This window comes from Elaeis guineensis, chromosome 7, assembly GCF_000442705.2.
Source record: "Elaeis guineensis isolate ETL-2024a chromosome 7, EG11, whole genome shotgun sequence".
Lineage (NCBI taxonomy): Eukaryota > Viridiplantae > Streptophyta > Magnoliopsida > Arecales > Arecaceae > Elaeis > Elaeis guineensis.
The window spans coordinates 31113844-31240826 of NC_025999.2; the positions used below are offsets into that span (position 1 = coordinate 31113844).

Consider the following 126983-nt stretch of genomic DNA (forward strand, 5'->3'; position numbering starts at 1 on the left):
GGTTTCTAGCGCCCTCCTTGTGCATGCCCCCCTTTTTGTGCACCCCCTCTTGGCAGCCCAAGAGAAGTTTCACATCCCATCTTTTATTTTTTGAAGGCTTCATCAATGGTACTTTCAGATCTCAAAATATGGATTTCAGATCTAGTGGAGAAGGAGTTCAAATAACAGAAAGAAATCCTGCCAACAAGATTTACAAAGCTGCTGAAATCCTGAAGGCTGCTTTTGTTTTGCTTGGTTGCTGGCCTTCAAGGACCTCTATGATCAGATCCTTACTATTTTCTAATGTCCACAACCTGAAAAAATTGTTCCAACACGGGAGTTGAAGATCTTCATATCAGCAAGGTTTTTCTATCAAAGATATTTTTTTCTCAAACAGATCTGTGTTATTTGTGGTTGTGGTTTGAGACATCATGAGTAGTGGATTGAAGATCGACTTTGGAAAGTTTGACAGAAAGAAAAACTTCTCAATATAGAGGACAAGGGTTGAGGATCTGTTGGTTCAGTAGGAGTTGAATTTGGCTTTGGAGGAAAAGCCAAGGAGGATGACAAATCAGGCTTAGAGTTCTTTGGAGAAGAGGGCCTGCACACTGATCAGGTGATGCTTGACGGATTTGATACTATATGGCATGCTAGAAAATATATATCATATACATGATCATAAATTCAGATCTATACATGTCTACACTTATCTCATACATGAACATGATGCAGAATTTTTATATTCTGATTTAAAAATTAGATCTAATTTCAGATCTGAAAACGAGCTTAGATCTGAACATAATATGACATCTGAACTTTACATCTGAATCTAAATTCAAATCTGAAGGAAAAACAAATTCATTTCAAATCTTGAAATAAATTTCAAATCTGAAACAATTGCAACATGTCAAGCATAAGATGCAAAAATTTTCAAATCTACTAAACTATGATGTTCTACATCGTTCTAGAATAATCTTTCAGCATAATCAAGTTATGCTAAGGCAACCTTATCTCGGAATGATGTCTAACACATAAAATTAATTTGGATTTGATTTCTGTAAATCAGATTTCAAATTCATGCATGTCAAGATTGAACCTGTGGCTTTGATACCACGATTAGAAACTGATAGTTTTATGCATGTAGTTCAAAAATTTTTGATAAAGAATGCAGTGGAATAGATTTAGATTAAACCTTTTAACCTAACATACATCAAATTTGATCTGAAAACTACCTAATCTTGAATCATATGATATGCATGCAATCTAAAAATAAATTATAGATCACATCTATGTAGTGTAGATCACATCTACTAGCATATCGTATATACTATACGAGTTGAGATCAGATCTTATTTTTGCATGGGTCGAAATACACCACAACCGATGATCCATATATTTGATGGGATTTTTCTAGCCACACAATTATCTGACCTCCATAGATATCCACACGAGATTTATTGTCCGATTAGAGGTTGTCGAAGTCATCAGGGTGCTAGCTCCCCTGCAAACTTTCCTCTTGATGGCTGATTCGATGCCTTCTTTAAATTTCTCAAACTCCTCCAAAGAGAAAGAAGAAGGCTTCTGGAAGGATTAAGAAGTGGAGGAAGAAGACAAAAAGGAGAAACTTTTTTTCTCTCTTTTTATTTTTTCCCAAACCCAACCCACAAAACCTAGAAACCCTAAGATTTTTCTTAACCCCAAGAAGAGAGGCCGACCCTCTCTTAAACACACGCCCCACCCTTTTCCATGCTAACCAACCTGTGGGAATATTTCTCATGGTGAAAATCTGATTGTCTTAGGTGCAAAAAAAAGAAACCCGTCTTATGGTAGGTATCTCCAAGTATTTGGATAAAATCAAACTCTTTCAAAAGAAAAGGATAAGGGCTTAACATGTTTGAATTCAAAATAATTTTGAACTCAAAACCAAAATAGATTTTTATCCAAATTGGGCATGGAGCAGAAGGGGAGACATTCCTTCAGATTTGCATGAAAACATTCACACTAAAAATAAAATGGCATGAGAATGGGCATCCAGAAAAGGGTGGTGCAAGGGAAGAAAAGTCCATTCTCATTTGGACTCTTGATTTTCTTATTTGATCCTTATCCAAATCATATATGGTTAGGACCAAATAAATAGGTAAACCTGATCCAATCAGGCACTTAATTATCTAAATCAAATCCTAATCAAATTAAAATTTAAGTGAATCCAAATTCTGATCAAATCAGGAACTAATCTCCCTTGCAATTGGGTCAAATCTATTCAAGTCAAACTGAATCCAATTCAATTAGACTTGATACGAACTTATTTTCTCAATCAAATTGAGTTAATTAGCAATCTAATTACTAATTAATTTTCTTAGAATTTACTAACCTTTAGTGAATTATTTTATTATAATTTTTGCATAAGGTTAATCATCAATCATATTGATGATTTTATCCATCAACGATTCACAATCGTTAATCAGTCATCTGATCAGATAAGAACCTCTTTTATGTGTGACCCCATAGATTCTATTCTATCTGATAGTGAGATATACTATGATCTCTATCAAAATATCATCAAAAAATTTTTTGATGGATCGAAATAATTTTAATTCTCTCCTTCGAGGGTCATCGATCATCAAGACGATGCTCGACGAGTCTCACAATCCATCAATGACACCTAGCAATATATAATGGTAATTCTAGCAAAATAAAAGTATAAACCTCTAGATGTAGTTACCATATGATTCAATTTTTTTATCATAAGTTTTGACTAGACGGAGGTCATAGAGAACTTATCAAATCACATCATCAGTCATATGCAAGATTGGCTCGATTCGAGTTTATATATGAATCTCGTAGAAATTTTTTTTCAGCATTCACACTTACTTTGATCAAAGATTTTCTAAACTCAATCTCACGAATCATATAAAACTTTTCTTTTTCTATCAAGATCGATATATTCCATCTAAGTGTATCCTACTTCTAATAGCGAACCTGAACTTACTGTAACCAACATACATAGTAAGGATCCAAATGGCTAGGGACCAAAGAAATGTACAGTCAAACTCATTAGCCTCGCTATGAATAATCGATGACACCGCAAGTCAAAGGATCACTCATACTATTGCAGCATCGAGAAGATCACTGACGAGTGAGTAGATATCCAAGTGATTTCTCATGTTGGTCATACTTAGTGCAAGTTGTTCTCTAACAACCACCTACACTCTCACCTCAGTGTCTTTACACTGCAGACTCGAGACTCATCTATCCAGAAGAAAGGTGATCCATGCATTGATCTTTAATAGATTGATCACTATCCTTCATGACAATCCTTCGATCAAAAGCATTAAAAAACTAACCACTAATAATCTGTCTTAAATTTTAATACTTTGAGAATATATAAAATTATTTTTATTAATTTCTAGGATAAATCATGGATACAAAGATATGATTGAAAATGAAAAAACCCTTTATTAATAATAAAAATTTTATAAGTACAAATACAAGCTCTGAAAATATAAATATGTCAGCTAATAATTGACTTTCTAGGATACACATCTAACAAAATACTTGTGGTAGTCGATGTGTGAGTCAAGATAAGATTGATCCCTCCAGATTATTGGAGTTAATGCATCACTATATTTCAATTTAGTAAAATCTATGTGATGGATTTGAAAGGTTGAAATATAATGTGGATGACTATTTCAGGATTGATAGTTAAATCCTAAGTCTCCTTGAGTATTAGGATCAAAGAGATGAATTATACAGTAACCAAATGTTAGTAGGTTCTTGAATGTTGCTTTGCAATCATTCGATCTATCCGGACGTCAGATTTCATAGCTAGATGGTCACTTTGATTGGTATAGAAATTTATTTTTATACTATCGGCTTAGACTCGAACCTATTAAATCACACATATTAGAAATTTTTCTTCGATCAAATGGCTGATCAACGATTAAGAATCGTTCAAGGATAATTGTCAATACGATTGATGATTAACCCTATGCAATGATTGCAATAAAATCTTTCTCTAAGAGTTAGTGAAATTTAGAAAAATTAATTAGCAATTAGATATTTGATTAGCTTAATTTGATTGAGAATTAAAGTTTGGATCATGTCTAATTGAATTAGATTCAATTAGATCAAATCTAATTAGGTTATGGGATGACCTAATCGCTAAGGGAGATTAAGCCCTAATTTGATCAGGACTTAGGTTCAACCTATTCTTAATTAGATTAGGAGTTTGGGTACCTAATTAGATTAGGTTAACTCATCTCTTTTTGGGTCTAAACAAATTGGGTTTGGATGAAACCTAATTAAGAACCAAATAACTAAAACTAAGAGTCCATATTAGTTGGACTACTCCCTTCTGCCCACATCTCTTCAACATGCCAATTCTCATCGCACAAAGCCAGTTTGTGCATGAGAAAAACTCCAACAAATACCTCTAGTTGTCACCCACAATTGACAAGGATAAGTTGGTTTTGATTCAAATTCAAAAGGGTTTGAATTTGAAACCCTAGCTCATCCTTATCCACCCTAGCCGACCACCTTATGAAGGGGTCTTGTTTGTACGACAAAAGGGAATTGTTCTTATGATTTTTCCAATGCCCAATACCTCTTGTTTGGCCCTCCTTTGGATGGGAATGGATGTGGATTAAATCTGATAGAGTTTGAATTCAAAACAGTTTTGAATTTCAATTCAATTGAATCCTAGTCCTATCCCATCTCCTCTTGTTCGCCTAGCCTAGAAAGAACTTCCTTTTATATGCCAAAATTGTTGAGATTTCACCATGATATACCTAAGAGAAATAGGGCTGAACATCAATTTGGGGCATAAGGATCTATGGTGGGTGGCCAAGTTGTTGGCATGTGAGTTTAGAGGAGATCATCTCCTCTTGGATGAGATTTTTAGGCCCGAGGCATCAGGGTTTTTGAGAGAGAGAGATCCAAATCAGAGAAAGGAGTTTCTCTCACTTTTTTCCACCATCTACATCTTCCTTTAGTCTGTCTTCGACATTGGAAGGGTCCGAGTTGATCAAAGAAGGAGAATCAAATTGACAGTCTAGAAGTCTTCTACGTGAGCTAGCACTCCCAGGAAGGCTGATCGGTGCTCGAGGGCTTCGTGTGGATCATCCATAGAGGTCGAACATCTTGTGTGGCTATACGACATCGAGTGAGACCTCAGATCCACATGATCAACAGTGATGTTCATCAACCCACGCAAAGATAATGAGTTCTGAACTCATCTGATCAAGATCTAACAGTTAGATCTAATCTAGAGTATCAATGTGATTGATATAAATTTTCATTAATTTCATATTTTAATTACATATTTAATCATATTATAGATCCTGACATCATAGTTTAGATTAAATATTGTGCATGTAATGTAGATTAAATAATTTAATCTATCATATTCTATTTTAAAATTTTAAAATTGCATGTATAGAACCACTGATTTTTTCTTCAATATATATATAGGGCATAGTATTTTGGTCATGATATACTTGAGCATTTGAATTTTAATTGATTAGTATTAATAAAGTATAAATCTATTTGACCTTGAGGAAGAAATTGGGTAAGAAATTGAAGTGATAATAGTGACATTAAAGTTGAATTTTGATGACTATTTAAAATAGAATGAGCTGATATTGGGAAGGACATTTTAGGTGATATGTATGACAGATTTGTGTTATAGATTCAGAAAATTAAAACTAAGAAGAGCGGTGAATATTTTGTCATTTGGAGAGAAAAATTTGTCAAAAATTGTTTAGTGATTGTGAAAAGTTAAACTTGAATGTAAAGAAAAAGTGCAGAATTATATCATAGCATTGACATCTAAATAGCATAAAGAAATAGAAAAAAAATATTAAAAGTTATAGTGTAATCAGGACTAAATTTGCCTAATAAGTTGAAGGAGAAATCAACATAGAGTTGATGAAAAAATTTATAGCAAATAGGGAATTGAAGATGCAAAATTAATCTGAGTTAAATCAAATTGAAATGAATAATTAACCAGAGATGGAATTGAAAAATTTAATTAGATGGAAATTATATGAATTGTATATATATATATACATATATATATATATATATATATATATATATATATATATATATATGGATGGTAGTGTGTGTGGCGAGCTAACTCAAAATTTAGATGAGCTGACTCGACTGCAGCAAAATAGCAAAAATAGGTAGATCTCAGATGTCTTAAGTTCTGATTTTAAAAGATAATTTTGGAGGGGGAGCTAACTCAGTAGCTTTGTTATGTAAAGAAAGGGCTAAAATTTCTCTTGTTAGCATATCAATAAGTGCATTAATTGCTCAATTCTATAGGGTTAATACCTAGCAACCAAAGTGTCAAGCTGCTCCTTATTTTATTTATATTCCAAACTTTGTCCACCGATTCCTCCTTGCTATAGTTTTAATTTTTGAGTTAGAATAGAAAAGATAAAAGAGGAAGGAGGGCTGAAGAAGGTGGTTTTCTTAGTCGAAAATGAAGGAGAAATCAGCGGAAAAATGGTGAATTATTGATAAACTCATTTGAAGAAAGAAAAGTTGCTGTTAGTGGGAAAGGAAAGAAGCTGGTATCATGGCAGTAAGGTTTTAATCACTTGAGGTAAAAAATTATAACCCCTGAATTAAATTCAAACTAAATCTTGAGTTATTACTATCATATTTAATGTTTTGGAGAATCAAAGTATGCATTTAAACTTGAAATTGAGGATGAATTGTGCTGTCAATTTTGCTGGAAATTGTTTAAATAGTCTTGGCAATTAGCAGAATTTATATTGATTAAAATCATTTATGAGAATGAAAATACCATTGAATTGCTAGAAATTTTTGAGTTTATGTTGAGGTTTAGTTAAACCTAAATTGAAGCAAGCAAGATGGAACAAAAGTGAAAGCTAAAAGAGTTAAAGAATTAGCCTAAAAGCAAAGTGCGCATAGTCTTGTTCATGCATCATATAGTAATATATTTATCAGTATTTACTAATGTTATAAAAGAGGAAGAAGGCTCTCGAGGGGGGTGCTTGGGGTGAGTTAAGCATCAAGATGGTATAGTAGCTATCATAAGGTGAGTGGGTTTTTCTATCTAACCTTGGTATTTTTTCTTATGGTATTTGCTATGAAAGAGACTAATATTTAAAAGTAAGTTTAATTTCTATTATTCCTCAGCTTATGTATGTATATGCAAAAATGAAAATAGAAAATGAACCTTATTGAAATTTTATTCAAGAATATATATGTGTATGTGTATTCAGTTTGGATAGAAATTTATTTTGGATTGGAAATATTTTTGAGTCAGCTCTTCAGTATTTGAAATTTAGCTTTCCAGTATTTAAAATTTTATTTAGCATTAATATTAGTATTAACATCAGCATGAGCATTTTATATAGTATAAAAACAACTGACACTACAAATAATAGTAAACTGCAGAAAATTCAGCACGCCTGATGGGGCTTATCAGAGCATGCATTGCTACGTATCAGTTGCCCATGAAAATGGTGCTCTGTGGTGTGGTCGGCAGTAGCCCAGCAGTAGTATAGTTCATTACATGGTTCATTCTTTCTAGCATATCAAAATTTTGAAAGTGTATCAGCAGTTTCAACTTTATGTATTATATTCAGTATTACAGCTACATAATCCTATTTCTCCATTGTTAGATGGTTTATCCATTCACTGAGACTTAGGTCTCATTCTCCCTCATTTCTTTTGTTTATAATTTTGGAGCATCTTAGCCAGCTATAAAAGAAAAGTATCAGCATCTTTATCAGCACAAGTACTAGAAAAGATTGGCCATATTAGTTAATAAGAAGGGTATACTTTGTGATATTTGGTATGTTTGAGCTGTTCATGTTAGCTAATGAGAGGAATATATTTTGAGCTATATTATATGTATTTGAGTTGTAAAAATTAGTAAATATTAAATGTATTTTTTTTTGAACTGTATATACAAAGCATAGTATGATGAATAAAATCTTGGATTTAATTTTGAAAGATGATGAGTTAAATTAAAATGCTTGTGTTAGTAGATTGAAAAGTTGATTGAATTAAATAAAAGCAGGTTATCAAAAGATAGTCGAGATTTATAGTATCTTGTGAAAGATGTTAATAAAGCTCAGCTATAGTCTTGTTGTACCCTCGACCAGTATAGGGGTGGGGTGTTACAATGTTGGTCAATCAAACCCATTTTGTAGCACTTTCGTGATCATTTTCTTCCCACTGAAGTGTCCCCCACATGCATGAGAGTGACAAAAGGTAAGTATACTTTGATACTCACTCTCGAGGACATAGCATCGAATTACTTGGTCAGGACTATTTGAACGATTCAGATTTCTCCCAATAATAATGTTTGACCTGTGAGAAGAATCAATCCTTCTCTTATTTTATCCGATGGAGAGGAACTTGTCCTGTTGCCAAGTAGTTAATGATGTGGGCAAACCATGAAATTTGGTCAGAGGAGGTTGCAAAAAGTTGTTCGTCCGAAAATTTCTCCTTGACCTCATCTGTACCCATCATGTGATCAACTAAGATTCTAGAGATATGGTTAGCTACTACATTTTTGGAGCCTTTCTTATCTCAAATTTCTAAATCAAATTCTTGGAGCAGAAGGATCAATCTGATCAATCATGATTTAGTTTTTTTTTTTAGAGCAAATATTTCAGAGCTACCTGATCAGAATATACTAGAACCTTAGACCCTAATAGATATGAACAAAATTTTTTAAGGATGAATACTACTGCTAGTAGCTCTTTTTTCATTATGGTGTAGTTCAATTGAGCATCGAAAAGAGTCTTGCTAGCATAGTAAATCACATGTAGCTCCTTATTTATTCTTTGACCTAAGATGGCCCCTATTGTGAAATCGAAAGCATCACACATGATTTTAAATGGAAAGGATCAATCAGGAGGTCTTATTATGGGTGCTATTGTCAGGTCTGTTGGTAACGTGTGGAAAGCTTATAAACATTCTTCATCAAAGATAAATAGTGTATCCTTGACCAGCAGATTGCACAAAGATCTTGATATCTTGCTAAAGTCTTTGATGAAGTATCTATAACATCCGATGTGACCTAAGAAGGATCGTATTTGTCAAATCAAAGTGGAGAGTGATAGTTTTGAGATGACCTCGATTTTGGTTTTGTCTACCTCAATCTCTCTTTCGAAAATAATGTATCCTAATACGATTCCTTCTCGAACCTTGAAATGGCTCTTTTCCTAACTTAAGACTAGATTTGTCTCCGTACAATACTTAAGGACTTTGGAGAGGTTATAGAGACAATCCTCAAAGGTGATTCCAAATATAGAGAAATTATCCATAAAAATTTTGAGGTATTTATCCACCATATCTGAGAAAATGGCTAGGCACACCACTGAAATGTAGTAGGTGCATTGCAGAGCCTAAATGGCATACACTGAAAAGCGAAGGTGCCATAGGGGCAAGTGAAGGTGGTCTTCTCTTGGTCATCCGAAAATACAAGTATTTGATTGTACCCCAAATAATCATCCAAAAAATAAAAAAAAATATTGACCCACTAGCCATTCTAGGATTTGATCGATAAAAGATAATAGAAAATGATCCTTCCTAGTAATGGCATTTAGTTTTCTATAATCAATGCACACTCGCCAACCAGATGGGTGTGAGTGGAAAGCAGTTCACCTTCCTCATTCTTCACCACAGTAATACCTGATTTCTTAGATACTACTGAGTGAGGCTGATCTATTTATTGTTGAATATAGGGTAGATGATTTTAGCATCTAACCACTTTACCACCTCTTTCTTCACTACTTCTCGCAATTCAGGTTCAATCTCCTCTGCATGTCTCGGTGGGGTTTGGCATCTGCCTCATAATGACTATGGTGCATATAAATGGAGGGGTCAATTCCTTTTAGATTGGTAATGGACCAGTCGATAGCCTCTTTATGTTTCTTCAGAACACCAACCAATTGTGCTTCCTGATCTAAGGTCAAGTCTGATGCAATGATCACCAGGAGGGTGTCATTGGGTCCTAGGAGCACATATTTGAGCACAGCCAAAAGTAGCTTCAATTCTAGTGTAGGTGATGATTTTAATGACGAGGCTGTAGGTGGATTGGCTAATGCGGGCAATGGCTCATACTTGATTGTCTAAGGGGTAGTAGTTTCAGCATCCGATGTATGAACTAGAGTGTTTACTTCTTCGCTACCTCCCTCCATATCACAGTCATCTACTCCAAAGTGCATCAAGTGGGTGTCTAGAGAATCGTGTGCAAAAATCATTGATGTCACTTCCTCTATGATATCCTTGAATATATCTATTTCGAAGCAACTATCCATTAATGGTCCCTGAGATGCATCAAATGCATTCAATCTCAGTTTCTTATTCTCAAACTATACATCAATGACTCCTAACCTATAGTTAATGCATGTGTTTGCCATAGCTAAGAGGGGTCTACCTAAGATAATAAGAATTTACCTCGAGTTGCCACTCAGTTTCATATCGAGGATTAGAAAATCAATCAAAAAATAGAACTCATCTACCTTGACCAAAATATCCTAGAGCATCCCATGTGGTGTCTTAATTAATCTATCGGCTAACAGCAAGGTGACCATCATAGGTTTCAGTTCTCTGAATCCAAAGAGTTCATATACCAAGCTAGGTAAAAGATTTATACTTGCCCCTAGATCCAGGAGAGCTTGTTCAATGTGAAAGTCCTCTATAATGTAGGAAATGGTAAAGGTACTTGGATCTTTAAGCTTTGAAGGGGTAGCATGCTGGAAGATAGAGTTAGTCTATTCGGTGAGGTATACTTTCTTCGAGAGTTGTGATTGAGATTTATGTTTCTAAATGTATAATTTTTTCAAAAATTTTGCATATACTGAGATCTGTTTGATTGCATCTAGAAGGAGGAGATTAATTTGGACTTATTTAAGCAATTCCAACATCTCGTCTAGATTCCCTCCCTTCTTATCCATAAGAATCGAGAATTTTAGGGCACTCAAAAATGGGGCATTGGGCGGGTAGGGTGGTGCTTGCATTATTGGCTCATCCCCTACTTTTAGGTCCTCATCATCTCTCTTCTTGCTTGGTTCGGGGTTGGTCATAGGTTCGAGGTCAGTATTATTGGTTTTGCTTGTTTGTTTGATGACCTTCCCATTCCTGAGAGTCATGACTGATTTGGTGTGTTCAAAAAAAGTTTTAGGGGCATTAGAACTTTCAGCCATGAATTGTCCTCTAAGGTTCCCAACAGGTTGACTAGGCAGCTCATCCTCCTCCCTCCTACTGAGAGCAATGGCTAGTTAACCTATTTGGATCTCTAGCTTTACAATTATCTAGATGTGGGAGCAAAATATTTATCGGATGTCTTTCTTAAAAGAAAAACTATAATTGGGTACCGGCTGTGAGGTATATTGGTGCTGGCTATAGGATGGATTTCTATACTGTGATTCTTGATAATTGCATCTCTGTGGGATCGGGTTGACACATATTTTACAATTTTTAAGAAAAATTTGGATGATTCCTCCAGCTAGGATTGTAGGTATTCGAATAAGGATTGTTTATTGACCTAGGAGCATTATGGGTTTGGGCTTGGTGGGCTTGCTCCCAAACAAGCTCAAAAAATTGGTATGCAGCTAGATAATCACCTATAGAGTGGGCGAAACTCAAACAGATCAAACAAGCATCTTGTACTTGTGTGGATGGGAAAGAGGTGGTGTGACCGACTTGTAGTAGTCGATCGAGTTTTTGAGAGATTATTTCATCCACCCTGCTATGGATGTCACCGATTGGCCAACTTCATACAACCACCTCTTTTGGGTCTCGATGTGGGAGCTTCCCTAGACATGTAATGCAATGAATTTTCACTTTGGATTTCAAAAAGCTGCCAGGCCTCATGCTCACTTTTTAGCATGAACATCCTACCACAAGACGAATCAACCATTTATCTATGCTTTTTCATTAAAGTGTTATAAAAGAACTGGACAAGTTGCCATTTAGGAATAGCATGGTGAGGATATTTTCGGATGAGATTTTTGAGCCTCTCTTAGGTCTCGTGGACATCTCCCCCTCCATCTGAAAAAACTAATTATAGATTTTCTAATCCGATTGGTTTTTTTTATAGGAAAATACTTCTTGAGAAATTCTCATTGAAGCTGGTCCTGGAACCACTTTCTTTGACACCAACTGATTAACTAAGTCCAATCCAGTTCAACTTTCGGGGTCACTTGTCCTATTGAGCTCGAGTTCCTTCAGGGCTGATGTCTAAATTATTTTAATTAAGAGGCCTAGGTTAATATGAATATAGGATAGTGGTTTGTGGGCCAAGGGAGGGTGATAAAATCCCCAGCTTATATTGTTTATGAGTTATGCCCTTAAGTTGTTTTATGAAAATATACAATACAAAAAGAGAGGATGTCTAAAACAAGTAAGAAGCTTTTAAGATTTAATTAGTTTTCTTATTTTAGTTAAGTGCTATATGGTGTCTTTATTTTCTTTTTATGTTATGTTATCTTTAAGAAAGAAGAGATAAGTTTTAAATTAGGTTAATTAGGTGTGAGAAGAACTAGAGAGTCTAAAAAAAAACTCAATTAAGTTAAAAATACAAGGCAACTAGATATCCTACGATTAAAGCAAAAAATTAAATCTACTATTTAGAGCAGTTAATTAAAAGGCAAAAATATATTTTACTAGAAAAATAGTAAAGCAATCTGAAGTAAGAGATAAAGACCTAGAAAGTAGTAAAATATATATTTTTTATTTTTTTAGATTTTTTTAATTTTTTTTAAATAAATATGCAAGATCTCTAGTAATGGTGTCAAAATTTGATGCATATCGTAGCACACTAAAATTCACCCTATCTGCATAATAGTGCGTAGGGTTAAGTTTGGTGTGCTACGATATGCATCAAATTTTTTCTTCATGCTTTCTCTTCTTCCCAATCCTAGCCGACCAACCCTAGATCCTTTTTCTTCCAAACCATAGCCATCCAAGCCTTGATCCATCCCTCTCTAAGCCCTCAAAATCCCACATCTAAAAGCCTTAGGGAACCCCATGCCCAAACCTCTACAACTTTAGCCTTTTTTCCTCTTCTACCAAAAATCAGCAACCTGTCCTTTCCTTTTTCATCTTTTAAAACTCACTTTTCTCAGTCTATTCTCCACCAAATCTCCTCCTCCTACTACTGAAGATCTTGTCCAAGTCTATAGCAAAGAATCTCTAGAGGTCAAGATGCAAATTGTAGTGAAGAGCTTCTCCATGGCCGGCTAGACACCCGTTCTCGAGAGATAGCTGTGAATTATTTTGATAATTTTTTTTTTTTACAGCATCTCTTGTATTTCTCTTTTTTTATGTAATAAAGATCTGAATTTCTTGGTTTATGTCTATGCATCTTTATTTTCTTTGCCTATATTTTCAATCTAGAATAGTCTATACTCTTAGGATGTTCCATGATCTATGGGTATGGATCGTACTCTTGGGATAGATTATATTTAGATAAAATTTTTTCTCTTATATCTAATTTAATTTAGACTAGCATATAGCTTTAAGCGATGATCGATATCTATGGGTACGAGCCATGCTCTCTAAGATAGGCTATATCTTTATTATTTAGATACCTAAGTAAATGTAGGTGAAAGAAGGATACCAGCTGTCTAACAAAGAATAGTTGAGAACCTGAGAATCCATCTCCATATTTGAAATCCAATCTCTAATTAGCTGATCTTTACTTACTTTCTAAATTAATTACTAGTTTCTTAATTGCTCCATACTTTACTCTTAATCTAAAAATTAAATGACTCAAATGTAATTGACACAGTCTCTGTGGATATGATCTCGACTCACCCTATCTTTATAGTTATGAGTTAAGTAATTATTTTTGACCACCTATAATAGCGATAGCACATCAAAATTAACCCTACTCACTACTATATAGATAAAGTAAGTCGGGATCATATCCACAGGGATCATAGTTTGATTATTTCAAAAAAAAATAATAGATTAAGAGAAACTAATAAAGAGACAAAAGAATTATAATAAAAAGATTTTTTATTAATATAATAAAGCATACATAAAAGAAAAAAAAAGTGTGATACAAGATAATTAACTTCAAATTGATCTTTTAACTGCTCCCAATGGTAGATGTGCCTCCTTGAATCTTTTGTCTTCCTCCAAGCAAATAATGGCAAGATGGCTGGAAGGCTTGGTCTAAGATCTCTAAGGAAGAAAAGTAGATGGAAATATAGGTATAATGGAGAAGAAGGATAGCGAACTAGAATTAGGACCTCACCTAGATTTGGTGGAAGGAATGCTAGGGTTAGGACCTTCCCTAGTCTTTTTGGGATGTGGAGAAGGGATCTATGGAAGAATATGGTGGTGGAAAGGAAGAAGAGAGTTACTAGGGTTAATACCTTCTCCCCTAGACTTATGGAGAACAGAGAAAGAGGGAGAGAGAGGGGGTGGCTACTTGAAGAGAGTTTTTGGGGCGTTGGCTTGATGCCTTTTGGGATGAGATGTTGAGGCTCATTTATAGAGTGGGAGGTAGGGCATTAAGAGAGTTTGAGGCATGGGGGACTTCTTTTGGCATGATATAAGGAGAGGCTAGGGTTTTTTTTTTGACGGCACCTAGAGGTCTTGGCATGTGAAAGAATAGGAGAGAATAAGAGACGCCGGTAGAGGAGTTAGGGGCATGCAATAAAAGAAGGGCATGAAAGGGTTTGTGGTGTGTAATAAAGAAAGGATGGTGTGGAGAATTTTTAGGGTGTGAGGAATTTGTTAGCGTGAAGAGAAGCTGTGGCACGTGGGGAGTTGGAGAAATTTGTGGCGACCTTCCTTTCTCTCCCTCTCTTTCTTCCATAGTAAAAGAAATTTGGGGCAGCACTTGGAGACTTTGGATATGGCACCAAGTTGCTTCTAGGATTTTTGGAGTGATGCCTTCAATGTGAGCCATTGGATGGAGTGCTCTGCTTCTCCTCTGTTGATGAATTATTTGTGTTCACACTTGGATCTTCATAAAGAGTGATCTTTTAATCTAAGTCCTTGATATTTAAGTCGTGTTCACACTTGATTCTATATGAAGGATTATCTTTTAATCTGGACCCTTGAATCTTGAGCTTGTATCTGATCCATTCATGGATAAATTACATTCACACTGGAATGGGAGCTGGTTGCCTAGTTTACTTAAATCTGATCTGATTTGAGTCTAATTTGAATCTTATGAACCCAAGCTCTCAATCATCTGCAAAATAGAATAGAGAGCATCAAATTCTTAAAAAATAAAGAGCAATTAAATAGAATTGTGTGCCTTTAGTGACTTAATTCAAGTGTTCATCAGTGCCTTATGGAAATCGATCAAGCAACAAGCAATCAAAGATCATCTTAGAGGTATATTTATTTTTTTTCTCTTATTTAATTACTGTTTGACTTATATTTGATTGTAATCATCAAGTTGATTTTAGATTTGAGATTCGAATCTTATGTATTCAATTGTTGATGCATGATTAAAATTTTAAAATCCTACCTTCCACTGTACATCCAAATCCCAACATGTTCCCCATGGCAGCATGCTTGTCAAGCTAATGACCAACATCGGCTACTGACTCAGCATCGTGAACATGAAAGATGATTCACTTGCACTTCAAAGTCAACAACTTGGAATTAGAAGTTCAAGTGCTGAAGCAAACTATTTGTAAGGAGAACAAGCATCTAATTGCAGCTATAGCTAAGAGGCTGGGAAGTCAAGTTGGGGGTGCCTCAACTCAAGGAGTTGCATGCTAGGATGAATGAAACCTTGCCTGTCTCTACCACTAAAGTAGTACAAAATTTGAACAGACTTGTGGAACAATTAAGTAAACCTTCCACTTCCACTCTGTAGCTACCTAGGGTGCCATCTTATGAACCTGTGAATCTCAGGACTATGCGTTCTCTTGCATAGAAGTCTAGATTTTCCTTCAGACCTTCTAAACCTACTTCTTGGCATGGGTCTACTATGGCCAATAGCAGCTCAAGCTCAAAATAAGAAGTAATAGATGCTTAGGAGTTAAAATTAATTTTTTTTTCTAACTATACATTATATCTCGATTTAATGAAATGTCAATTCACAAAATTGTCTACTTATTAATTTTCTCTTTTTAACTATACATTATATCTCAATTTAATGAAATGTCAATTCACAAAATTGTCTACTTCTTGTTTAACATTTTGCTCCGATACATTAAATATTAAAGTTGTTTATTAAATAAATTTACTTCACTTTATTTGTCATGCCCTTGACTTGAGATCTGCAAGCCAGAGATCGGGGCAACCACCGCATATTTATGGAGAACTCTCTCCACAAGCATACAAGACATTCCAAACATGATATCAATTCATGACAGTGAAATTAACAATCAATTAAGTCCAAAATTTAACTAACAAAAATCAATTTTAATCTCTCACAAAATTTCAATAATACTCAAAAGATCTTGCAACAATTATACTTCAAATAATAATCTTATAAAATAAAATAATATATCTAAATTAGGTTGATATTATCGACTCTCACCTCTAAATTTACTCTCAAAATGGTACCAATCTCTGCAATTAAGAATTTGAAGTTGAAAAGAAAAGAGAGATAATGAGCTCAATAATTTAATAAGTAATAAATATTTCAAATAGATATGTCAAATATTATCATAAGATATGATATATAAAAAAAAGCCATGAGTAAATATATGAACATATTTCATGCTAATTAATATAAATTAAATATTTTAAATATTTATATGCATACATAATCATAAATCTGATTCAAAATAAATCATATATAACTCAACATCTTAACTATGACTATACTTATATCCTATAACGGGGTCAGAACTCAATAATTAGAGTATCAATGCATAATCTATATTGACATAATCCATTAAATATCAATATATAACTCTCATTGGTAGGATCCACTGAATATCAATGTACAGCTCCCATTGATAGGGTCTACTGAATACTAATGTATAATCTCTATTGGCAGGATCTAATGAATACAAATACATAATCTCCATGGGCAAGATTCACCGAACACCAATGCATAACCCCCATTAGCAAAGTCCACTAAATATGGCTAAAAGAAGAGTTAAAATCTGATGCATAAACCAAAATATCTTTATAAGGTAACATATATGTCATAATTTTAGTCAATATATGCATATTCCATGACAAATCAATAAATCATAATATCTCAAATTTACAAATCACTCTCAATTTTTAATAAATTATACATAATTCAAAGACTAATTATTTACTTTCAAAATAAATTATGAAATATCTCAAAAAGATGGTCCATTACTTATCTCATATATACTCTAATAGATACATATAATTCTATAAATTTATTTTTAAGATCTTTAATTCATAGATCATATCACGATATTCCATTGTTGTACATCTTTTTGTCAAGATGACTATGCTCCTGTACAGAATTAAGTCCACTAATTAGAAAAAATATAGATAATTAAGAAAGATGGGATTGATGGATAGTTGCATTCAATAGTTTGGATCGATCTAATCATCTAACTTCATCCAATTACAATCAAACTAGGATATAGATTGTTCAATAGATAATGGGGATGATTAAATCCATATTGTCTGACAAGAGTCAAGGTGGAGATCGATACAGTGCCTGATGATCAAAGATTAATTGATTGAATAATTTTATTTAATTAAGATCGGATTAAGATACAATAAATGTCATAGAGATCAATGATACTTAGATCTAATGGTATCTAACAAGGACTAAGCAATAGCTATCGATATCTTGATCAGTCTGATTAAGGTGATTTAATCAAATTATGATTAAACTAATATATAAATAATCTAATAAAAATAATAGATGATCAAATTTAATGATATTTGGATCTGATCAAGATGAATGCCGGCACGCTGTCCAATGATCGTGGATCAAGATCTTTCACTAAGCTCAATTAAAATCATCAAAAGAAAGCCCTTCATTAAGATAATCTTAGAGAGAGAAAACTTTATAGAGAGAGAAACTAGAGAGAAAAAATAGTGGGAGCACATGAGGAGAGAGAAAGAAAAGAAGAAGGAGAGAGAATCTCTCTCTTTCTTTTTTTTTTCTTCTTTTCTCTTTTTCTTCTTTTTTTTTTCTTTCTTTTTTTTCTCTCTCCTTCTTTTGGTTCCACAGTGAAATAGGGATCACTTCTCCCTTTTCTTCTTCTTCTTTCCTAGAACAAGGGATGGCTCAAGGTTGGTAGTATTGGAGCTTCACTACCAAACAACCAACGGCCAATCACGAAGGTGGCACGATGGCTAAACAACAGCAATAAGGCAGAAACGTAGTAGCTAGATGGTGTTCTGAAAATATGAAAAAATAGGACTAATATGTTCCTTAAATTCAACCAAATTCAAAGGAAGAAGATGATGGCATAAAGGTCACAGTCAGTAATCAGCAGTCAAAAGTAAAGGGTGATGATATGTGCCGACGGTGAGGATGGCTGAAAAATGATGAAGACAGTCAAGTTCTAGATCTGAAAATAGGGGAATTAAGTAGGGCATCCAAAATTTTGATCAAACCCAGTGATTATCCAGCCTTAATTCATGATTCCAAGACTCAAAAAAATGGGAAGAAAGATCAATTAGTGAACCAATTGATCCTTACCTTTATCCCCTTGGTTGGTGGCCCCAAATTTTTGGCAACACATATGTTGGTGCAAAAATCCGCTTGCACCGGAGAAGCTGGAGTCGAGGAAGTCGCGGTCGCCGTCGGGACCTGCAAGGGAAGTCTAAACCGGAGGTGGGGTTGCTCCGGCAAGACCCTCCGACGCTCAAGTCAGTTCTCTGCCTCAACAAGAATGGAGTGCTCGAACGGAGAATTTAGCAGAGTTTTGAGATAAAAAATGAGCTTAGAGAATAACGTATCTGGAGTTTTCCTTTTATAGACGGAGGGGGCAGCAGATTGACAGCGATGCCTGTAACCGTCTGGCAGACGGCTGCCCAGAGTCAGGCGGAATTTGCTGCGAAGAGTAGTGGAGTAGACCCGTGGCTATTGCTATGGCCTGCCACGTGGAGCCTGTTGCAGGTAGTGGAGCGGCGTCTGTTGCCGTTAATTGCCAGGGAGTAGTGGAGTCACGCAGCACCCGCCACAGGGAGTGGAGCAGAATCATGGCCGTTGATACAGCCTGTCAGAGAGTAATGGGGTCGCGTAGGGTCCGCCGCAGGGAGTGGAGCAGAATCATGACCGTTAATACAGCCTGTCAGAGAGTAATGGGGTCGCGTAGGGTCCGCCGCAGGGAGTGGAGCAGAATCATGGCCGTTAATACAGCCTGGGAATGCAGATCCGTCGGCAGAAGCTCGGCAATGGTCGGAGCTGATGACGGAGTTCGGCTCCCATAGGAGTCCGGGCGGAGTCCTCTCGGGCGGAGCCCGGCACCCGTAGGGATCTGGGCGGAGTCCCCTGTGACTAAAGTCAGGTGCGAAGTTCAGCTCCGACGAAGTCTGTCTGCAGTCGTTGGAGTCGAGGGGCGAAGTCCGGCTCCCGTAGGAGCCCGGGCGGAGTCTTCCTACAATTAAAGTCAAAGGCAGGGTCCGGCTCCCGTAGGAGTCCGGATGGGGCTTACCAGCGATTGCTGTTGAGGACGGAGCCCGACTCCCGTAGGAGTCCGGGCGGAGTCTACTTGCGGTCGAAGTTGTTGGCGGAGTTTGGCTCCCGTAGGAGTCCGGACGAAGTCTGTCTGCAGTCGTTGGAGTCGAGGGCGAAGCCCGACTCCCGTAGAAGCCCGGGCGGAGCCTTCCTGCAATAATAGTCAAAGGCAGGGTCCAGCTCCCGTAGGAGTCCGGACGGGGCTTACCAGCGGTTGCTGTTTAGGACGGAGCCCGGCTCCCGTAGGAGTCCAGGCGGAGTCTACTTGCGGTCGAAGTTGTTGGCGGAGTTCGGCTCCCGTAGGAGTCCGGACGAAGTCTGTCTGCGGTCGTTGGAGTCGAGGGGCGAAGCCCGGCTCCCGTAGGAGCCCGGGCGGAGTCTTCCTGCAATTAAAGTCAAAAGCAGGGTCCGGCTCCCGTAGGAGTCCGGACGGGGCTTACCTGCGGTTGCTGTTGAGGACGGAGCCCGGCTCCCGTAGGAGTCCGGGCGGAGTCTACTTGCGGTCGAAGTTGTTGGCGGAGTTTGGCTCCCGTAGGAGTCCGGACGAAGTTTGTCTGCAGTCGTTGGAGTCGAGGGGCGAAGCCCGGCTCCCGTAGGAGCCCGGGCGGAGTCTTCCTGCAATTAAAGTCAAAAGCAGGGTCCGGCTCCCGTAGGAGTCCGGACGGGGCTTACCTGCGGTTGCTGTTGAGGACGGAGCCCGGCTCCCGTAGGAGTCCGGGCGGAGTCTACTTGCGGTCGAAGTTGTCAACGGAGTTCGGCTCCCGTAAGAGTCCGGACGAAGCCTGTCCGCAGCCGTTGGAGTCGAGGACGAAGCCCGGCTCCCGTAAGAGTTCGGGCGGAGTCTACTTGCGGTCGAAGTTGTTGGCGGAGTTCGGCTCCCGTAGGAGTCCGGACGAAGTCTGTCTGCAGTCGTTGGAGTCGAGGGGCGAAGCCCGACTCCCGTAGGAGCCCGGGCGAGTCTTCCTGCAATTAAAGTCAAAAGCAGGGTCCGGCTCCCGTAGGAGTCCGGACGGGGCTTACCTGCGGTTGCTGTTGAGGACGGAGCCCAGCTCCTGTAGGAGTCCGGGCGGAGTCTACTTGCGGTCGAAGTTGTTGGCGGAGTTCGACTCCCGTAGGAGTCCGGACGAAGTCTGTCTGCAGTCGTTGGAGTCGAGGGGCGAAGCCCGGCTCCCATAGGAGCCCGGGCGGAGTCTTCCTGCAATTAAAGTCAAAAGCAGGGTCCGGCTCCCGTAGGAGTCCGGACGGGGCTTACCTGCGGTTGCTGTTGAGGACGAAGCCCGGCTCCCGTAGGAGTCCGGGCGGAGTCTACTTGCGGTCGAAATTGTCGGCGGAGTTCGGCTCCCGTAGGAGTCCGGACGAAGCCTGTCCGCAGCCGTTGGAGTCGAGGACGAAGCCCGGCTCCCGTAGGAGTCCGGGCGGAGTCTTCTTGGAGCCGATTCTGCTGAGGGCTTCGGCTGTGGGTATCTCATACCCAACACCAGTCCCCCTACTTTCGAGTTCGAATTTCGAATGAAGGAAGTACAGAGGGATGGGCACAGCTGAAATCGCCCCCTCGAATCCTGCGCACCATCGCTCCCAGATATTTTGGCATTAAATATGTGCATATCGGAGCTCTTTTTCTGGTTAAGGTGACCTGAAGAGTCTTTTCGGAACTTCCGTCGAAACGCGATCCCAAGCGTCGCGCTACGAAAATCTGCGAATGGTCAATCCTTGATAGCGGTGAGGGGGACATGCGGAACACGTGGCATGCATCAGTTGGCCCAGGTATGCCCGCTGCCATAACTGCGCTAAGATTCGCTGGCTATTTAAACCCCCTACTCTCCTTCGGGGTTTCATTCTGTCGAGAAGACGGCATCCTTCTTTCACCTGAGAGCCTAGCTACTCAGCTACTTCCCCCGCACCGGTCCTTGCCGTCTTCAGCCCCCCAATTCTTCTCTAAGGGGTTCCCACACCATGTCCTCTACCCTGGAGGCCATCCTTGAAGGGATGTCTAGGGCTTGGAGGAAGGCGAGGAGGAGAACAGCGGCCGGTGAGGATCCCCGTCGTTTCAAAGGGGGCTCAAGGAAGAATTCCTTCAACAACAGGGGTTTAATAACGGGGGCCGCTGGTAAAGTTATTCTGCCGAGAATTTCAGAGTAGCAAGACGGGGTGATACCGGTCAAGAGGGCAGAGCTGTCATCACAAGCTGTGGCGGGATCCTTGATGCCGTCGGGGTCGAGGGACCAGAAGCGGTCGACGTCGACGGTGGGGCAGTGGAATTTGTTGCAGGGACGGTGGAAGTAGCGCATGCCGACCTTGCCGGAGCATTTTGGGTGGCGGCTGTCGCAGAGCATTCAGAGATGGAGCATATTTCTGGCATCACCGCTGCCTCCAAGGTGACTCCGGCTCTTCTTGAAACAGGTCTTCGTTACTGCTGTCGTTGCCCTTACCGCCCCCGGGAATCTATCCCACCCTTTTCCCCCTAGGGTTGGAACTTCGGAGATGGAGCGAAGCGAGACGGGACGAGAGCTGATAGGTCCGTTACACGCACTGGAGAACGTGGCTGAGAAGGACAGAGACGGGAAGAGGAGTTTGCAGCTTGGAGCGGCCTCCGGTATATCCTTTCCAAACCGTGTTCGCGAGGCTTGCAATGATGTATATATTTTTTTTTCTTGACCCACCGGGTCTTGTAACGTATATCTTATTAAATGAAAAGGAGATTTTGTTACCTTGTCTGCATCTTGCATCGAATAGTTGTCTGTTGAACTTCTTCATTTTCCTTTCCTCTTTCTTCCTCCTTTTCTTCTTTTCTTTTTCACGTTGTCCTAAGGTCATCGACGACCTCCTTTATTCATGTAGGGTTGTTATTTGCCGAGCTCTTTTTCGACTTTTATGCCATTCGAAGATACCCGGTTGTCATTCCGCCAATGGCTGCAGGTTCGCTTGGGGCCATTCGGGCCCGGGTCCCTCCTAGGGCCTGAATTCGGGGATCCGAGCCTCTGTCACCCTAAGTGAGTTGTCCTATTTCGCGTCGAAAGCTTCCTTGAAAGCTGGGGCTCCCATCGGGAGTCCCAATCCTTGCTGTGATAGGGTTTTTTATGCCTCGGGCGCTGTTTGTTTTCCAATCGTCACTGTTGTGATCCATTGCCTTCCTTTTTCGCTTGGAGTTTTTCTCTGCTGATGCCGAGGCGAAGTTCGGCTCCCGTGGGAGTCTGGACGGAGAATCCCTCTCGAGGTTGGAGTTGTGGGCGGAGTCCGGCTCCCGTAGGAGTCTGGGCAGGGTCCTCTCGGAGTTGATGTTGCGGGCGGAGCCCGGCTCCCGTGGGAGTCCGGGCGGAGCCTTCCTTGGCGTCGTGGACAGAGCCCGGCTCCCGTAGGAGTCAGGGTGAAGTCTTCCTGCAATCAAAGTCATAGGCGAAGTCCGGCTCCCGTAGGAGTCCGGACAAGGCTTACCGGCAGCTGCTGTTGTCGGCGGAGTCCGGCTCCCGTAAGAGTCCGGACGAAGCTTAACGGCAGTTGAGGTTGGCGACGAAGCCCGGCTCCCATAGGAGTCCGGGTGGAGCTGTCCTGTAGTCGAAGTCGGTGACGGAGCCCAGCTCCCGTAGGAGTCCGGGCTGGGTTTACCACCGATCGAAGTTGCTTAAGCTAGGGCAAGGTTTTCCTCCTGGGGGGCGCATATGGGCGTTGCAGGGCCTCTCCCCCTATCCGGTCTAAAAGAACCGGGCCTTTAACTTTGTTCATGTCAGGACGAGGTCCTCCTCCTGTTCCTGACATGGCTGTGGGGGCACATATGGGCGTTGCAAGGCTTCTCCCCCTATCTGGTCTAAATGGAACCGGGCCTTCGACTTTGCTCAAGTTAGGACGAGGTTCTCCTCCTGTCCCTAACAGGGCTGTGGAGGCACATATGGGCGTTGTAAGGCCTCTCCCCCCATCCGGTCTAAATGGAACCGGGCCTTCGACTTTGCTCAAGTTAGGGCGAGGTTCTCCTCCTGTCCCTAACAGGGCTGTGGGGGCACATATGGACGTTGTAAGGCCTCTCCCCCCATCCGGTCTAAATGAAATCGGGCCTTCGACTTTGCTCAAGTTAGAGCGAGGTTCTCCTCCTGTCCCTAACAGGGCTGTGGGGGCACATATGGGCGTTGTAAGGCCTCTCCCCCCATCCGGTCTAAATGGAACCGGGCCTTCGACTTTATGAGGTTGCCCTTTTGTTTTTGATACAGTTTATTTGAATTGTCCAAAGACGTATGGGTATGCGATTATTGATTAAAACGAAGTTACTGGTAGTACATCCGCAAATTTTCTGAGCTCCACGGTCGTGGGAGGTCGGCTCCTCCGAGCTCCTTAAGATAATAAATTTCGGGCCGGACTACTTCTTTGACCTCATAAGGTCCCTCCCAGTTTGGGGCGAGCTTCCCCCGGTCCTGAGGTTGCGAGACAGCAGCTCGTCAAAGCACTAGATCTCCTACTTTAAAGGCTTTGTTCTTGACCCGGGCGTTGTAATATCGAGCAACTTTCTGTCTGTAGGCTGTCATTCGAACCTGAGTGATCTCCCGTCTTTCTTCCAGCAGGTCGAGGTTGGCTCTAAGACTTTGTGAATTTTGGTGTTCGTCGAATGCCACGACTCGTACCGACGGGAGTTTAAGCTCGATCGGGATGACGGCTTCCGTTCCGAAGGCTAAAGCAAAGGGGGTCTCCCCCGTAGGTAACCTCTGGGTAGTTCGATACGCCCATAGCACATGATAAAGCTCGTCCGCCCAAGTTTCTTTTGCTTTTTCAAGCCTTGTCTTAATCCCCTGCAAAAAGATTCTGTTAGTCACCTCAGCTTCGCCGTTCGCCTGAGGATGGGCTACTGAAGTGAAGTTGTGGGAGATGTTTAGATCTTCATAGAATTCGGTGAATCTTGCTCCCGCGAATTGTCGTCCATTATCAGTGATTAGGGTTCTAGGCAGATCGAACCTGCACACAATTGACTTCCAGACGAAATCTTGTACTTTCGCTTCTGTGATTTTTGCTAGTAGTTCGGCTTTAACCCATTTGGTGAAGTAGTCGATCGCAACAAGGAGAAACTTCCTTTGTCCAGACGCCATGGGAAAGGGGCCAAGATGTCCATCCCCCATTGTGCAAAAGGCCATGGGGCACTCAAGGGTGTGAGCTCGATGGCGGGCTGTCTCTGGACGTTGGTGTATCTCTGGCATCGATCGTACTTTTTGACATATTCAATCAAATCATGATGCATCGTTGGCCAGTAATATCCTTGGCGGAGTAGCTTGTGGGATAAAAATCTAGCTCCCAAATGGTTTCCGCAAACTCCCTCGTGCACTTCCCATAAGGCGTAGTCAGCTTCCGAGGGCCGGAGGCATTTTAAGAGGGGCAAGGAGTATGATCTTTTGTACAATTTGCCCTCATAAAGGATGTACCCAGAGGCTTGATTTCGGAGCTTCCGAGCCTCCTTCACGTCCTGGGGGAGAACTCCATCTCTAAGATAGGTTATCAGCGGGTCGACCCAGCTGGGCTCGTGGTCGATCTCCATTACGGGCCGCGATTCTTCTGTACTCGGATGTTTCAAAACTTCAAAGAGGACACCTTTGGGCAATTCGATCGGAGCCGATGTCGCCAGCTTGGAGAGAAGATTGGCTCTGATATTCTCTAGCCTTGGAATCTGCCTAATGTCAAACTGCTAAAGGCGGGGGTAAGCTCCTTTACTTTCTCAAGATATTTGGCCATACTGTCCTCCCGCGCTTCATAACTCCCGCTGACTTGTCCCACCACTAGTTGGGAGTCGCTGTGTACCCGGAGTTGACCTATTCTCAGCTCTTTGGCGATCCTTAATCCTGCGATCAGAGCTTCATATTTCGCTCCATTGTTTGTTGCGGAAAACTCGAAATGCAGAGCGTACTCTGCGATGACTCCCTCCGGGCTGACCAAGATCAGGCCTGCACCCACGCCTGCCATGTTGGAAGATCCATCTACATAGAGGGTCCAAAAGCAATCGGAGGGATTGGCTTCTTCGTTGGGGGAGTTCGGTTGAGACTTCAGGTCGTCAACTTTGCTTTGCTCAGGTTCGGCCTCCTCTGGAATGGTGCACTCTACTATGAAATCTATCAATATTTGGGCCTTTACTGCTGGTCTAGGTCTGTAGTTGATGTCGAATTCCATGAGCTCGATCGCCCATTTTGCCATTCTTCCGGAGGCGTCAGCCCGGTGCAAAATCGCCTTGATCGGTTGATCGGTGAGTAGCGTCACGGTGTGCCCTTGAAAGTAGGGTCGGAGCCTCCGAGCTGCAACCAACAAGGCGTAGGTCAGTTTTTCTAATTTGGTGTACCTGGTCTCGACGTCCCTCAGCATGCGGCTAATGTAGTAGACTGGTCGCTGGACTTTCATTTCTTCTTTGACAAGGACGGCCGCAAGGGCCATGGGAGAGACCGCCAGGTATAAAAATAGTTCCTCCCCAGGTTCAGGCTTTGCCAGCAGCGGGGGTGAGCTAAGGTAGTTTTTTAATTCTTCGAACGCCTGTTGGCATTCAGAGGTCTAACAGAAGTTCTTCGACTGCTTGAGGGTTTGAAAGAAGGGCAAACATCGTTCGGCCGACCTCGTGATGAAGCGATTAAGAGCCGCTATCCTCCCTGTGAGGCGCTGAACCTCCTTGATCGACTTTGGGGCAGTCATCTCTTGGATGGCACAAATTTTCTCTGGATTGGCCTCAATCCCGCGCCCTGATACCATGAAGCCCAGGAACTTTCCCGAGGTTACCCCAAAAGCGCATTTAGTTGGGTTCAGCTTCATTCTATACTTTCGAAGGGCGTCAAAGATTTCCTCGAGGTCGGCGACATGATTTCTGGAAGACTTGCTTTTTACAAGCATATCGTCCACGTAGACCTCCATGTTTCGGCCGATCTGCTCTTTGAAGATTTTGTTCACCAGCTGTTGGTAGGTTGTGCCCGCATTCTTGAGGCTGAATGGCATGACCCTGTAGCAGTAAAGGCCGCGATTAGTGATGAAAGCCATCTTTTCTTCATCTTTCGATGCCATTCTAATTTGATTATAGCCGAAGAACGCGTCCATAAAAGTGAGGAGCTCATGGCCTGAGGTAGCGTCCACCAGTTGGTCGATTCTGGGAAGGGGGTAGCTGTCCTTTGGACAAGCCTTATTCAGCTTTTTGAAGTCTATACACATCCTCCACTTGCCGTTTGCTTTCTTGACCAAAACAACATTGGAAATCCAATCAGGATAATTGACTTCCTTAATGAATCTGGCCTTGAGAAGCTTATCCACTTCCTCGGCTATCGCCTTCTGCCTCTCCGGGGCATGACTCCAGATTTTTTCTTTTGTCGGTCGATGCTTCGGATCGACTGCCAGATGATGCTCCATGACTTCCGTGTCAATCCCTGGCATGTCCGTCGGAACCCAAGCGAAAATGTCCGCATTCCTTCGGAGGAAATCAATAAGATGCGTCCGCACCTCCTCCCCCAGGTTGGAGCCAATTAACACCACATGCTCCGCGTTCCCATCATTCAAGGGAACTGGTACCAGATCTTCGATTGGGCCGCCCCTTTCTTCGGTGAGATCGTCGCGAGCATCCAATCCATCGACGGGATAGGGGTCAGCCCGGTCGCTTCTTTGCAAGGCGATGTTGTAGCAATGTCTGGCCAGGGCTTGGTCTCCCCGGACCTCTCCGATCCCCTGGTTGGTGGGGAACTTCAATTTCAAATGGTAGGTTGAAACGACAGCTCTGAGAGCATTGAGGTCGGGTCGGCCAAGGATTGCATTGTAGGTGGATGGCGCCTTTACCACTAAAAAATTCACCAGAGCCCTGGACTGCTTTGGATACTGACCCGCGGCCACAGTCAAAGCTATCATTCCCTCCGTCGGAACGGCGTCACCGGTAAACCCTATCAAGGGGGAGCAAATCGGTCTCAGATGACCGCCAAGAGCGGACATTCTTGAAAAGACATCGTAGAACAAGATGTCGACCGAACTTCCGTTGTCAATGAGAATACGACGGACGTCATAATTCGCTATATTCAAGGAAACTACGATCGCGTCGTTATGAGGGAATTGGACTCCCTGGGTGTCTTCTTCGGTAAAGGTTATGGGTTCTTCAACTTTTTGCTGCTTGGGGGATGCAGCTGGTATGTTGGTTGCCTCCCGCTGGGATTCCCCCGAGATGGCATTGACGGAATCCGGCAGGGGCCGGTCATCCGGCCACTCCTTATCGGCGACCATAGCCAGAGGTAGTTGTGCAAAGGCCTCGCGAGAAGGCATCAGATGAGGGAAGGAGGAGTGGGTGCCGAAAAAGATGGCCGGAAGTGGATCCGTTGAGCGCTCCTTTAAGAACAAGGGTACTGCGAAGACACAGACCCTTCCTCTAGCGCCAATCCTGTTGGTGCAAAAATCCGCTTGCGTCGGAGAAGTTGGAGTCGAGGAAGTCGCGGTCGCCGCCGGGACCTGCAAGGGAAGTCTAAACCGGAGGTGGGGTTGCTCCGGCAAGACCCTCCGATGCTCAAGTCAGTTCTCTGCCTTAACAAGAATGGAGTGCTCGAACGAAGAATTTAGCAGAGTTTTGAGATAAAAAATGAGCTTAGAGAATAACGTATCTGGGGTTTCCCTTTTATAGACAGAGGGGGCAGCAGATTGACAGCGACGCCTGTAACCGTCTGGCAGACGGCTGCCCAGAGTCAGGCAGAATTTGCTGCGAAGAGTAGTGGAGTAGACCCGTGGCTATTGCTATGGCCTGCCACGTGGAGCCTGTTGCAGGTAGTGGAGCGGCGTCCGTTGCCGTTAATTATCAGGGAGTAGTGGAGTCATGCAGCACCCACCGCAGGGAGTGGAGCAGAATCATGGCCGTTGATACAGCCTGTCAGAGAGTAATGGGGTCGCGTAGGGTCCGCCGCAGGGAGTGGAGCAGAATCATGGCCGTTAATACAGCCTGTCAGAGAGTAATGGGGTCGCGTAGGGTCCGCCGCAGGGAGTGGAGCAGAATCATGGCCGTTAATACAGCCTGGGAATGCAGATCCGTCGGCAGAAGCTCGATAGTGGTCGGAGCTAATGACGAAGTTCGGCTCCCGTAGGAGTCCGGGCGGAGTCCTCTCGGGCGGAGCCCGGCTCCCGTAGGGATCCAGGCGGAGTCCCCTACGACTAAAGTCAGGTGCGAAGTTCGGCTCCGACGAAGTCTGTCTGCAGTCGTTGGAGTCGAGGGGCGAAGTCCGGCTCCCGTAGGAGCCCGGGCGGAGTCTTCCTGCAATTAAAGTCAAAGGCAGGGTCCAGCTCCCGTAGGAGTCCGGACGGGGCTTACCAGCGGTTGCTGTTGAGGACGGAGCCTGGCTCCCGTAGGAGTCCGGGCGGAGTCTACTTGCGGTCGAAGTTGTCGGTGGAGTTCGGCTCCCATAGGAGTCCGGACGAAGTCTGTCTGTAGTCGTTGGAGTCGAGGGCGAAGCCCGGCTCCCGTAAAAACCCAGGCGGAGCCTTCCTGCAATAATAGTCAAAGGCAGGGTCCGGCTCCCGTAGGAGTCCGGACGGGGCTTACCAGCGGTTGCTGTTGAGGACGGAGCCCGGCTCCCGTAGGAGTCCGGGCGGAGTCTACTTGCGGTCGAAGTTGTTGGCGGAGTTCGGCTCCCGTAGGAGTCCGGACAAAGTCTGTCTGCGGTCGTTGGAGTCGAGGGGCGAAGCCCGACTCCCGTAGGAGCCCGGGCGGAGTCTTCCTGCAATTAAAGTCAAAAGCAGGGTCCGGCTCCCGTAGGAGTCCGGACGGGGCTTACCTGCGGTTGCTGTTGAGGACGGAGCCCGGCTCCCGTAGGAGTTCGGGCGGAGTCTACTTGCGGTCAAAGTTGTTGGCGGAGTTCGACTCCCGTAGGAGTCCGGACGAAGTCTGTCTACAGTCGTTGGAGTCGAGGGGCGAAGCCCGGCTCCCATAGGAGCCGGGCGGAGTCTTCCTGCAATTAAAGTCAAAAGCAGGGTCTGGCTCCCGTAGGAGTCCGAACGGGGCTTACCTGCGGTTGCTGTTGAGGACGGAGCCCGGCTCCCGTAGGAGTCCGGGCGGAGTCTACTTGCGGTCGAAGTTGTCGGCGGAGTCCGGCTCCCGTAGGAGTCCGGACGAAGCCTGTCTGCAGCCGTTGGAGTCGAGAACGAAGCCCGGCTCCCGTAGGAGTCCGGGCAGAGTCTTCCTGCAATTAAAGTCAAAGGCGAGGTCCGACTCCCGTAGGAGTCCGGACGGGGCTTACCGGTAGCGGATGTTGAGGATGGAGCCCGGCTCCCGTGGGAGTCCGGGCGGAGTCAACTTGAGGTCGAAGTTGTCAGCGGAGTCCGGCTCCCGTAGGAGTCCGGACGAAGTCTGTCTGCAGTCGTTGGAGTCGAGGACGAAGCCCGGCTCCCATAGGAGTCCGGGCGGAGTCTTCCTGCAATTAAAGTTAAAGACGAAGTCCGGCTCCCGTAGGAGTCCGGACGGGGCTTACCGGTAGTTGATGTTGAGGACGGAGCCCGGCTCCCGTAGGAGTCCGGGCGGAGTCAACTTGAGGTCGAAGTTGTCGGTGGAGTCCGGCTCCCGTAAGAGTCCGGATGAAGTCTGCCTGCAGCCGTTGGAGTCGAGGACGAAGCCCGGCTCCCGTAGGAGTCCGGGCGGAGTCTTCCTGCAATTAAAGTTAAAGACGAAGTCCGGCTCCCGTAGGAGTCCTGACGGGGCTTACCGGTAGTTGATGTTGAGGACGGAGCCCGACTCCCGTAGGAGTCCGGGTGGAGTCAACTTGAGGTCGAAGTTGTCGGTGGAGTCCGACTCCCGTAGGAGTCCGGACGAAGTCTGCCTGCAGCCGTTGGAGTCGAGGACGAAGCCCGGCTCCCGTAGGAGTCCGGGCGGAGTCTTCCTTTGAGGTCGGCATCGTGGACGAAATCGTTGATTCTGTTGAGGACTTCGGTTGTGGGTATTTTATACCCAACACCAGTCCCCCTACTTTCGAGTTTGAATTTCGAACGAAGGAAGTACAGAGAGATGGGTACAACCGAAGCCGTCCCCTCGAATCCCGTGCACTGCTGCCCCCAGATATTTTGGGCATTAATTGCGTGCGTGCCGGAGTCTTTTCGAATTGGGGCGGTATGAAGGGACTCTTCAAAATTCCCGCAGGTACACTGACCCAGGTACGGTGCAATAATGGCCCTGCCAACCGTCAGCCGCTTTTAGCCGCCTTCCAGGGGGAGTGGGACACATGTCGGATGCGGACTGGCCTGGGAGGATTCGCGATCATTATGGCACCGGATCCCAGGGTCTATTTAAACCCGTCCTCCCACCTTTAGGTGCCCTACTTCGTTCCTGAGTTCTTACCAGCGTTTGCCTTCTCTTCGAGAGCCCTGTTTCAGTGGGCGTCTTCTCGAGTCGTAGGCGTCTCTTGTTTTCGTCCCTCAGGTCCCTCAGAGCGATATAGGTTAGTTCCAGCACCGCCAACCTTCTTCTCACCACCTAGGGACTTCTTTTCTGTCATTATCTTTTTGCATCCCTCTGAGTTAGCTTCCTGTGGCCTCTCATCCCCCCTTCTATCCGTCTTCTTAGGGTCCTTTAGAGCCCCCTTCGAAACTACTCAAAATGTCTTTCGGCTCTTCTGCTCCCTATAGTTCCGGGAGTTCTTCTGTCTCAAACCCTCAGATCCCCGTCTCTGCAGACGAACCCGCGTCTGGGGCTGGGCTCCGCCCGGTTTTCACACCGGGCGCCATTCCGTGTTCCCTGACCTCGGAGGAGCTCCTCCTGATAAGGGTTCAGTACGGAGTTCCTCCGGAGTACGACCTGGAGCTGCCTGGCCCTTCTGACCGGGCCAGCACTCCTCCTCCCGATCACTTTTGTTTGTACCAGGAAGCGTTCCGTGCCGGACTCCGGCTTCCGCTTCCTTCCTTTGTCGTTGCCCTCTTCCGTTTCTTGGACATCTCCTTGGCTTCCGTGGCCCCGAATTCTTTTAGGTTTTTGATAGGATTTCTCTCCCTCTGCCACGTAGTCGAGGTCCAGCCATCCCTCTCCTTGTTTAGGCACTTCTATACCTTCAAGCGCCATCCTTCGGCGAAAGACTGGTGGTACTTCTCCCCCCAGTTCGGCAAGAAGGGGTTGCTGAAAGGCGCCCCTTCTTCGATCCACAATTGGAAGGGGAAATACCTCTTCGTCCACTGTCCGACCCTGAAACTGGGCCTGCCCCCTTGGGGCTCTCTGAGGGATTCTGTCCGTCGGGCTCCCAGCCTGGGGGAGGACGATCTCCAGGCCGCCCAGAAGCTTCTAGCTTATTCCGCTCCTTCCCTTCCCAATCTTCTCTCTGCTTTTCCTCCTGCAATGAGTCGTGTTTTGACGCTTTTGCCTTCTGATGGCAGTGCCCTGCAGAAGCGCTCCCCCAGCCCCTGGGGGTCCCGCTGAAATCGACGATCCAGCGGCTGAAGAAGGAGGTCCTTCACCTGACAAAGAAGTTGAAGAGGACGGAAGGCGACCTCCGCAAGTCGAGAGAAGGTCACTCTAAAGCCACCGCTGAGGCCACCCACTTTCGGAGTCTCCATGTGAAGGGGATCATGGAGTATAGCCGGAGGAAGGCGAACTTCGCAAAGGAACTCGAGGAATGCAAGAAGAGCGCCAGCGATCGAATTTGGGCCTAGGCCACCAGGATCAGCGCCCTCAAGGTGGAACTGTCAGCTGCGAAGGGGAAGATCGGCCAGCTGGAAGGAAATTCATCCCGGCTCTTGGCCCGGGTCGACGATGACCAGAGGTGGTCGCAGAAGGTCTCTGACCTTCAGCAGCAGCTTCAGGACGCTGAGGTGAGCCACGACGTGCAACGGGCCAGCTGGCGCAGGCAGGTGGAAGAATATAAAGGGAGATTCAGGACGGCGGCCGACGAAGTCGTCCGTCTCCAGAGGCAGCTGGCTAACAGGGCACAGCTTACTTCCGCCCAAGATTCTGAAGAGCTCCAAGCCTTACGAGGCACGGTTGAGGGGATTTCTGTCTCCCTCGGAGAAAAGACAGCCGAGCTGCAACAAGTGAAGATCCAACTAGCACTCGAGCGGCGGGCCGTCGCGGACACGGAGGTGGAGTCCGAGGTCTTAAGAAAGAGGTGTCGAGAGGCGAAAGTCGAGAGCCAGCAACTTCGTCGGGCACTCCAGGATGCGCTGCAGAAAAGGAGAGAGCTAGAAGAAGAGATTGAGAATCTGAGGCAGTCCTGGTTAAGGGACGGAGTAGATAATTCTAGGTCGGAGGGAGCAGGGCCTCCTTAGAGCTCTTTTTGTCTTTCTGTCTTTTCATGTATTTATTTTCTTTTTGTCGTTTTGCCTTTCTTTCCTTGGCCTTTCGAGCTTTGTAGTGTGTATATCGAAAATGAAAAAAAAGGTGTTTTATATTACCTCGTCCGCACGTTGTACTAAATTGCTGTCCGCCGAACCTTTCTTGTCATTTGACTTGTCTGATGTAGACGTCGTTAGGGGGCGCCCGGTCGTCGATGCGTTAGCTCGCCTTTCTCGTCGTACATGGCCGTGAGCCTGAGCTTGGCCGTCCGGGCTCCGTATTATTTCGGGGATGTCGTTGTCTTCCTAACCGGTGTCGAAAGTCTTTTTAGCGGCCGGAGGTGTTCGGTAGGAACTCTCCGTTTCAGTTGGGACGAAGTCCTTTAGGTCTTTTGGTGTGGTTCATCCTTCGTCCGTTCCCACCGTAGTTCGTCATCCTTCCTTTTTAATTTTCCTTCTCTTCTCGGAGTGAAGGCCTTCCCCCGCTTTTTGCGGGGTTGCACAGGAGCGAGGAGGTGCTAATGAGGGGCTTTTTCTTTTCACCCGATCTTGTTGGGCGGTCGGGCTTCGCCACCATCAGCTTTTGCTGCAGATGTCGTGGGTGGAACCCGGCTCCCGTAGGAGTCCAGGTAAAGTCTTCTTTGGCGTTGCGGATGGAACCCGGCTCCCGTAGAAGTCCGGGTAAAGTCTTCCTTGGCATCGTGGACGGAACTCGGCTCCCGTAGGAGTCCGGGTGAAGTCTTCCTTGGCGTCGCGGATGGAACCCGGCTCCTGTAGGGGTCCGGGCCTTCCCCCTCGCTCGAGCCAGGGTGAGGTTCTCCTCCCGTTCCTGACTTGGCTGTGGGGGTGCATTAGGGTGCTGTAAGGCTTCTCCCCCCATCCGATCTGAAAGAACCGGGCCTTCGACTTTGCTTATGTCAGGACGAGGTTCTCCTCCTGTTCCTGACATGGCTGTGGGGGCGCGTTAGGGCACTGTAAGGCCTCTCCCCCCATCCGGTCTAAAAGAACCGGGCCTTTGACTTTGCTCATGTCAGGACGAGGTTCTCCTCCTGTTCCTGACACGGCTGTGGAGGCACATTAGGGCATTGTAAGGCCTCTCCCCCCATCCGGTCTAAAAGAACTGGGCCTTCGACTTTGCTCATGTCAGGACGAGGTTCTCCTCCTGTTCCTGACATGGCTGTGGGGGCACATTAGGGCGTTGTAAGGCCTCTCCCCCCATCCGGTCTAAAAGAACCGGGCCTTTGACTTTGCTCATGTCAGGACGAGGTTCTCCTCCTGTTCCTGACATGGCTTTATTTTTGGAGGGGTCATATCTAGTCATAATTAATCCACGCCAGATGGAAAGAGTACGTTAAGTAGAAAGAAATTTAGATTCAAGGTGAAATCGTAAGTGATACATTTACAGGTGTTTCGAGCTCCACGATCGCGGGTGGCCCGCTCCTCCTTGAGGCCCTCCGGTGATGGAGTCGATGGTCCCGATGGGAGGTCGGTCCCCGAGTTGCTCTTCCCTTCTTGGCGGTTCAGGCTGCGGAAGGGCTCTTGACCGGTCTCCTCTACCCTCAGGCCTGCGGCAGATGAACCTGTCGAGTCGATCTCGTCGAATGAGCTCCTCGATCTCATCCTGGAGCTGGATGCATTCCTCTGTGTCGTGGCCGTGGTCGCGGTGGTAGAGGCAGAACTTGTTGGGGTTGCGCTTCTCGGGGTGTGTGCGCATCCTCTCCAGCCTAGGGAGCTGCTCCCTGACCTCCATCAATACCTGGGCCTTCGAGGCATTGAGGGGGGCGTAGTTGCGGAATCTCCCTGGTGGGGAACCCCGCCGAACCCTGCGATCCGGGCTTCTCTTCCTGCGTGCCCGGGGTGGAGTATGGGCGCGCTTATGCCCGGGAGGGGATCGAGAGCGCAGCCGGGCTTTCTTTGGCCTTTTTTCAATTGCGGGCTTACTCGAGTCTCCCGCTTGCCGCTCTCTCGCCGTCTCTTCATCCTTCATTTTGAAGGCTTCTTTCGCTCGGGCGTATCCTTCAGCCCGAGCCAGCAAATCAGTAAAATCCCTGGGATACTTCTTCTCTAGGGAGAACAAAAGGTCATTCTTCTGAAGGCTGCCTTTCAGGGCGACCATGGCGATTGATTGGTCCAAGTTCCGGACCTCCAGCGCCGCGACGTTGAAGCGGTTGATGTAGGCCCGTATGGACTCCCCTTCCCTCTGCTTGATGTTGATGAGGGACTCCGAACCCTTCCGGGGGCGCCGACTGCTGACAAAATGGACCACAAATTGGTGGCTCATTTGGTCGAAGGAAAAGATGGTATCTGGTTTTAAAGTCGAGTACCAGTTCCTCACTGCTCCCTTCAAGGTAGACGGAAAAGCCCGGCACAAGATGGCATCAGGAGCACCGTGAAGCAGCATCATCGTCCGGAAGGCCTCCAGATGGTCAACCGGGTCAGAAGTCCCGTCGTAGCTTTCGAACTGGGGAAGCTTGAAGTTTGACGGGATCGATTCCTGCATGATCATTTGGGAGAAGGGAGGGTCAGTACAAATATCCTCGCCATAAGCGGGGGGCGTATGGCGGAGTTCTTCAATCCGCCGGTTCATCTCCTGGAGCCTCTGGTCCAGAAAATCCTCTCGACTTCGAGTCTCGAGGGTCCTCTGGCAGAACGGGGGCAGGGATCTTCCAGGGGTGGAGTCGTGGTCCGATTGAGGGCTCTCTACCCTCGGATTTGTTTTCCCAGGAAGGACGGGGCGGCTGGCCCAGGTGGCCCGCCCCGCCGCCGGGTTCTGGCATTCTGGGGATGCCCTTTTCGGGTGTGCCGACGCCTGCGGCTGCTGCTGCTGCATTGCTTGCACAGCTTCGACGAAGCCTCTGACCTACTGTGCCAGCAAGTCAAACTGCTCCGTGTCGACCACCGTCGCCGGAGGAGGAGGAGGAGGAGGTTGAGAAACAGCAGGGGAGGCCGGAGCCTGAGATCTGGCCGCGGAGGCCGTGGACCGTCGCGTGGACGCCTTGCGTGGAGGCATCGAGTATGGATCCCGCGGGGGGAAACAAGGAGTGGGCGTCAGAGGAGACGATCGGAGGCGGCTCCGTTGAACGCTCCTTTAAGAACAAGGGTACTGCGAAGATACAGTGCCCCTTCCTCTAGAGCCAATCCTATTGGTGCAAAAATCCGCTTGCGCCGGAGAAGCTGGAGTTGGGGAAGTCACGGTCGCCACCGGGACCTGCAAAGGAAGTCTAAACCGGAGGTGGGGTTGCTCCGGCAAGATCCTCCGACGCTCAAGTCAGTTCTCTGCCTCAACAAGAATGGAGCGCTCGAACGGAGAATTTAGCAGAGTTTTTAGATAAAAAGATGAGAGCTTAGATGATAACGTATCTGGGGTTCCCCTTTTTATAGGGGGAGGGTGCCACAAACTGATAGCGACGTTCGTAACCGACTGGTAGTGGGCCGCTCATAGTCAGACGGAATTTATTGTGAAGGGTAGTGGAGCGGAATCATGGTTATTGCCGTAGCTCGCCACGTGGAATCAGTTGCGAGGAGTGGAGCAGCGTCCGTTGTCGTGACTTGCCAGCAGATGGGAGAATCGTGCGATATCCGTCGCAGGAGGTGGAGCAGGATCGTGGCCGTTATGTTGGCCTGTCAGGGAGTAGTGGAACTGCATGGCTGAAGCTCGGAAGTGGTCGGAGCTGATGACGGAGTTCGGCTCCCATAGGAGTCCGGGCGGAGTCCTCTGCAACTAAAGTCAGGTGGAAAGTCCGGCTCCCGTGGGAGTCCGGACGGATCTTACCGGCAATCGGAGTCAGCGACGGAGCCCGGCTCTTGTGGGAGTCCGGACGGAGTCCCCCTTGCGGTTGAAGTTGTCGTCGGAGTCCGGCTCCCGTAGGAGTCCGGGCGAAGTCTGTCTGCAGCCGTTGGAGTCGAGGACGAAGCCCGGCTCCCGTAGGAGTCCGGGCGGAGTCTTCCTGCAATTAAAGTTAAAGACGAAGTCCGGCTCCCGTGGGAGTCCGGACGGATCTTACCGGCAATCAGAGTCAACGACGGAGCCTGGCTCTTGTGGGAGTCCGGGCGGAGTCCCCCTTGCGGTTGAAGTTGTCGTCGGAGTTCGGCTCCTGTAGGAGTCCGGAGAAGTCTGTCTGCAGCCGTTGGAGTCGAGGACGAAGCCCGGCTCCCGTAGGAGTCCGGACGGAGTCTTCCTGCAATTAAAGTCAAAGGCGAGGTCCGGCTCCTGTAGGAGTCCGGACGGGGCTTACCGGTAGCGGATGTTGAGGATGGAGCCCGGCTCCCGTGGGAGTTCGGGCGGAGTCAACTTGAGGTCGAAGTTGTCGGCGGAGTCCGGCTCCCGTAGGAGTTCGGACGAAGTCTGTCTGCAGCCGTTGGAGTCGAGGACGAAGCCCGGCTCTCGTAGGAGTCCGGGCGGAGTCTTCCTGCAATTAAAGTTAAAGACGAAGTCCGGCTCCCGTGGGAGTCCGGACGGATCTTACCGGCAATCGGAGTCAGCGACGGAGCCCGGCTCTTGTGGGAGTCCGGGCGGAGTCCCCCTTGCGGTTGAAGTTGTCGTCGGAGTCCGGCTCCCGTAGGAGTCCGGACGAAGTCTGTCTGCAGCCGTTGGAGTCGAGGATGAAGCCCGGCTCCCGTAGGAGTCCGGGCAGAGTCTTCCTACAATTAAAGTCAAAGGCGAGGTCCGGCTCCCGTAGGAGTCCGGACGGGGCTTACCGGTAGCGGATGTTGAGGATGGAGCCCGGCTCCCGTGGGAGTCCGGATGGAGTCAACTTGAGGTCGAAGTTGTCGGTGGAGTCCGGCTCCCGTAGGAGTCCGGACGAAGTCTGTCTGCAGCCGTTGGAGTCGAGGACGAAGCCCGGCTCCCGTAGGAGTCCGGGCGGAGTCTTCCTGCAATTAAAGTTAAAGATGAAGTCCGGCTCCCGTAGGAGTCCGGACGGGGCTTACCGGTAGTTGATGTTGAGGACAGAGCCTGGCTCCCGTAGGAGTCCGGGCGGAGTCAACTTGAGGTCGAAGTTGTCGGCGGAGTCCAGCTCCCGTAGGAGTCCGGACGAAGTCTGCCTGCAGCCGTTGGAGTCGAGGACGAAGCCCGGCTCCCGTAGGAGTCTGGGCGGAGTCTTCCTGCAATTAAAGTTAAAGACGAGTCCGGCTCCCGTAGGAGTCCAGACGGGGCTTACCGGTAGTTGATGTTGAGGATGGAGCCCGGCTCCCGTAGGAGTTCGGGCGGAGTCAACTTGAGGTCGAAGTTGTCGGCGGAGTCCGGCTCCCGTAGGAGTCCGGACGAAGTCTGCCTGCAGCCGTTGGAGTCGAGGACGAAGCCCGGCTCCCGTAGGAGTCCGGGCGGAGTCTTCCTTTGAGGTTGGCATCGTGGGCGGAATCGTTGATTCTGTTGAGGACTTCGGCTGTGGGTATTTTATACCCAACACTCTGATACACTAAAAATCATTCTTCTGACCTCATGTGCTCTGATACTATCATTCAAAAATATTCGGATAAAAAGGTAAAATCTTTTGCAAGTCATTTTGAATTAACATGTTCTGATTAATATGAAAACCATAATGCTCTAATGATGTTTGTAAAATGTTTTGATATTGCTTGTGAAGTTTTCTGATTGCTCTTATTTTCTAAAAGTTATCTTAAAAGTAATATGCTCTAATACAGTGTGAAAGTCATAAACCAATTATGATTTTTATTGCATATACACAAAGTTTTTGTTATCATATAAAAGAGGGAGACTGTTGACCCCAAGGATTGATTTTGATTATAATAAAATATTTGAAAATTTCCAATATATTTGGAATTACTTTAGTCAAGAAAAGATCAAGATTTTAGAAAATTGTAGTAAGGAGCTATCTCCCAAGGTAGTGGAGTCGACCCCTCCATGTACAAAGAAAGCTTCATAGGAGAGCAGCCGTCTCTTGCTTAAGTAGCGCCATTTCTTATAAGAGAAAGAAATGCTAAGTGAACAAGAGCCATCTTCAGTAGAGAGGAACCAACCAACACTTTTCAAGAGTCGCATCCAAAAAGACGATAGCCATCTTTCAAGTATTGAACAAAAAAAAGTTAGTCCAAGAGCCATCTTAAGACTTTAGGAGGCATGTCAAGCCAAAGGAGCCATTCGTGCAGAGAGACCAAGAGTCTTCTCCAGGAGACTAGGTGAAAAAAATGAAATTAAAGAGTTGTCCCCTTTGGTCACGGGAGCCATCCCTAGAGAAATCCACCTGACAAGATCCATTGTTACCCAGATGTAACAACCTGAGAAAGGGGGGATTAATTGAGTTCTTTAAAAAATTAAAGTAATTAAGCATACTAATAATGATTTGATGGTGCAAGTGAAGTATATGCAGCGGAATAAAATAATAACTATAAGTAGATATAATATAAATAAGTAAAAGCAGGATGCAATCATAAATACAAATAAATTTATAATGGTTCGATGCTAAAGCCAATACCTACGTCCACTCTTTAAGAATTTTACTCGAAAATTTTACTATAATCTATATGGATTATAGTCCAATTATTTTAGCTAGGCTCACAATCAATCAAGTTAATTTTGCATAGATTCACCAACCAAAATCTTTCTAATTAAGTTTTCAAAAATTTAGTCAATATGGCTATCTAATTTTGGGCTTGGACAAGCCTCTCCCACAAGTTTTTTTCCCAAAACTTGCAAAGAATACCAAGAATATAGGACAGAATTGAATTAGATGAGCTGATGCTCAAGAAAAAAAGCCTCTTTGAAGCTCGGAATAAGTCAAAGTTGATTACTCTTTAGGATTTGGACTTCTTTCTTTCAATGAATAAGAGGCTCTTTAATGATTGCTGAAAATATACTCAAGACTGCTCACTCAATAAATGCTTTTAATTCTTTTTAGAGAATTGAATGCACTCTTCAAAGATGCCTTTTAGTTCTTAAGCATTTATTTCACTATTCACTTCTAATCTCTTTGTTCCCAATTTAATTTCATGTGTTTTATAGCTTTAATTTTGGCTAAAAAGGGAATTGAAATCTTTTTGTTGGAAGCTGTCAGGAAAATAGGCTGTTATGCTGTCATCTGTAGAGGAATGATTTATTTGCTTCATGGGTCCACTCATCTGGCTCTCAAGTTGGCTTGTGAAAATTTAAATTTTGACGGTTCTCTATCTTTCACCTTCGGCCATTTTGCGGTCGACTCGAGTAGGAACTAGGGTCAACTCGTCAAATGGTTATTTTTTAGCACCTGTATTTCACCTGTGGTCAATCTGGAGTCGACTCATGAACCATACTAGTTTCTTCCAATGTGCCAGAGTCAACTCGTGGCTTTCTGGAGGTTCATTCCTGAAACCTACAAAAATATATATGGGTTATTTATTTCCACCTATGGTCATTCAATGGTCGACTCGTGGATACCAGGGGTCGGCTCTTCGAAACCAAAACTTAATTAGTGTTTAAAGTCCTCTTGACTTAGCCTATTTGAGAGGTTTTCTTCCTTCATTAAATGGATCATTATGAGGATCTGAGAGATTCTACAACCATTCTTAAAGTACTCAATTAGTACTAGTTGTACTCAAATATTTTGTTATCATCAAAATTGAAATCTTGGGTCAACAACCATCTCTCAAGATCAATGAGTCATTTCCGCTGCAGCGAAATAACATAATAATGGCTAGCTATTTGCAACGTCTATGCATGACTGCATCATGAAATCTGTGTCTATGAACTCCAATATCTATTAGTGGCTACAGCGAGATATTAGCTATATAAAGAAGGTTCCATAGCATTTATACACAACAATAATGAAAAAGACAAGGAGCTTACATGAACAAATACATAGCCACAACAAACTAAGGGGAAGAGCATTAATATGAATCTAGCGTTCCCACTATTCAATAGTTAATCATAGAAAGCTTCATCAGTTGTATCTAATCTTTAGATATTTGCTTTTGTATGTGTTCTTTCTTAGGGATTACTATAGAGAGATTAGGGGATTGATCTCATGGGAAAAGCTTGATTAACAGCTAGAAGTCGGTTGGTTGAGAGTTTCGAGGAGGAAACTCTTGTAAAAGGATTGGCTAATGTCTGGCAGTTAGCTAGTTGTAATCAAGGTGATTACATAGTGGAAATTCTTGAGGGAGAATTCTTGAGAAGAGGATGTAGGAGATGGCTTACTCCAAATTACTACAAAAATCTTGTGTGCTTTCTATGTTCCTCTTTCTCCCTAACTTCTTGACTACATTATCTACTACCAAATTAGCTACCTCATCTGCAATTATTTGCATCTGTTTTGATTTCATTTGCTCTCATTTTTGACGAATTACAACCATGACGCTTCATTGTTGCTTTTTGGGTAACAGCCTTAAACTTATTATTGCGGCAATTGATAGAACGTCGACCATTGCAATGGATGGAATGTCAGATCGGCCTAGAGAACTTTGAAAAAAGGGAAATGCTTGGCCATCACATTTATTCCAATCAACAAAAGCTCTGGTTCTCAAAGACTATAATCTTATTCCCTCTCTTATATCTCTTGGAGTGTTGGATAATATCTTTTTAAATATTTCCCCTTAATGGACATGAATTTCTCTGCACATTCTTTAGTTTGCAACTCCTCTAGACTAGGCTTGATGAACAATGTAAGGTCCCTCCCAACTTAGGGGCCATTTTCCAACTCCTAGATATCAGTGTCCAACAAGGAGTAATGCTTTCCAAATCAATTGTCTCTGATGCCAAAGGATTTAGACCAAAACTTCTTAGCACAGGATCAAGCGATCTTAAGTTTCTATGCATGCAATCAGTAAAAAATTGTCAGCCAATTCATCCAACTATCCTAACTTAATTATAAGTAGAGGTGGCAATAGGATCGGATCGGATCATAAATAAGTCAGGTCATAAATGGGTCGGATCAAAAAATGGTCAACCCAAATCCGATCTATTTATTAAATGGATCAAAAATTCAAATCTGAACCCGATCTATTTATTAAACGATTAACCCAATCCAACCCGTTCAACCCATTTATTAAATAGATCAAATTAGGTTAAACTGGTTAAACTGGTTAAACGGATTAAACAGGTTAAACAAGTCGAGTTAAATGGGTCAAAAATAGGTTAAACAGATTTTAAACAGATTAAAGGGATCTTAAATGGGTTAAACAGATTAAACAGATCGGGTTAAATAGGTCAAAAATAGGTTAAATAGGTTAAATGAGTTATCTGACTCAATTTGACCTGAATATTAAATGGGTTAAATGGGTCAGATATCTAAAATCCATATCCGATCGAATTATTAAACGGATTAAACGGATCGATCCGTTTACGATCCAAATCCGTTTAGCCTAAATCCAAACCTGTTTATGGCAGATCGAACACGAATCGAATTGACGGGTCGGTTATATTTTGTCAATCCTAATTATGAGTGATGAGCTTTATAAGAATGGCCTGATGGACTTCTGCTGAGATGTTTAGGTGAGGAATCCAAGCTAGTCATGAGAAAGTTCATGAAGTTGTGTGTGGAGCTTATCAAGTTGGACCCAATATGCAATTTTGATAATTAGGTATGAGTATTAGTGACCAAAAATGTAAGAAGATTGTACAAGATATGCCCATGAATACCAGACAAACTAAAGGCATAGACTCATGCAGAGAGTCCTAGTAAATATATTTTAAAATATGAACAATTTAGAATTTGAGCCATCGAATTATTCCTCCAACTTTAGCAACCCATGAGTTTGTTATTATGGCTATTGATTACTTTACTAAGTTGAGACAATTATGATGAGATCAACCAACAAAGCAGAGAACACATGATATATATATTGGGCATCCTAGAGTCAAATATGGCCGATCAGAGATTGATCTTTACTGGCCCGGACGTGTTGACATTTGTGGAAGAGTCTGGTTTTCACATTGTTCATGCAACCTCATAATATGCTTAAGGCAATAGGTAGGCAAAATCAACTGACATGATTCTGATGGCCAACTTCTGCGAATTTATTGGAGATACACCAAGAATATGGCATGAGGTATCATCAAAGTTGCTTTACACCTTACTTGCTAGCATATGGCCTTGATGCAATTCAGCCTGTGGAAATGACTAGCAGTCACCAAGTGACTCATTATCAGTTAGTCCATCAAAATATAGTCGAGCCTGGATATACATAGAAACTCAGCCATGCGATCCTATGACAAGAAGATCCAAAACGGGGAAGAGCTTATATTATCTATCAGGTTCAGTCAGAAGGAGTTTACAGAGAAGCATTGATGAAGAAGTACACGATCAGTTTTTTTTTTTTCTTTTCTTTTCTTTTCTTTTTTTTGCAAAAAAATACCAGATCTGTTGATAAATAGAAGATACTTAAAGAAATACTATCAGTGATTCGGGGGATGCACGAGAAGGATCAGAGACACAGGATACTAACATTTAAATATAACTAGAAGATGTCTTCGGCCTAGCGTCCGTTGAAACATGTGGTCATCAGCCTTATGGGCAATTTGTTTTAAACAAAATTCGGAAGTATGGCACGCAGTCCAAGAGATGAAAAGACTTAAAGACCATTGATGATGTCACGTACCTGCTCCCAGTCTTTTTGGTATGTGGTCCACCATGTCTTCCGCCTCATTTGCCCTCTCAAAAAATCTTCAGCAGATTTGAGGTGCAATCAGCCAGCTACTCACGAGCTTCCTTTAGAGACCACTGGCTCTTAATTTCGTGCTCTATTTGATTGTCCTTTGGATCCTTAATGGTTTGCTGGACCACAGTTAATTGAGCCTCCAGCTCATTTCAAAAAAAAAAATTTAGCCTCCAGCTAAGCAGTCAACTACTCTTTGAAAACTCTATAGAGGTACGGTTGCATACGAGCATATTAAGGTGAAACAAAGAAGGAATATGTAGGTAGATAGTTTTGTGATGGAGCCTTTCGCAAGTCTCTCTTTTCTCAGACTAGAGTCTTAAGGTCAGGCCTCCCTGGAGAGAAAGGTTCTCTACCGTATGCATAGAACTGACAGAAGTGCGGGAGGAGGGAGTTTATCAACGTAGGGCGGTTTTGGTTGGTTTCTTAGCTACCCAAAATCAGGTCTTTTTAGTTAGGATTGAAACTGGGTGAGGTCCTGTCCCTATCTGAGTCCGATTCAAAAAATTTTTCAAACTTTAGCTCGATGATTTTAAGAAATATTAGACTCAGGCCCCGGCCCTGGCATAAGCCAGCCTAAACACATTTGGGTTGGCCAGAACCCCCTTCCTCTCTCTTTATTTCTCTCCTTCTTTTTTCTCTCTCTTTCGAAACTTCCAGATCTCTCTAAGGACTCCTACTCTGATGCGAGCGCTCTCCGAAGTCATCATCATCATCGAAGAAGGTGGAGATGATGGTGTCCGTCACCGTAGTAGATGTGGCGGCCGAGGTGATCGGGGCTCCAGAAGGCTCATTTAAGCCCATGAAGAGCAAGCCATCCTTGCCCATCACTTTCATGTCTTCTACTAGTAGCATTCCTTCTTCCTCTTCTTCCTTGTCGTTGTCTACCTCACTGCCGTCCTCCCTCTTGTTGGGCGGATATTCATGGTGGAGCTTATCCTCCATGGAGGCCATGAGCAGGGTGGTGGGGCAGAGGCCAGTAGTAGTGGAGGATGACGATGGACTAGGGGGTGGATTGATAGGAGGGAGGTGCTTGCCATTGCCGGCTTAGTTGCTGGCAATCGATGGTAGGGTTGTGGAGGAGGGAAGAGGAGGAAACTTTTGACAAGTTCCTTCCGATGAGGGAGTTATGGTGGATGGGAAGTGGATAGTTGTGCTCAGTGGTGTGGGTGATCATGAACATGGCCGGGTCTGTCCGACTTCATTCCACCTGCTTTCAGGCCAAGCAACCCTTGGAACTGCCAAGACTCTCCTTATCTTTCACGAGTGTATCGAGAGAGACCAGGGGGATATAGTAGCAGTGAACAATGTATTTAGACTAGAATCAGACTTACAAACACGCTCAAGCTCGGGGTGGGCCCAGGTCGGGCAAGGTCAATGATAGGCTCAAGCCCGGTTCAAAAATAAAATAGGCTCTATATCTAAGCCTAAATCTGGTCTGATTCTATTCGAACCTAGCCCAAAGCCTGACCTCCAGTCAGGCCAGTCCGAAGCCCATTGGGCTAGCCCGAGCCCATTTTCAGCCTTAGTTTTAGCTCTTTCAAAATCAGATGGAGTTAGGTCAGGTCAGCCCATCATGGGCTCCCAACCATGACTCAAGTTCAGTAGATATATTTTCTTTGAAACTGGTTTCTACAAATGTGAAGCGGATCATGCAAATTATTTATCCCCTATAATAGCCAAGTTGATATAAGTTGTTCCTAAATCACTTCAAGTGCTATTTACCAAAATACTTCAATAGTTATTAAACTCAAATCATAACCATCCATCCTCTTGGCATTTTTTGTCCTTCTTTTCTTGCCCCCCTTGTTTTTTTTGATAGAATTCTTGCCCCACTATTTGCTCCCACAGCAAACGATAAGCATGATAATTTGGAGAGACTGACTATATAAATATTTACAAAAAAGAATAATGCATCTACCTAGTGTTGGATTTTAGGTATTTTGAGAACAAATTTCAAAATAATTTTGAAAACTAACAGTAGAAGACTAGATTAAATCAAATTTAATCCTACGCATGCATAAATCCAAATCAAATACTTATAGATCTAGTTTATATGATGATAAACAAGATTAAGAGCATCTAATTTTAGAAAATAAAATAATTTTATGATTGAATCACATACTTGAATCGCTGAACTCCTTCATATCTGAATCTGAGGATGTCTAAGGTTATGATATAGCCGCACACGTACCAGGCCTCTACGAATATCTACACGAGATCTGATCTGATCAGAAGCTCTTTGATCTTCTCGAAATGCTAGCTCCCTTACAGAGATCACTTCCTTGATGGTTGTAACAGTTTCTTCTTATGATCTTTCAGACTCTCTCAAAAAAGAAGAAGACTAAGAAGAAGAAGATGAGGAAGAGGATCAAGAACCCTTCTCTTTCTTTTCTCTCTTCTTAAAAGCTTACCCTAGGATTTCTCATGATCAAGGAACCCACACCCAAGCTTTCCCTTTCAGCGTTAAATCTGATCACCAATCTTATTTACATGCCCCCTAACCCCCTCCTTTAATAGGCATCCAAGAGATGGGATAAGATTGGGTTTGACAAGATCAAACCTAATAAAACTAGGATTCAAATTTGAACCAATTCAAATTCAAATCAAACCAGATTTAATCCCAATCAAAAAGAGAAGAAAAGGAGAGCATGAGGAGGGGTTAGGTATGGAGATTTTCTCATGCACAAAACAAAGGTGGCATTCTCTCATTTTTGGCATGGAGATGGGGTGGCCCAAAGAGATAAAATCATAGTCTAATTGGAATTTCTTTAAGTGCTGATTTAAAATGTAATTTAAATATAATTTAATCATAACCAATTTAAGATTAGATAGCATCCTAATTAAGTTAATTCTTAGTCTAATTAGAAACTTAATTAAATCTAAATTAAATCCTAATCTAATTAGAAAATTGATTGAATCAAGTTCTAGTCAAACTAGGAATTGATCTCCTTATGTAATTGGATTATCTCATAATCCAATTAGACTTGATCTGATCAAATCCAAATCAAATCAAATTGAATCTAATTCAATTAGATCTGATTTAACCTGATAGCTCAATCAGATTGAGTCAGATAGTAATCCAATTACTGATTTATCCTTCTATAATTCACTAATACTTAGCGAATTAGTTAATTATATCTTTTACATTATCAATTATATTGATAATTAAATTTTATTACGATTTATAATCGTAACTCAACCATCTGATCAGTCAAAAAAATTTTTTGTATGTGACCTCATAGGTTCTATTCTATCTAATAGCGAGGCATACCATGATCTCCATTATAGTATAATCGAAACACCTTTCGATGGACTAGAACAATTCTAACTCACACTCAATAAGGATCATTGATCCAAAATAATCCTAGTGAGTTCTCACAATCTACTAGTGATGCCTGCAGCATGTGGTGACAATCCAGTAGAATAAAAAATAGAATCCCTACGTATAGTTACCGTGTGATTCAGTTTCTCTATCATGAGTTCCGACAAGACGGAGGTCATGAAAACTCATCAAATCCCAACATCCGTTATATAAAAAATTCAATTAGCTCTAGTCCAAATGTGATACTCATAGAAACTCCTTTCCATCAATTACCTTGCTGTAGCCATAGACTTATGGACTTGACTTCTCAAATCTCATAGGACTACTCCTTATCTACTAAGATCGATAAATCATTTATAAGTGCACACCCTACTCTTACAATGAATGTACTATAGCCAACATACATTACAAGGATCCAAATAGCTAGAAAATTATGTTTATGTGCAGTCAAACTACAGCAACCCCACTGTTAACAGCTGAGGCACTGTAGGTCAAGGAACCACTCACACCACTGCAGCATCGAGAAGATCACTAATAAGTAAAAAAATATCCATATGATCTCTCATATGGTCACGCTCAATATCGATGTTCTCTAACAACTATCCGTACTCTTGCTCAATATTTCTACACTGTAGACTCGTCTACTTCAAAAGAAGTGATCTATATGTTGAACTAATCGAATCAATCACCGTCTCCATGATGATCTATCGATCGAAAGTAATTTAGAAATTAATTGTACATGCCTCAATTCTAAACTTTTTATAATATATATCTTTAAATTATTAATTTTTTGGATGATTCTTAGACACATAACACAAGAATGGATAAAAATTGGCCACTTTATTGATAAATCAATTGTTTAAGTACAAAAATATGTCTTAAAATTATTATAATATGTTTATCATATTAGCTTTTAGGGCATACATCTAACAATCTCTCACTTGACTTAAAGCCAATTGGCCACTAACTTTAGTCCCGTCTTCTCAAGGTGGACTTCAGTCTTTGGCTGGCTCAACTGCTTTGTCAGTAGGTCTGCCATGTTATTCATGGAGTCTACTCTTCACATCTCAACATATTTTTTTCGAGATAGTCGCATATTATATAATACCACCACTCGATGTGTTTGGACTTCTGATGAGATCTGGACTTCTTAGCAAGTGCTATGGCACCGTTGTTGTCATAGTACAGTATTATGGCATCTGATGTCATTACTCTAAGTTCTATGATAAACATTTTGTACCAAAAGATTTTCTTTGCAGCATCGAAAGTAGCAACATATTCAGCTTCCATCATCGAGTCTACAATGATAAGTTGTTTGGAACTCTTCTAGCTAGTGGTACTATCATTGCATATGAACACACTCTCTGATGTAGACTTTCTATCATTAGGATCAGATATAAAGTCTGAATTAGTATATCCTTCAACCCATTACTTTGATTCTCCTCCAAAGATCAAGAATAAATCTTTAGTTCTTCTCGAGTACTTAAGGATGTTCTTCACAGCTATCCAGTATTCCTCTCTTGGATTTGACTGATATCTGTTCGTGACACTTACAACAAAGACAATATCAGGTCGAGTATACATCATAGCATACATTAGACTCCCTATAGTAGAAGCATAAAGAATCATACTCATATGCTCAGTCTCCTTATGTGTACTTGGACATATCTTCTTGGAGACAGTAATGCCATACTTTAGGGGTAAAAATCTTCTTTTAGAGTTCTCTATACTGAATCTTTTTAGTACTTTCTCTATGTACATTTTCTATGATAGGCCAAGCATCTTTCAAGATTTATCTTTATAGATCTTTATTTCCAGAATATAGGATGCTTTCCTTAAGTCTTTCATAGAGAATTTTTTAGACAAACATCTTTTGACCAAGATCAGCATAGGAATGTCATTCCAAATAAGGAGAATGTTATCTATGTACAGTACGAAGAATGTGACAGTGCTCCCACTGATCTTCTTGTATACACAAGATTTCTCTTCATTCTTCATAAAATCAAATGATTTGATCTCATCATTGAAATGAGTGTTCTAACTCTAAGAAGTTTGCTTTAATCCATAAATAGATCTTTGTAGCTTTCAGACTTTGTAATCTCCATCACTGAAAGTGAAACCCAAAGGCTGCTCTATATAGATATCTTTCTCAAGATATCCATTCAGGAATATAATTTTTACGTCCATTTGCCATATCTCATAATTGAAAAAAGCTGTAATAGCAAACAGTGTGCTGAGGGATTTAAGCATAAATATAAGTGAAAAGGTATCCTGATAGTTAATTCCTTCTATTGATTATAATCTTTTGCCACGAGCCTAGCTTTATAATATAAAAAAGTAGATTGATTTATATGCATAGATCGATATGGTTACATTAACCACAGCGGAAGCAGACTTTAAAATTTTTTTAATCTGATCTAAATATATAGATTTTTAATCTTAATTAACCCTAAGATCATCTAACATACATAAATAAATTAATTGCATAGATCTGAAATCATAAATAACAAAGGAAGAAGTTATACCTAACACTTTTTCCTCCTCCACCTTCAGATCAGATCCTGTGGATGTCTGAAGTAATTATCTGAGCTGCACAAGTGTCCGACCTCTGTTGGTATCCATATGGAGATGTCCAAATCAAAACTCTGAAGCCTCTAGGGTGCTAGCTCCCTTGTAGGCATCATTCTTTGACTTGGATCAAGGTCTTTTACTTTATATCACTTGAAGCAACCCTGTTGCAGATTTCTCAAGATTGAACCAAACACCAAAACTACTCAAGAACTCCTTCTTGATTATTTTTCTCTCTTTCTAAGGCCTCCCTTCTCTCAAATCTGATCTAGAGAGAGAGGATATGAGGTGTGAAGGTGGAACAAGGAGGAATAGGCATAGAGGATGAAGAGGGTGACAAGGTGGTTATTAGCGCACATTAGAAGAATAATAATCCTCACATCAAAATGCTCTCTTTTTATAATTTTGTCCCACAAAATTTCCTACTTTCTCATGCCAACATCTGATAAGATTTGATTTGAATCAAAATTCAAATCACTCCTTATCAAGAAGGGATCCCAACCAACCAAGAAATGAGGTAGCACCTCATCCCAACAGCCCACGCATGAGCCAAAAAAAATGTGAGAAAACCATCGCCCCATCCCACTTCTGGTTGGCCAAGTAGAGAGAGAAGCTCAGGAAATCTGGGCTCAAAAGATCAAGATTAATTTAGCTCAAAATGGGTCCAAATCAAGTTCAAATTGAGCTCAAATCAAATTCGAAAGGCTGTCAGACCTATTCCAATCAGGATTAAAATCCAAATCTGATTTGGATAATTAAACTCAATTAATATTAAATTAAATTAAATCTAATTAAATTAAGCCTGATTTAAATTAATTATGACTTGATCCTTAATTTAATCAACCCCAATTAAATTATAATATTTAGAATTAAGATCTTCTGCTAATAATTAGCAATTACTAAATCTATAACACTTACAAATTAGTAGTTTCTAAATTCAAATTATCAATCAAATTGATAATTTAAATTTGATCCAAACCATTGATCAGATCAAACTCCTTTTGTGTGTGATTCCTCAGGTTCTATTCTGTCTGGTAGTGAGATATATCATGATCTCCATCAGAGTATTATCAAAATTCCTTTTGATGAATCAAAATAATTCTAGCTCAACTCAATAAGGATCATTGATCCGAAAATAATATTAGTAAGTTCTCACAATTTATCAGTGACGTCTCATAGCATGTAGTAGTAATCCAACAAAATAAAAAAATCTAAACTCCTAAGTATAGTTACCGTGTGATTCAGTCCCTCTATCGTGATTCCCGACTTGACGGAGGTCATGAAGAACTCATCAAACTTCATCATCAGTCATATACCAGATTGGCTCAACTCGAATTTATCTGTGAATTTCATAAAAAAAAATTTTCACTATTCACGCTTACTTCGATCAAAGACTTCCTGAACTCAGTCTTGCTAATCACATGGGACTACTCCTTTTCTATTAAGATCGATAGATTCGATCTAGATATATCCTACTCTAACAGTGAACCTGAACCTATTACAGCCTACATACACAGCAAAGATCCGAATGGCTAGGGACTAAGAGAATGTACAGTCAAACTAAGTAGCCTCACTACGAATAGCCAATACACCGTAGGTCAAAGGACCACTCACATCGCTGCAGCATCAAGAAGATCACTGACGAGTGAGTAGATATTCAAGTAATTTTTTCTGTTGGTCATACTCAGTATAAATTATTCGATAACAACCACCTATACTCTTACCCCAATGTCCCTACATCGCAGACTCGAGACTCATCTGTCCAGAAGAGAGGTGATCCATGCATCGATCTTAAAAGAATTTATCACTATCCTTCATGACGATCTAACGATCGAGAGTATTTAGAAACTAACCACTAATAATGTATATCTTAAATTCTCAACACTCTAAGAATATACAATATCATCTTTATTAATTTTTAAGATAAATCATGGACACATAAATAAGATTGGTAAAAAAATATCATTTCTATTAATAATGAAGTTTTATAAGTACAAAAATAAATCATGAAATTACAAAATATGTCAGCCAACAAATGGCTTCTAGGACACACAACTAACAAACTTCCACTTAACCTAAAGCTAATTGGCCATATACCTAAGATCCATCTTCTCAAGATGAGCTTCGATCTTTTGCTGGTTAAGAGGCTTCATCAGCGGGTCTGCCATATTCTACAGGGAGTCGACTCTCTGCACCTCGACGAACTTCTTCTTGAGATAGTCGCATATGATGTGAAATCGCAGCTCTATATACTTGAACTTTGGATGAGATCTGGACTCCTTAGCGAGTGCCATGATGCCATATTATCGTAGTACAATGCAATGACATCTGATGGCATCACACCTAGCTCTACAACAAACTTCTTGAACCAATAGGCTTTCTTAGCAGCTTCAGAGGCGGTAATGTATTTAGCTTTCATAGTCGAATCTACTATGACCGGCTATTTGAAATTCTTTCAACTAATCGATCCATCATTACATAAAAAAATATATCTCGATATAGATTTTTTATCATCGATATCAAACATGAAGTCTGAATCAGTGCATCCTTCCACTTTTAGCTCTAATCCTCCATCAAAGATCAAGAACAAATACTTAGTCCTTCTTAAGTACTTAAGAATGTTCTTAACTGCAATCCAGTGCTCCTCACCTGAATTTAACTAATATCTGCTCGTGACAGTCATGAAAAGTATATATCAGGTCGAGTACACAGCATGGTGTACATGAGGCTCCCTATAAAAAATTTTGCTCATATGTTAAATCTTCTCAAGTATACCAGGATACATTTTTTTGGAGAGATAAATACCATACCTAAGAAGCAAAAGTTTCTTTTTAGAGTTTTCCATGCTGAACCTCTTTAGCACATCCTCTATGTACATTTTCTGAGAAAGTCTTATCATTCTCTTAGATCTATTCCTATAGACCTTTACACCAAGAATGTAGGAAGCTTCTCCTAGGTCTTTCATGAAGAATTCTTTTGATAACCATACTTTAATCGATGTCAGCATGAGAATATCATTCTTAATCAAGAGGATGCCGTCCATGCATAATACGAGGAACGTGACAGTACTCCCACTGATCTTTTTGTATATATAGGGCTCCTCCTTATTTTTAATGAAATCAAACAATTTGATCACATCATTAAAATGAATATTCTAACTTCGAGATGCTTGCTTGAGTCCATAAATAAACTTTTGCAGTTTGCAAATTTTGTGATCACTATCACTGGATGTAAAACTCATAGGCTGCTCCATATAGATATCTTCCTCAAAATATCTATTTAGAAAGATAGTTTTCACATCCATCTGTCAGAATTTATAATCGTGGTAAGCTGCAATAGTAAATAGAGTTCAAATAAATTTCAGTATGACTATTGGTGAAAAGATTTTCTAATAGTCAATGCCTTTGCGTTGACTATAATCTTTTGCTACTAGTCTTGCCTTATAGGTCTCTATCTTACCATCTGCCCCAATTCTTTTTTATAGATCCATTTACGCCCAATACATATAATACCTTCAGGTGGATCTACTAAGGTCCCAACCTGGTTGGAGTGCATGGAGTCAATTGCTGACTTCATTGCTTTTTTTCATTTCTTGGACTCTATATCTAACATCACTTCATCATAGGTCTTGGGATCATTCCTAATGTCTCTATCTCCCATAAGAAATACTTCCTCTAGATCCTTTGTAAGAATATCTAAGTATCTTTCAGGATGATGGGAGATCCTACTTGATCTACGAGGTGGAGGAGGTACCACATCAACTGACTCACTAATGGATTTAGGCTTTTGGACTTAATGCTCTTCGAAAATCTTTTCTTTGAGCTCAATCTTCCTCCCCCTGCCTCCATCTTGAATAAACTCCTTTTCTAAGAAGACACCATGATGACTCACAATGACATTATGATCTTCTGAAAGATAAAAATAGTACCTTATGGATTTCTTGAGATATCCTATAAAATAAGTCCTAAGTGATCTAGCCTCTAACTTGTCCGCCTGCTGTCGCTTGATATGGGTCATACATCTTCAAATCTTGAAAAAATTAAGATTCAATTTCTTACTATGCCATAACTCATATGGTATGGTAGGAACAGATTTAGAGAGAATCCGATTCAGAAGGTGAATAGCAAAAAGTAACGCATGTCCTTAGAGAAAAATTGAAAGATCTATGAAGCTCATCATAGACCGAATCATATCCAATAAGATCCGATTTCTCCTTTCGAATACCTCATTGAGTTGAGGTATCCCTGAAGCTGTCCACTGTGAAACTATACCATTATCTTTGAAATAGATCCAAAATTTTCCATTAAGTTATTCCCCTCTCCGATCGGATCGAAGAACTTTTATCGATTTTTCGATTTGTTTCTCTACTTCGTTTCTGAACTCTTTGAACTTTTCAAAAGCTTCAAACTTATGGTGCATCAAATGCACAAACCCATACCATGAGTAATTATCAGTAAAGATTATGAAGTAGATATAGCCACCCCTGGCTTGTACATCAAATGGATCACATATATCAGTGTGCACCAAGGCTAATATATCAATAGCCACTTCCTCTTATCCTACAAAGTGCAGCTTAGCCTTCTTTCCTTGAAAACTGGACTCACAAACTGGATATGACTCGAAAGTCAATGGCCCTAAAAGACCATCTTTCTTTAATTTATTAAGTCTGTTCTCTCCAATATTATCTAGCCTGAGGTACCATAGATACTTTTAGCTAATCCTATCTCTAAATCTCTTAGACCTTACGACACTCACAATTTGCTCATTAATATTAACACTCACATCCACATGTAAATGATAAAGATCGTTTATCAAATAGACATATGCAACAATTTTATTTCTAAAATAAATTGAATACTGATCTTTATTAAAATAAAAATTATAATTATTCTGTGCCAGCATAGAAATGAAAATCAAATTCTTACGAGCTATAGATACAAAATAATAATTTTTTAAAAGCAAACTAAATCCTAATGGTAGCTTCAAAGAGTAAGTTTCGACAGCTACAATAGTAACTTTTGCCCCATTGCTAACTCGGAGAGTGATCTCATTTCTCTTAATCCTCTAACTTCCTCTAGATCCTACATAGAAGTATACAAATGAGCACTCGAATCAGAATCTAAAATCCAACGAGAAAAAGAAGAAACTGTTAGATTAATTTTAATAACGAGCAATTCAAACATACCTTCGAAAGGTACATTCTTCTTCTTATTATTCACTATCGCTAGGTATGCAAGACAATTTCTTCTCTAGTGACCTTCAACATTGTAGTGAAAATATTTTTCTTTATCGATGGCTTTCTTTGGAGCTTTCTTCTTCTTCCGCTCTTAATCTTTTGCTTCTTCGCAAGCTTTTTGTTCTTCTTCTTCCTAGTAGATTTTTTTATGGAAGAAGCCTACTCCACAATAAGAATCATTTCTTTGAAACTTTTTAAGGTGCACTCAACTGCCACTAGAATATTCAATAACTCAGTCAAGGTGCAGTCAATCTTATTCATATGATAGTTCATAATAAACTACCTATATGAATCAGAAAGGAACTGCATGATTAGATCCACCTGTAGTTCCTTGTCATATTCATTTCGAGCTTCTGAAGCTCTTCAATGTCTTTGATCATTGTCAGACAATGATTGTGCACGGACTGTCCATCACGTATCTTCGCTTTGAAAAGTCTTCGAGAGACCTCAAAGTGAGCCATGCAACTCTGCTCACCATACAACTCTTATAGGTGAGTCAAAATTTATCTGATAGTCCTCATATCTTCATGCTGGCACTAAAGATCATAAGATATGGATGCAAGAATATAGCCACTAGCCCTGTTGTCTTCATCCATCCACTTGTCAAGTGTAGCTTGTTGATCAGGAAAGGAGCGAGCCAGCAATATAGACATCTCTTGGTCAAGCATATGGGTCAATTTCTCAGAGCTAAGAATAATTCTCAAGTTCTGAATTGTGACAATTTAGCAGTTACTAAATCTGTAACACTTAAAAATTAGCAGTTTCTAAATTTAAATTATCAATCAAATTGATAATTCAAATTTGATCCAAACTATTAATCGAATCAAACTCTTTTTATATGTGATCCCTTAGATTTTATTCTGTCTGATAGTGAGACATACCGTAATCTCCATCACAGTATCATCGAAACTCCGTTCGATAGATTGAAACAATTTCAGCTCAACTCAACAAGGATCATTGATTTGAAAATAATTCTAGTGAGTTCTCACAATCCACCAATAATGCCTAATAGCATGTAGTGACAATCCAATAAAATAAAAAAATCTAAACACCTAGATGCAATTATCGTGCGATTCAGTCCCTCTATCGTGAGTCTCGACTTGACGGAGATCATGAAGAACTCGTCAAACCTCATTGTCAGTCATATGCTAAATTAGTTTAACTTGAGCTCATCTATGAATTCTGTAAATTTTTTTTTAGTATTCATACTTGCTTCGATCGAAGACTTTCTGAACTCAGTCTTACTAATCGCATAAGACTGCTTATTTTCTATCAAGATCAATAGATTCTATCTAAGTGCATCCTATTCTAACAGTGAACTTAAATCTACTGTAACCAACATATACAGTAAGGATCCGAATGGCTAAGGATCAAGAGAATATACCGTTAAACTAAATAGTCTCGCTACGAATAGCCAACACACCATAGATCAAAAGATCACTTACACCATTGCAATATCGAAAAGACCACTGATGAGTGAGCAGACATCTAAGTGGTTTCTCATGTTGGTCATGCTCAGTGTAAGTTATTCTCTAACAACTATTTACACTCTCACCCTAGTGTCCCTACACCGCAGACTCGAGACTCATTTATCCAAAAAAAATGATCCGTGCATCGATCTTAAATAGATTGATCACTGTTCTTCATGACGATCCTATGATCGTGAGCATTTAGAAACTAATTACTAATAATGTATGTCTCAATACTTTGAGAATATACAATATCATCTTTATTAAATTTTAGGATAAATCATGGACACATAAATAAGATTGATAATAAAAATATTTTTTATTAATAATAAAATTTTATAAGTATAAGAATAGATTTTGAAATTATAAAATATGTTAGCCAACAATTAGCTTCTAGAATACACAACTAACATATAGGCCTTACTTTACCATCTTCATCTATTTTTCTTTTATGGATCCATTTATATCCAATGGGTACTATACCCTCTGGTGGATCTACTAAGATCCATACTTGGTTCGAATGCATTGAATCAATTTCTAACTTCGTAACACTCAATCATTTCTCAGAGTTGATGTCAGATATCGCTTCAACGTAGGTTTTGGGATCATCTCCATAACCCTTATCTCCAATAATAAATATTTTCTCTACATCCTCAATAAGCATACCTAAGTATCTTTCAGGAGGATGGGAGATCCTACTTGATCTATAAGGTGGAGGCAAAACTACTGGCTCATTGTTAGTGGGTTCGATAAGTTCTACAGCTCATTGCTTTTCAGAGACTTTCTCTTCGAGCTCAATTAACCTTTCATTACCACTATCCTGGATAAACTATTTTTTGAGGAATGTGCATGTCGACTCAATCACATTGCGACCTTCTGAAAAGTAAAAGTAGTATCTTATTGATTCCTTAGGATATCCTATGAAGTGAGCTTTCATAGATCTAGCCTTTAACTTATCTGCCATTTATCTTTCGACATAGGTTGGACATCTCCAAATTTTGAGGTGACCAAGACTCAATTTCTTATCATGCCATATCTCATACAGTATAGTAGCAATGGATTTAGAGAAAACCTTATTTAGTAGGTAAATCATGGTTAGTAGGATGTGTCCCCAAAGATTTAAGTGTAAGTTAGTGAAGCTCATCATGGACCGAACCATATCTAATAGGAACCTATTCCTCCTTTCGGATACTCTATTGAGTTGAAGTATAGTAGGAGGAGTCCATTATGAGGTAATATTATTTTTTTGAGATAATTCAAAATTTTTTCACTAAGATTTTCTCCTCCTTGATCTGATTGAAAAATCTTAAAGAGTTTTTCTGTTTGCTTTCTGTTGGGAATAGTGTCCCAAAGCCAATCATCAGCCTGTTGACGGTTGTGCTCCATTTGTATTAGTACATAAATTATAAATAAATAAAAATTATTTTGATATTTTTTCATCACAAATGTTTCATCTTCTAATGAACTCCTATGTTGTGGTGAAGTCCTTAGGACTATTTAGACTCGACAAAGGAGGATTTGTCGCTTAGTCCTTAAACCTGTTCACAACCAAATGATACATTGTTACCAAGGACAACAACGTTTATCGAGCATAGGTCGTTGTGTGTGTTGCTCCTAGATTGATTTTGATGATTACAAAGCAGATTGAAGGGATACAAATATTTTTATTTGAAAAAGTCTTTATGCTCTTCAGGGGCAAAATTGTAATTTTACTAAAATCCTGATTTGATAGTATCATTTGGTAGAATAAATGATTTGTAATCTATTGGTAAAAATTTTATTATTTTTGGACTTATATTTTTGAAGTTATGAATGTTTGAAGTGCATGAGTCGACTCATGAGTCAACTCATGGCACAATGAGCTGCTTGGCACGCTAAAATTTTCCTTGGCACGCTGGTTTTCTGGCTTGGCACGATCTGTGAGTCGACTCATGAGTCGACCCACAAGGCATGAGTCGACTCATGAGTCGACCTCTGCTGGTTTGGGCCAAAAAAATCCAGAAACCAATATTTCTGGCAGTTGCAACAGAAGTCGACTCATGAGTCGACTCCTGAAGCATGAGTCGACTCATGAGTCGACCCCTGCGACGGAAATTATCCGCAACGGCTAGTTTTTTGCCCGTTTTAGTTGCCTTTAATGCTCCCTTAAAATGCTCTAACGGCTCTTTTTCTGCCTAAAATGTTTTTCCTTGTTTTTTAAAGCTATAAAAGGTTTCAAAAGGTGAAAAACAAAAAAGGGATCCACAATATACACGAGAGATACAAGAGATCTACAATATACACAAGAGACATACGAGAGATTTTGAAAGAGAAAAGCAAGAGCGTTCAAAAGGGCATTCAAGAGCATTCAAAGAGAGGGTTTTTCAAGCCAACTTTTCAACCTTGATCAAGAGCTCTTTCAAAGCCTTCAAGAAGTCTTCAATCAAAGATCATCTTCTCCTCAAGCGTTCATTCAACTCTTCATCCACCTTGAGGAAATCCAAAAGGGGCTTCTTCATTTGAGTAAAGTGTATTTAATATTTATTCGCTCATTTAAGGAGCTATTCTTATACTTATTTGTGCTCTAAACTGTCTTACTCTTTGTGAGTAATTGTTCTTGTTTTTGGAGGGTTTTCAAAACAAGAAAAGGTTGATCCGAACCTGAAATTGGAGTGTTTTGGATTGGCTTGTACCCAGGAAACAAGTGGACTAGCTTGGGATAACTAGTGTCAGAGTTTCTGACGTTTGTATTCAGGTTGAATACAAGTATAGTGGATTGGAATTCCCAAGTAGGAGCTTGGGGAGTGGATGTAGGTGCAAGGTTGACACCGAACCACTATAAATCCTTGTGTTTGTGGTGTGCTTTATTGTTTCTCTTTATTTCTTTATTATATCCTTGCATTCTTGCTTTAGGTAATTAATCTTGAACTAAAGTCCTTCTCCTCATTCATCAAGCTTTTAACAAATACTTTTCATAAGTAATTAGTTAAGCTTAAATTTTTTAAAACCCAATTCACCCCCCCCTCTTGGGTTGCATAGCTGGGCAACAAGTGGTATCAGAGCCCGGTGCTCTAGCCCTTCTTTGATCTAACAATCAAAGAGCCAAAGATCTATGGCAACCCATGTCGGTACTTCTCTAGTCGAGGGGCAATCTACCAACCGACCTCCACTTTTCAATGGGTCTAATTACACCTATTGGAAAGCTTGGATGAAGATATTCATACAAGCACTCGACTATGATATGTGGAGTATCATAGTGAACGGTCCTCACACACCCATCAAGATTATAGATGGTGAGGAGTCAACCAAACCCGAGAAAGAATGGGATGAGGTTGAAAAGAAATTGGCACAATTAAATGCTAAAGCTATGAATGTTCTTTATTGTACACTTGATGCAAATGAATTTAATCGCATTTCTACTTGTGCATCTGCTAAAGAAATATGGGATAGGTTAGAAGTAACCCATGAGGGAACAAATCAAGTAAAAGAGTCTAAAATAAACATACTTGTGCATAAATATGAATTATTTAAAATGGAGCATGATGAGTCCATAACTGCTATGTTTACTCGTTTTACTGATATAATTAATGGTTTGAAGAGTCTTGGCAAATCTTATACTAACAGTGAGCTTGTAAGGAAGATTCTCAGGTCATTGCCAAGAACTTGGGAAGCCAAGATGACTGCCATCCAAGAAGCAAAGGACTTGAACACTCTACCTCTAGAAGAGCTTCTTGGATCCTTGATGACTCATGAACTTAGCATGAAGCAACATCAAGAGGATGAAGTCAAAAAGAAAAGAACCATTGCCCTCAAATCCACAGCTTCGCCTGATGATGAAACGGATGACACTGAAGATGAAGAACAGGATGAAGAGATGGCACTCATCACCCGAAGATTTAAGAAGTTTCTAAGAAAAAGGAAACAGGGGATGAGAAAGAAGTCATTCACAAAAGGAGAACAAAGCAAAGAGAAAGAGAAAGATCAACCCCTTATATGCTACGAGTGCAAGAAGCCGGGACATTTCAAATCCGAATGTCCACAACTGAAGAAAGGTCCCAAAAAGTTCAAAAAGAAAGTAATGATGGCGACTTGGAGTGCGAGTGATGACTCAAGCTCTGATGAGGAAACCTCAACAGAACAAGCCAACCTGCGCCTTATGGCACACGAAAATGAGGTAACTTCTGAATCCCCTAGTGAATTTACTTTTGAAGAATTGCATGAAGCATTCTATGATTTAATTGATGAATTAAAGAAACTAGGGATGAAAAATAAAGAACTGAAATTGGAAAATCAGTCCTTAGTGAAACAAGCTGAAAACCTTTCAATTGAAAAATTCACCTTGATTCAAGAAAATCAAAGCTTAAAGAATGAAATTAACAAGCTGAAACCTATAGTAGATAAGTTCACCTTAAGTTCAAACAAACTAAATATGATTCTTGATAATCAAAAAGCTGTATATGATAAGGCTGGACTTGGCTATAACCCCTTGAAGAAACAAAAATTTCTGAAGAATATTTATGTAAATTATTCAAGTAACAAGTCTACAAATATTAGTTGTTTTAAATGTGGTAGAATAGGACATAAATCATACACATGCCTTATTAACAAATCTGCGAACACAACTATAAAGAAAATATGGGTTCCAAAAGGAACCATTTTGACTAACCTAAAAGGACCCAAGAAAGCTTGGGTACCTAAGACAGAAACTTGACTTTTGCTTGCAGGTATGTCTAGCATCCCAAGGAGGAAACAGGAAATGGTATCTTGACAGTGGATGCTCGAGACACATGACTGGTGATGAATCACAATTCATCACACTTGATGCTAAGGATGGAGGGATGGTCACCTTTGGAGATAATGGCAAAGGAAAGATCATCGGGATAGGTAACATTGGTATCACTCCCTCCAAATACATTGAAAATATTTTGTTAGTTAAAGGTTTAAAGCATAACTTACTTAGCATTAGTCAATTTTGTAATAAAGGGTATAAAGTTATTTTTGAATCATCTGTTTGCATTGTGACTAGTCCTATTAACGATGGCATTAAATTTATAGGACATAGGCATGGAAATGTTTATATGGTAGATTTGAATGATTTAGCCAAATTAGACATGCAATGCCTAGTATCCTTGAATGCTAAAGTTAATGAGACTAGTTGGCTGTGGCATCGTAGACTTGCACATATTAGCATGCATTCTCTTTCAAAATTAATTAAAAAAGAATTAGTTTTTGGTTTGCCAAAACTGAATTTTGAAAAGGATAGAATTTGTGATGCATGCCAATTAGGTAAACAAACTAGAGTTTCATTTAAATCCAAAAATACTGTTTCAACTTCTAGACCTTTAGAGCTCTTGCATATGGACTTATTTGGACCAACTAGAACCACTAGTCTAGGAGGAAAATGATATGGCTTTGTAATTATAGATGATTACTCTCGTTTTACTTGGATTTTTTTTTTGGCACACAAAGATGAAACTTTTCATATTTTCACTAAATTTCACCGAAAAGTCACTAATGAAAAAAGATTTTCAATTCAAAATATTAGAAGTGATCATGGAACTGAATTTGAAAATCAAGATTTTGAAAATTTTTGTGATGAAAATGGAATTGGCCATAACTTCTCTGCTCCTAGGACACCCCAACAGAATGGGGTAGTTGAAAGGAAAAACAGAACCTTAGAAGAAATGGCCCGTACCATGCTTTGTGAAAGCAACCTTCCAAGATATTTTTGGGCGAAAGCAATTAACACAGCATGTTACATTTTAAATCGTGCTTTGATTAGACAATTTTTAAAGAAAATCCCCTATGAACTTTGGAAAGGAAGAAAACCAAATATTGCATATTTTCATATTTTTGGTTGCCGATGTTTTGTATTAAATAATGGCAAAGAAAGACTTGATAAATTTGACGCAAAATCAGATGAAGCAATCTTTCTAGGTTACTCCTCCACTAGTAAAACATTTAGAGTTTTCAACAAAAGAACTTTAGTAGTTGAGGAGTCCATAGATGTTGTTTTTGATGAATCTAACGATCTTCCTTCAAGGAAGAATGAGGGTGTTGATGATGCAGATCCACTAATAGAAGGTATGAAGGAGATCACTCTGAAAGATTCAGCAACTCCAGAAGACAAGGATCAAGAAGACAAACAAGATGAGAGAGGTGAAGAAATTCAAGAACAACCTCAAATGACCTACCCAAGGAATGGAGGTATGTTCACAACCACCCTAAGGAGTTAATTATTGGTGATCCTATGCATGGGGTAAAAACCCATTCTTCACTTAGAGATGTAGTTAATCATTGTGCTTTTGTATCTCATTTTGAACCTAAAACTTTTGAAGAAGCTGAAAATGATCATAATTGGATTAATGCAATGCAAGAGGAACTTAATCAATTTGAAAGAAATAATGTTTGGACCTTAGTATCTAGACCTAAAAATTATTCAATAATTGGCACAAAATGGGTCTTTAGAAACAAATTAGATGAGCATGGTAATGTAATTAGAAATAAAGCAAGACTGGTTGCTAAGGGATATAATCAAGAAGAAGGAATTGATTTTGATGAAACCTTTGCACCTGTTGCTAGATTAGAAGCTATTAGACTTCTACTTGCATATGCTTGCTTTATGAAATTCAAATTATTTCAAATGGATGTTAAAAGTATATTTTTAAATGGATATATTGCTGAAGAAGTATATGTAGAACAACTCCCTGGATTTAAAAATCATGTTTTTCCTAATCATGTCTTTAGATTAAATAAAGCTTTATATGGATTAAAACAAGCACCTAGAGCATGGTATGATAGACTAAGCAAATTTTTACTAAATAATAGTTTTTCAAGAGGTAATGTAGATACAACCCTCTTTATTAAAAGAAATCAAAATGATATGCTAGTTATACAAATTTATGTTGATGACATAATTTTTGGGTCTACTAATGAATCCCTTTGTCAAGACTTTGCTAAGCTTATGCAGGGGGAGCTCGAGATGAGCATGATGGGAGAACTTACCTTCTTCCTCAGACTCCAAATCAAACAATCAAAAGAGAAAATCTCCATCACCCAAAGCAAGTACACCAAGGAACTACTCAAAAGATTTGGAATGGAGAACTGCAAACCAATTGGCACACCAATGAGTCCCTCATGTAAGCTTGACAAGGATGATGAAGGTAAATGTGTAGACTTAAAATACTATAGAGGTATGATTGGCTCATTATTATATTTAACTGTAAGTAGGCCTGATATCATGTTTAGTGTTTGTTTATGTGCTAGATATCAATCTAATCCTAAAGAATCTCATTTGAATGCTGTTAAAAGAATCCTTAGATACTTAAATGGTACTCAAACTCTAGGGTTATGGTACTCTAAGGACTCACAAATTGATTTATTAGGATATTCAGATGCTGATTTTGCTGGATGTAAATTAAATAGAAAAAGCACAAGTGGAACTTGCCAATTTTTTGGAGTTAACCTAATCTCATGGTTTAGTAAGAAACAAAATTCGGTGGCACTGTCTACGGCTGAGGCCGAATACATTGCAGTCGGAAGTTGTTGTGCTCAAATCTTGTGGATTAAATAACAACTCGAAGACTTTGGAATCAAACTTAATGAAACACCAATAAGATGTGACAACACAAGTGCCATAAATCTATCTAAAAATCCAATTCAACACTCAAGATCCAAACATATTGAAATAAGACATCATTTTATAAGAGAACATGTTCAAAACAAAAATATAATTCTTGAATATGTTTGCACTGAAAATCAATTAGCTGATATCTTTACAAAGGCCCTTAGTGAGGATAGATTCTGTGAAATTAGGAGAAATCTAGAAATTCTAGATCCATATGCCTAAATTTTTTTCAATTTCCAAGAATTGATGTCAAAAATTCTTAGAGCTCAATTTTCAACATCTAACCTGGTCCCAAAAGCTCAAGTTTATCATTCTAAAAACTTATCTTTGAGCAAAACTCCTTCTCCCAAAATTTCAATTTTTTTGGAATTTATTCACATTTTTTCTGAATTTTTGAACTTCATGAGTCGACCCCCATAAGTCGACTCAATGACAAACTTGTTATTTCCTCAAACTTCCCACGGGCTCATTGTTTTTATATGGGATCCTGTTCGTGAGACGACTCATCCTTTCATCTTCCTCCTTCCAAAAGCCAACTTCCCCATTTCCTTTTGCTCCAAATCCAAGGATCTAGCTCGAGGCACTTCTCCCTCCTCCTCTCCACCAAAAATCGCCACCTTGGAAAGGGATTTTTGTGCTTTCTTCCATTGTTTGGCACGGTTGGAGCGTGCCCTAGCACTCCACCATTCTTCCCAAATCCACCTCTTTTCTCCACCAAAATCCCTCTTCACTCTCTTGTGATCCCTTCTCCACTCATTCACTTGTTCCTCCAAGTCTCCTTGCCTGCTACTGTAGTGAATATGGCTCCGAAGATGAAGCTTCTCCAAAGAAGAAAGTCAGTCCGTGAGCTTGAAGAAAATGTCCGAAAGAAAAGGCAAGCTGCTCAGTCTTCCACTGCTCCCACTCCAGTTTCAGTATCTGCTCAAGGTCCCCCTCAATCCTCCCTAAGCCCCAGTAAGAATCCTCTATCTGATAGAAAAGTTGGAACCGGAAAGAATATAGATTTTCGGTTCTTTGAAAAAGAGGGTTTTACATTTGCAACCAAGATTAAAAACCAAGGATGGGGTTTCTACTGCTCCCTTAAGGAAGTCACCTATGTTGACCTAGTTAGAGAATTCTACCAGAATCTACATTATGGAAATGGGTCAGTGACTTCAACAGTCAAGGGTATTGATATTTGCTTGGATTCTAGTATATTGGGAGAAATACTTGATTTGCCTAGTGAGGGTTACTCTTATATGGAACTCCCAATAAAAGAAGAGGGGGTCAGTGTTATACTAGGGGAAACTTATTCAGGGAGTTTAAATAAATTGGAAGCAAAGATTTTGTCAATTGAGATGAGGATCCTACATCAGATGGTAACGAAGCTTTTCTTTCCTAGGAGTGGTAGGCATGATTTACTTTCCAGCAGAGATGTTTGTATCATGTTTCATGTCATCACTCAGACCCCCCTGAACCTCCCTGCACTTATGATAGAGGCCATGAGAGAGACTTTGAACAGATCCAAGGCACACTTGCCTTATGGTATGGCCCTTACTCGAGTATTTAGGAGGTTTGGAGTTAGCTGTGAGGGGGAGGCATCTATTAAGCTCTCTCATGTGGACACTTTCAACCAACACACCCTGCACCGAATGGGATTTACAAAGACTGATGGTGGTTGGATCAAGGGATCTGAGGAGAGAGCTGAGGAGAGAGCTGGGGAGAGAACTGAAGATAGAGCTGAAGAGAGAGCTGAAGAGAGAATTGAAGACAGAGCTGAAGAAGAGGGTCCATCATCTCCTATCCATGACTTCAGGGCAGCATCACCAAATATCCAGTTCATTCCTGATACAGAGGCTGGCCCTTCAGAGTTTACTAGGATGCCCACACCAGTGTATCAGCCAGAGAGCAGAGCACCTCCATCAGAGTTCAGACTGGCTGATGATCAGATCGAGCAGATATCACAGCGTGTGGCTTCTTTGCTGTCTAGTCAGTGGAGCAGTACTACTTTTGCACCAGGAGCCACTTCTTCTGATCAGACCATGACTCCCCACATATCCACTGTGTTTCAGATGATATCAGATCAGTCCATTCGGATTCAGCAGCTTGAGGACACTGTCTGGAGACTGACTGGCAGAGTTCTTGACTTGCAGGGGCAAGTCCTTGCTTTGGCCCATCCTCAGCCATAGGAGTCCACTATTGAGGTCACAGACCTCACTGCAGAGGCTGGCAGGCTCAGAGGAGCACTGGAGGGTGGATATGAGTTACTGAGGAGAGAGATCTGAGGATCGAGTGAGCATGCATCCACTCAGTTCACTGCTCTACTTCAGTCTGTTTTCAGAGCACTGAACGTACTTGATTCCATCAGACTCACCCTTTCTGTTCAGTCCTTAGCCTCTCAGCGTTCTCAGCCACCCAGTTCATCTCACTCTCCTGCTCGTGCCAGAGGCAGATGGGGTAGAGGATGCACTTCTGATCGAGATCCATCAGCTTCTCATCCCATATCTGATGACTCCGATCCATGACTTCTCATGATCATTACTAGATCCTAGGTGTTAGTGTCTTGTTCTAGGATCTGTATTTTGGGGTCATGTATTGACAATTAGCTGGTTGACTTTTATATTATGAACTATGTATTGAAATAATTATGGTTTTATGGCATCATCTTTTACTTATATTTCTACCTTTTGTAATGATGTCGATCATATTTTGGTTATATATATTCTCCTTGTTGAAATATTGTCTTCTCTTTGTTGTTGTTTGCTGTTAATAAATGCTGTATTAAGGGGGAGCAAACATCTGTGATAAACTCTAAAGGGGGAGAAATTAAAGAATGTTTCAGAAAAAGGAGGAGTTAACCATGTTTGATGATGTCAAAAAGGGAAAAAAATTAAACAAAAAAAAATCCATCAAAAGCAAAACCATAAATTATGAACAATTAAATTAAACAAAAAAAATCCATCAAAAGCAAAACCATAAATTATGAGCAATTAAAAAAAAAATCCATCAAAAGCAAAACCATAAATTATGAGCAATTAAAGAAAAAGCAATCTATCAAAAGCAAAACCATAAATTATGAGCAATTAAAGAAAAAGCATCCCATCAAAAGCAAAACTACAAATTATAAGAAATTAATGAATGAATTGGAGAATTTAAAGAACAATATCAAAAGTACAATGCTAAGTACAATGCAAATAAGTAACTTTTAAATTACTTCTTTACATATGCTCTGATTTGCTTTAAAAATTTAAATATGCTCTGATATACTTAAAAATTTCATCTTGCTCTGATACATCTTTTGAAATTTTATTTACCTTGATACATCTTAAGAAATTCAACTTGCCTTGATACATCTTAAGAAATTTAACTTACTCTGATACATCTTAAAATTCCAACTTGCTCTGATACATCTTTTGAAATTTTATTTACCTTGATACATCTTAAGAAATTTAACTTACTCTGATACATCTTAAAATTCCAACTTGCTCTGATACATCTTTTGAAATTTTATTTACCTTGATACATCTTAAGAAATTCAACTTGCCTTGATACATCTTAAGAAATTTAACTTACTCTGATACATCTTAAAATTTTTAACTTGCTCTGATACATTGTAAAATTTTTTTTCTGATAACATTGTAAAATTATTTTTCTTGCTCTGATACATTGCAAAATTTATTTTTCTCTTGCTCTGATACATCTTAAACTCAAAATGATCTAATACACTTTCCAAATCAACTCTTAAACATGCTTTGGCACACATAATTATTTTTTGCTCTGATGCTAAAACTAAAATCAAATGAGAATGAGCAAATTTTCAAAATACAGCTTGATCTGATAACAAAAATAAGTTTTCTGCTCTAACACCAAAATCACATAATCCAATGAGCATATCTTCAAATCTTTAAGCAAATGGGCAAACTATTCTTGCATATGACCATTTATATCACATGCCAAAAGAATCATACTCTTTTCAAGCATATAAATCTATAATGCATTCACATAAATACTTTTGTTCAAGTGTTTTGTCATCATCAAAAAGGGGGAGATTGTTGCTCCTAGATTGATTTTGATGATTACAAAGCAGATTGAAGGGATACAAATATTTTTATTTGAAAAAGTCTTTATGCTCTTCAGGGGCAAAATTGTAATTTTACTAAAATCCTGATTTGATAGTATCATTTGGTAGAACAAATAATTTGTAATCTATTGGTGAAAATTTTATTGTTTTTGGACTTATATTTTTGAAGTTATGAATGTTTGAAGTGCATGAGTCGACTCATGAGTCAACTCATGGCACAATGAGCTGCTTGGCACGCTAAAATTTCCCTTGGTACGCTGGTTTTCTGGCTTGGCACGACCTGTGAGTCGACTCATGAGTCGACCCACAAGGCATGAGTCGACTCATGAGTCGACCTCTGCTGGTTTGGGCCAAAAAAATTCAGAAACCAACATTTCTGGCTGTTGCAACAGAAGTCGACTCATGAGTCGACTCCTGAAGCATGAGTCGACTCATGAGTCGACCTCTGCGACGGAAATTATCCGCAACGGCTAGTTTTTTGTCCATTTTAGTTACCTTTAATACTCCCTTAAAATGCTCTAACGGCTCTTTTTCTGCCTAAAATATTTTCCCTTGTTTCTTAAAGCTATAAAAGGTTTCAAAAGGTGAAAAACAAAAAAGGGATCCACAATATACACGAGAGATACAAGAGATCTACAATATACACAAGAGACATACGAGAGATTTTGAAAGAGAAAAGCAAGAGCGTTCAAAAGGGCATTCAAGAGCATTCAAAGAGAGGGTTTTTCAAGCCAACTTTTCAACCTTGATCAAGAGCTCTTTCAAAGCCTTCAAGAAGTCTTCAATCAAAGATCATCTTCTCCTCAAGCGTTCATTCAACTCTTAATCCACCTTGAGGAAATCCAAAAGGGGCTTCTTCATTTGAGTAAAGTGTATTTAATATTTTATTCGCTCATTTAAGGAGCTATTCTTGTACTTATTTATGCTCTAAACTGTCTTACTCTTTGTGAGTAATTGTTCTTGTTTTTGGAGGGTTTCCAAAACAAGGAAAGGTTGATCCGAACCTGAAATCGGAGTGTTTTGGGTTGGCTTGTACCCGAGAAATAAGTGGACTAGCTTGGGATAGCTAGTGTCGAAGTTTTCGATGTTTGTATTCAGGTTGAATACAAGTATAGTGGATTGGAATTCCCAAGTAGGAGCTTGGGGAGTGGATGTAGGTGCAAGGTTGGCACCGAACCACTATAAATCCTTATTTTTGTGGTGTGCTTTATTGTTTCTCTTTATTTCTTTATTATATCCTTGCATTCTTGCTTTAGGTAATTAATCTTGAACTAAAGTCCTTCTCCTCATTCATCAAGCTTTTAACAAATACTTTTCATAAGTAATTAGTTAAGCTTAAATTTTTTAAAACCCAATTCACCCCTCCCTCTTGGGTTGCATAGCTGGGCAACAGTGTGCCATATGGGTTGGTTGTCCTCATAACCAAGGAGTGTGGAGACACTGGTATGGCATATAGGTGAGATGTAATGGTACATCTGCACTGAACGTGATCGACTCCGGAGCTATTTCTGCTGTCAAGATTTGCTCCGATGGGATATGGGTATAAATGTCCCTCCGATCTGAGACCGCCACGGTGACTTGCAAGCAAGTCACTACACTTAGGCACTGGACTACCTGAATTTCTAATTCAGTGACGGAAGGCTGCTGGGTGTAGTCAAGTACTTGACTTGTCGGTGCGTGTGTCAAGTTGGGATTGACCACTCCAGTTTAGGAGCTGTGTACAGTCATATTTCAATTTAGCAAAATCTTGGCCAGGGTAGTCCTAGTAAGGAGTCACAAGACTAATTGAGTTGAGCACGATTCGGATGATCTCAGCAGGGTTGACAGTTTAACCCTGAGTCATCCTAAACACAGGGGTCAAAAGGGATGAATTATACGGTAACCATATTCACGTAGGTTCTGAATGTTGTGATTGCGACTATTCGACCTATCCGATCATCGGGTACCATTGCTAGATGGTCACTTCGATTAGTACAGGAATTGGTTCCTGTGCTACCGGCTTAGGTTCGAACCTGCGGGGTCACACACATTAGAGGTTCCTTTCTGATCTGATGGCTGATTATGAGTCTTATATGTCTGAGACTCTATGATTGAGAATTAAGATTCTTTGATCATGAGTTCTACACATTTTGGGTACCGTGGTCAAAATTTTGAATTTGAAATTTGAACTCTTTGATCAGGGTTTCATATCGATGGTCTCTGATGCCTAATTACCCATCGAATTTGGACTCAATATTTATGAGAGATTTAATTAGTGATTTGATCGCTAATTAACTCAATTTGATTGAGTAATTATTTTTAGATCAAGTCCAATTGAATTGGATTCAGTTTGGATTGACCCGATTAGGTTAAGTGTTGATATAATCGCTAAGGTGGTTTAGTCCCTGATTTGATCAGAGGTTAGGCTTAGTTAATTCCTGATTTGATTAGGATTTTATTGAGTCTAATTAAGCCTAATTGTGTTAGGTTTAATCTGGTCTAATTGTGCTTAACCTATTTTAATTAGGTTGGCTCAATTTGAATCAAACCACCTTGTTTTAAATTCCCTGCGCCACCCAACTTTCTTGCGCCCATTTGATATCACGAGAAGAAATTTTCTTATGAATTTTCTCCCACGCAAAGCTCTCTCACGCCCATGTTTCTGTGCGCTAATTATTTGGATTAACTTGGTTTGTTACTCATTCAAATTTAAAGGGGTTTTGAATTTGAATGGATAACCAAATAACCATGCGCCAGCTTATCCTCTTTTGTGCGCCCCATATTCCACACGAGAAATAGTTTCTCGTGAAAGTCTCCACGCACAAAAAAAAAAAAAAAAAAGAAGAGATAAGGGGCGTGGGGAGGTTCTGAAAAAATTTTGAAGTGTTCAAAATTTATCGAGAGGAGAGAAAAAGGAGAGAGAAGTGGGCGCAGGGTTTTTGGTGTGTACCCTAGGGTTTCTAGCTAGAGTTCGGAAAGTGAGATTGGTGTGCCACGAGTATCGTGAGTCCACCAAATTTTAGAGAGAGATCCATCAGCCTCTCAACCAATCATGCAGACGATTCAGAGCATCCGAGGAGTCGGCACACATCGATCGAAGAAGTTTGATCAACATCAGCCATCAAAAGGGTGAAATCATGAACTAGCATTCGTGAGGAGCTGATCAGACGGGAGCTTCGTGTGGACGATCCGTAGAGGCCAAACACTAGTGTGACTGTGATATGATGATCAGAGCCTCCCAACGGTGATCAGATTGCGGTGATCGACTACCCACAAAAGGTGATGTGTTCTGAACACAGTACAGTAAAAAGTTTACTGTTTCAAATTTGAATTTCAAATTTAAATGCATGCTGTTGTATCATATTTAGATCCTAATGTAGGGTTAATTAGTATTAATTAATGAGATTAATTAATAATTCTACTGTAAAATAGTAATTTTGAAAAAGTTTTAAAATTACCATTTTGCCCCTGCACTGAATTTTCGCTTGACTTTCTACTTCATTTCTGAATTCTTTAAATTTTTCAAAAACCTCAGACTTGTACGTCATAAGAAATACATACCTATACCGTGAGAGGTCATCAGTAAAGATAATGAACTACTTATAACCTTCTCTGATCTGTATATCAAATGGGCCACACACGCCAGTGTGTATCCGGATAAGTATCTCAGTGATCCTTTTTCCATGTCCTGCAAAGGATAACTTGACCATCTTTTCTTGAAAGCAAGATTCACAAACTAAATATGACTTAACAGTTAAATGAGCCTAAGAGACCATTTCTTTTCAATTTGTTTATGCTGTCTTCTCCAATATGATCAAGCTTAAGGTGCCATATATACTTATGGTTAACGTCATCTCTAGATCATTTATGACCTACGGTACTACTGACTATTTACTCATTTACATTCACACACACATCAACATACAAGAGTTAAAGACTGTCAATTAAAAGATAACGTACTACTAATTTATTTCTCAAATAAATTGAATAAAAATCTTTATTAAAATTAAAAATAAAATCTTTCTGTGCTAGTACAAAAATGAAAATTAAATTTCAGCTTGCTACAGGTATATAATAATAGCCTTTCAAAATTAATTTAAAATCAGACGATAATCGAAGAGAGCAGGTGCCAATGGCTTCTGCAACAACTCTTATTGCATTGTCGATCCGAAAGATCATTTCATTATGCCTTAACCCTATACTTTTCATCAAATCCTGCATAGAAGTATATATCTGAGCACTTGAACCAGAGTCTAATATCCAACTAGAAGTAAAGAAAATCATAAGGTTAGATTCAATGATGAGCAATCTAGACATACCTTTTGAAGGTTTGTCTTTGTTCTTGGTCTTTAGGCTCTCCAGGTGTAGCGAATAATTTCTCTTCCAATGACCATCAGCTTTGCAATAAAAATACTTTTCTTTGTCTGTAGCCTTCTTCGGAGTATCCTTCTTTAGCTTGTTCTCTTTCTTCTCCTTCTTCACAAGCATGTTCTTCTTCTTCTCTGAAGACTTTCTTTTGGAAGAAGATGCCTACTTCACAGCAAGAATGGAGCCGCTTGAACTCTTCAAGGTCCGTTTTGTAATAACTAACATATTGACAAGTTCAGATAGGGTACAGTCTAACTTGTTCATATGATAATTTACTATAAATTGCTCGTATGAACTAGTCAAAGATTGCAGGATCAGATCCACTTGCAATTTCTTCTGCATCGTAAGACAGAGATTCTCAAGCTCCTCTAGATCCTTGATCATTGTCAGACAATGCTTGTGGACCAACTGCCCCTTACGTATCCTGGAGTTGAATAGCCTCTTCGAAACTTTAAAATACGTCATTCGGCTCTGCTCACCATACAACTCTTATAAATGAGTAATCATAGCCTTGGTAGTTGGCATGTGCTCATACTGGCTTTGCAACTTGTTTGACATAAAAGTCAATATGTAGCACTTAATTCGATTGTCATCATCATCTATTTGTCTAGTGCAGCTCTCTATTCAGCACTAGGATGGTTTGGCAAGGAAAGGAAGTTCTGATCGAGAATATACCCTAACTTTTTCGATATCAAGACTATTTTGAGATTTCTAAGTCAGTTATTGAAATTGATTCCGATCAAATAGTTGGACTTTAGGATATGGGCTAAAGGATTTGAAGCTGACATGATTAAACTGTGAAAATTAAAGATTTTAGTTAGATATTTATACTTAAACCTATATCTGTTTTAGGGATTTTTAGAAATAAATAGACTCCTATTATTTTTTTGGATCTCTTACACTCCTCAGGTGGAGAAATGAAAACCCTAACGTGATAAGGATTCTTAGTAAGTACTGCGGTCTCACTTATGTACGTGCACCTCACCTGGCAAATATTGGTAACACGTTATAGCGATGAATGGACAACTCATCCAATGCTTCTCCAAGCATGATGCAGCGATTCGATCTTTAAGTTATGTAGGTTCATCTGACAGATATCGGCTACACTCCTTAGTTAAGTCAGATTTATCATTCACAAATGGGTGCAAAACCATCATGGAATCCCTCATCTGATAGATATTAGATCCAAACCCATCTCTATCTGGGAACATTTAATGCTATAGAGTGGTTGCGTATTCTCAGTGCAATTGAACCACTGTAACTAGCCAAGAACAATCAACACCAGTTGCACATCCACATCTCTACAATGGTGAAAAATTGTCAGACTTAATATGTGTGCAATGAGATTTCTGATTTAGGTCCCATCTAGTTAGTCATCATCATGACTAGTTCTATTGGCATAGGTTAAATAAACCACCAAACTATTAGAAAACTGCCGGGGTTTCATGCATGTACTTTTTAAATTTTGTAGCAAAATAACTTCATATTAAATATTTTAATCTACAATGCAAGTACATGATCTAATCATAAAATATCCTACAAATAGATATATGGCATGTATATGTACATGTAAAAAATCTGAATAATAAAATCTGCATGATGTGCATGAAAATAAGTAAAGCAATAGATCTAATCTACTATAATTAGGGATTCGAACCCAATACCTGAGTGCGGATAGTCGAACACCGTGATTGTAAACATAGATCTAGAGGTTCTCGTTAATTTTTTACAACTGCACAGCATGTCTGGCCTCTATGAATTATCCACACAAAGCCCTAGTACCGATCTGCCAACTCCAAGAGTGCTAGCTCGCAAAAATCGCTTCTGGTGGCTGATCTGATTGGATCTTCTTCTCCAATCATCTCGGACCTTTTTGAGGTTGAAGATAGATCCACAGAGGTCATTGGAGGATGGAGGAATGATAGAAAATTACCTAAATCTAATCTAGATCTCTCTCTCCAAAACAACTCAGTGCCAAGGCCAAACTCTCACCAAAGAAGAGATTGTTCTCTTCCAATCACACGCCAAAAGTAAAATCGCCCACCCCAGATTCCCATGCCCAAGACTTTTGGTTTGGCCCCTCTCTTCTTGCTCAATTTTTTGGTATAAAAAATCTGAGGTTCAATGCACAAAAGTTGACTCTTTTTATGGTTGCCGATCAAAGGTGATAGGATAGGATAAGTTTGTATTCAAGTTTGAATTCAAATCTTATTTGAACTCAAACCAATCCGATCTTATCTCCATATATTCTTTGATCAAAGAAGTGCCGAACATGAGCATATGGGCATGAAAAACCACCAGGAGCTTCTCCTTTTTGTCGCACAAAAAAAACTCCACAAAGGTGGCCGGTGGGTGGAAGAGAATAAGATGAGGTTTCAATCAAATTTAAAACTCTTTTCAAATTCAAATCAAAACCAAGAACATCCTCATCCAAGTGGGTGACAAAGTGGAGTGTTTGTTGGAGAAATCTCATGCACAAACAAGTTTTGTATGATGAGGAATGGCATGGAGAAGGAAAGGTGGTGCAAGGGACTTCAAACATTCAAATTTTAAATTTAATCTTGAATTCGAAATTCAAATTGATTTCAAATTCAAACCAACATTGAGCCAATCAAACTCTATCTGATTAAAAGTGATTGAACCGAATCTAATTTGATCCTAACTCAATTAGAAATTAATTGGATTCAAGTCCTAATCAAATCAGGGCTTAATCTCCTTTAGCAATTAAGTCATCTTATAACTTAATTGTATTTAACTTAATTGAATCCAATTCAATTAAACTTAATCCAAACTTTAATACTCAATCAAATTGAGTTAATCAATAATCTAATTATTGACTAATCCTCATAAACATCACTGACTCTTGATGAATTAATTTACTGCAACTATTGCTTAGGATTAATCATCAATCGCATTGACGATTTTATCCTCGGATGATTCTCAATCATCAATCAGTCATAGGATCGGAGAGATACTTCTTATGTGTGTGACTTCATAGGTTCAAACCTAAAGTGGTAGCACAGGAATAAATTTTATACTAATCGAAGTGACCATCTAGCAATGATATGCGACGTCCGGATAGGTCGAATGTGTGCGAAGCAACATTCAAGAACTTAATGGACTATGGTTACCATATAATTCTTTCTTTTGACCCTTGATGCTCAGGATGACTTCAGAGTTTACTGTCAACTCTCGATCAGCGCATTCTTATATATGTCTCAACTCAATTAATCTCGTGACTCCTCACAAAGACTATCCTGATCAAGATTTTGCTAAATTGAAACACATTAAGGCATACTCTCCAATGACTTGGAGTGGTTAATCCTATCTCGACTCACACACTGATTTCATAAGTACTTGACTGTGTCCAGAAACCTTCCAATCCTGAATTAAAAATTCAAGTAGTCCGATACTAAAATACAGTGAGTTGCTTATAAGTCACAGTAATGATCTCAGATCGGAGAGATACTTATATCCATATCCCTTCAGAGTAACTCTTGACAGCAGAGTACTCTGAAGTTGGTCATATTCAGTGAGATATACTCCAATATCTCACTTGCGTGTCATGCCAATGTCTCCATACTTCTTGGTTAAGAAGACAACCAACATACATGGCATACAACGATCTACACTTAATATAACTATCGTTCTTATAATAATATATCATTTGGTCGTGAACTAGTTTTAAGAACTAAACGATATATCTTCCTATATTGTTTCAAATAGTCCTAAGAACTTCATCACAACACTGGAGTTTATAGAAGATGTACATAAAGTAATAAAAAAGTTAAATAATATTTTATTAATAATTTATATATAATTTATAAATATAAACTCAATCGTCAACAAACTGACGATTGACTTTGGGACATATTTTTCAATAACTCCCACTTGAACTAAAGTCAATCGGTATAAATATCATTTCGATTTATGATCTTCGAACTTCTTGACACTGAGGGCTTTAGTAAATAGGTCGATCAGATTTTTCTTTCCGTCGACCTTCTGAAGTTTGATATCACCTCGATCTACGATCTTTCAGACAAGATAATAGCGATGCAGAATATATTTGGTACGCTAATGGGCCTTTAGTTTCTTCACCTGAGTAATAGCTCCAATGCTGTTGCAGTAGAGTAGAATTAGACCATCAATGTAGGGTGCCACTTTGAGCTTGCTGATGAATTTTTTCAGCCACATAGTTTTTTTGGCAGCATCAAATGTCGCGATGTACTTTTTCTCATATACTGAGTCGGCCATAGTGTATTGTTTGAAATTTTTTCAATAAACAGCTTCATTATTTAGGATAAAAATATATTCCGACACACTCTTACTATCATCACGATCTGACTGAAAGCTGAAATCAATATATCTTATTAGTTTCAAATTAGATTCTCCATAAACGAGCCATTAGTCTTTAGTATTTCTCAAATACTTAAGGATGATTTTTGTAACCTTCCAACGATTCTCATCCAAATCAGATTGATATCTACTCACTACGCTTAGTGAGTATATTATATCTGATCTCATATATGTCATGATGTATATTATAAAATTTACTGTCAAAGTATATAAAATTTTACTTTCATGTTCTATATTTTTTTTTTTAAGGAGCAGAGGGAGTAAAAATTAAAAAAAATTTAAAAAATTTAGAGGTGTTAAAATTTCAGTAAATTATCGGAAGTGATGATCCCATCAATGAATAGACCAACTATCAATTTACTAAAAAATTATTAGGAAGATACCTTCAGGACGCTCAATCATGTGTCACCTCTCCATTCGTCACATCCTTAGAAGTAGAAGATCTTTATGTCAGCAAATCGCGCACGAAGTCCTCAGTCCCGGTCCGAGGTTCACTTTCTAGGTCCAAAAAGAATTTAAGGGGGGAAGAGAGAGCGTGCGTGTAAAAAGGGAAAGGGCAATAGTGTAATCTGGGAACAAGAACAGATGCCAGAGAAGATGGTGTCTCTCTGCACCTCATAAAGTAGAAAGGAATATTACAACCAAAAAGATAAAAAAGGAAAAGAACTGTCAGTATAACCCACACCCGCGCCCACACCCCCTATCCCCACCCCAAAAGACCCAACATAATATAATGTACTCCTTATTATTCGTTACTTGGTGGTGTCATCATCTTCTGATAATTTATTATTTATCATCTTATTTATTTATCTTGATTTCTTTATTATTTCTTTATTTATTTTAATTTGCCTCCCCCTCTATCGATCGTCCTGAGAACTTCGTATGGAAAGTTTACACGAGTCCTTTAATTAGCGGCAGGATATGCTCTCTGTCTCTCTTCTATTCCCTCTTCGCTTCTTCTCTGGCTAGGGCTTTCTCTTCTTTGTTTCTCAGCTAGTATCCTTGTTTCCTCTGCTCTCTCTGCCTGCCTTTCTCTATCTCATTCTCCATGGCTGCAACGGCTCTCAGAGAGCAACTCAATGGATTGGTGAACTCCATGTTTGCGGAGGTAATCTAATCCTTTCTGTGTATCTGATTTGGCTTTTTGGTATTTAGGTTTTTCACTTTTGGGGTTTCTTGTGTGAAAATTTTGTACTATTTTGTTTGCGATCTTTTGTTCTCTTGTTGGCTTTGATTACTGATTTTGATCGACTGATTAAGTAATCTGCTTCTAGATCTCAAGGAAGTTTCTTTCAGTGTTTTTTTTAAGCCTCTTGGATCATCAAACTCGATTTGTTTGAAATTTTCGTTTCTCTTTGGTTTCCATCTGTTTATACGTTAATGCTTCGAAAAAACTCGTCTTCGATTCGATGGCTTAAGATTTTCGTTGTTTTTTTTTTTTAATTAATATTTGATTTTAGTGGACTAGGAGCGAGGACTGTTATGACGCAAAAGATTATGACAATTTTGTGTCACTAGCGATTCACTTTTGTTGTTTCAGGGATTGTTGGATCAACAGTTCCAGCAGCTTCAGATGCTACAAGATGGGAGCACGCCTGGCTTCGTGGCAGAGGTGGTGACCTTGTTCTGCGAGGATTCAGAAAGGATACTTACAGAGCTGACCAAATTAATGTATTGTCCTTTGTGTTTGCTTGTCATATCTGTTTGGGCATAGATTTCGAGCTCTTTTTGCTTGATTTACTTGATTCGGAAATGGTTCCACATGTTTATTGTGCAGGGATCAAGCTCTTGTTGATTACTCCAAGGTGGACGCTTACGTTCACCAACTCAAGGGGAGCAGCTCTAGGTTACTGTCCTTTTCCTTTTTATTTTTTCTTCCATATTTCTTTTTTTTAATGGCTGCTTTCATGAAAGGATTGACATAATTTCCGACCTTGCTTTATGCAAAAGATTTTTTGAGACAATCATTTGGCTGCTCCTGATGTGCCATAACCCTTCTCCTTCTGTTGTTACTCCATTGTTACTGGAGATCATTTCATAGCTTAGAATTCTAAAGAAAGAATTGGCTGTTCGTTATGATAGTTCTGCATTGATTATATATAAAACAATGAATTAAAGGTGTAAAATTCGTTTTCTAGTATTACTTATCATATCCATTTCTGTCTCTCTTTTGTTTTTATTAATTGCTGAAATCATTGCATCTATAGCCTTAACTGAATGTGCCATTCTAACGATAAAACTCATTTAAGCATAGTATTATTTTGTGGTTCTGAATTTCTCAAATTTGTTGTTATAATCTTTTAGGTTTTGTCTTGACTGGTTATTCACCTCTTTGAGTTTTTAAATCTTTTGTTGGTGTGACGGGACTAGGGAAGCCTAGCCCCCCCCCCCCCCCACACACACACAGACATATCTCTCTCTCTCGGTTGCTCGCTAACTCTCTTTTTCTCTCTCAGGGGAAGGGGCAAAGAGGTGCTGCCTTAGTTCTAGGAATCTTCCTCTTAGGGTGCTGCACTTGCTTCAAAATCCCGGAAAACTTCCTCTTAGAGTGTGGAGAAGACTCATCCCTAAAAGCTCTTCCTCACACCCATACTTAAGTTTGGTCTACTTGAAAATCTCCTTGAAAAACTCATTCCTGCATCTGCATCTTTACTAAAAGCTTCATGGATACACACTTGTGAAGGCAACCTTGAAAAAGCTTTCATGCTATATCTAATATGATGTAGAAGATGCATAAAAATTTACACCTAAAGATTACTAAAGGATGTGAGGTGAAAGGGAATGGAGTTTTTGGAGCTGCAAAACCCAAGTCTTCCAAGCAAGGCTGGCTTCACATAGAGTTGTCCATACCTGACAAATTGAGAAGATAATAAAAATATTAAGCAAAAAAAAAGCCAAGAGTGGAAGGCCTGAGGCTTTCGACTGCATGCTGGCCCATGGACTTTCCCATCAAATATAGAGATTCATGACTTTAGCAATCTAGATACTATGGTGGTTATTGTGCACGAATAACGCAGCTGGGACTAATTGACCTCCATCCAATGAATGCTGTTTTCGTAATGTTGTGACAAGCACATTGCCAATGTTGAAACAACCTTCTGTTCATGTTCAGATCATGCTAGAAATCATTTATTTAATTTAATTAGCATATGGACATGCAGGTTCAGGATCATACTTAGTGTGTATAAACTGTATATATCTGATATCTCCTTCTGAGTTCTTATTTTGTGCTTCATTCTATATTGAGGACTTTGTCTAACATGTTTCTAAGTGGGGCCCCTATTTTGCAGCGTGGGTGCTCAGAATGTGAAACTGGCGTGCATTCAATTCCGACAATTCTGTGAGGAGAATAACAAGGAAGGGTCAGTATTAGCATATTTTTTCAGTTCCTTTTAAATCACAGATAATTTACTTTTTATTCTCAAACTTATCATGTTAAACTAATTCTAGTTTTAAACATAACTTACTGGATTTTCTTTTTATAATTTTTTGCAACTTATATGATCTTTTATTAGTTGCCTGTCCTGCCTTTTTATATTCCAGTACAGCTGAAACTCACCAATGTGCAAAATCTGCAATTTAGTCAACTTTTCTTTGCAAAGCCTGGTAAATATATTCTGTAAAATTTGTTGAATGATGTATGAATTTAGGATGGTTTCATGCATCTTCTCTCTCTTTTTTTAGCATAAGATTTTTCTCTGATTTCTTCAGCATAGCATTTATGAAAGCTTTATAAAATCATGAGTTAGAGGGCTTGGGTGTCTGACCATTGATCCCTCTGGACAGAAAACGGTTAAGTTTTATAGACAAACTTTACTATCAAAGAATACTGTACCATATTACACAAAAAAAAATTCTAATCAGATCTTCCTGCATTGCTACTTCAACACATGGAAATACCAGTGATGCAGGACAGTCTTAAAAGGAACCTACTATTCGAAAAAGTGGCCCCATAAAAAGAAAAAAATGTCAAACCACCTTAGGTGCACAGTCAACCTAATGTCAGCCTGTGCCAAAGTGATTGATTGCTATAGTCACATCATAAACTTATTTTTCCTTAGGAAAAAATAGAAATTCATCTAGATAGATGGATATGCTGATGGGACCAGACTCGTGTTGAGGATATCTGTCTTATTGCCTTCATATGTCATGCATCATAGGAGAGGTAGCAGCTAGACTTGGACCTAGGGCCTTCTGACAACAAGGATAAAAACTGCTGGAAATTTCACTTCACACCTAAGTTTTGATTAAAGTTGAAGGGTGAAAGATGGACTTTCAAAGAATAACTTATAACAGATGTGGTTGTGAATCCAAAGGATATGAAACTAGAAAGTTTGAGAGTACTTCCTTACCAAGTTCAAATTGCAAGATGATATTATAAGGGGAACTCTGATGTGTGTGACTCAAACATTGAGTTTCACTCTATTTCATTGTTCCTTTTCCTCTGCCTTTGAATTTTATCTTGATTATCTGTGACTCCACCACAGGGCCCATAGTGGAGAAGATACCTGCATTTCCAGGCACTTTTCTCATTCTTCTGCATGAGGCAGCACTTATTCTGGCATTTTCTAGTCCCTTTTGGTGGGCTAACATTATGTTAAACAAATGATTTGAAGAGGCTCTGGAACAGCTGACTTGTGCGGCAGGGGTTAAATCTCAATAGAGGGCTAGGTAGCCATTGGTAGAATTAAGTTTGAGAATTGGTATTTGAAGGAAAAGAGTGGAACAAAACCAGATCTAAAATGAAAAGAAAGTTCAAAATGAAAATATAGGAAGTCTGAGGGGGAAAAGAAGCAAAACATCCACCTTTCCAGAGTACAAAGAAAGTGGTCCCCAAGGAGGTAACACATGCAGCTGTTGCTGATCTATGAAGAGAAGCAGTTGGGTAGGTTTCTTAAAGGAAGGCTCCTTTTAGTGGAAGGTTGCTTGATCTGGAGTTCACTCCTTTTCTAGTTGTCAGTTTCATGAATTATAAAGTCATGGAGCATGCAATTTTTAAATAGTGCCAACAGGGTTGTCCTTATCATACAAATAAGGAATGATCTAGAGATAAAGGAATAACTTAGCAATTAAATGATAGAAAGTAGTGCTTCAATGGTGAATGACTAGTGTTGTGCCTATATGCCTAGGCAGTCCCACCAAGACCTTGGGCGACCACGATGCCGAGGTGCCTAATGCTTTTATAGCTGCCAGGTGAGGCAACTGCCTGAGCACCTAGGTTGGTGCCCAGTCTGGCATATGTTGGTGCCTGGTCTGGCACTTTGCCACTTTTTGATGCAAGGGAGGGTGCCTATTTATGATATCATTTATCACTTTAAATTCCAGCCATGAGTCTTCATGTTTATAGTACAAAATTTAGTTGCTACGTAGTAATTTGGGGTATATTTAATGAATATATTTTTTTTGCATGTATTTTCCATGAAGAAAATTCATGTATCTGCTATTACTTGATTTTAAAAAGCAAGAACATAAAATTTATTAATTATTGGATATTTTTTAACTCCAGGCAGTCTGCTTGATTGTAGCCTAGGCATTTCATGAGCATTTCCTAGGCATTTTGACAAACTTGCAAATAACCTCAAGCTCTTACATTGGTTGGGAGAAATTCTTTATAGATCTCATTGACCATTTCAGGAGCAAAGAAGTCACTGAATGGTAATAGAGGTGTAGGAGTATTTTTAGCATTTCTTCACAATCACTTATGATGTTGTGGAACCATGAAATTGGGATCTTAACATGCAGCAGCACCTGTTTCTTCTCTTGTGATATGCAAATATTTGCTCACTTGATCAACCGAGTTTCTGCTCAAGGCTAGCTAATAAGTTGTTAAGCTTAGCTCCACCTGATTTAGAGTGACCTAGTTTTCTGGGGCTTATAGTTAGCACAGACCACTGGTGTTACCACTATTATATACAAATATAATAATTCAGAGCACCATAAGTCCATAAATAAAGTGAATAGTCCAAATTGCAGGCAAACCTTGACAACAGAATGCGGTTAACCTCTTGGGTGATTTCCAACACTTCATTCATTTTCTTCAAGATCTAGTAGATCGTTAATACCAAGTTTTGAAACCCAACCTCACCTTTGTATGATGCTCGGCTTACTAAAGTATACCAAGGTGTTGTGAGGGTGTACCATACTATACCATGCCATGGTACTCCAGACCTTGGATAAATCATGAGTAGATGAAGGGGCATGCTACAAAACTTACTGTATGGAAACATGAATGGCACACCTCCATACCATGGGGTTTCACACTTCAGCTAATGCCGATGTCCATAGGTTGACATCTTGAGGTTGCATTGAAGAAATTTAGGGGGCAATAAAGGATAGAGAACTTTAATCGGTATGTAGCAGGATATTTTATATTTATCAGGCATATCAGTTTGATACAGGATATATGGAGAATTATTAGAGGAAACTTGGATAAACAAGTCGTAATCAATGGACAGGAAATAACGTCACTTGCTTTTGATGAACTAATTATTAAAAACATGATATTTATCTCCATTATTAAACCTTTGCTGAAAAGTAATTGACTTCAACGCACCAAAATTTATTCTGTAATAATTTCTATATATGTGACAGAAAGTGCGAAGAAGAAATTGAAGGAGGTGGAATGCCTATAGAATGCTATTATATGTTTGTTTTAGAGAAGAGAAGACCAGAGCAATAAGAAAAGGAAAAACAGGAGATGTGCAATAATTTATTATGTAATTGCTTGAGAGGATCACCATGAATGATTACCCTTTCACAAAATCTGTAATTCATTAAATTTGAATTCTACATGTCCCCTCCCTCTCTCTTATTTTACATAGGGCTGATGCATAACATGCCTGGTCTGTCACACAATGTGTGTATGTTGAAATTGAACAATCTGCATATCCCCTTCCTCTCTCATCTCACTTCGGGCTCATCTAAAGTATCCCTCTATATCACCTGCTATGCTTTTATGTCTTTATTATTTTTTCGGTATCTTTCTTTGACTAGAAGTATATATGCATGTCTAGGAAGTCTCCAACCACAATTCCTGCGCCCACTCCATCACAGTTAAAAAGGTTTTAAAATAAATAAAACCAAGATTTTTCTTATTTCTACCATGCTTTAAGCCATGATAATTATAAATGGACCCCAGTGGTTTTTACTACCATTTAAATCAATTTTGTCATATTGGTTGTCTAAATTTACAAAAACTAAACTATTAATGGACTCCAATGAGTGCTGGGCATTTACTTTGTTCATTAATCCTCTTATTATTACCTAAATTGAGATTTGAAACCTTGCTTTTTCCATACTTATTGTATATTTCATGATCTTTTATCAGAGGATTTTTGATTTATACTTTAATGGTGTAGATCTTGTTCTTTATCCCACGAGACTTTATTATTAAATGGGGAACTACAATAATAAACTTTAATCAATGGATGCTCTAGAACTAAAGCTATGTTCATTCAAGGATGAACCTTAACATTGAACCTGCTCAAACACCACCTCTTCTTATTTTACATCTTATATCGTCTCCTTTTTGCAAGGAAACTATGAATGGTTTGGATGAAAATGGAAATGTTCTCTGTGGTTTTAGTTGGGTGGATTCCAAGTTTTTGCTGAAATACAGATGCCACTTTAACTTATATATTCGTTTCCTTCTCCATTTGGAAAGAGAAGTGACATACCTGTTTAGTTGGGCCCACCAGGCACATGATGCTATTTTTATCGATGAATTTAAAATATGGATCTTAAGCATTATTTTTCAAAAAAGACTTCAAATTATATAATGGTTTTAAGGTAATGACTAAGAATTAACACCATTTCATTTGAAGAGACTATTTTGATGCATGTAGAATGTTGAAGATGTCAAAAATGCTGAGTGAAGTTAATTACTGAATCTTCGAAACCTTCCACATACTTGAGTTGATATTGCTATGGATACAGCTCTTATGCTTTCCTTTTCTACTCTCTTAAAAGTAACTGGCATTCATGCCTAATTTATTTGAGGACTTTACCCAAGTTGATGCAAATTTGTTTCCTCATCAGGTGTGTGAGGGCACTGAATGTGGTCAAGCATGAATATTATCGTCTGCGAAGCAAATTTGAGACCATGTTGCAGGTAATTTTGATATGCTAATTTGAATTTTACATTTGGAATTGAGAGCATATCTGAGAAAACCTTTCTTTCGTTTCCATTACGTATTAATTATTTGATGAGTACAGAACTAATTTATATAGAGAGAGATTTCAACTCGCTTGGCTTCACTGGTTCTCTCTCCTTTCATTGAGAAATTTAAAGTTCAACCTCATATTTCCTTTGAATATGGGGTTGTTAGATTTGCTAGCATTTGCATATGTAGGTTGGGTTATGCTTTGCTTCCTCCTTTCTTTCTTTCTATGTATTCTTTATGAGTGAAGCCAGAATTTTGCTAAAACTTCAGCTTTCAATGTTGATGCTTGATCATATCCATCTAGAAACAACATGATATCATCAGGGGTAATTATGGTTTTCCTTGATGTCATATTGAAATTGTGAATTCTACAACATTGATGAGTATCATCATTTTCAATTTGCTCAAAAAGAAAGCAAGGTTGTTCCTTGTTGTCTGTGACTTCTTCTGCGATGCAAATCTGAGAGGAGTTAAATGGTCATCATATACAAAATAGTATAGTTTGTGTTCCTTAGGAGGTGGTGTGGTCTCCAGTTGTCTTCTCTAGAATAGATTTTTTTTTTATGCTTATCTTCATCCAAATCCATATCCAGGTTTCTAACTCAGCTCCCAATAAATGTCATTAAATGGGTGATCCTGGGCCTTTATTGTGATCCATTACATGCAGTGTTGCATGGACGTGAATATGAGAATCAAACTCAAACATGGATCCAGATGTTTGTGCCGGTAACAGGGAAAACTAGCGTACAACCCCTGCGATGCATGGGGTACAATTTTTTTTCCTCTTTTTTCCAAGTGTTCTTGATATGCAAGTTGGTAATATAACAAAATGTACACCAGGGGCTTCCTTGAAAGTGAGACATTACAATGTGTCTATGTAGCGATGGGACAAAAACTGGCAACCACATCATGAATGGATAACTCTACACAAGCTCTTCCATGCAGAAACTTCCATCACTAATACTGACATCGCTGATATCAACCCTGCATGATGCGTAGGGTTCTTTTTTTTTTCCTTTTTCAAATACAATATGATAATATAGAAAATTATGATAAATAGAAAGCTTTAATAGCCAAATTTCTATTGCACAATAGCGGTGATCTTTAATGATGTCCCAGCATTTTAATACTAGCACTATGTGGCAAATGGAGAAGTTTGCAGAACTGAGCCTCCATATGTATAATAGAAGAGAGATATGGGATACTTAGAATAACCTATAAATTTAACTAAATTACATATATACCTTTAAATATTATCTATTTAAACACTAAAAGGAAGATATTAAAAAGGCATTGTTTGTTAAGATCTTTTAATATACATCTCTTTTCTGAACTTTCTAATTAATTTAAGCATACTAACAAAATAATATTTTGCAAAGATGTTATAATATTCATATTCTTAGAAAATCTCGAAAAAGAACTACTACTCACTCCTAATATCAAATTTGAGGATTAAACTCGTTGTTAGAAGAGTTCAATTCTCTTCCAATCTTTAAAAGTATCTTCAAATTCGTAAGTATCCAAGTATCCGATATATATCCAACTCATAGATGTCCAACATGGATTTTTGGAACTAGACATGAGGTAACACTGCTTGCATGCATTCCTCATTATAGATGTTCTTCTCAAATTGTTTTAAATTGTGATCATTGAGCCCTTCTTATGAGCCCTTAAGTGCATTCCTTATAAAGGATGTTACCGCATTTTCTTTAGTCTTCTTGTCTTGCAGCTTTACTAGATAACTGAATGAGGTTGAGTCGACACTTGCATAATAAGAATATTTTCTGATAGCAGTGTTAATAGTTAACTTTGAAAATTCCCATGATAACATGGACTCATGTTGACATCATGGTTACCTTTGTATAAATTCATCATCTGTTTTTACAGTGCGGACACTGAATACAGGAATCAGTAGTGAGGTAGTTTGGTGGATTTTTCTCATATGTTTTCATCATTAGTTGAATGATCAGCAAAACTGTTTTGAGATACTTGTAATTTATTAAATTTGTGTACCAGTTTATTGATCGTAGCCGACCACAACTAGTTTGAGATTAGGGCTTAGTTGCATTGAGTTCCTGTTTATTAATCTCTGGTTTCTCATGGACTTTTTTTTTTTAATGCAGCTGGAGAGCAGAATTCAAGCTTATGAGAATAAACAGCAAAATTAGAAGACTGAATTTCTGGTGATATGATCTCGGTAGCTTCTTGTTTCTTTAAGTTATAGGACATCTGTAGTGACCTGAAATAACTGTACAACGAGCACATGGTGAGATGTGTAAGTTCTGTTTCATAAATTAAGTCAAAAATTCTGCAGGATTGTTGACAATTGAACTGTCATGGCCTCTATCATTTCCAAATTTGGTTCTGTAAATTTATTTTATCTTTCAAAATGGGCGATAATGCTTGATCAGCATTTGAAACCAGTGTCAGTGTTTTTAGTTTTTGGATCAAGATTCAGCAGGAAGCTCGTTAGTTTTGGTGGTCCACCCATGTAAATTGTTGCCATGTAGCATTCTGGATGATGAGTGCTTGTTGTCTTGTCTTGCGCTGGCTTCTTTGCACAAGGAACAGGATGATGAAATCTTTCCGGATGGAACAGTGATGGCAGTTTTCTTTAGCATATACATTTCAGAAGGCTTTTGTTTGAGGTTTGCTGACATAATGCTCTGACAAGCAATATTTGTGCAATCTGCATGCATGCTAACAAAAGTGCTGTGTTGTCTGTGTGCTGGTACCTGCATGTGGTGGGTGGGCGGGTGGGTTGGAGTAGAGGTTTTGGATATGTATTGGCTTTGGATTCTCGAATTCCCAATCCAAACCCAAATCGACCTGAACCCATTTAGTAGTACTGCACGATATTTCAAAACCTTTATTGAATATATAAAGAAAAAAAAGATTAGTCTTCTCTCATGATATGATTTGTCATTAGGGATTATAATTATATATGGTTGTCGATTGAATCCTGTGCAATATATTTTGATGATGTTTACATGATGCTTGCTACTATGTGTATAATATATTTATGATATAATGAGACAATCAATTTACCATGGTTACCATAATACGTGCTTCGGTTATTTTTGACCCAATTTGAACCAAAAATTTGGAGTGATAAAATTTTTGCCACCATGATTGCATCTAAAGGAACTGGATTAGGTTTACGTACAATTTCTTAATCCAAATCAAAAATGAATTAGATTTTGGTCGTGCCTATCGCCGAGCGAAACTGACCCGGTTGCAACAATAGAGGTGTATCGTAGGCTTTGATCTGTTAGCTCCCATATCATAATATATTTGCGTAAGGACACATACATATATATGCATATATATATATATATATATATATATATATATATATACATATATATATACATATATATATATATATATATATATATATGGTGCAAAAATTCGTTTGCGCCGGAGAGGCTGGAGTCGAGGGAGTCGCGGTCGCCGTCGGGACCTGCAAAGGAAGTCTAAATCGGAGGTGGGGTTGCTCCGGCAAGACCCTCCGACGCTCAAGTCAGTTCTCTGCCTCAACAAGAATGGAGTGCTCGAACGGAGAATTTAGCAGAGTTTTGAGGTAAAAACTAAGAGCTTATTGAATAACGTATCTGGGGTTTTCCTTTTATAGACGGGGAGGGCAACAGATTGATAGCGACGCCTGTAACCATCTGGTAGTGGGCCGCCCAGAGTCAGGAGGAATTTATTGCGGAGAGTAGTGGAGTGGGGTCGTGGCTATCGCCGTGGCTCGCCACGTGGGATCAGTTACGGGGAGTGGAGCGGCGTCTGCTGTCGTGACTCATCTGGGGGTGGTGGAATCGCACAGGATCCGCCGCAGGGAGTGGAGCAGAATCATGGCCGTTAATACGGCCTGTCAGGGAGTAATGGAGCTGCTTAGGGCCCGCCGCAGAGAGTGGAGCAGTGTTGTCCGTTATTGTGGCCTGCCAGGGGGTCCAGACTCGTCAGCCGAAGTTCGGTTGGAGTTGGTGACGGAGCCCGGCTCCCGTAGGAGTCCGGGCGAGGTCTTCCCATAGTCGGAATAGAAGATGGAGTCTGGCTTCCATAGGAACCTGGACGAAGTCCACTTGCAGTCGGTCGAGTCGAGGATGAAGTTCGGCTCCCGTAGGAGTCGGGATGAAGTCCTCCTGCAATTAAAGTCAAAGGCGAAGTCCGGCCCCCGTAGGAGTCCGGACAAGGCGTAACAGCAGTTGATGTTGAGGACGGAGCCCGGCTCCCGTAGGAGTCTGGACGAAGTCCTCTCGGAGTCGAAGTCGTGGGCGGAGCCCGGCTCTCGTAGGAGTCCGGGCGGAGTCCTCTCGGAGTCAAAGTCGTGGGCGGAGCCCGACTCCCGTAGGAGTCCAGGCGGAGTCCTCTCGGAGTCGAAGTCGTGGGCGAAGCCCGGCTCCCGTAGGAGTCCGGGTGGAGTCCCCCTGCAATTGAAGTCAGGTACGAAGTCCGGCTCCCGTAGGAGTCCGGACGGAGCTTACCGGTAGTTGAAGTTGGCGACGAAGCCTGGCTCCCGTAGGAGTCCAAGCGGAGAGTCCCTCTTGAAGTTGGAGTTGTGGGCGGAGCCCGGCTCCCGTAGGAGTCCGGGCGGAGTCCTCTCGGAGTCGAAGTCGTGGGCGAAGCCCGGCTCCCGTAGGAGTCCGGGCGGAGTCCCCCTGCAATTGAAGTCAGGTACGAAGTCCGACTCCCGTAGGAGTCCAGACAGAGCTTACCGGTAGTTGAAGTTGGCGACGAAGCCTGGCTCCCGTAGGAGTCCGGGCGGAGAGTCCCTCTTGAAGTTGGAGTTGTAGACGGAGCCCGGCTCCCGTAGGAGTCCGGGCGGAGTCCTCTCGGAGTCGAAGTCATGGGCGGAGCCCGGCTCCCGTAGGAGTCCGGGCGGAGTCCTCTCGGAGTCGAAGTCGTGGGCGAAGTCCAGCTCCCGTAGGAGTCCGGGCGGAGTCCCCCTGCAATTGAAGTCAGGTACGAAGTCCGGCTCCCGTAGGAGTCCGGACGGAGCTTATCGGTAGTTGAAGTTGGCGATGAAGCCTGGCTCCCGTAGGAGTCCGGGCGGAGAGTCCCTCTTGAAGTTGGAGTTGTGGGCGGAGCCCGGCTCCCGTAGGAGTCCGGGCGGAGTCCTCTCGGAGTCGAAGTCGTGGGCGGAGCCCGGCTCCCGTAGGAGTCCGGGCGGAGTCCGCAAGGGCTAATCCTGTTGAGAACTTCGGCTGTGGGTATTTTATACCCAACACTAGTCCCCCTACTTCCGAGTTTGAGTTTCGAATGAAGGAAGTACAGAGAGATTGGCATGGCCGAAGTTGTCCCCTCGAATCCTGCGCACAACCGTCCTTAGATATGTCGGCATTTAATGTGCGCACGCCAGAGCCCTTTTTCCGGTTAGGGCGACCTGAGGAGTCTTTTCGGAACTCCCGCCGAAACGTGAGCCCAAGCGTCGCGCTATGGAAATTTACGAACAGTCAATCCTCGATAGCGGCGAGTGAGACACGCGGGACACGTGGTAAGCACCGGTTGGCCTAGGGACACCAGCCGCCATAATTGCGCTAAGATCCGCTGCCTATTTAAACCCCCTACCCTTCCTTCGGGGCTTCATTCTGCCAAAAGGACGGCACCTTTCTTTCGTCTGAGAGCCTAGCTACTCAGCCACTTCCTTGGTGCCCCTGCCAACTCCGAGCATCCTCCGCACCGGTCCTTGCCGTCTTCAGCCCCCCTATTCCTCTCCAAGGGGTTTCCCCGTCATGTCCTTCACCCCGGAGGTCATCCTCAAGGGGATGTCAAGGGCTTGGAGGAAGGCAAGGAGGAGAACAGCGGTCGGTGAGTTCTCCGGCCATCGAGCGGCCGCTGAGGGTCCCCGTCATTTCGAAGGGGGCTCGAGGAAGAATTCCTTCGACAACAGGGGTTTAATAACAGGGGCCGTCGGTAAAGGCATTCTGCCCGAGAATTTTGGAGTAGCAAGATAGGGTGATACCGGTCAAGAGGGCAGAGCTGTCGTCACAAGCTGTGGCGGGATCCTTGATGTCGTCGAGGCCGAGGGACTAGAAGCGGTCGACGTCGACGGTGGGGCAGTGAAACTTGTTGCGGGGACGGTGGAAGTAGCGCATGCCGACCTTGCCGGAGCATTTTGGATGGTGGCTGTCACGGAGCATTCGATGATGACGCATATCTCTGGTGCCGCCGCTGCCCCCGGGGTGACTCCGGTTCTTCTTGAAACAGGTCTTCGTCGCCGCTGCCGTTGCCCCTACCGCCCCCGGGAATCTATCCCATCCTTTTTCCCCTAAGATTGGGACTTCGGAGGTGGAGCGAAACAAGGCGGGGCGAAAGCCGATGGGCCCGTCACACGCACTGGACAACGCGGCTGGGAAGGACAGAAATGGGAAGAGAAGTTTGTAGCTTGAAGCAGCTTCTGGTGTATCCTTTCCAAACCGTGTTCGCGAGACTTGCAATGATGTATATTTTTTTCCTGGCCCACCGGGTCTTGTAACGTACATCTTGTTAATTGAAAAATGAAAAGGAGATTTTGTTACCTCGTCCGCATCTTGCATCGAATAGTTGTCTGTCGAACTTCTTTATTCTTCTTTCTTCTCTCTTCCTCCTTTTCATTTTTTCCTTTTCTCTTTTTTTTTTTACGTCATCCTAAGGTCGCCGGTGGCCCCTTTTATTCGTGTTGGATTGTCATTTGCCGAGCTCCTTTTCGATTTTTACGCCGTTCGAAGGTACCCGATTGCCATTGCACCAACCCATCTTTTCCGTCAATGGTCGCAGGCTCGCCTGGGGCCATTCGGGCTTGGGGTCCCTCTTAGGGCTTGAGTTCGGGGGTCCGAGCTTCTGTCACCCTGAGTAAGTTGTCCTATTTTGCATCGAAAGCTTCCTTGAAAGCTGGGACTCCCGATGGGAGCCCCAGTCCTTGCTGTGACAGGGTTTTCTGCACCTTGGCCGCTGTTTGTTTTCCAATCGTCGCTGTTGTGGTCCATTGCCTTCCTTTTTCCTTTTCGCTTGGAGTTTTTCTCCGCTGAAGTCGAGACGAAGTTCGGCTCCCGTGGGAGTCTGGACGAAGAACACTATCTGTTGAAGTTGGTGACGAAGTCCGGCTCCCGTAGGAGTCCGGGTGGAGAGTCCCTCTTGAAGTTGGAGTTGTGGGCGGAGCCCGGCTCCCGTAGGAGTCCGGGTGGAGTCCCCTGCAATTGAAGTCAGGTACGAAGTCCGGCTTCCGTAGGAGTCCGGACGGAGCTTACCAGTAGTTGAAGTTGGCGACGGAGCCCGGCTCCCGTGGGAGTCCGGGCGGGGGCCTTCTTGAGGTAGAAGTCGCAGACGGAGTCTGGCTCCCGTAGGAGTCCGGGCCTTCGGCTTTGCTCGAGCTAGGGCGAGGTTCTCCTTCTGTTCTTAACAGGGCTGTGGGGGCGCATATGGGCGTTGCAGGGCCTCTCCCCCCATCCGGTCTAAATGGAACCGGGCCTTCGACTTTGCTCAAGTTAGGGCGAGGTTCTCCTCCTGTCCCTAACAGGGCTGTGGGGGCGCATATGGGCGTTGCAGGGCCTCTCCCCCATCCGGTCTAAATGAAATCGGGCCTTCGACTTTGCTCAAGTTAGGGCGAGGTTCTCCTCCTGTCCCTAACAGGACTGTGGGGGCGCATATGGGCGTTGCAGGGCCTCTCCCCCATCCGGTCTAAATGGAACCGGGCCTTCGACTTTGCTCAAGTTAGGGCGAGGTTCTCCTCCTGTCCCTAACAGGACTGTGGGGGCGCATATGGGCGTTGCAGGGCCTCTCCCCCCATCCGGTCTAAATGGAACCGGGCCTTCGACTTTGTCGGGACGACGTTTCCCCTTCGTTTCTGATACAGTTTGTGCGAATTGTTCAAAGACATACAGGTATGCAACTTTCAATTAAAATGAAGTTATTGGTAGTACACCCGTAATTTTTCGAGCTCCACGATCGCGGGAGGTCGGCTCCTCCGAGTTCCTTAAGATAATAAGTTCCTGGCTAGACTACTTCTTTAACTTCATATGGTCCTTCCCAGTTTGGGGCAGTTTTCCCCAGTCCTGAGGTTGCGAGACAGCAGCTCGTCGAAGCACTAGATCTCCTGCTTTAAAGGCTTTGTTCTTGACCCGGGCATTGTAATATCGAGCAACTTTCTGTCTGTAGGCTGCCATTCGAACCTGAGCAATCTCCGTCTTTCTTCCAGCAGGTCGAGGTTGGCTCTAAGACTTTGTGAATTTTGATGTTCGTCGAATGCCACGACTCATGCCGACGGAAGTTTAAGCTCGATTGGGATGACGGCTTCCGTACCGAAGGCTAAAGCAAAGGGGGTCTCCCCCGTAGGTAGCCTCTGGGTAGTTCGATACGCCCACAGCACATGATAAAGCTCGTCCGCCCAAGTTCCCTTCGCTTTTTCAAGCCTTGTCTTAATCCCCTGCAAAAGGGTTCTGTTAGTCACCTCAGCTTCGCCGTTCGCCTGGGGATGGGCTACTGATGTGAAGTTGTGGAAGATGTTTAGATCTTCACAGAATTCGGCAATTTTGCTCCCGCAAATTGCCGTCCATTATCAGTGATTAGGGTTCTAGGCAGACCGAACCTACACACGATCGACTTCCAGACGAAATCTTGCACTTTTGCTTCTGTGATTTTCGCTAGTGGTTCGGCTTCAACCCATTTGGTGAAGTAGTCGATCGCTACAAGGAGGAACTTCCTTTGCCCAGACGCCATGGGAAAGGGGCCAAGGATATCCATCCCCCATTGTGCAAAAGGCCATGGGGCACTCAAGGGTGTGAGCTCAGTGGCGGGCTGTCTCTGGACGTTGGCGTATCTCTGGCATCGATCACACTTTTTGACATATTCAATCGAATATGATGCATCGTTGGCCAGTAATATCCTTGGCGGAGCAACTTGTGGGATAAAGATCTAGCCCCCAAATGGTTTCCGCAAATTCCTTCATGTACTTCCCACAAGGCGTAGTCAGCTTCCGAGGGCCGGAGACATTTTAAGAGGGGTAAAGAGTATGATCTCTTGTACAATTTGCCCTCATAAAGGAGGTATCTAGAGGCTTGATTTCGGAGCTTCCGAGCTTCTTTCGCATCCTGGGGGAGGACTCCATCTCTGAGATAGATTATCAGTGGGTCGATCCAGCTGGGTTCGTGGTCAATCTCCATCACGGGCCGCGACTCTTCTGTACTCGGGTGCTTCAGAACTTCAAAGAGAATGCCTTTGGGCAACTCGGCCGGAGCCAACGTTGCCAGCTTGGAGAGAAGGTCAGCTCTGGCATTCTCCAATCTTGGAATCTGCCTAATATTGAAGCTGCTAAAGGCGGGGGTAAGCTCCTTTACTTTCTCAAGGTATTTGGCCATACTGTCCTCCCGCGCTTCATAACTCCCGCTGACTTGTCCCACCACCAGTTGGGAGTCGCTGTGTACCCGGAGTTGACCTATTCCCAGCTCTTTGGCGATCCTTAGTCCTGCGATCAGAGCTTCATATTCCGCTCCATTATTTGTTGCGGGGAACTCGAAACGCAGAGCGTACTCCGCGATGACTCCCTCTGGACTGACCAAGATCAGACCTGCACCTGCGCCCGACATGTTGGAAGATCCGTCCACATAGAGGGTCCAAAAGCGATCGGAGGGATTGGCCTCTTCGTTGGGGGAGTTCGGTTGAGACTTCAGGTCGTCAACTTTGCTTTGCTCAGGTTCAGCCTCCTCTGGGATGGTGCACTCTACTATGAAATCTGCCAGTATTTGGGCCTTCACTGCTGGTCTGGGTCGGTAGTTGATGTCGAATTCTGTGAGCTCGATCGTCCATTTTGTCATTCTCCGGAGGTGTCCGCCCGGTGCAAAACCGCCTTGATCGGTTGATTGGTGAGTAGCGTCACGGTGTGCCCTTGAAAGTAGGGTCGGAGCCTCCGAGCTGCAATCAACAAGGCGTAAGTCAGTTTTTCTAATTTGGTGTACCTGGTCTCGACGTCCCTCAGCGCCGGCTAACGTAGTAGACTGGTCACTGGACTTTCGCTTCTTCTTTGACAAGGACGGCCGCGAGGGCCATGGGAGAGACCGCTAGGTATAAAAATAGTTCCTCCCCAGGTTCAGGCTTTGCCAACAGCGGGGGTGAGCCAAGGTAGCTTCTTAACTCTTCGAACGCCTGTTGGCACTCAGAGGTCCAACAGAAGTTCTTCGGCTGCTTGAGGGTTTGAAAGAAGGGCAAGCACCGTTCGGCCGACCTTGCGACGAAGCGATTAAGGGCCGCTATCCTCCCGTGAGGCGCTGAACCTCTTTGATCGATTTTGGGGCGGCCATCTCCTGGATGGCGCGAATTTTCTCTGGATTGGCCTCGATCCCACGCCCTGATACCATGAAGCCCAGAACTTTCCTGAGGTTACTCCGAAAGCGCATTTAGTGGGGTTCAGCTTCATTCTATATTTTCGGAGAGCGTCGAAGGTCTCCTCGAGGTCGGCGACATGATTTCTGGAAGACTTGCTTTTTACGAGCATATCGTCCACGTAGACCTCCATGTTTCGGCCGATCTGCTCTTTGAAGATTTTGTTCACCAACCGTTGGTAGGTTGCGCCCGCATTCTTGAGGCCGAAAGGCATGACCCTGTAACAGTAAAGGCCACTATTAGTGATGAAAGCTGTCTTCTCTTCGTCTTCCGACGCCATTCTAATTTGATTATAGCCGGAGAACGCGTCCATAAAGGTGAGGAGCTCATGGCCTGAGGTCGCGTCCACCAGTTGGTCGATTCTGAGAAGGGAGTAGCTGTCCTTTGGACAAGCCTTATTCAGCTTTTTGAAGTCTATGCACATCCTCCACTTACCGTTTGCTTTTTTGACCAGGACAACATTGGAAATCCAATCAGGATAATTGACTTCCTTAATGAATCCGGCCTTGAGGAGCTTATCCACTTCCTCGGCTATCGCCTTCTGCCTCTCCGGGGCATGACTCTGGATTTTTTCTTTCATTGGTCGATGCTTTGGATCGACGGCCAGATGATGCTCCATGACTTCCGTGTCAATCCCCGGCATGTCCGCTGGAACCCAAGCGAAAACGTCCGCATTTCTTCGTAGAAAATCAATGAGACGCGTCCGCACCTCCTCCCCCAGGTTGGAGCCGATTAGCGCTACATGCTCCGCGTTCCCATCATTCAAAGGGATCGGTACCAGATCTTCGATTGGGGGCCCCTCTCTTCGGTGAGGTCATCGCGAGCATCTAGTCCATCGACGGGACAGGGGTCAGATTGATCGCTTCTTTGCAAGGCGATGTTGTAGCAGTGTCTGGCCAGGGCTTGGTCTCCCCGGACCTCTCCGATCCCCTGGTTGGTGGGGAACTTCAACTTCAAATGGTAGGTTGATACGACAGCTCGGAGAGCATTGAGGCCAGGTCGGTCGAGGATTGCATTGTAGGCGGATGGCGCCTTCACCACCAAGAAATTCACCAGAGCCCTGGATTGCTTTGGATATTGACCCACGGCCACAGTCAAAGTTATCATCCCTTCCGTCGGAACGGCGTCACCGGTAAACCCTACTAAGGGGGAGCTAATTGGCCTCAGATGACCATTAAGAGTGGACATTCTTGAAAAGGCGTCGTAGAACAAGATGTCGGCCGAACTTCCGTTGTCGACAAGAATGCGACGGACGTCGTAATTTGCTATATTCAAGGAAACTACGACTGCGTCGTTATGAGGGAATTGGACTCCCTGGGTGTCTTCTTCGGTAAAGGTTATGGGTTCTTCAACCTTTTGCCGCTTGGGGGATACAGCCGGTATGTTGGTTGTTTCTCGCTGGGATCCTCCCGAGATGGTGTTGACGGAATCCGTCAGAGGCCGATCGTCCGGCCACCCCATGTCGGCGACCATAGCCGGAGGATGCGGGGCCTGGGAAACTAGGGGCGAGACCGGGGTCCGAGATATGGCTGCGGAGGCCGTGGGCAGTTGTGCGAATGTCTCGCGAGAAGGCATCAGGTGAGGATCCAGTGGGGGAAAGGAGGAGTGGGTGCCGGATAAGATGACCGGAGGCGGATCCGTTGAGCGCTCCTTTAAGAACAAGGGTACTGCGAAGACACAGCCCTTCCTCTAGCGCCAATCCTGTTGGTGCAAAAATCCGCTTGCGCCGGAGAGGCTGGAGTCGAGGGAGTCGCGGTCGCCGTCGGGACCTGCAAAGGAAGTCTAAACCGGAGGTGGGGTTGCTCCGGCAAGACCCTCCGACGCTCAAGTCAGTTCTCTGCCTCAACAAGAATGGAGTGCTCGAACGGAGAATTTAGCAGAGTTTTGAGGTAAAAACTAAGAGCTTATTGAATAACGTATCTGGGGTTTCCTTTTATAGACGGAGAGGGCAACAGATTGATAGCGACGCCTGTAACCGTCTGGTAGTGGCCGCCCAGAGTCAGGAGGAATTTATTGCGGAGAGTAGTGGAGTGGGTCGTGGCTATCGCGTGGCTCGCCACGTGGGATCAGTTACGGGGAGTGGAGCGGCGTCTGCTGTCGTGACTCATCTGGGGGTGGTGGAATCGCACAGGATCCGCCGCAGGGAGTGGAGCAGAATCATGGCCGTTAATACGGCCTGTCAGGGAGTAATGGAGCTGCTTAGGGCCCGCCGCAGAGAGTGGAGCAGTGTTGTCCGTTATTGTGGCCTGCCAGGGGGTCCAGACTCGTCGGCCGAAGTTCGGTTGGAGTTGGTGACGGAGCCCGGCTCCCGTAGGAGTCCGGGCGAGGTCTTCCCATAGTGGAATAGAAGATGGAGTCTGGCTTCCATAGGAACCTGGACGAAGTCCACTCGCAGTCGGTCGAGTCGAGGATGAAGTTCGGCTCCCGTAGGAGTCGGGATGAAGTCCTCCTGCAATTAAAGTCAAAGGCGAAGTCCGGCCCCGTAGGAGTCCGGACAAGGCGTACCAGCAGTTGATGTTGAGGACGGAGCCCGGCTCCCGTAGGAGTCTGGACGAAGTCCTCTCGGAGTCGAAGTCGTGGGCGGAGCCCGACTCCCGTAGGAGTCCGGGCGGAGTCCTCTCGGAGTCGAAGTCGTGGCGGAGCCCGGCTCCCGTAGGAGTCCAGGCGGAGTCCTCTCGGAGTCGAAGTCGTGGGCGAAGCCCGGCTCCCGTAGGAGTCTGGCGGAGTCCCCCTGCAATTGAAGTCAGGTACGAAGTCCGGCTCCCGTAGGAGTCCGGACGGAGCTTACCGGTAGTTGAAGTTGGCGACGAAGCCTAGCTCCCGTAGGAGTCCGGGGGAGAGTCCCTCTTGAAGTTGGAGTTGTGGGCGAAGCCCGGCTCCCGTAGGAGTCCGGGCGGAGTCCTCTCGGAGTCGAAGTCGTGGGCGGAGCCCGGCTTCCGTAGGAGTCCGGGCGGAGTCCTCTCGGAGTCGAAGTCGTGGGCGGAGCCCGGCTCCCGTAGGAGTCCGGGCGAAGTCCTCTCGGAGTCGAAGTCGTGGGCAAGCCCGCTCCCGTAGGAGTCCGGGCGGAGTCCCCCTGCAATTGAAGTCAGGTACGAAGTCCGGCTCCCGTAGGAGTCCAGACGGAGCTTACCGGTAGTTGAAGTTGGCAACGAAGCCTGGCTCCCGTAGGAGTCCGGGCGGAGAGTCCCTCTTGAAGTTGGAGTTGTGGGCGGAGCCCGACTCCCGTAGGAGTCCGGGCGGAGTCCTCTCGAGTCGAAGTCGTGGGCGGAGCCCGGCTCCCGTAGGAGTCCGGCGGAGTCCTCTCGGAGTCGAAGTCGTGGGCGAAGCCCGGCTCCCGTAGAGTCCGGACGAAGTCCCCCTGCAATTGAAGTCAGGTACGAAGTCCGGCTCTTGTAGGAGTCCGGACAGAGCTTACCGGTAGTTGAAGTTGGCGACGAAGCCTGACTCCCGTAGGAGTCCGGCGGAGAGTCCCTCTTGAAGTTGGAGTTGTGGGCGGAGCCCGACTCCCGTAGGAGTCCGGCGGAGTCCTCTCGGAGTCGAAGTCGTGGGTGGAATCCGGCTCCCGTAGGAGTCCGGGCGGAGTCCGCAAGGGCTAATCCTATTGAAAACTTCGACTGTGGGTATTTTATACCCAACAATATATATATATATATATATATATATATATATATATATATAGAGAGAGAGAGAGAGAGAGAGAGAGAGAGAGAGAGGAGCACACAAAAGAAAATGTCAGATATTTATGCTATAACAGTCCATTATAATAAAAGATAGCACAGCCATTATATTTTCCATTATATGTTCCAAATAACATAATAATAGGTGGTGGAACCCTAATAATGGCCATTACAACAGCAATAACACCGTTATCTAAAACGGTGATATAAAAAGTACACTGTACAACGGTTGTCATTTTGCTTTCACGATCCCAATCAAGTGGAGCATTCGCACTACGATCTTAAGTACTGGCAAATTCCACTTCAAAAGTGTCAGATGCAACTTCTAGTGGCGGACAGGAAGAACATCAGCTGCATCTTATATTTTCAATATACCACAGATTCCAAATCTGTCAATATTTGATAGCCACTGATATTGATTGATGTTACAATCAAATGGCAGTTTCAGGAGAGCCACTGTCTCAACATCAACAATTATGCGATATTAGGCCAAGCATAAACTTATGCTCGCCTATACTCATCACCGCAGTCGCCAATTGCTTCAAGCAAATCCTTTCCTTTTTGGATACCTCTGTGATTTCGTTTATGTCTTCTTCATCCAGAGCAAGAGAAAATACAGCATTTGTATCCTGAATATGTTCTCCAAGACCAAGTCTAACACCTACCATCGATCCAGCAACCGATTGCTGCTCCCAGAGTCCAACCAAAATAACATACAATAAAAATATCAAGCACTGTAACAGTTGTTGATCCATTATTATAATTCACAACAAATATTGCAATACGATTTCATCATAATTTGATATAATTGGTTTTACCTGATCCAGTATGTATCTAACAGCAACAGTTGGGATTGAGACCCCATGTTTAGAAGCTACCCTCTTCAGTGTCTGAAGCAAAACTTGGAAGAGACTCCATCCACCCCAAGCATCAACCATCTGTCAAAGTTCACAATGAATGACTGGAATATGACTTTGAAACAAATAATGCACATTTGTGTCAAGTGTAAAAAAGCAGCTGATGTATGAAAAAAGCATACCCTTTTATACTTCTGCAGAGATGGTGTATTTAGAGGAGGGCCAGCAAAGGGAATCGACACATTGGTATCTAAAAACTTTTCAGAAAGTAGACCACCCATTACAGTCCCATACCTGCATTTCGAAATCTATCAGCTTTAGTTAATGAGGTGGGTGTGTGTGTGTGAGAGCGAGAGAGAGAGAGAGAGAGAGACGTTATAAGTTTCACTCCTGTAAGCTGACAAAGTTCTGCCATTCTCTGCTGAGGGCGCATGTCTACAACAGAATGTTGTACCTAACATCACCATTTGATTGCACAAACATCTCAGAGCACCAAACAAGACAATTAATCAAATAAAAACAAAGTTAAAAATGATCTATTGTCCTTTCTCTATACTGAGCAGAGGGATTTTCTGAAGGAAATCCATTACCTGATTGCTAACAACTGGGATCCCATTTTCCAGTATTATATGTAATCTTTCAGTATCAAAGTTAGTCAAAGCTATAGTCTTGATTTTACCTGCACGTTTTTCAGTGTTGAAAACTGATTAGATCAGGAGATGCCAGTCTCATTGTAACAAACCTTAAAGAGTTGAAAAAATAACACACTTTTGAAGACAGCAATAGGAGAATAATAATATATTGTCCTTTCTAACCTTCTTCTTTCAGATCAGTTAGGTGTTTTAGGGCATCGAGGTATCCAGGATTGGAATAATCCCACCTGTCTCAAGGAAAGCCATAGCATAACCACTAAGTTGGAATGAACTAAAATGTCACTAAAGAAATGATTTCATAAACTGTACACTACAATAAATCAAAGCACTTACATGTTTTGAAAATTACTAGACAACCAAGTAACCTGTTAAATGCAGTTTTCCTCTAAAAATAAAAAAAAGGAAAAAAACTGTTCACTGCAGAGAACATTTTCTATTATTCTCCTTCAAAGATTAGCTTGAAGAACCCTCATGATCTTTTTGCGCATAGTCCTATCTCTCTCTCTCTCACTCTCATGCATACACAATTTGATCTTTGAAAAGAGATGCATAATGTCAAGAGAAGGTCATGCACTTATTACAGTCAACTGCACCAAAATCTTAAACCCTAAGCTGCTAACCATAATCCACACACAAATATCTTTACAATAGCTTTATTGCTTAATGATGGCATAAAATACCATAACTAAAATACTATAGCATCCTACTGTAAACGATGCTTTAATTACAGATGCACTGATGCAGCATCCTTAATCAAGATACAACCTGGCTTTCTGTAGCAAACGCAAATTTAACCCATGACCTGACTCTAACCAACAGTCATAAAAAATTAAACCTTGCAGACCAAGGACAACCAAAGTAAAACATAAATAAATTATAAAAAAAAACATTTTAGAAGAAAAGGATGCAACAACCAAAAATGCCTCAAGATATGCTGAGGAAAAGGATAAAAAGTGACGGTAAAAGCCCATGATACACTAAAATACATCCTAATCCCCTCCAAAAATAAACAAGAAAAAAGGGGGAAAAGAGGAGAAAGAGGCAATCAAAACACAAAGGGAAAAGTGAAAAGCCTTAAACCAAGACCACAAAATGTCTAAGCATGCAGAAACATGTACACAAATCAGCTTCTCACCAGCAACTAAAGCATAAGAGAACACATCAACTACTCTGAGCAAAAACAATCTGTCTGATGAAATAATTCTATTTCTCAAGAAAAAGCTATCCCGGCAAAAATAAACAAAGCTATAAATGAACAAATCTTCAAAGACATCTTAAAGGCAACAAAGAAAAGGAAAATACAGCAAAAATTGTTTAAATAAACTCTTAAAGGAAGCAAGACTGCAACATTCACCACCTCCACCATTTCCTTATTTAAAGGAAAATGCAGGCAGATAGAACAAAGAATGCCTCACTACTCAATTCCAAAAAATGTAAAGGAAGTGATCCAAAGCTTAGAGTAGCCAACAGAGCATGCAAAGAAGCAACAGCAACAAAAACCCAACAAAATGACGATGGTACAACCTGACAATACAACAAAGATAAGGGGCCCTACTGAGGCTAGCATTTCTGAAGCAAAAGCAGAAACGCATAATAAAGCATTCACGAATTCTTTTTGGGGCTTTTTAGCATGCATATGATGGACAACTATTTCATTTCAGACAAACTTTCAAGTTGCAATCCTTGGGTCCTTATGCATGAGCAACAGAGTAAGAGAAAGTATTTACATCTAGCCAAATCCAGAGCCTACTGCCCTAGTCCATTAAAGACTATAGAGACGTTGTTTCTTCTTTTCCTTTTTTTTTGCTTTCTTTCCTTTTTGAAAAAACTATGATGGAAAGAACTCAACCAAAACCAAGTTGAGGGTGGGATTCAAATTTGGTTCACTCATAACGAATAATCAGTGACTTTACCAACAGAATCAGTTGGCACCCTCATAAGAACAAAAGAAAATTAGGTGCCATTCACAAGGATATTGAAATTTATGGAAGATGTATACAACTTTTTTTGAATATCTTTATTTGGCAAAAGAGGATAACAGCAGCCCTTAAGAATGATAAGATCTTCTGCAAGAAAGTCAAAATACAAGAAAACCTTAGGGTAGTGTTTGGATGCCCTTATTCTAGGTGGAATAAGGGCCTATTTCACTTTATTCCCCCAAACACTAGAAAAAGTGATGGTGGGCCCTGCAGGTTTAGCAATTCCGGTCAACCCTGCATTAATTGCATCTTATTCCCATCTACCCTGATTTACCTATTACATGATGGACCATGGAATAGCTTATTCTAGATCTTTAATGAGTATTAATTGCACCTTATTCGAGATACATGGAATAACACTGCATTAATTACACCTTATTCCCGATAGAATAGCAGATTTCCAACCAAACAGAAATCTGGAATAGGCATGGTGAATAGCTATTCTCTAGGAATTCATATTCCTATTCCAGTAATACAAAAAGGATAACCAAACACTACGTAGAAGAATAGCAGCTCCCTTCTCTCTCTCTCTCACACGCACACAGTCTCATATTTCAGCCTTGTAAGTTAAAGCCAACAAAGCAATTGCAGTCCTTACATCAGCCCATGATCCAACTGCTTAGAATAACCATGCATAAGTGACCAAATAAAAGGAGAGGTAAGGGGATTTCAGCATTCATATGGAATAATACAACAATCTCCCACTTGAAAGCAAATCTCCAATTATCAATTACTCAGTTATCACATTCTTCATGCAGTATTCTCCATTAACCTATGCGATGTTTCTTCTGATAAGAAAGCCTCCTACACATGTGATTCTTTTTTAGCATGAAAAAGCTTTTGTCAACACAAGGTTTTTCTTAGCTTGAAATTTGACTGCTTGCAAGTCACAGAATTCCAAAACTAATCCGATAAAGGGGTATTAGATATCTATATACTTTGTTGTAGAGGGATAAGCTGCATTGATGTTTTTTGCTTTAGCAATCACAATGCACACAATGCTCCTTTAGTCCACTCCAAGCTGACCAAGAGATAACCTTACCCAAACCATCTCATTTTCTGCTTCCAATGAAAATATGCTGTTCTTCTTAGATGATAAGCCAACTATGTCTTGAAACTTTCTCATAAAACTAACTGCAGCAGCACAAATATTTAAAATACACCCAATAGTGGAGTGTGGTTTTTCCCAACCAGCATAGTTGGCATCAACAGAACCACAATCTCCAACAAAAAGCCTCCAAATAACAAGCATAAACTGTCCCCTTCAAATACCGGATCCATTTCATCTATTCTAATGTTCTTGTCCTAGATCACACTTTCAACTTGAAACAACTCAAACTGCATGTCTGATCTTGGACAAATTGTGTCATACATCAAGCTACCACAGCAGAAATATAGGGAACATTCATCATTTCTTTCTTCAAATCTCACCCTTTGGAGAATCTTTTCTGGATGATTGAAGTTTCTGAGTAATGCCGCAGAGATAGGTTTGTGTTTAATCGTGCCACGACTTTCATGAATTTCAGATGTGCACTCAGATTGAGACCAAACCATGCTTGCTACATCTTTGAATGTGTATGCCAAGAACCTTCTTAGCTGTTCCTTTTTTTCAGAAACAAACTAGCAGGCCCAATCATTTGTAGCAAAAGTGCTTAGACATATCAATTTTTAGATGCTTGATATCGTTTAGATCATTGTTGATGGTGAACATATTACCTACATAAAGCAGTAAAGCAGTGAATGCATCATATGACCCTTAAAATAAACACAACGATTAATTCAGTGATGCAGATGGAAGGCCCCATACTTGCCACATCTCAACTTGGGGTGATATTGGAACCAAGAAGGATTTATATATGCAGAAAGAGGTCTTCTAGAGTTACACGTTAGCAAAAGTTAACTGAAACTCAAGAGAATAGCATGGCTGCAGCGAAACCTATGTTTAAACAAGCTTGAAGACCAGTTCCTTGGATTTGTGCTAAGATCTACTAGCATGATGGGATACACCAAACAATCACCCCTACCTATAAGCACTTCATAAAGAATATAAGGTGATACTTCACTCGCAAATGTCTAATAAACTAAGTCCAATTTTTGTATTAAGCCAAATCGAGAAGAGCAAATCCATTGCATGGCAGCCCAAGAGAACTCTGCCAATCAATACATTGAAATTCACGTATGAGATCACTTCCATTGCATTTAGTATCGAGTTGGCTTTCCATCACCAGTTGAATCATCCAAGACAAAGGTCAGGCGAGAGAGGTCTAGACAATTTATTGAAGACATGTCAATGCTGACAAAGGTCCAGATATATAAGAAAATGCCATTCCACAACATATTAATTTAAGAATGATTTTTCCGTTACTTTTACCAAAGTTTCCTTGTTTTTACTTCTAGAAACTCATGCTAGATGAATTTCAAGCCCAAAGAGCTTAGAAATTTATTATACCTTTATTTGTTGATATTATCTCTTTATTTTTAAGGTAAACTGTATCATATGAGAATTACAAAACATCCATTTCATTTAGAAAAATTCTCTCCTATAAAAAACCCTAATTGTACTCAATTTTCAATAAAACACGGAAAATTAAGGAAAGTTTTCTTTGAGATTCATCTCAATTCTTGTGTGGTTTGAGGTTGAAAAAGAGCCCATCCTGTGAGGCCATGGTTTGGGAGAGAACACTATTGAGAGACCTGGAATATTCTATTAGGACCTTGTAAAGACCGGAGATGCAAGGTTGAAGGTCCAACAAGAAGGGTGTGAGGCTTTCTAGTTATCCCTTTAATATTAGTTTCTCTTTTAGTTCTAATTTTTCTCTTCTAATTCTACCTTTTAGTTATTTTCTACTTCTTTTCCTAATAATTCTTGCTTTTAGTTTGATCTTATTTACTTCTAGTTATTATTTTGGTTTTAATTCTGCTTTTTGATGTGCTACTTTGATCTTGTGTGGGCTGAGGATACCCATTGGGTTCCTTGCAATGTTCCTGTTTAGCATTGTTCATGAAACAATATATTTTTCCAGTTCAGGATTTACAAATAATGTCAAAAAAGTACATTTTCAACTAGGACTCCAAATCTGATTTCACAAATTTTGTAACAAAGCCAATTCTTTCTGCTTAAGTTAGAATTTCTAGATCTTTACTAATTATTATTTAATTCCTATTTGCTTTAGAATTCCTAGTTTGGATTGGGACTCCCAGTTGAAGCAGGATTCCTAGTTGAACTAGGACTCATCATCATTTTCAAAAGAAAAAAAAGGATTCTTTTCAAAATACAATTTGTTTTCCCAGTCCTGCCTGCTTTTGAATTCCTAGTTGCTTTTGACATCTGCCCAATTTCTAGCTTGAGTTGCGAGTGTGTTAGAACTTCACTTATTTCATCAAGGTGGTTGGAGGGCTTTTTTGAGTTCCCTGGGGTTATCCCACAACATTTGCATCCTAGCTTGTCAATCACTCACAGGCATTCCGCACCCCATACACAACCAAAATAGGTCCAACCTACTAACATGACTAAAGCTTTAATTACTGGCTGCATCTTGTTTCCATGGGCCATCAACTAGTTGCAACAGGTCAAAGCACGCATCTCTAAGCAAATCACATCAAATCAGATTTAGATTGGACATCTTGTAAATTTTAGAAGCCAGTCGACATCAGACCAATATCAGCAGCCATTGCAGATCTTGAAGCAAGCTGTAGCTGATGGCAACCAGCCACCATCTGATCCCAACCAACAGCATCCCTTCTACAATTAGTTAGCTTTTGTGAACACACCAACGGAACAGATGCTTACTGAGGCCAAAAGTCAAAAAAAACAACTAGAAAGGACTGAAACAATGCCCTAGAGAACCATATGGAATGCATGGAAAAGAATCAAGAAGATACAAGGAGCATCTTTCAGCAAATCATGCAAAAGTTGGAAGCCAGTAGCACTTCAATGGAAATAAGAGCATTAGAGTCACAATAGACCAGAATCAGCATGACAAGGAAGCCGCATGCAAAAAAGGAAGTATAACTTGAGCCCAAGTATTTAATTATCAAGCTAATCAAGTCTTCCAAGAAGATATGATAATGAAGACATACACAACAAGACAAACCTGATGCTTGAAGCAAATGCCTTCAATCAGATGAAGCTTGAAGAAAACACCTTGGCAGTGAATAAGCAGAAGAGTATCATGAAGAAGATATGGTCTTAATGACGGAACAAAGGATCCCAAAGAATGATAGTGACTTGATTCGTGAAGATTTACCAGGTAAAATAGAGGAATATTTGGTATAAATAATTCACATCTTGTTATTCAACCCCCTCAGTCACCATTAGCACCTCCAGGATCAGTCCAATGGAATGCATATATTGAACAAGTTTTCTGAGCCTAGCACATTTCAACTCAACAGGTAAGGATTAACTGAAGAAAAGAAAAATATAAACCCAAATCTACAGATAAAATAAAGCATATCCCAACCATGAAAGAAGATGCATCAAGTGAAATTTGGACAAAAGGGGACCAGATTTGCTGAAGGAGATTGTAGTACATGAACTCTATCCTAATCCAACTCCTTATACAAATATATCTGAAAGCTGTTATATCTTACTTCATGATAGTTTGATGGGAGCCAAATCTTTCAAGCCTAGGGGAATTGATGCAAGCAAGGGACCCCATACTGGCCAATTCTCCAAACACGGGTTGAAAGTAGAACCTTGGATTCAAATGTGGAAAAAGAGATCTTTAAAATGGTAACATGTGTAACAAAACTGCCAAAGTTCAGGAGAATAGCATGGCTACACTGAAAGTGTTGTTTAAATAAGCTTAAAGATTAGTTCCTTGAGATTCATGTTAAGATCTATTGGTGGGTTATGACACACCCTGAACAATAATCAAACTTATAAGCAAGGAAGGCTGAATTGTGCCGAACTGGCTGGTTCGGGTATATAAAACTAGCTAATAGGCGACCGGCATGGTTATAGTGTTCAAAACAAGACAACCCCACTTGGCTATTAAACCACGTGAATCACGCATATCCTCCCTGCCTCAGCTCAGAATCCTTGAGAGAGCACCCACCTCCCACTCACGAACACCACTCCTTCCCCCGGCCACTCGCAAAGTCGCGATTGTCTGCCCCTTGGCACCTGCAATCCAGTAGGTAGCTCTCCTCTCTCTCTCTCTCTCTCTTTGGGTAGGATTAGGGTTTCCCTCGCCCTCCTGTCCTCCCTCTCCCTCTCTTCCTCTCTCCTTTTCTCCTCTCCCCTTCTCTCTCCCATCATTTTCATTTCAAAACAAGGGAGAGTGGAACAACTCTCTTTTTTATTGTCGAATTTGGAACTAAAGTCAGCAAACCATATGCCAACTTCCGTTCAAAGTTTAAAAATTAAAAAAAAAAGCTGCTAAAATGTCCCAACATGACATGGTACACACCTGTATGTACCATGCTAATTGCCAACTGGTATAGGCCTCGGTACCAATTGGGCAATCTTGCTTACAAGCACTTCTTCAAGAAAAAATATAAGGTGACACTTGACTTACAAGTATCCAATAAACACAAATTCCAATTGTTATATCAAGCTGCATTCAAAAGAGAAGTTCAATGCACACCAATCCAAAAGAGAGCTTCACCAACACCGATACAACTAGAATGCACATATGGAACCATTTCCATTGCACCTGCCATTGAGTTAGCTTTCCAATATATCTTGAATCATCCAATATGGAGATCATGTGTTAGTGCTGATGAAGTTTCAGATATTTGCAAAAGCATCATTTTATGACATATTAACTTACGGATAATTTTTTTATTTTACCCAAATTTTACTATTTTGTTCTTCTAGAAGCTTATGTTAAATGAGTTACAAGTCCAAAAGGACTTCGGAAATTATTTTAAACTTTCTTTGATGTTATCTTTTTATGTTTTTTCAGATGAACTATATCCAATAAGGATTAGAAATCACTAGCTTTAGAAAATCTCTCCTATAAATACCCCTTCAATGTACTCAATTCTTCAATCAATCACACAACTAATTAACATTTCTTTAAAGATTCTTCTTACTTGTGTGGAGTGAGGACCCTCAAAAGCCCGCAATGGAACATCTAGATTCCGAGAGGATACTGGTGAGAAGCAAGAAATTTTACCATGACCCTATGAAGACAAGAGGTGAGAGGCTAAAGATCCAGCAAGAAGCAAGATGTGATGCCTTCTAATATCCTTTAATCTTAATTTCGCTTCTTGTTCTAATGTTCTCTTCTAGTTTTAGCTTCTAGTCATTTCCACTTCTTTTCACAATAATTCTTGCTTCAAGTAAATTCTTATTTGCTTCTAGTCATAATTTTGCTTTTAGTCTGTGCTACTTTGATCTCATGTGGGCTAAGGATTCCTAAAAGGTTCCATAACTGCATCATTCACATTTAGTATACTTCATGAAACAATCACTTTTTATGTTAATTCACTATCAGATATGTGTCTAAAACCAGATGATCCTTTCTACATCCTACATATCAAGTTAGGATTTGCCTTGTCCACAAAACTTCAGGTTAAAACTTAGCTTTGCTTCTCCAACTCACCATAGAAGAATGCAATCCTGATAACAAGTTGTTCAAGCTCTAAATTTATATTTCATCCAAAGATAATACAGCTAGAGTACGGTTGTTCCTTTTTACCCATTGTCCTCTTGCTTGATCACATTAACCCCTATATCACTTAATTGTTGCTTTCCACCTGGAAGCTTCACCAACTTCTATATATGTTTTTGGTAAAAAGAAGTGATCTCATATTCCATTGCTTATGTTTCATTATTAGGATAATATAAACAAAGGGAATATCTTAGACTAGGCTTGGGAGACGTAGATGATCTTGTAAACTCTTGTACCGGATGTATTTCAAAGATTTTCCTTACTCTCAAAGACATTTGTTGATGCTCTACTGGTTCTATGCTTTCTTCATGATCAACTACATCATCATAAATATAAGAATGATTTTCTTGGACATGGCGAGAAAGATATCATCTTGGACATTGGCAAAAACAAGCCTCTCGTTGATCTTACTTTCTTCAAACTTCACATTCTTAGGAAAGACATTGCTACTCATAATGATCTTAGCCACCATACTGTCTCTATTATGGTATATGATATCGGACTAAACCACCTAGTTTGGTCGATCTTGTACAGTATCAACCCAAACCAGAATGGCTCATAGTCATAATATGAAATGGGTTGCAAACCAACGCAAAATTGGTCCCAACCAAGCTGAATCCTCACAACCTAGTAGCTCCGGGCAGTTCAGCCCAGTAAGGCCCTGGTTCAAGCCCTATTAACCCCTCCCTCAGTAACTGCGAGAGAAAAGGTCACCACACCCTTAGTGATTCTAATTTTTAGCATATATATTGCATTTCTAATTTTTAGCATAAGCGTTTTACATTTTCAATGCTATACTTAGTTGATTTAACATGTATTATATACTCATACTATTTTTTAGGCATGTTACATAAAAATTAAAATATATTACATTTAAACATAGAAAATAAACTCAAAAAACCCTATTTTCACTCAAAAATAAATAATGGAATTCTAAAACCTTGAAAGCAAAAAAAAAAAGGATTTTTGGGTAACAATATGGTACAATATCAATACTGTGCCTTACCTATCTCCCGCTTGTACCTCGGTCTAGTACCAAGACTATGGACCTTGGTCTCTATCAGCAACTACATATCCAAGGAATGCACAATCCTTGACTTTGCACCAACCTTAAGTTCATTTTCTTTGGCACCAATCATAAGCTTCAAATCCAAATATTATAGGGTGGCTAATATGAATTTTTTTTTTTACACCTTCAAAGAATTTTAGATTCCACCATCCAATGCAAAGCTTGGAATCTACCAATCAAGCAAACAACAACTACATTTGCAGCTGTGGTCTAAAAAGATTTTGCAAGACCTGATTGGAATAGCATGCTTGTAATGCACTTCACAATGATTATAGCATCCATTCGAAAAAAAAACTAGCTATATTGTCCAAGTGTTATAAGGAACATTCTTTATCTTGTGTGTGCAGCTATGTGTAGGCGCCAAATAGTTCCTATCAACTGATTCCCAGTCCGATGCAGGACAGACCTACTGGGAAATCTATATACTCATCTAGAATGGTGCTAATGGAAGAAGAAAGAATTAATGACCCATCTACCTTAATATTCATGCAAAGACTTTTGATCCTTTGTTGGTGCCTCTGGTAGGTCTTGCAAAGGTTCCACGATCTCCATCACATTCCCTATCTTCCATCTCCAAGGGTTCAGATTGTTTCCCTTTTGATGGTTTATATAGATCTTTGGTAACAAGATACTCCAGAAAAAGGCCTTTTCAACAAACTATGAAATTTAGATGACCAAATTTTAATAAGTCAAGCTCTAGACTGATTATTGCAATATGTACCATCTTGGTCTTTTGTAGAATAGAATGAGGGTTCCTCGATTACAAGCACAAATGTGCAATATAGCATCAATTACTTTGCTGTAGGGCCTTTCTATATGTATTTGATGGAAAAATATTTCATTCTATGCAAACTTGCAATGTCTAACCATGAGATGGACACAAGGAGCATTAGCAAGAATGAAAACAAGCATAAATATCTCCATGGTCTTCCCACCCTGCTCCCTCCCCAAAAACCATTTCCCACTCACTTTAAAGAAAATAATAAAAGAAGCCGAAAGACAATTCTTCCTCTACAACATAGCCAAGGCTTGAAAGAGATTCTCGATGAAATCTAACTCCACCACTGAAACACAGCAAATCCTGTTAGGCTTAAGTAGTGCCTGGGCTAGGCAGTACTTCCATGGAATAAACGTTTTAATTATGATTACAAGAGCTAACCCTAATTGATCTTGTAATAGGTCTGCCACACAACAGATGCATTTATTTCACAAGTGATTCATATTGTCAAGTTCACCAATTCTAGAATTCATTGAGATCAAAAGATCTGCAGCAGCCAATATATCCCATAGCAATGGAAATATAAACTAGCAATGCACCCAACAGAAACATTGCATGACCATTGATGAGATTAAGAGGGATGTAAATGGGACAGAAATAAGGCTACCAACAGAATATTTTAGTATTCTTTAGTGGCTCTATACCTATATATTAGACTAATATCTTGTGTTTGATTTAGCCAGAAATTATAGAAACATAATGTAGAGCAACAAGTCATGAAATCTATCTCTCTCCCAGTCGCTGCCCACGACAACTGACAGGTAAGCCCTCTGATGGTTCGATCACTTCGTTCAATCTCCCCCTCCTCTTCATTCAATCGTTTGAGACTCAAGACCTCTGATAAGTCTCATTAGTTTTGCCACCAACATCTCTGGTAAATCCCCCTCCCTCCCTCGAAACTCTAGGTAACCCTAGGCATGGTTTTCAAGAACCAGCAGGTTCGCCCACCGTCGAGCTCAAAACTTAGCTTTCCTCTCCAGTCCTCTCCCTCCCCGGGGTTCCAATATGCTGCAATTCAGAACGGTACAGATCTAGCACACCTATCACCTATCAGTACCTTTTCTTCCGACATTGGTTGGTCATAACACTAGTACATTAATCATGTTATAGCTATGGCTATTGGGTATTAAGTACTAAGTTGGGTGCATTAACTTTTAGTTGTTATTGTTATTACTTATTAGTATTTATATTGTTGTTATTTTATTGTATTAGATATATCTCATTTGTTCATTAAAATTTAAAAATTAATAATTGCCTATGTGCCCTGCACATCACATTATATAGCCCCTTGACCACCTATGTAGATACTTTTTAAGACACTAGTGTAAAGTATCATCATGCACTCCACCATTTCACATGACATACAAATACAATACAATGGCCACATGATCAAAACACATCCTTTAGACATTAGGAATACATGTTGACTTAGTATACTTAATATAGCCTTGCATGAATCAAGCAATACATAAGATAACCCATGGTGCATAGAGATCTAATTGACACTTACAAATTCAGACTCTTCTATATATTTTTTTTGTAAGATTTTCTTGGCTTTGAAAAGCTATTTTGACATTGTTATGTATTTGAAAATTTCTAACATGCTGTAGTAAGTGTTTTCTCATTGATTTTGTCACTAATAAAATTCAACTTGCAGAGGATTCATAGCATGAGGTGCTTACAAAACCCAAATACATTTTGAGGCTCAAAATATATTTAATTATCATTATACAACTACCAAAGTTGACTAGATTGAGGAGACAATATATATCCACCAAGAAGGATGTGCATATATCAGCAAATATGCACCTCATCTATTTTATCATTAACAAAATTCAATTTGTAGAGGATTCACAATGTGAAGTGCTTATAAAAGTCAAACATATATTTGAGGCTCAAAGCATATTTAATCACCATTATATAACTACCAAAGTTGGCTAGATTGAGGAGATGATATACATATACTGAGAAGGATGTGCATATATCAACAACTATGCAACAACCATCAACACAGTGTGTGAACCATATAAAACTTTGATTAATACAAGCAAAACATGTAACACTTAGAACCTTGCATCTTATCTCTATCTTATATGATGCAATTGAAGCATCCATGCTACATTATCTCAATATATGTGAAGCCTGCAAAAACATCTACAGCAAGTAACATTGGTTCTTCACAACAATTTGGAATCAACTAGCCTTGGTGCAAACCATCTATCTGACTACCTTCCTAACACAAGCATTCACTCTATGCTTTGGATACACAACAGCATACTGTCTCATTTTCAGAAGTTGCAAGAGAAACCTATGAAATAATTCATATATTAAAAAGAAAAGGAAACCATGAAAAGAAGATTTTGGGTCCATATCAAGTGAACTAGCTGGCCCAAATATATTGCAGATTACAAAGAAGCTAAGCATACAATGGCATACTTTTGCACCACAGAGCAAACCAAATTGTGGACCTATAAAAATGTGAATTGAATTCACATGCAAGTGGCAGATTCTGTATGCATGATTATACAGTGAAAGTGACAGCCTTATGGTTCATGAAAGAGAAGGAAAGAGAAACTGATGGCTGGTAACTATCAATATTCTGCTTTCAGAGGTTGTTCTGCATAAGCACACAAGGCATCATGCACCAATTCACATCCAAATATCACAAAATACTGATATCAGCACTTCTCAACTTCAAGAGATGCTAAAGGTGCAAGAGAATACCAATGAAACTGAAGCATGTCCAGTGAAGCAACATCCATCCTCTTCCGTGATATGTTGATATTCTCCTGAACATAGCTGCCTGTCATCTTAACTGGAGGTGGCACCCACTTTGTAAGGCTGCAGCACATGATTTTTGAAGTAAGTCTAAACATGGTCAGCATGCAAGAATCTACTGCTCACGCATAGGCATGGGATCTCTTGGAGACTCACAACAACCAGGTATTGCATTAGTGGATTGGATAATGAGAAATTTACTTGATATGGTGCAAATAGCCCAGGCATGGTTGCATAATTGTCAGTGAGGCTGTGAGCAACACTTCATATAATTACGGAGACTTTTTTGTTTAATACATATCTTTCAAGCCCGCCATTTAAAAGTCAAAAAAAATAAATATATCTATTTAAAAGTTTACATACTAAAAAGTCAGATGGGACAATCTGGAATTACATGCATGCACGCACCCATGCAGAGCAGCAGAGTGGTATTTGGAAAATAATGTTTTGGTTATCCAAGCTCATTCAGCATTCAGCATATTCAATTATAAAGTATAACAACCCAGAAATTACTCAGAAGTTAAGAAACATCTTTATGCGAGTGAGCAGGCAAGACATGATGGGGAACAGAACTATGCTATAACTAGGTACCATTTGATTTGGCTATATAGCGCAAACGTCAGTCAGTAGGTGTGAAATTTAACTAACTCCAAAGTATCCTGCAGTTTATAACACTTTAATCTCTATAAAAATGATAAACAGGAAGAATGCAAGTCCCAACTCACCCCTTAACTTCTTCAAGCGACTCTGGTGAGCGCTCCCGGCGGACTCTGTTGATGAAAATACCATACAAGTCCTCCGCAGGTCCATCTGCGAAGCCAAAGCACTCAAAATTCAGTTCCACTTATAATCTCCACTGCAGAATGCACAAAACAAGCACATTGACCAGAATTCTTCGCTTACATATCTCTCATTCTATTCAATTAGTTCAGCACCCCACATATATTAATATTCAAATTTTGTAAAACAACGGGAACAAAAATCACATGACGACTAAGGAAAAAAAATGCCTAGTGAAAATTGAGATTTTTTTTTGGTTGCCCGCCTCAATAAAAGAAAAGATGGGGAGTTCCGGAATTAGGAGTCAAGGTTTCAGAACTTCTAATTGGAAAAAAGGGGAAAAGCGGTATACAGTGATCGGCCATGTCGAAGGTGGTGAGGCCAGCGTCCGCGTGGCGGAGCATGGCCTCGACGGCGGCGTCGCGGTCAATCCGCCCCCACCCGCCGCTTGTCTGCCACATCCCGTTCAGCACCCGGCATATGGTCAGCGAGTCGCGGCCGTTATTCACCGTCGCCACCCGCGCACTCCTCTTCTCCTCCTCCGTCACCGTGGCGCACCGGACCGGTAGCGGATGCCGCCGGCGACCAGCCGCCGGCGATGCTGGGGTGGGATTGCGGCAGAGGAGGAGGCGGGGATGGTAGGCCGCACACAAAGCCGACATCGCTTCACAGCGGAGGAGAGGAAGAGAAGAGGAATAGATAAGATAAAAAGATTTGGCGCCCTGTTCCATGCAGCAGTCATTAAAATAAGTAAGTAAATAAATTATAAAAAAATTGAGATTAAAAGTAAATTATGCTTACCTCTTTATTTTGCAATAGGAATCTGAATTGGTATGGATTGGAATAGAGATCGGAATAACTCTATCTCTCTGAAATAAAAATTAGAATGACTATAAATGGGCAATGGGCTGGATCATCTATTATATTGTTTGGTCCAGCACAAAATGGGTCATGCGAGGCATGGCCTGTTCGCTATACTAACAGGCCAGGCTAGGCTGAGAAAATGCGGCCCGTGACCCGAGCCCGACATGGCCCATAAGGGTCTGGACTGACATGGCCCACGGACCAGGCACGGCTCGACACGGTCCAAGCTTGATCCTATTCTTTTTTTGAATTTAAAAAATATAATTTTTTTATAAATTATAAAAGAGTTAAACAGTAAAATTAAAAATAAATTTAAGATTTTTTTTGTAAAAATAAAAATCATCTTATAATGATAGGGGGTTTGCCGTGAACCCTTAGTAATTTATTAATAATAATCAAAATGATACAAGAGAGAGAAGGTTAGGCCTGATCTTCGAATATAATGAGGAAGGAAAAAAAATTAAGATGACTCATCTTAATAATTAAAAGATAAATTAAAAAGTTATAAATATAAAAAATAAATAATTAAAAATCTTTTTGATCGTCTGTAGTATTTGTGTCATCGTCGTCGTCGTCGAATGTTGTATTATGTCCACTTTTATCCTGAAGTCTTATCTCGACATCCAACTAATTTTTAAAGCAAAGCAGTATATCAATTGTTTCGCCGACCATCCTACTCTTCTTTTCATTCAGAACTCGTCAACCTGCACTAAAAGTAAATTCTGATGCTACTGTGGACATCGACATAGCTAAAATATCACATGCAATGGTGGACATTATAGGATATTGATTTTTAATATTTTTTCACCATGCTAATATATCAAGATTTTCTATTTGATTTTCATCATATGCAGATTGAAGATCATTTTGTAAATAAAATTCAAATACGCTACTTAAAGATGAAGATGAATTTGAAGAAGTATGTATATATCTTCTATGTACAATAAATAAAAAAATAAATAATGAACAAAAAGTATTAGAAGAAGAGGCGAAGGTTTGTGAACGAGAAGCACTAGATCTACGAATTTTATTATCATATAAAGCATAAATATCATGAAGAAGTTGGTTTACTTCAGCTTTAGTGGGTTCAGGATCTTGATTCATATTTTCACAATATGCATCAAGTAAAATCAAAACATTATTTAATTTAACATATGGATCGAATACAGCAGCTAAATTATGTATAGGAATCTAATTTTTTATTTTTTTCAAAATACCCCTCAAATTAGTCGTTTTATAGCTATTGGGAAGGTTAAAATGATAAAAAGCCAAAAAATAGTTGTTATCAATCCAAAAAAAATTAAAAAAAAAAGATTTTGCCATTTATGGGCCCGGCCCGGCTCGTAATAGCATTAAACGGACCGTGCCAAACACGACCCGTAACGGTGCTAAATGGGCCATGCCCAGCACGGTTCATTTGGGCTGATTTTTTTTTTTAAAAAAAGAAAAGGACCATCCATTTGGCCTAACGAGCCACGGGTCGTGCCTGGCACCGCCACCAGACCTTGGGTCTAGGGCCATGCCAGGTTAGGGTTCAAAGGTAAATGGGCTATGCTTGGCACGGCCCATTTGGACCGTGGCCCGATGGGCCTGGGTTGGGCCGTGCTGTGCCCATGTAAAGGAATGGCTATAGCTCGGGCCACAGTCCAAACGGATCATGCTAGGCATGGCCCAATGCCCATGTATAAGAATGGCTATAGCTCTCTAATATGTTTACTTCATGACTTAAATCGAAATTAGAATAAAATTTGAATATGAGGAGAGAGTAGAGGTTGGACTTTGGTGGACTAAGACATTTGCTGTCACGCCTCCGACCCAAGATTGTAAGTCGAAGGTCATGGTAACCGCCGCATACTCATAGGAAGCTTTTCTTATAAGCATGCAAGGCATCTCATCATGACATCATACATATAAAGTTAAATAAATTTCAATCTTAATGATCAAATCTTACTTCAAATAACAAATCAAAACTCAGTGTCAAAAAGGAAGATAATTGTCTGACAAAGTCAACACTTAAAATGAAAATCTTGCATCAATTCTGAGAAAAATCCTAAATCAAATAAGCCAACTCCATCTTTAATCGCTCTCCCAATCGAATTCCGTATCATGCTAATTTTCTGGATCTGTAGAGAAAAATACAAAACTCATCATAAGCTAAATAGCCCAGTAAGCAGTGTATACCTTTATCTGAATAAATCAAGCAATAATACTGTACATATTGATTTACTGATAATAACAAAATCAATATGTAAATTCATGAATTCATAATTTAATTCATCACACTATCAATCATGTATAAAATTTCAATTCATCATAATTTCAAATTATGCTTATAATCTTAAATTCATCAAATCTCTTAAGTTTCTCTTATCAACCATGAACTATGATCACATTTTTTCTGTGGCAGGGTCATAATAACGCGTATCTTCTTGCGATAGGCTGTGAATCATCTGACAGCAAAGTCCTTCGAAACTGCTGATCTCGCTGACGATTTATCCTTGGTCTCGCTGACGATATGTCGCTGGTCTCGCTGGCGACATAAATCCTCAGGACAAATTATTTGCCAACGTATATGCCCCATTGGCGAGGTCCTTTACATAGTCAGGTTGTCAATTCATATCATCTTTCAATTCATATATTATTTCAAAAATAATATAAATAAGTGATATTCGAGTCAATCAATCATATCATTCTTTATGATCATACATCATCATAAAAATTTCAACAAATATCTTCAATCATAAATAATTTTTAATAATTATTTCAATCATAATTAATATCAATAAATATTTTCAATCACAAGCATACCATGAAATTAATATAATTTAAATTTATAATTTATCAGATAAATTTAATAAAAGTAAAATACTACTTACTTCAAAGAAAATTCAAACTAGAAATCCTAAAAATCTTGAAAATCCTTCTCTGAATTTGGTACGTCAAATATCATATTTTTGATCAAAATTTCATCAAATTAAAAAAATAAAAAATTTTAAAATCCAGTGTCCTCATATGGATTGACTAGATGACAGCATCTAAGATTTTGGATTGATCCATGAAAACTCTTCTGTATTTTTTTTATTATTACTATTATTATTATTATTATTATTATATTTATTTATTGTTATTATTATTATTTTAAATCCATTAATCCTAAAAAAATCCAAGAGAGAGAGAGCAGAGTGAGAAAGTCTTTCTCTCCTTCTCTCTCTCTCCCTTTTTTTTTCTTTTTCTTTTTCCTTCCTTTTTCTTTTCTTTCCTTTTTCTCTTTTTCTTTTTCTTTCCTTTTTCTTTTCTTTTCTTTTCTTTTTCTCTTTTTCTTCTTTCTTCTTTTCTCGGGCTCTTTCCTGGCCGAAACAGGGGACCGGCAGATCCCCTCCCTTTGACCGACTGTTCGGGCCACGATCGACACGACGAAGGCCGGCAGCAAGGGGGGCAACCCTCATGAGTTCGGAGAGGCCAAGACCGACGGTCGGCAGTGATCGTCGGCATCGAAAAAATCAAAGAGAAGAAGAGACCAAACAGGGGTCCCTTCTTCGACGAAATCCGGTGACACCCGTCACTGACAATCATGCCCACAAGCACGAAAAAGAAAGGAGAGGAGAGAGGAAGAGGAAGAAAGACTTACCTCAGCCTCCAGTGATCCTACCGGCAAGAAATCGCAGCGAGCACGAATCAAGGGCCGCAGCTTCAATCGGAGAAATCAGGGAGGAAGAGAGGGAGGAAGACCGGTGGGGGGGTTTCTTAGGAAGGGAAGGGCCTTTTTATAGAGAGCCCTAAGACTCTGGTGGTCCTAGGACTCCCGATCATGATGGCTCATCGGAGAAGAAGACTCCTATCGAGAGTCTTCTTCCCCATTTTTTTTTTTTTTTTTTTGGGCTTGGACTTGGGTTTTCTCAATCGGGCTTGGGCTTGGGTCATCATATTTTCACCCCTAAAAGAAATTTTGTCCTCAAATTTTCATACCTGTGGTCTCGAAGAGCTGGGAATATTTTTACTTCATTTCTTCCTCTAGTTTCAAGTAGCTTCTCTTTCAAATGTCGACTCCACTGTACCTTAACATGAGAAATGTTGCGACGTCTCATCACTTGATCTTTACGGTCCACGATCCGTACATGATATTCTCATATGATAGATCCTTTCTATCTTGCAATGGTTCAAGTTCCACGATGTGACTTGGATCTGGTAAATATTTCTTCAACATAGAAACATGAAAAACATCATGTACTCTGGCAAGTAAAGGCGGTAAGGCAAGTCTATAAGCCACCTTACCAATTCTTTCCAAAATCTCGAACGGACCTATATATCTAGGATTCAATTTGCCACGAATATCAAATCTTGAGATCCCTTTTGAAGGAGATACTTTGAAAAATACATGGTCACCATTTTGAAATTTTAATTTTCGTCTCTGTTATCTGCATAACTTTCTGTCTGCTTTGTACTGTCCGAGATCGTTCTTTAATTAATTGAATCTTCTCGACTGGTTGTTGAATAAGTTCAGAGCCCAATATTCTCCGCTCACTAACATCATCCCATAAATCAGTGATTGACATCTTCTATCATATAATGCTTCATAAGGTGTCATACCAATGCTAACCTGATAACTGTTATTATAAGCGAACTCAATCAAAGGTAGATGCTCGTCCCAAAACTTTTCATATCTAAAATACAAGTTCTCAACATATCTTCTAAGATCTGAATAGTTCTCTCTGACTGGCCATCAGTCTGTGGATGAAAGCTGTACCAAAGTTTAATTTTGTCCTAATATCTTGTGTAAGCTCTTCCAAAACTGTGATACAAATCTGATATCTCGATTTGATACAATAATCACTGAAATTCCATGTAGCCTTACAAGTTCTTTCATATATAATTTTGCTAGTCTTTCCAAAGTAAATCTAACTCTAATTGGTAGAAAGTGTGCAGACTTTGTCAATCGATCCACAATCACCCAGGCTGCATCATTTTTACTTGGAGTCTTAGATAGTCCAGTTGCAAAATTCATAGTGATATGTTCCCACTTTCATACTGAAATATCGAGAGATTGAAGTAATCCTACAGGTCTCTGATGTTCAGCTTTAACTTGTTGACACACCAAACATTTAGCCACAAATTGAGCGATCTCTCTCTTCATATTATTCCACCAGTACATTTTCTTTAAGTCTCTATACATCTTAGTACCTCCCGGATGAACTGTATAACCGATCTGATGGGCTTCCTGAAGTATTTTTTGTTTGAGTATCGAATCATTGGGTATGCAAATTCTATTTTCGAACCTCAACGAACCATCATCATGTATCTTGAATTCAGATTGAACACCAGCTTCCATTGAATCTCTTATTTTCATTAATTATGGATCACCATTTTGGACGAGTATAATTCTTTCAATGAGGTTGGCTGAACCCTCATGTTGGCTAATCGTACTGTTGAGTTATATACTCGAATGTCTAATTTTAATTTTCTTATATCCTTCAATAATTGGCTTTGATGTGTGATTAAAATAGCCAAATTTTCCATGAATTTTCTACTAAGGCATCAGCAACAACATTAACTTTTTCGAGATGATAATGAATTGTTAAATCATAATCTTTCAACAGTTCTAACCACCTTCTCTATCTCATATTTAATTCCTTCTGCATAAAAATATACTTCAAACTCTTATGATCAGTAAATACTTCACACTGCGCACCGTATAAATGATGTCTCCAAATTTTTAGGACAAAAATCACTGCAGCTAACTCTAAATCATGTGTCGATAATTCTGTTCATATGGTTTCAATTGTCTTGAGGCGTAAACCACTATCTTACCATATTGCATCAATACACAGCCAAGTTCTTTTTTTGATGCATCACTATATATTGTGAATCCTTCATTTCCTGTTGGTATAGTAAGGATAGGGGCTGAAACTAATCGTTGTTTTAACTCTTGAAAACTATTTTCACAATCCTCGGTCCACTTGAATTTAATCCCTTTCTGAGTAAGACGAGTCAAAGGTGCAGCTATGCGAGAGAATCCTTCTACAAATCGTCTGTAATAACCTGCCATTCTCAGAAAGCTCTGGATCTCGAAAATATTTGTAGGTCTGTTTCACTATATCATAGCTTCCACTTTTGTTAGATCCATAGAAATTCCATCTTTAGATATGATGTGTCCTAAAAAGATTATTTTGTCCAACCAAAATTCATACTTCTTTAATTTGACATAAAGCTTTTCTTTCCTCAATATTTGTAGTACACACCGTAAATATTCTTCATGCTCCAATTTGCTTCTTGAATATATTAAGATATCATCAATAAATATAACAACAAACTTATCAAGATAAGATTTGAATATTCTGTTCATTAAATCCATGAAGGCTGCTAAAGCATTGGTTAACCCAAATGGCATCACTAGAAATTCATAATGTCCATAACGAGTTCTAAATATAGTCTTTGGTATGTCCTCTGCTTTGATTTTTAACTGATGATATCCTGAATGAAGATCAATTTTTGAAAAAATTTGTGCACCTTGCAGCTGATCAAACAAATCATCGATTCGAAGTAGAGGATACTTATTTCTGATAGTATTCTTATTCAACTCTCTATAGTCGATACAAAACCTCATACTACCATCTTTCTTTTTCACAAACAAGACTGGAGCTCCCCAAGGAAACACACTAGGTCTTATAAAATCTTTATCCAATAAATTCTGTAGTTGATCTTTTAACTCCTCCAACTCCATAGGGGCCATTCGATAAGGAGCTTTAGAAATCGGACCGATATTGGGTGCCAACTCAATGGTAAATTCAATTTCTCTATCTGGTAGTAGTTCGAGTAAATCATCTATGAATCATCTGAAAATTTATTTACGATAGAAATATCCTGTAACCTCAATTCATCATGTTCTGTATTCTTTATTGATACTAGATAACCTCTACATCTCTTTCTTAGCATCTGTCTAGCTTGCACAAATAAAATAATACATGGAGGGGTGGTTCTTATACTTCCATCAAAACTGAATATTAATTCTTTCGATATTTGAAAGTTCACTCTCTTTCCATGACAATCCACAGAGGCATGATAAGTAGCAAGCCAATCCATTCCTAGAATAACATCAAAATCATGTATATCTAGGATCACCAAATCTGTCGGTAATTCTCTTTCTCCTATTCTGATACTATATAACTTGTACATACTTTCGATACTCAAAATACCACCTACTGGTGTCTCAACATATAATTTAATTTTTATAGGTTCACATACTATATCATGTTGTCTAATAAAAGTAGTGGATATAAAGGAGTGTGTAGCACCAAAATCAAACAAAACTGAAGCATAAATATCAGATATAGGAATGATACCAATCACCACAGCATTAGAGGCCTGAGCATCCTATTGTGTGGATCTATTCTCATTCCTCTTGGGGCAATCTGTAATTTGTGTCCCTTCTGTCCACAGCTAAAACAAGAACCTGTATTCCATGGACAATTAGAAGAATCATGCTTTCTTCGGCCACATCTCGAATATCTAGCCATCTCATTCTTACGATTTTTATCATTTGCTGGCTTCTTTACTGGATCCTTATTGTTCTGATTTCATCCCTGAGTTCCATCAAACTTATTTCTCTTCTTCTAATTCTGTTCTCTCTCCGTATATGCTTCATTAACTTTTCTCTCAATTATTAGAGCTTTATTCACAACTGAGGCATAAGTAGTTAACTCATAGGGTACAACTTATTTTCTAATTTTCGTCTTCAATTTATTTCAAATTTATGTACTCTATCTTGCTCAATTTCAACTAATCTTGGAACGAACTTGGCTAACTCCGTGAATTTGACTTCATACTCTGCAATGGATCTGTTCCCCTATTTCAGATGAATAAACTCTTGCTCTTTCTGTATTCTGACACTTCGAGAAAAATACTTGTCAAAGAATTTATCTCGAAATCTCTCCCAAGTGAGTGGTATCCCATCGTGTTTATATTTTTGTTCAAGTATACACCACCAGTTGTATGCCTCACCTTGTAATAGATATACTGTGTAGCGGATCTTCTCATCACGTGGCATTCTTGCACGGTGAATGCCCTCTCCATCTCCATAATCCAGTTGTCAGCTTCTAGTGGCTCGATGGTCCCTTTGAAGGCTGGAGGAGCTAGCTTTTTAAACTCAACGATGTTGTTTCTCTACATCAGATGTTCTCCATATCCAGGTATCGGTGGAGGATGCTGACGTGGCTGTGCATGTTGTTGTTGAAGTAACTGTTGCTGTGTTTGAACTACTCCGACCAGAGTTTGCATTAGTTGAGTCATGTTCGGCTCTTCCTGTACTGTCGGAGTATTTTCAGTAGGATCAATGATTCCCTCCTGCTGAGATGTGCCGCTATTCAAATGAGAAGTGTTATCACCAAGTGGATTTGATGTCCCTCCTACCGCTCCTTGAGTATTCTTCATTCGTCATGGAGGCATATTGACCTATGATAAATTTGAGATGATAACTTTGTTGGGAATAGTGTCCCAAAGTCAATTGTCAGTCTGTTGATGGTTTGCTCTTTCTTGTATTAGTACATAAATTATAAATAAATAAAAGTTATTTTGGTATTTTTCATCATAAATTGTTTCATCTTCTAATGAACTCCTGTGTTGTGGTGAAGTCCTTAGGACTATTTAGACTCGACAAAGGAGGATTTGTCGTTTAGTCCTTAAATCAGTTCACGACCAAATGATATGTTGTTACCAAGGACAACAACATTTATCAAGCATAGGTCGTTGTGTGCCATATGGATTGGTTGTCCTCTTAACCAAGGAGTGTAGAGACACTGATATGGCATACAGGTGAGATGTAAGGGTACATCTGCACTGAACGTGACCGACTCTGGAGCTTTTTCTACTGTCAAGATTTGCTCCGATGGGATATGGATATAACTGTCCCTCCGACCTGAGACCACCACGGTGACTTGCAAGCAACTCACTGCACTTAGGCACTGGACTACCTGAATTTCTATAATCAGTGATGGAAGGCTGCTGGATGTAGTCAAGTACTTGACTTGTCGGTGCGTGTGTCAAGATGGGATTGACCACTCCAGCTCAGGAGCTGTGTACAGTCATATTTCAATTTAGCAAAACCTTAGTTAGGATAGTCCTAGTGAGGAGTCACAGGACTGTTTGAGTTGAGCACGATTCAGATGATCTAATCAGGGTTGACAGTTTAATCCTGAGTCGTCCTATACACAGGGGTCAAAAGGGATGAATTATACAGTAACCATATTCGCGTAGGTTCTGAGTGTTGCGATTACAACTATTCGACCTATCCAGATGTCGGGTACCATTACTAGATGGTCACTTTGATTAGTACAGAAATTGGTTCCTGTGCTACTGATTTAGGTTCAAACCTGTGGGGTCACACACATTAGAGGTTCCTATCTGATCTGATGGCTGGTGAAGAGTCCCACTGGACTGAGACTCTTCGACCAAGAATCCTAATGCTCAAAGACTCTGAGTCCTATATGTCTGGGACTCTATGATCGAGAATCAAGATTCTCTAATCATGAGTTTCACACATTTTGGATACCGGGGTCAAGAGCCCCACTGATTTGGGACTCGTCTATCAAGGTTTCATATCGATGGACTTTGATGCCCGATTACCCATCGAATTTGGACTCAGTATTTATGAGAGATTTAATTAGTAATTTGATCGCTAATTAACTCAATTTGATTGAATAATTATTTTTGGATCAAGTTCAATTGAATTGGATTCAGTTGGGTTTGATCCGATAGGTTAAGAGTTGACCTAATCGCCAAGGTGGTTTGGTCCCTGATCTGATCAAGGGTTGGGCTTAGTCAATTCTTGATTTGATTAGAATTTTATTGAGCCTAATTAAGTCTAATTATATTAGATTTAATTTAGTCTAATTGTGCCTAACCTATTTTAATAAGGTTGGTTCAATTAGGTTGATTTAATATTTGAAACCACCTTGACTTATATCCCTGCGCTATCTCACCTCACCTGGGCCTATTTGAATTCACGAGAAACAAGTTCTCATGAATTTTCTCCCATGCAGAAGCCTTCCCATGCCTCACCTGTGTGTGCCATTTTGAGTGGATAAAGATGGTTGGTTGGTCATTCAAATTCAAATGATGTTTGAATTTGAATGGACAACTAATCTCATGTGCCACCTTATCCACTTGTGCGCCACTTACTCTACACGAGAAAAAGTTTCTCGTGTAAATTCTCCACACACAAAGAACCCACACCCCCTTCTTCTCACACCAAGAGTGGATAAAGATTGATTGGTTGGCATTTGAATTCAAATTCGATTTGAATTCAAGTGAGCAACCACCTAGCTTTATCTTCTCACACGGTGAAAATGCTGAAAAGATGCGATCTTGCACCGTTTTAAAATGAGAGAGAAGGTGGGGCATGTGCAATCTTATCCTAGAGAGAAAGGGTGGCATGAGAAAGGCTCTGTGCGTGAGAAAAGAAAAGAAGAGAAAGAAAAGAAACAGAAAGGGCGCAGGGTTTTTCTGAGAGTACCCTAAAATTTCTGGCCTAGGATTCAGGAAGTGAGAAGGTGAGCTACGAGTGTCGTGAGTCCACCAAACTTCAGAGAGAGCTTTATCAACCTCTCTACTATCTCTACTGATGATTTAGAGCATCCGAAGAATTGGCAGACACCGATCGAAGGAGTTCGATCAGCATCAGCCCGGTCGAAAAGATTCTGCAACGAACTAGCATTCGTGGGGAGCCGATCAGATCGAGAGCTTCGTGTGGATGATCCACGGAGGTCAGACATACTGTGTAGCTGTATTGCAATGATTAGATCTTTCCGACGGTAATTAGACTGCAGCGATCGACTACCTACATGAAGGTAATGTATTCTGAACATATAACAGTAAAACGTTTACTGTAGAATTTGAAATTTTAAATTTAAATATATGCTATATATATCATATTTAGATCCTTATATAGGGTTAATACATGTTAATTAATTAGATTAATTAATAATTTTCACTATAAAATTATAATTTTGAAAAAATTTTTAAAATTACCGTTTAACCCCCTGCACTGAAATTTATTTCAAATGGTATCAGAGCAGGTTCTAAAATATGATATACATTTGCATATGTAGATTAAGTAGTAATCTAAAAGTTTAAATTTGAAAATTTGAATTTGAATTTTGAAATTTAAAATTTGAAATTCAAAATTCAAAAATTTAAAATTCAAAATTTAAAATTTGAAATTTAAAATTTGTTTAAAATTTTAAATTTAAATTTAAAATTCAAAATTTAAAATTTAAAATTTAAAATTTGAAATTTGTTTAAAATTTGAAATTTAAAATTTAAAATTTAAAATTTAAATTTTGAAATTGGTATATTTAGATATACTTGATCCAAGCAACAAGTAGTCTAATTGGGTTGGTTGCCATGGTCATCCGGTCATAGGAGAAAAGTAGGGTTTAAAGGTCCTCTCCTCCCATTCGATGGGATTCTCCTATGGCGGTAGGGGCCGAGCGATTATATCTATAGACGAAGTAGCGAAAGGACTTAATTGTAAAGGTTCAATTGTAAAATTTATCATGAATGTGTTAGATTAGATCTAAAGAAATATTTGATTTATTTTAATTGATTATTTTCTGTTATGTAATTAGCAATAGGATTGCTGTTTATGAAATGTGCTGATCTATTTGTGAAATGAGTCAACACATTTGTGAACAAAAATAAAATCTTTCAAATTTGAAAATTATTTTTGAAATGCCAAACCCTACCCATCAGCCTAAATACTTAATTAAAAGAATTAAGTGTTGTCTAATTGGTCTAGAATTGTGAATTAAGACCTAAGACAATTGCATAAATTTGTGGGTCAATGGGTTAGATGATTAGGTCCATAATTAGGTTAGACCTAAGGTTAGCTTAAAGAAATGGACTAAATTAGAGTAATTGGTCAAATCTAATCAAAAATTGAATTAGATTAGGTCAAGGACATTCTAGACTCAACTCCAATAGTTGTAGTTGAATGGGTCATGTCTTTAACTAGACCAAGATGGACTTAATTCATGGCTACGTGGTGGAACCCTATTTACTAAGTTTGATCAAATTAA

At 40.7% G+C, this 126983-nt stretch overlaps 2 protein-coding genes across 2 annotated transcripts; one reads left to right on the forward strand and one right to left on the reverse strand.

Moving 5' to 3' along the window:
• The first annotated feature begins 77211 nt into the window (after nucleotides 1–77211).
• On the forward strand, nucleotides 77212–86924 carry LOC105061387 (histidine-containing phosphotransfer protein 2). The gene is made up of 6 exons (XM_010945411.4): nucleotides 77212–77447; nucleotides 77880–78010; nucleotides 78117–78185; nucleotides 79630–79701; nucleotides 84377–84449; nucleotides 86625–86924. Exons 1-6 carry the CDS (start codon nucleotides 77388–77390, stop codon nucleotides 86667–86669), a joined length of 450 nt encoding a protein of 149 aa, XP_010943713.1. The 5' UTR covers nucleotides 77212–77387; the 3' UTR covers nucleotides 86670–86924.
• An 11947-nt stretch (nucleotides 86925–98871) lies between these two features.
• On the reverse strand, nucleotides 98872–114768 carry LOC105061388 (flagellar radial spoke protein 5). The gene is given in 10 exon segments (XM_010945412.3): nucleotides 98872–99100; nucleotides 99103–99223; nucleotides 99356–99475; nucleotides 99577–99688; nucleotides 99769–99848; nucleotides 99985–100073; nucleotides 100210–100274; nucleotides 113218–113334; nucleotides 113997–114081; nucleotides 114404–114768. Coding segments are annotated over 10 exon segments (1161 nt in total). The 5' UTR covers nucleotides 114714–114768; the 3' UTR covers nucleotides 98872–99038.
• Nucleotides 114769–126983: the final 12215 nt, after the last annotated feature.

Excerpts from the sequence above, each read along its gene's own strand:
- LOC105061387 (XM_010945411.4), top strand. The coding sequence starts at position 77,388 with ATGGCTGCAACGGCTCTCAGAGAGCAACTCAATGGATTGGTGAACTCC. Across the intron at positions 78,011-78,116 it reads ACAGAGCTGACCAAATTAAT|GGATCAAGCTCTTGTTGATT; the intron begins GTATTGTCCTTT and ends TTTATTGTGCAG. Across the intron at positions 79,702-84,376 it reads GAGGAGAATAACAAGGAAGG|GTGTGTGAGGGCACTGAATG; the intron begins GTCAGTATTAGC and ends TTTCCTCATCAG.